General features: G+C 40.8%; 5 protein-coding genes and 1 long non-coding RNA gene across 8 annotated transcripts; 2 read left to right on the top strand and 4 right to left on the bottom strand.

Annotated features, from left to right (window-relative positions):
* The first annotated feature begins 29,965 nt into the window (after nt 1–29,965).
* wnt4 (wingless-type MMTV integration site family, member 4) lies at nt 29,966–56,416 on the top strand. The gene is made up of 6 exons (XM_080891545.1): nt 29,966–30,655; nt 49,918–49,999; nt 52,300–52,453; nt 52,791–52,922; nt 53,228–53,370; nt 54,395–56,416. Exons 1-6 carry the CDS (start codon nt 30,579–30,581, stop codon nt 54,863–54,865), a joined length of 1,059 nt encoding a protein of 352 aa, XP_080747671.1. The 5' UTR covers nt 29,966–30,578; the 3' UTR covers nt 54,866–56,416.
* Nucleotides 56,417–65,769: 9,353 nt separating this feature from the next.
* On the bottom strand, nt 65,770–77,750 carry cdc42 (cell division cycle 42). The gene is made up of 6 exons (XM_080891457.1): nt 77,648–77,750; nt 72,953–73,093; nt 72,431–72,503; nt 72,138–72,247; nt 71,563–71,760; nt 65,770–67,560 (listed from the first exon to the last, which is right to left on the bottom strand). Exons 2-6 carry the CDS (start codon nt 73,055–73,057, stop codon nt 67,471–67,473), a joined length of 576 nt encoding a protein of 191 aa, XP_080747583.1. The 5' UTR covers nt 73,058–73,093; nt 77,648–77,750; the 3' UTR covers nt 65,770–67,470.
* Nucleotides 77,751–78,351: 601 nt separating this feature from the next.
* On the bottom strand, nt 78,352–82,376 carry snrpe (small nuclear ribonucleoprotein polypeptide E). The gene is made up of 5 exons (XM_080891458.1): nt 82,185–82,376; nt 81,237–81,263; nt 81,071–81,133; nt 79,901–79,979; nt 78,352–78,573 (listed from the first exon to the last, which is right to left on the bottom strand). Exons 1-5 carry the CDS (start codon nt 82,236–82,238, stop codon nt 78,518–78,520), a joined length of 279 nt encoding a protein of 92 aa, XP_080747584.1. The 5' UTR covers nt 82,239–82,376; the 3' UTR covers nt 78,352–78,517.
* Nucleotides 82,377–82,535: 159 nt separating this feature from the next.
* LOC308402544 (uncharacterized protein) lies at nt 82,536–84,826 on the bottom strand. The gene is made up of 3 exons (XM_080891460.1): nt 84,689–84,826; nt 84,227–84,543; nt 82,536–84,018 (listed from the first exon to the last, which is right to left on the bottom strand). Coding segments are annotated over exons 1-3 (675 nt in total). The 5' UTR covers nt 84,691–84,826; the 3' UTR covers nt 82,536–83,662.
* A 1,622-nt stretch (nt 84,827–86,448) lies between these two features.
* On the bottom strand, nt 86,449–99,714 carry LOC308402540 (phenazine biosynthesis-like domain-containing protein 1). 3 transcript variants are annotated; one of them, XM_080891455.1, is made up of 11 exons: nt 99,537–99,714; nt 93,763–93,862; nt 90,666–90,764; nt 90,376–90,485; nt 90,218–90,247; nt 90,033–90,121; nt 89,705–89,796; nt 87,885–87,968; nt 87,622–87,684; nt 87,358–87,511; nt 86,449–87,020 (listed from the first exon to the last, which is right to left on the bottom strand). In XM_080891455.1, the coding sequence occupies exons 1-10, from the start codon at nt 99,618–99,620 to the stop codon at nt 87,399–87,401; spliced, it is 864 nt and encodes a 287-aa protein (XP_080747581.1). In that variant the 5' UTR covers nt 99,621–99,714; the 3' UTR covers nt 86,449–87,020; nt 87,358–87,398. The 3 variants fall into 3 exon arrangements, with proteins under 3 accessions (XP_080747581.1, XP_080747580.1, XP_080747582.1); XM_080891454.1 differs by having other exon boundaries at nt 86,449–87,511; XM_080891456.1 differs by lacking the exon at nt 90,666–90,764 and having other exon boundaries at nt 86,449–87,511.
* Nucleotides 99,715–100,090: 376 nt separating this feature from the next.
* LOC308402134 lies at nt 100,091–102,846 on the top strand. Its single transcript, XR_013972710.1, has 4 exons — nt 100,091–100,599; nt 100,876–100,923; nt 101,162–101,257; nt 101,706–102,846. It is a non-coding gene; the product is annotated as an uncharacterized lncRNA (long non-coding RNA).
* Nucleotides 102,847–144,179: the final 41,333 nt, after the last annotated feature.

Raw genomic sequence — 144,179 nt, 5'->3', positions numbered from 1 at the left:
TATGGATCTATGACAGAAGTATGAGCTCACACTGACATAGCCTACCTTGTGCACAGAGAAAGCAAAAGCCAGATGTGTTTTGTATTCATACCATCAGTGTGCAGTTGGCGCATTGTGTGCTTAGTAGATGATGGCTTGTGTGTACTGTTTGATACGGAAACACCATTTTTACGAAGGTGTGAAGAGTTAATCTAGCTGTGTTTGCTTTTGCAAGAGAACTACAATGTTTTGATTATTGGGTGACAGGTTTTCTTATTTGTGTGAAGAGTTTTGCAAAATTAGCCAATAGTTACAAAAAATGTGCTTAAGCAATCAGAAAAAACTGTAACACCATGAGTCCATGCTAGGTTGTGCTTAGCTATGAGCAACAACTCAAAAGTTTTAAAAAAAAAAGTATTTTGTTTTCTTTTAGCCAATGAGAAACACAGCACAGAAAAGTCATGGTTCTAACTGGGAGGGCAGCTGAAACACGCGTGCTTAACGTGATCAGAGGTACAGACACAAAGAAGTCAGCTAAAGCAGAATAACAACATGAAAATGAGCAGTTAGATTTCCCTTTGAATAAATGTTAACATTTGAGTAAGAGGGTGAGACATTTGCTGAAGACTTTCCATTTGGTTTCAGTGAATTTTAATTCTAATCATTCATTATTTTCATCAAGCTTTTATTCCAACTACTGCAAGAGCATTGATTGATTGATAGTAGGCCTTCTAAGTATTTCTCTAAGTATTTTCTTCTAAGTATTTTGGTGTACACAAAAAGCTGGACAGCTTTTGTTTGAAGGTTTGGGTAAATATTAGTTCATTCAAGTTTTGTTTATTATTTTTAGCTGCCCACAATAAAATAGCAAACTATCTACAGCTCTGGCTCTGTGTCGCCATTGTCATGGTCCTGGGTCGGTGACCCAGCGCTTTTAGTTTGTTATCATTTTCATGATGATGATTGTTTTAGTTCTGTGTTATATTCGGTCTGCCTCTGAGTCTGCGTCTGGATCTGTCTGTCTATGGTGTCACCCCATCTGTTTGTGAAGCTGTCTGTTTAGATCTGTGTCTTGTTTGGTTCCCCGTGTCTGAGTTTCCTGTTTTATTGTGAAGGTCTCTGTCTGATGTGAGTGAGTTCAGTTTACATTTCCCCTGTCCCGTCAGTTCTGATTTCTCCCAGCTGTGTTGCCCTCCTGTCCCTCATCCCCTGATTACTGGTGTGTATTTAAGCCCTGTGTGTTCTCCTGCCTGTTGTCGGCTCGTCTGCATTCATCCGTCTACCTCTGCGTTCTATGGTGTTCCTGTCTCTGCGTCTCTCTGCCCCGCACCCCTTTTGTATGGTCTCAGGTTTGTCACTTAGTTTCTCCCAGTTTAGGTTTCCGTTTGTAAAGTACTCATACCTCGTTGCCTGTTTTTGTCACCACCACCTTTGTAAATAAAACATCACTCGTATCATCAGTTTGCTGCATCTTGGGTCCTCCTTTTCCTCCACACCACACGGCTCCCTCCGCCAGCCGTGACAGCCATGGGTTAACTTGACAAGAAGTGTAATGTCTCCATGCACCAGGCTCATTTGTTATTGCAACAATAGTCCTTATAAAATCCTCATGAATCCTGTTCTTTAATGTGCCTAAAGATTTCTACCTGGTTAGTGACAAAGGTGGGCACATGAGAAGTAGTGTAGACACACGTTTAATATTTTGTGTGTGTTTGCAAATTCTATACACCTCTGCAAACTACAGGGTGGGCCATTTATTATAGATACACCGTAATAAAATGGGAATGGTTGGTGATATTAAAGTCCTGTTTGTGGCACATTAGTATATGTGAGGGGGCAAACTGCTCAAGATGGGTGGTGACCATGGTGGCCATTTAGAAGTCGGCCATCTTGGATACAACTTTTGTTTTTTCAATAGGAAGAGGGCCATGTGACACATCAAACTTATTGGTAATGTCACAAGAAAAACAATGGTGTGCTTGGGTTCAACGTAACGTTATTCTTTCATGAGTTATTTACAAGTTTCTGACCACTTGTAAAATGTGTTCAATGTGCTGCCCATTGTGTTGGATTGTCAGTGCAACCCTCTTCTCACACTCTTCACACACCGATAGCAACACCGCAGGAGAAATGCCAGCACAGGCATCCAGTATCCGTAGTTTCAGATGCTGCACATCTCGTATCTTCACACCATAGACAATTGCCTTCAGATGACCACAAAGATAAAAGTCTAAGGGGGTCAGATCGGGAGACCTTGGGGGCCATTCAACTGGCCCATGACGACCAATCCACTTTCCAGGAAACTGTTCATCTAGGAATGCTCGGACCTGGCACCCATAATGTGGTGGTGCACCATCTTGCTGGAAAAACTCAGGGAACGTGCCAGCTTCAGTGCACAAAGAGGGAAACACATCATCATGTAGCAATTTCAAATATCCAGTGGCCTTGAGGTTTCCATTGACGAAGAATGGACCCACTATCGTTGTACCCCATATACCACACCAAACCATCACTTTTGTTGTTCCAACAGTCTTGGAGGGATCCATCCAATGTGGGTTAGTGTCAGACCAATAGCGGTGGTTTTGTTTGTTAACTTCACCATTCACATAAAAGTTTGCCTCATCACTGAACAAAATCTTCTGCGTGAACTGAGGGTCCTGTTCCTATTTTTGTTTTGCCCATTCTGCAAATTCTGTGCACCGATCTGGGTCATCCTCGTTGAGATGCTGCAGTAGCTGGAGTTTGTGAGTAGCTAATATCCGCCGAAGGGATGTTCGACTAATGCCACTCTCCAGTGACATGCGGCGAGTGCTACGCTGTGGGTTCTTGCTGAATGAAGCTAGGACAGCCACTGATGTTTCTTCATTAGTGACAGTTTTCTTGCGTCCACGTTTTGGCAAATCCAACACTGAACCAGTTTCACGAAACTTAGCAAGCGGTTTGCTAACTGTAGCATGGGAGATGGGTGGTCTCGTAGGGTGTCTTGCATTGAAATCTGCTGCAATGACCCGGTTACTGCATTCACCAGCTATCAACACAATTTCGATCCGCTCATCACGTGTTAACCTCTTCGACATGCCAATGGCTGTGAACAAAGAGAAACTTGTAAATAACTCATGAAAGAATAACGTTACGTTGAACCCAAGCACACCATTGTTTTTCTTGTGACATTACCAATAAGTTTGATGTGTCACATGGCCCTCTTCCTACTGAAAAAACAAAAGTTGTATCCAAGATGGCCGACTTCTAAATGGCCACCATGGTCACCACCCATCTTGAGGAGTTTGCCCCCTCACATATACTAATGTGCCAAAAACAGGGCTTTAATATCACCAACCGTTCCCATTTTATTACGGTGTATCTATATAAATGGCCCACCCTGTATAGCCTGGGCATCATTAAAGGAGGATGTTAGTGGTAAATCCCTGAAGGCACTCAGCCTTCACAGTAACAGCGAGAGGTGAAGCCATTCAGCGCCCTCAGAAAACAGAGGAATGAACCAAATTAAATTCAGCTGTGAGTGTGTCTCTCTACGTGTGAGTGTGTGTGTCAACACATGGGCCAAAATGACACTGAGCTGGACGGGAAAGGGAAACACTCAGCAAGAGCAAAGCTCAGCAGCCTGGAGAGGTTGGTTGTTGTTGTTTTCACACTGGTGCTGTGGTTAATGCCTTAAATATTTGAGAAATCTTCATGGTTGAAAGCAGCTATCTGGTTTCCTGTTGTCTCATGGCTCCAACAAGGTAGATGAAGATGACCAAGAATCTTTTCCAGGAACTTGAGAAAACTCTTAGGGTCTTTTAGTTAAAAGTTAAAATAGCAACCAGATAATTAGGTGTAGGGTTCGGTCGCATTATTCTCATGTTTAAGAACCACAGCTTCCAAAACTCAACTATCTACCATGCATTTCTTTTACCTTACAACTCTGCTGTTTGATGATTTTTATCTGAGTATGTCACGAAGGTGAAAAGGGGTAGAAGTGAATCTAAACCCTTTAATAAGTGATTAGTTGTATATTAAAAGGTGAAGATTGTGTTATATGGCATCTGTTTCATGTGTAGTACTCTCAAAGTCCTTCCAGATGTCTGTCTCTGCAAAAATGGTCAACAAACCTTGAAATATCATCTTCAGTCCATGTTGAAAAATCTTTCAGAATGGTTTATCGTGATTACAAGCAAAGCAATCAGTGACAAAACTAGTGAAACCATGTGGGCGAGGAACAAGTCACAGTTTATTCGTGACAAATCTGTAACCGCCATGAGTTTGTCATTCGCCAACACACTCAGCTCTGACGTTGCTCAACTTCTGTGAATTCTAAGGAGACGAGGAATGAATTGGTGAGGAAAAGCTTGTGTGAGGGTCAAGTTCACTGAATGTTAACTTGAGTAGAATCAGAATCAGAATACTTTATTGATCCCTAGGGGAAACTATGTGTAGTTTATGAATTTCTTCACAGATAAAATGTTAACCATAAGAGAGAAAAACATCCACAGCCGTCCAACAGATGTGTCATTAAGGACAGCAATGTTAATTACTGCTGATATTTCCTTTCTCTCCAATTTATCCAAGTCTGCCAAGGAAATGAGGACACACTTGGTATTAAAGGAACTGCAGTGCAGTGGACTGGATTCTATTTATGTGATAGATTCCATTTCATGCATATAAAGGGGAATCTTCTTTACACACAAAAGTTAGTCCCGGCGTTCCACAGGGTTCTGAGCTGGGACCAGTGCTTTTTACATTATACATGGTTCCCTTAGGTATTAGAAAACACTGCATGCATTATATCCATGAAGCCTTATGACACAACTAGTTTAAACTATACGCATGTCTTAAAGACCCAAAGGCCTAGATGACCTCTATTTCCTTCTTCTAAATTCAGAAAAAAAAGACCCTTGTACGCCAGCTTAAAAATCTTAGAAATATAATATCTAAACAGATACTTACTTCAAATGGTATTACCTTAGCCCCCAATGACATTGTGAGAAATCTTGGAGTAATTTTTCATTGGCAGACACATTAAACAAATATGTAGGACTGCTTTCATTCATCTGCCCAATATCTCTAAGAGTAGAAACATGCTGAAAAGCTAGTTCCTGCATTTATTACTTCAAGGCTAAATCAATAATGTAAATCAATATTACCATCTTACTCTGAAAGATCACTGAAAAGCATTTAGTTAAATCAGAGTGCTGCAGCAAGAGTACAAACAAGGACAAAAAAGACATAGCTTATCAGAATCAGAATCAGAATCAGAAAGGGTTTTATTGCCAAATGTTGAGCGGGTTTACAACATTAGGAAATTGCTGCGGTGCTTCAGTGCAAACATACTGTTATAAATTAAGCTTAAATAGACATGAAAATAAAAATGTGAATAAGAATTAAAAGTGCTAAGTAGATAGATAGATATATACATGATATATACATGAGTGCAGGTGGTGATCAGTGCCAAACATGGAATGATGCAGTGAACACAGCGTAGGGTCATGTGTTAGTGGTGGGAACAGTCATACGGTTATTGTTCATGTGTCCAACAGCAGAGGGGAAGAAACTGTTCTTATGGCGAGAGGTTCTGGTGCGAATGGACCCGAGCCTCCTGCCTGAGGGGAGCAGGTCAAACAGACTGTGTCCAGGGTGAGAAGGGTCAGCTGAGATCCGAGCTGCACGCCGCAGTGTCCTGGAGGTGTATAGGTCCTGCAGAGATGGGAGTCTGCAGCCAATCACCTTCTCAGCAGAGCGCACAACACGCTGCAGTCTCTGTTTGTCCCTGATAGTGGCTCCAGCGTACCACACGGTGATGGAGGAGGTGAGGATGGACTCGATGATTGCAGTGTAGAATTGCATCATCGTCGATGTTGGCAGGTTGAATTTCTTCAGCTGCCTCAGGAAGTACATCCTCTGCTGGGCTTTCTTAATGACAGAGGTGATGGTGGGCTCCCACTTCAGGTCCTGGGTGATGGTGGTACCCAGGAAGCGGAATGAGTCCACAGAGGTGATGGGGGTGTCAGTCAGGATGATGGGGGGGAGTGGAGCTGTGTGCTTCCTGAAGTCCACAATAATCTCCACTGTCTTCTGGGCATTCAGCACCAGGTTGTTGCGGCTGCACCAGGACACCAGACGTTCAACCTCCCTCCTGTAGGCAGACTCATCCCCGTCCGAGATGAGCCCAATAACGGTGGTGTCATCTGCAAACTTGATTAGCTTGACAGACTGGTGGGTGGAGGTGCAGCAGTTAGTATACAGGGAGAGAGCAGGGGAGAAAGAACACAGCCCTGAGGGGAGCCGGTGCTGATGGTCCGGGAGTCTGAGACATTCTTTCCCAGCCTCACATGCTGCTTCCTGTCCGTCAGGAAGTCAGTGATCCACCGGCAGATGGGATCAGGCACATTCATCTGGGAAAGCTTGCCTTGGAGATGGTCTGGAAGGATGGTGTTGAAGGCAGAGCTGAAGTCCACAAACAGGATCCTGGCGTAGGTTCCTGGGGAGTCCAGATGCTGCAGGATGAAGTGTAGGGCCATGTTGATGGCGTCGTCTACCGACCTGTTGGCTCTGTATGCAAACTGCAGGGGGTCCAGGAGGGGGGCCGTGAGGGTCTTGAGATAGGAGAGAACCAGGCGCTCAAAAGACTTCATGACCACAGATGTCAGAGCCACGGGTCTGTAGTCATTTAGTCCAGTGATCCTAGGTTTCTTGGGGACAGGGATTATGGTAGAGGACTTGAAGCAGGCAGGCACATGACATGCCTGCAGTGAGGAGTTGAAAATGCCAGAAAACACTGGGGCCAGCTCGTTTGCACAGTGTCTGAGGGTGGCAGGAGACACACCGTCTGGGCCGGGAGCTTTTCGAGCATTCAGACTCTTAAACTGCTTCCTCACATCTGCTTCATGAATATGAAGAGTTGTGGTGGGAGGAGGTGGTGTGAAATCCTCTTTTGTGTGGGGTGAGGAGGGGGGTGTTGTAGGTGAAGTGTTTGAAGGTGGTGATGGCTCTATGGAGGGGGGAGAGGTGGGGGAATGAGTGTCCAAAGTGTCTCTATTGTTGGGGCCATTGGAGGTGTGAAGGCTGCCTGATGGCTCGTCAAAACGGCAGTAGAAGTCGTTGAGGGTGTTGGCTAAGAGCAAGTCATCAGTGGAGTGGGGGGTTTTAGGCTTGTAGTTTGTGATATTCCTAAAACCTTTCCACACAGAGGCCGAGTCATTCTCTGAGATCTGCTGCTGCATCTTCTCAGAGTGCTGATGTTTAGCAACGTCCACTTCTTTAGTGAACCTGTACTTGGCCTCTCTGTAGCAGTCCCTGTCTCCGCTTCTGAACGCCTTTCTCTTTTCCAGCCACAGCTTTTTGAGTTTAGGAGTAAACCAGGGTTTGTCATTGTTATAACTCACCCTGGTGCGTGATGGCACAATGCTGTCCTCACAGAAGTGGATATAGGAGGTGACGGTGTCCGTAAACTCGTCCAAGCTGTTAGAAGCAGCCTTCATTGTGTCCCAGTCTGTAGACTCCAAACACGTGCGAAGCTCCTCCACAGCCTCGTTGCTCCACAGTTTTTTGGTCCTCACGACAGGTTTGGAGAGCTTCAGCCTCTGTCTGTACGCGGGGATTAGGTGGATCATGACGTGGTCAGAAAGTCCGAGTGAAGCGCAGGGCACCGCGCGATAGGCCCCGCTGATCGTGCTGTAACAGTGGTCTAATGTCCTCTCCTCTCTGGTCGGGCATTTAATATACTGCTTGTATTTGGGAAGCTCATGGCTCAGATTGGCTTTGTTAAAGTCCCCAAGAGCAATGATGAGAGAGTCCGGGAATGTCCGCTCCATGTGCAGTATCTGCTCCGCAAGTGCGCACTGAGCTGCCTGCGCATCCGCATCTGCCGGGATGTAAACAGCGGCCAGGATGAATGAAGCAAACTCCCGCGGAGAGTAAAACGGTTTGCAGTGAATAAAAAGGTATTCCAGAGAGGAAGAGCAGTGCTGAGCAATCACTGTTACATCTGTGCACCAGCCACTATTAATGTAGAAGCAGACACCTCCACCTTTGGTCTTACCAGAGAGAGAGGCCTGCCGGTCCGCGCGCAGCAGATGAAAGCCCTCCAGCTTGAGCGCGCAGTCCGGGATGTCCTCACAGAGCCACGACTCCGTAAAACATAAGACACAGGAGGAGGCAAAGTCTCTGTTCATGCTTCTCATCAGGGCCAGCTCGTCTATTTTATTCCTGAGTGAGCGTACATTGGAAAGGAAGATCCCAGGAAGAGCAGTTTGCAGTCCACGTCTCCTCAGACGCACGAGTGCGCCGGCTCGCTTACCTCTCTTTCGGCGTCTCACTTTCCTGATCAGAGTCTGCAGTAAATCTGCCGCAGATGCGACAAATATTGGAAGTAAATCCACAGGTGTTGTAGTCCTGTAGTTAAGAAGCTCTTCTCTGGTGTAAGAATATCCAGAGGAGTGCCCAGACACAGAAGTTATGCACAAAAACAAAACAGAAGTAACGCACGGAAGCACCAGGGCATCCATACGCGGCGCCATCTTGGATCAGAAAGATCTGTCCCACATTAGCTTCAACTAAGTGGCTCCCTGTTAAATTGTATTTAAAACACTTCTCCTCACATAGGTGAATAATCAGGTCCTTATCTTAAAGACCTCGTAGTACTGTATTATCCTAACCGAGTACCTGACTCTCTGGCTTACAGTACTTGTGGTTCCTAGAGTTTTGAAAAGTAGAACAGCAGTCAGAGCCTTCAGCTTTCAAACTACTGTGGATCCAGTCAGTTTGGAATTGAGAGACCAGCATTCTCATTAGCCTTTAAATGTTCCTTTAGATAAAGTTTATACTAGTATATAGTATAGGATTGGAGGTAATCTTACACTATCCTTTAGTTATGCTGCAGTAGGCTGCTGGGGGCCTCCCATGATGCCCTGAGCATTTCTTCTTCACTCACCGTTTTTAATAACTTGTGTTTTTAAACTCCATTACTGTATTTTTTTATTAGCAATTATTGAACTGTGGTTCTCTGTCTTATACTTTGCCCTTTTTTCTTGTCTTTCTGCTCTCTTCTCTCTCCCTTCACCCCCAACTGGTCGAGGAAGAGGACTTCCCCTCTCTGATCCTGGTTCTGCTGGAGGTTTCTTCCTGCTAAAAGGGAGTTTTTCCTTCCTACTGTCCCCGAGTGTTTGCTCATACAGAGTTATTTGATTGTTGTTGTTTTTTTCTCTGTTAGTGTATGGTTTACCCTACAAATATAAAGTGTCTTGATGTGACTCATAGGGGGTTATGCAGTTGTTGGGTTTCTTTCTGATTTTGCAAAGTCTTTACAATATCAAATGCTTTGAGGTGACCTTTGTGATTGAATTGAATGTCACACCACTAAAAGCAAATTCGTGAAGTTTCGGGAACTGCTAGGCCTCGAGCAGGGACTTTTTAGGTGGAAAAACAATCTTCCCGGAACTTAATTTATATCCTGGTTCCTTTGCCTGATGGTTAAAATTAGTTCTTCAAAATATCCCTATTGGCATACATACTGTACTCGCTATTACTTGGGCCGAGGCCAAAGCCACTCCTGTCAACCTGTGCATGGAGACCGAAACTTTTGGTGCTGACAGACAGGCCTTTTGGACACATACAAATCAAGTTTTTCCTCACTTGCTTCCCGCTAGCGAGGAAACTGTTTGCTTCTGAGTGACGCTGAGAAATAAACACATGCATAGTTGTGGTTTCTGTCACTAAAAACAGAGGAAGTCACAGCCAGTAAATGTGGGGAAAGAGAGCGCCAACAAACGCTAAAGTCAGCACCCATGTAGTCAACACCTCGAGGGCCCATCTCTCTGACTCTCACTCCCTCTTTTTCACTCATTACTGAATAATACTTTGTGTGTGAGAGAGAGGGAGGGAGAGAGAGTGTGTTATGTGTGCCCCTCACACAGCGTCAGCCCACTGTGGTAAACACTTTAATTTAATCATTAATTAAAGTGGGTTGACCCCTATCAGTAATGGTTCGGGGGTAAATCATCAAAACAAAACTTATCAGCCTCATTTTACCATCACATCATTGACCAAACATCTTTAATCATGTACTTATTGATTTGACTAAATCATTGCTTGAGTCTAATTTTAGTTTGTTCTTTATTTTTTTGTACTCTAAATTTCATGTCGTTAAAGTTTCTGAGGCTTGTCATCATCTTTCTAGTTTTATAATGTCTGATAGGTGGATGGATGCACACTACTTTTTTAAAATCAGTGGAAGAAGTAGTTGGAAAACAGGTGGAGGTGGTGCCTTTGAGTAGAAAAATGGAACGACCGTTAGTCAAGCGGACATTCACACTCTAATTCACCTGAATGAGGGTGAGGCAGGTGTAAAGGTGTAGATGCAAGAAGAAGTAGTGAAGATGGATGGCAAAGTTTTCTTGTTACATGACTACCTTCTGGAGTCAATAGCCAGTTTTTTAGGACTTAAATAGGGCAAGAAGTATTGAAAGAAACTTCTACCATAGTTTCTTTGGTCTGATCTAAAAAACTATCGTAGATTTAACGCTCTTGGTGAAGCTGAATTTAAAAAATAACTGTTTAAAGTTTTTAGAGCATGGCACTATCTTCTGCCAGTAAAAAAGGTGATGTCACTGAGTTGGTTGTTCAGTTGAATTTACATCTATGTTAGCTAACTAGTGTCAGAATCGATTACTCAATCTTTTTAAAATCAAGGATATACGTCCACTTTCATTCTCTGTCTCTTAAGCAGTAAGTGCTTGATTGGTGTTTGGCTAGCTGCATCGAAACAGAAAAATACATCACTTAGCTGCAGCGCTCAGGTTTGTAGAGCACTTTATGAATGAGACAGTGTGGAGGACAGCCTGTTAGAGTCAAGTGTCCTGGTGGCAATGTTGCCGGCTTAGCGACGTTTTTTCTAAAAAGCGACTAGCGACAAATCTGGCGACTTTTTCTGGTGTTATTGGAGACTTATTTATGACAACTTTTTGATGTGAAAGCACGTATCGCTCTTACTCTCAACAAGCAGCGGTGCTTTGGCACGGTGCACCTCACCCATGCCAAAGCACTCACAGGCGGAGGATAGTCCTCCCCCAGCTGCAGGGCAGGAGATGTTCACACCTATGCGTCCAAACTGCAAATGAATCGCGCATGAGCGAAGCCGCTGCTCCCGCACTGAATGTAACGCAGTCAGTTCTTCTTTCACTGTGATGCTGTTTTGTGAATCACAAGATTTAAAACTACTTATAAAAACACACACACTCAAAGTAAGAGAGTGCCAATATCGGGTCACTTTTGCCGGTCCAAGCCCGGATAAAGGAGCAGGGTTGGAATTGTGACATTAAAAAACAATAATTGCTAAAATAAATTAAATTTGTAGTTCTAAATAAGTTCTAAATGCATTTAGGACGTTTTTTACTCACTTTATGTCTCTTCCACAATGTTATTTCTCTCTCCAACAACGTAGGTTACAATTACATTAGCAAGACCAATTATGCAAACTAGGCGATGAGGTCATTTAGCGACTTCTAGCGACTTTTAGGACAGCCAATATCAATTTTCCTTACTGTGGAGTTGGCAACACTGCCTGGTGGTTCACTGAAGCCTCTAAGGAAGGAATGGATGGAAAGAAGCCACCCCGTAATCTTTTATTTCATTATAATACTACATACTATGTCTGCGTATTTGCAGGTAAGCAGGTACAAAATAGTCAGAATTTAACCTTGGTGTAAGGTTAAGTTGGGAAAGTTGGCTATTAATTCCCATTATTTATGTTTTTGTCTATTTATTGATAGTGTGTATAGGGTAAATTAGCCATGGAGCTAACTGTTAGCAGCTAAAGCTAATTCACCAGTCCATGTGGCGACCTCGTGGCTTTTTTTTAGCTAACTGTAATCACAGTGATATAAGACTGGTAATCACAGTAGCTTTTCTTTATTTTGATATCATTTATACTACTGTATGAAGTATTTGTTGTTTTGAGTTCAAAACATACCAGGCCAGTCACTTTAACACAGCGAGCCTAGCAAAAGTCTGGAGACTGTGTACAAAATATGTCTGTATATTTGCAAATGGGTAGGTCATACAGTAAAGGCAGACTTATAAAGCCACACGAGTTTTAACTGATTTTAATTCAAGTGTGCAACAAATACATATAATGAGAGCTGGATGTTGTTTTCAGTGAAACAGACAGTGAATTCTAATATATTTGAAAAAGCCAATGAAAGATGTCAGTGAACAGACAAGCAGCCAGATCCCACTCAGCCTTGGTTAACATTAGTCAAACTACAAAAAGAAACAGAAAGCTTGGGGGTACCAATAATCTTGTTTTTTGGCTACAGATTTTGCATGTTCTGTTTGTAGAGATCTGTCATTTACAAAGCTGTTGTGACTGAGGGGTACACAATGATCTCAATGCATGTTTATGCATCATTATGACTACAATCACTCAGACTTGTTCAGCCAGTGCTGCAGTGATGCAGCAATGTTACTAAGTTTGATCCAGTAATACTGGCTTTGGGTCTTTAGGGAAAAATGATCAAGAGACTTATTCCTAAAGTAAATCAAATCCCCATTAGATTAGCAGAAAGGAATTGGGTCTAAAGAGGCCTTTTAGGACAGAAACTAAATGTTGTGGAACACCACGTTCACAATGTCCCTCTTTGCTGGCTCAGCGTTTTTTGACTGCATTAAATCTTTGCTGAGAGGAGATTACGGGACCTTGTCTTTATAGCTTCCAGCTTGATGGAAGCAAAAATCTTTTGGACTACAAGTTCACAACACACACAATAGACACTACATCAAATAAGGCCTGCTGATGTGATATTACTAAAGTCGAGTAGTATAATGTTGCCTCGCCAAGACTGGAAAGCCAAGAGGTGACGTGGAAGAAGACATTCAGTAAAAAGGCCAGAGTTCTCATTACATTACATATTCTGACAAGATTGCCTCCAGACCTTCGTCGTGCTTGTTCTCATAGAGACAAAGTCATTTTCAAGGTGTAATTATAATTTGATCAGCTTCCACCAAAGTATGGAGACTGCGTTTTGATTATTTTTGTATCAGATGTCTGAGCAGAGACATCATTCCACTGTGGTGTGGGAGAATTCTTCTCTGAAGGCTATAAAACCTGCAGTGAAACTGGCCTCGCCCTGTGTGCAATCATAACTTAGAAAATTTCACCAGTATGACTTTCAGGGGAATGTTTAGTGTCCCTTCATGGCCCAAACCCTGTTCCGGTGGCATTTCCAACCAGACAAAAGGAGTACTCTGTGGCAGACAACTTTTCCACCCTTTATGCCAGCTCGAGTGTGTGTGCGCATCGTGCTGAAGTGTGTGGTCACTGCTGGCTTTTTGCTGAAAGCCAAAGCTCTTCCAAAGCCACAGACAAAGCCACAGCAGGTGGATGGGTAGCCTGGTGGAGGAAAGACAGGAGGGGGCAGGGGGTTACACCAGGCTCAATGCCTCTTCTCATCACGCTCCTCGACTCTGAAGAAAAGGCTGATTAATCAGAGCCTAATAGGATGGAGGGGCCACACTTGTCCTTTAACTAAGCCTGGTCAGGCCTGCAGGACACCAACTGGCAAAACCGACAAGAACCAAATAATTCATTCCAAGATGAATAACAGCATGCCGGTTATTATTATTTTTTCTCCATGACCTCGAAATAAAAGAGTGACCATCTTCGGGCCCATAGATTTACTTTCTAAAGAATTTGACACATTAATAAGATGAGAGTGTTTTGTACCTCCACTGGTCTAGTGGTTAACACAATAAAATGTTCTTACTTGTTGAGGTTTTCCTGCTACTTTAATCAAATTAAAAAAAATCAGCCTGTGGCAATATAGGCTGGGTATTTTAGTCAGAGTGAACTAGTGGTTGTTGGACTGCTTAGTGTTTAAGGTTTCGTTAAAGCTACCTGGTAATAAGTGGTGTGAATAGATTCATCTTTGTACATTTGTGTGCAGAGGAGAAAAGCTCCAAAGAATCCTGATGGAATATCAGCACATAGACATGATACGACAAACATGTCAACAAATTCAGTATGTTGTTGTGTTACTGTTAACGCTCCTTTGAAGTTGTGTTTAATATATATTTAAGAATAGTATTTTTTCTTAAGCTGCTTCACCCTGCATGGACTGGGTGGCACACTAATTACTACCACTGCTTCAAAGGAAGAAGGTCGTGGGATCAAATATCTAGTTGAGGTATTTCGTTGTGGAGTTTTGCATGTTCTCTCTAAGTGCTTAGATTAACTGGCAATTCTGAATTGCCCGTGAGTGTGAATGAGAGTGTAGTCCTGCAACAGACTGGTGGCCTGCCCAGGGTGTTGTTAGGTGAATAACAACTGCTTTATTGTCTGTAGCAGCTGGCATAAGCTCCCGTCCCCCGCGAATTGAATGAATGAGAAAAAAAATTATGGAGCATAAATCTAAACCTGGATGCTCAGTTCAGGTTTTGCAGTCATGTGACTTCTAACCACTTGACCTTAACATCTGACGTGACAGTAGCCACTACAGTAGTATCTGTAGCGCCGAGGGTTTAGGTAATGAAGAAAATGTATGGCTGGACTATGGTTGAAAACAATGAGGTGGTGAAATCTACTTTCCACCAATCATTGCATCTACAACTGAACTGGCTTTAAGTTTGACACAAGGTTAGAAGGCCATACATACAGGAAGATACTCAAAATCTCAAAATAATGCGATGACCACAGATCATAAAATGTCAAAATATTCTGTGTGGAACTGAAAAGCAAAATGAATGTTTCTGAAGGGATAGCTCTTCTGTATTAAGACGTTACCAGTCTTGAATCTAAGGTGAGATCATGCGATGTTTGCCTCCATCCATTGAAAGTGTTAGTTATAACCATTAAAAGTCTGTTTCCATTGAATACATGTGGAAAGAGTTGCAAAGGCTTTTGTGGCTTCCGAAGAAATTTAGCAAAATCCAATAAATGTTCTCCAGCAATGGCAGAAGGAGAAAGAAGTAAGCCTACCAGACCTCTGTAGCCTCATCGCTGCTCTGCTCAAGGCTATCTTAGGTGCAACTGGCATAGCACGCCACAATCTCTAGCTTTATTATTGGGGGTTGCGATGCATTGTGGGTGATGTGGGTGAAGGAATAGCAAACTCGATTACTTCTGAGGCATTGATTTCCCCCCCTTCACATTACCACATGTCTCTATCAGATGGAATGTGTTTTTGTGGTTAAGATACTTGCTGATGAAGCATCATCCAGAGCTTGGCTGAAGATCCCAGTGACAGGGCACTTGGGTGACCCACTGACTGATCTTTTGACGCCTGCTGGGCTTTGTAATTGATGCCAGGTCCCTTTAACCAAGCTTAGTCTGGCCCCTGGACCCATGGAAGGACTATGGGACACCGCTGCTGATTGCCTATTGTCTGTGTATGTGTGTGTGTCTGTATCTGTGTGTCCAAAGGGGTCTTTGGAGGCCTCCTGGGGGCCAGTGACTCCTCTTTGTCTCCGGTTGGCCTGCTGTCAGAGGGGCTTTGTTATGACAGTTGGGCTGCTTTCATACAGACTAAATCACCACTCTCAGCTGTTCATTTACTGGCCTAACCCCTGACAGCCCTCGTGACACCTTACACAGACGCACACTTACAGACACACACACAGACACAAAACATCTCGGATATTATCCTCTCATAGGTCAACCTCACACTCCAGCTCTTTCACTAGAAAAAACATCCACCCTGTGAAAATCTCTCTTCTGTGTAGAATGAGAAAAGAGGATGAAACAAGAAGGACGATGAGGAGGTTGGATAACAAAGCTCAGGGAGGGGAGGGGGAGGCCAAAGGGCATTTGACCTCTGACCTCCGTGTTATGGCTGGGGCCCAGGGGTGGGGGTCAGAGGACATAACAAGCCCGACTAATCAGTAACTATGGACTAGATAGGATACTCATGCAGAAAACTGAGAGAACGAGAAGCACAAGAAAATTCAGGGCAATTTAAGTGTGATTTATTCGTGTGACAGGAAAAATAACAATCACAGCTACATATAGAATAGCAGTTAAACACAAACTTGACAGATTCACTGTGGAGGCATTTTGTCTCTATAGCAGTGAAAGTGAAATAATTACTGAGCTCATCGGGAGTTGGGACTGAAACAGTAAGTCAACATATTGTCCTATCTCTCTCTAATCAGTATAATAAATGGTTTACAGAGCCAGAAACACTGATTTCTGTAGTCAATATTGAACAGCAGTGATCTGAATTGCACACAGTGTTGCATCAGCCCAAGACAGGACTTCTTTTTGGGAAGCACAAATGACCTCAGTGTGAACAAAGGAAACCTGTTGCTAATGCAGGAGGAGGCCGGGAGGGTAGAGGAGATGAGATGTTTGATGTGGATGAACAGAGCAGGTGGACTGAATAAATGGAGGTCTTGAAAAGAAGGCAACTGGACGTCTTTATGTTTGTGAAGGTGATTCACCTCTGGGAATAACCCACGTCTTTTTTCACACCTTTGCTCACATGACACCTCACATGACTCCCATGATGTTTGTTAAATCTACAATTTAAAATCAGCTCCCAGTTTGGATTCGGGAGACAGACACCCTTGGGCTTAAAAATGTCCTTTTTAATAAAGAATATAGTTAGCATTGGATCAAGTGACCCTGAATCCTCCCTTAGTTTGTAATCCGGTTGTTCAGTCTGACGTCACTAGCCGTGTCTGGACCTAAACTCCGCTGCAGGTCCATATATCAAACGATCACTATGGCATTACTGAGAGTTGAAAAACTGTCTAAACTCTTTCATCTTTAATAAAATGATCAGCGTTCTGCTCTACCAGGTGTAACAATTGAGTTTAACATCCAGGCATCCATGAAAACGGAATTTATGACATTTAACGGAGTTAGAAGTTAGCAGGAAGTTAGCTCGCTAGCTTCTATCTAAATACAATATAGCATGTCCTGACTGCGGGGTTTTGGAAACAAATTAAAACGTACAGCTCTGTTATCACTTCCAACATAAATGAAGACAGAAAACTAAACAGCAGTGACGTTTGTAGGGTTACTGAAGTTTGGCTAGCTGGTATATAATGATGTGCTACGTGACCCCTAGCGACACAGCTATGTTAGCATAATATAAACAAGCTAACTTTTTTTCCACTCGATAAAAGTTAACGTGAGTGTTCTCGGTGGTCAGGAACAAATGTAATCGCATGGCAGGATGCTGTAAAAGGACCAAACTTCAGCCAGGAGAACAACTGAGATAATCCATCCACAATACGAGGTTAGTCATTCATATACTGCTGCATGGGCTGGGCTGTAGTTACATCCTAAGGTTTTAAAAACTGAGTTTAAATAAATGATTAGCGGTAATAAAAGCCGAGGGAGGTCAACAGTGATCACTGACTGTTTTAGGAGCTTTTTGAGATCAAATAGAAGAAAATACAAAACATTAAACATGTTAACAACACAAAAGCCATATTAAACGCAGACTACTTTAGGCCCGGAAGTAGGATTCATCGCGTCATCACTGAACAACCAGATAGGTCTAGTCTGCTGGGGGCCTCCCATGATGCACTGGCTGTTTATTTTTCCACTCACCTTTATCACTTAATATGTGTTTATACACGACTCTGCATTTAGTCGTTAGTTATTATTCATCTCTGGCTTTCTTCCACAGTGTGTCTTTGTCCTGTCTCCTTCCCCTCGCCCTCAGTCATTTGCGGCAGATGGCCCCGCCCCTCCCTGAGCCTGGGTTTGCCGGAGGTTCCTTCTTGTTAAAAGGGAGTTTTTCCTTCCCACTGTTGTCAAAGTACTTGCTCATAGGGAGTCATCTGATTTAGTGGGTTTTCTCAATATCATTGTAGGATCCTTACCTTACAATATAAAGTGCCTTTAGGCAACTGTTTTTGTGATTTGCCACTATATTTGAATTGAATTGAATTGAATTGAACTGAATTGATGGACTGCCCCCACCCCCCACCCACCCACTGAGGGTTTATCACCTGGGATTCTCTGGGTTGTTGTAGAACTGAAAAATCATCTTGGATAAGAGGTGAAATGTCTTCACAAACCTAAAGAAGTACAGTTGCCTTCTTTTCAAGCTCTCAACCTACACAGACAATGAATGGATGCTGCCTCAGTTATAAAGAACACTAAGTTATCGGGACAGCCTAAAGTCATGAACAACTGGACAGAAAGGATCTTGTGACTAGATTTCATGCCTGCCTGCACTGAACTGTAGCCAAGCTCTGTGTCATTTAGCACGTTACTGATCCCCCATGAATTCAGACAAGCTTCTTCATCTCACAAAGAAATAAACAGTTCTGAGTGTTATAGGTGGCTACAGCTACTGTGAGATCTGGAAACGTCATTCTTCTGGCCAAGTGAAACTTTGAGGACACATCTGTATTCATAATAGCACTTCTTTTGACAGTAATGTCAGGAAAGGTATTTTTATAGCCCGTTTGCTGCACACAGACCTTGGAAGCCAACTTTTTTTGTCCCATAATTCCACCAGTTTATAAACTGCTGTATTACCAAATAAACCTCCTGCTGCTTTTTTGAAATAGACTAGCATTTGCAGCAGTTCCTGTTGTTGTTGTTTTTTTATTTTATTATCATTTTAATGACTTTACCACCTGCTAAAGTTTCGGGAGTGTTTTTGCTCACTGTGAATTATGTGAAGGTGCAATAGCCAACTGTTATTTTGTAAAGTCACGTTTTACAAGTATAGTGGTGTTTTTTTCAGTGTATTACACTCTTGGCATTGGAGAATCTTCCCCATCTGATTGCACTGACAGTTCGGCTGCTGGGAGTGAGGCCTGTAATCCTGAAAGAGCTGCATGACACGGTTTAAGAGTTGGAGCTGTTTCAGCAGTTATCGGGTGTTTGGACAACACAGATGAGCTTGATGAACTGATTAAAACCACGGGGATCACAGTGACTGTAGTTTGCAGTCTGCAGTAAGCTGTTGCTACACTCCCCTGACCACGGTGTGATCATTCCTAGCTTCAGGACCTTTCATGCAGAGGTTCAAAGAAATTTTGAGGGTGTAATACTGGAGACTTTTACTATGAAGAAACGTTTCTGTGGCCTGAACCTTGAGCTTCTAGCTGTTGGAATGTGTCTGTAATACTTGCTGGGGAAATTTGTTGTTGCTGTTTGAAACCAGTTTGAATGCACACAGTTTGTGTTCCTCCATCAGCTGCTGCAGAGGTCATCCAAATGACTCTGGCAGAGGTTACCACCCTCTGAACCATTTATTGAACATGCAGCTGAACACTTCATCTAACACTCATCTCTGCTACCACAGGGACAGATTTCCAACTCTTGATATTTTGTTTCATACCTTATCGTATTCAGTTCAATATAGTTCACTATTCATAAAGAACTATTTCACAACACTTGCTTCAGGGTGCTTTATATTGTAAGGTAAAGACCCTAAAAGATGAACTGATGATTTCCTAAAAGTAAGCACTTGGCATCAGCATGAAGACTGAGGTTTTAATATTTATGGGGCCTGACTATTTAGGTCTGAATGTGAGGAGATGGATTTAACTGGAAGCCAGTGAAGAAAAGCTGATATGGGAGAAATATGATCTCGCTGTCTAGTCCCTGTCAGTACTCTGGCTGCAGTGTTTTGGATCAAATGAAGGTTTTTTTATTCAGTCTGATACTAATGAATTACAATGGTCCACTCACAAAGTAACATTTTCAAGAACTGAGACCAGATTTTTCTAAATTTAGAGATTTTGTACAAATGAAAAAAGGAGCCCTAAATATTTGTATGCAGACTCCAAGTTCATTACAGGATAACTGGAAGTCGGGGTAATTCCATCCAGACCAGATCACTTGGTTGTGATATTTTTAAGGCCAAATACAACAACCTCAGATTTGTATGAATTAAGAAGTGTAACACATTTAGGCTGAGGGCTGCTGATATCCTTGTTCCAGCTAATGAAACTTCATACACAGTTAATATAGATAATATAATAACGAGGGCCCAGGAGCAAGAGCCGTCCCTCAGAGCATCTCAGTGTAACCCCCCAACCACTCTGCTCCAAGGAAAAACGAATAACCCCCTAATAAATCAGTGAAAGGCAGCATAATTTAATTCATCTTGAGTCAAACTGCAGTGAACCTATTGCTATTGCTTCATTCTAAAGGAGAGCGTTCCACCTATGAATTCTGTTTCACAGGCATTTATACGTTTGTCGTAGTCTTATATGATCAAAATGATAAATATGTCTTATAAATAATTTTTATTTATTCAGTGATTCATGTCCTCCAATGGTAAATCTGAAAGTAAATAAATCCATACAAGGCTTATTGTGTATGTTATGTATTACAAAGTTGAGCATTCTTCCGTTGTTCCATGCATGGCCCTTCATTTACTTTGTCTAATGGCTTTTGTAAAAAACATATTGCATATGCCTGGTTTACACTGATGACTCATACTGGTGGGTAGGATTAAGTTGTGTTTTAATTAGGTGTAAACATAATTTCCTTTGGTTGCAGATAGGGATGGGTGTCGAAAACCGGTTCTTGTTGAGAACCGGTTCCCACTGTTTCAATTCGTTGGAATCGTTTGCCATTTTTGCAAACGATTCCCTTATCGATTCCAGTCGCCCCGAATGACGTCACCACGTTGCGGAGCGTCATTTACCTGGCAGGAAACACGGCGCCTAAGCGGCTCAAACGCTCAAAAGTTTGATTATACTTTATGAGAACGGATGACAACAGGGCAACTTGCAATACTTGCAAAGTGGATATTTCATTTAAGGGAGGAAACACTGCAAATATGCAAAAGCATTTGCTCACAAAACACGCAATGACCTTAAATGAATGTCGTGTTTTTAATTCCGCTCCGGACTCGTGAATCTCAACCCATCAGCAGCGGTAACGTTTGCACGTCCTCTCCCGTTAATGCGGCAGGTAAATAATCAACTAACAGTGCATATTATGTTAGCGCGATCTGCCTTATTACAAAACCTGCCATTACTGTGCGTTTAGGTGACCATGATGAGAGAGACAGACAGAGTCTGGCTCAGATGCTGACAGTTGTCGCTGCAGTCTACCAGTAGCGTCTCCTTTCAGGCCAGGATAGACAAATGTCACCGAGCAGTGACTAAGTTTGTGGTAAAAGGCTTGCACCCATTTGCCACAGCAGATGATTTTCAGTAAGTGAATGTGTTTAATTGTAGGCAGGGACATTACTGGATATTCTTGTGTAATTGCCACAGAACAATTTATGTTATACTTTGTTATTGCTACAGAAGAATATTTATTTTATTATTTTACATTTACAATTTTTTTTCCTGGGGACCCTGTGACACCCCATTGAAGAGCCGTAGGCTGGATCTCTTAAGATCTCACTGTTGGGTTTGTAAGGCCATGTTACTCCTAAATTTCAATCTTGTTCAAAGAGAAGATATAAAACACAGTTCTAAGCTAATCGACCTTAGTGTTCTCCTTTTTTAAATTCGATAAAGAATCGAATCGTTAAACAGAATCGAAAATGGAATCGAAATCGTGAAAATCGTATCAATACCCATCCCTAGTTGCAGATGCATATATAAATTACACATCTGGATGGGTGTCGATCAGACTTCATTTGCTTTTGAAAACAGTTGTGCGACAAATCCACCGCAGGTCCTCTGCTTTCTGTAAGAAGGGCAGTTCACAGTTTTATATAGATACATAGGTGGAGACATAATCAGCATGAGGATATCACAGTTATAAAGCTTTTGAAAGCATGCCAGGAATCATAAGCAAAAGCAGATTTGTTCTCTTTTCGGGCCCAAAGATGAATAAACAACTGAAAACATAACCCAGTTTCTGTTTGGGTATCAATATTGTAATTTCAATTTGATTTTAATTTTGTATGTATTATTCATATAATATTCTCAGGCATATTTTCATCTTAATATCTACATTATGATCTCGCTTTTGCTGTGCATGTTTTATTGTTATGTCTCTCTAAACACAGACTACAGCTGTCACCGCCTTTGATAGTCTATGACGAGGCTGGTGGAAAACACTCTGTTTATACTAGGCTGAGATGTTTATACACGATCCTCAAATGAAACGCAAATGCCATTTTTCCACCATCGTTTCCCTTTTTTTGTGGTTTGAGTGGTATGCTTTGAAATTATAAATGAGATGATAAATTATCATCCTATTTCAGTCCCTTCTTCTGCAGTGGTTTATTGGCAATGCGGAATGGAGAATTAACCTTGTTTGTGCCAAACTGCTTATATTTGTGTAACAGTAGTCGATGGAAACACATGATTTGGCTTTCTCCTTTGCAGAATTTCTGGAAATTTGCTTAAAATTGGTTAAACATTTGGATGGAAACTTGACTTCTGTTACAGTTCACATTAGGGCTGTTATCCCTGTGTGTGTATGTCCTGAACCACTTAGTAAATGATATTTGGTTTGATCTAACACTTTTGTTTTTGGTATATCCTATGATCCAGACTCTTACTGTCTGGACTCTTTCTATTCTAGGTTTGAAAGCTAGGTAGGCACTGCGTATAATACGCATTAGCTTAAACTGTATGTCCAGAAATAAGAGGCCACTATTGTTTATCTAAAATTTACCTGGTTTGTGAACAAAACGTCAGCCCGGTAAAGTTATCATCAGTATAACTAACCCTATGCTTAGCCCACATATCCTAACCCTTTGCTTTTTGATGCTTGTAAGTTAAAATGATTATTATTATGATCCTTATTTCTGTTACCTAATGGTACAGCATTTGGAAAGCATGTTTCTTTACATATCCTAATAGCATGGGATTACAATTCTGGAGTTATATTGTCAGCATGCCAAACATTTAGGGGTGAAGGTTGATGGTTCGATCCACGGCTGCTCCGTAAGATACCAAACCTCAAGCTGTGTTCATCAGAGTGTGAAGTGCTATAGGGAAATAATGCTTGGTTGAATGGGACATGTTGTATAAAGCGCTCTGAGCACTCAAGTAGAGTATAAATGCACTATGTAAGAATGAGTCCATTTACCATGTCTAACCATAAGAGCTGCTGACTGACATATTTATTAAAACAGAACATTGGAGGATGGACCCAGTGTGTATTTGCTACTGAGATGTATGATGAGTGCATGTGTGTGTGCAACAGTTCATTTGTGTAAAACTCTGTGTGTGTGTGTGTGTGTGTGTGTGTGTGTGTGTGTGTGTGTGTGTGTGTGTGTCGCCTGAGAGCAAATGTTAGAGAGCTGAGCAGCATTAGTGTTACCGGGGTGACAGCACAGGAGTGTAAAAAACAGGGGGGCAATATAAAACCTGTGCTTTCCCAGAATGCCTTTGTACCAGACATGTGTGCCAGCGCCCATTGCCATGGAGATCAGGGAGGTCGTTAGGGTAACTCAGACCTTTTCTCTCATGACCCTGTTTCACTTTGCTTCATGTATCCATGCCGATCCATTTCTCTCTTTCGCTGTCACACACATTCATGCACAGATGTGTGTGTCTGTGTGTGTGCGTGTGTTTGTCTGGGCTCTCCACACGCCGCTGCGTGCCGCGAGCCCAGATGTCTGGAGCTCCGTGGGAGATAATAGTTTCTTTGACCGGTGGTGAGCTTGTGTCTCCCTCAGCAGTGGCACATGCCTGCAGTGATGTGACTTCAGCAAACTGAGCAGGAGTTACACACAACACGTACGCGCACAGAGCGCTGGAGAGGAAGCGATGATTGAAAGTGCTGAGTGTTGGCACGAGTGCTTGCATGCTTGTGTGTTTTGCACAAATTAGATTTGGTCCTGATTGTGTGCAGCAGAGGAATCTTCAGGACACCGCAGGAATTCATCTCACTTTGTCAAAACTTCAACATGTCCAATGACGGCCACGTAACATTTACATATTATAAAATATATATTTTTTAAAAACATTAAAAGTTGATCTTGTCAATTGAGGAGTTAAAACATCAATCATATTTAAAATCAAATGAGCATGCATATTCATAATCAACAGCTTCTGGTTCCTGTGATTGCTGCTAACTGTAACAGTACCTGAGCAATTTGAGGTGTGATTTAAAAGCTCTGAGAACAGCAGATATTATATTCATATTTTAGATTCTTATTGTCCACCTACTGTGATAATTTTACATCGCTTGGAAAGAAATGCTATTAGCTTGCGTTCTGCTTGTGCCTTGATGAGGCACATTAGATCTGCTCCAGAATAAAACTGGTGAGATCCTTCAAGGATCCTTAGGAAATAGCTGAAAAGACAGGGAGGCAATTCTGGTGATAGGTCCACACGCACAAATCAATATCCTGGGTTTCTGTGTACATACTGACACACAGTATGGGGGTGGCTGTAGCTCAGGAGGTAGTGCAGGTCACTGATCGGAAGGTTAGTAGTTCGATCCCTGGCTCCTCCAGTCTGCATGCCAAGTTGCTCTCCGATGCATCCATCAGAGTATGAATGTGTATGAAAGTATTTAGGAAGCACTGCATGTTTAGAAGGAAGTGAATGTGGCATGCTGTATAGAGTACTCTAAGAGAGTAGAAAAGCACTATAAGAATCAGTCCATTTACCATTGCACAATAATTCAGTTAACTTCCAGCAGATAGCCCATGGAGGTTTCCTCTCTACTGTGATATTTTTCTTGGAAGGAAAGTTTGCACAGGGTTTGAAAGGGTGCACAAACCCTGTGAATGCCTAAAAACACAACAAGCACTGTGGCGGGCCTGCTCTTCGCACTCTTGACACGCCACCTCTGGGACAGGTTACTCTGGACTCTTCATCTGAAAATTGCGAGTGAGACCAGTGATGTTCTATCAAACACAATTTTGGTCACAGAAGTTGATGTTTTTTATATGAACAAGTTAGTCACAAGTTGTTACCCAGTGACTCGATTAGAACATACTGCAGCTAATAAAGGTTTGCACTGCAGTCGTTCATGTAAATGTAAACTTAGTTCGCCAGGGTGCAGTTCTGTTTGCATTATACATGCTTCTCTTAGGTAGTTTCATTAAAGAGCATAGCATACATTATCACTGCTATGCAGATGATATCCAACTTTATCCATGAAGCCAGATGGCACACACCATTATTTAACTGCAGGAATGTCTTTGAGACCCAAAGATCTGGATGACCTCTGATTTCCTGCTTCTAAACTCAGATAAAGCTAAACTTAATGTACTCAGACCCCAAAACCTTAGAAATATGGCTGGACTACTGTAATTCATTAATATCAGTATGTCCTAAAACTCGCTAAAAAGCCTTCATTTGATCCAAATTGCTACAACAAGAGTGCTGACAGGAACTGAAAGAAAGAGCACATTTCACTCATACTTGCCTCTATTCATTGGCTCCCTGTTAAATCCAGAATCGAATTGAAAATCCTTCTCATCGCATACAAGGTGTTGAAGGTTCCATCTTAAAGCCCTCATAGTACCATTTCATACTAGTCCTCTCTACTTCTACGACTCGGCTTAAAACTTTCCTTTTTGATAAGGTTGGGGCTGGATCAGGTGACCCTGAATCCTCTCTTAGTTCCGCCCAATAAGCCCAGGCTGCTGGGGTGTTTCTTCTTCACCCACTAAGTCTTCATACACACCCAATGTGTATTATTAATCTCTGACTCTCTTCCACAGTGTGTCTTCGTCCCGTCTTCCTCCCATCACTCCCAACCAGCCGCAGCAGATGGCCTCCCCTCCCTGATCACCCACTCCCGGACCACCTTGAATCACCCTGTATTTATGATAGCATAAATAAATGAGCTTTGATAAGTTATAAATCAGTTACTCTGTGGTCAACTCATTCAAATGTTATGCTGTTTTGCTTTGAATATTGTCATTTTATTCTTCTTTGTACTTTTACTCTACAGCAGTTTATTCATCTATCTTCCCTGTTAAGCATATGGTAATAATAAGAAATGGTCTTATAAAAAAGAAATGCTTGATTTGACTTGACCCAACCCAAAGGAGCAAAAGGAAGGAAAAAAAAGTTTTATTCATACTTTATTCTTCTCCCCACGAGATTTTTTTTTTTGGCCTCAGCTATAAATGATTTAACTTTGATAATTAAATTTAATTATAATATGTTAATGAGCTGCATTTAAAATTCATATATTATGTAAGAACTTATGAATTTCTGATTTCCTATTCATCATCGCAAAGTTCCTTTACTCACTTCCTCCCTCTGTTGGCCAGTCAGCAGCAGAGCTGGTACAGGTGACCTCTTGGAGAACGACCTAGATGTGGTTTGGTGGGTCACCCACACCATTTCCATTCTGCTGAAATGCATGCTGGAGCTTTCCCAACAGCAACTCTCACATTCACTCTCTCCTGAGGTTGATGCAGGTGCCATGTGTTTCAGTGAGAAGCAGTGGATGGTTGAGTGGGAAGACGAGGGTTTGGAAGGAACCATCAGGACCAAAATGTAGGTCATCAGGTTCCCACACCAGCCTTGCTCCACCGTCCAAAGCCTCAACTCTGTGGGTATTTTTTCTGAACAACCTTCAGACTCTGTGCTCACATGATGAGAGAACATCAGAGAACCTTGTCGGTGACTGTTTTCAGGGTTTAGTTGATGCTACATTTTGGTCTTGTGTTTAAGTCGTTTGCACAGTTGAATTCATTCAGCTTGGCTGCTGGCGCAAAATCTCGATACACACTTATCTTATCTATAAGTATCAAAATCAGCCAGATGACCTGTCTCGATCAGCGCTACAGTATGCGTGTATATTTAAGTGTGAGTGTATGTGGCAACCAGCAACCACACTGCACACAGCTGGTGGCCCAGCTGCAGCGTCTTGTCCCAGCAGGGTGTATTCTTAGCTCCTTAAAACCCAGTAAGTGAAATGAGATGAGACAAAACACACATAACCCAAACCTCAACCCCCCACCACACACACACACATACACACACACAAGCGGTGAGGCGAGAGGCTACTGCTGAAGTTTGCTGTCTTTTTTTTTCTCCGAGTGTGTCCACATCTGTGTGTGACTGAGACCGGCTCTGATGTCATATGTTCACGTACATCCGCATTACCCTAATTACATACACAGTTCCTGTCTTTTTATATATGTACCTTAAGCCTAGAAAATGCTGTTTCATTATTTAACATGATGAATATTCAAACCCATTTTAATAGATGTAGAAAGTCACTTTGTAACATTTAATGTTTCTGTACTTTTGTTGTTGTTTGTCACAAAGAGTTATATTGTACTGTTATTTGAATAAATTTGTAATTTTGTTGACAGTGATAATTTAATTTTTTGTGTAAGTATATATGGATAGGCTTTATTATGTTGTTGTCCAGAAGGTTACCACCTTAATCTGCAGCCATCTGAACAGCGCGCTGCTTTAACTTAGTCACTGGTTTTGTTATTACAAAAGCCTTTTTATTCATGTCTCATTTCACACCTTGGGTGGGAGTAATGAAAAAAGCAAACCAACCGCCTGTCTATCCACCAACGAGGTCTAGGAAAGGTAATGAAAACTAAGGCTAGGTCTTTATCAGGAATGCTGTGGTAGTCTATATTTGACCCAAATTGTTTGGCTGAGTATTAAATTTCATTTACTGTTAAAGCGACTTACTCATGTTTGTACACCGACAGTGTCCTTTCAATATGTTGGACGTTGAGGGTCAACCTTGAAACCTGGGCACAAGCCTAAATACTTGTTTAGTAAAATCAGGTAGAATGTGTTAGCTCACACTAAACACAGAGTCACACACAGAATCAGCCTTTCTTTGCAGCCACCCTCTGCAGCGTGTCTGCTCACAAGTACAGTTTCATCCAAGGTGGCCATTTCCTCAGTGATGACAAAAAGAAAGAAACGCAGAGTTAGTTTGTGTTTTTACAGCTAAAATGGAACTGCTGGCTTTAATGGTATATTTAAGTTCATTATAAATTTATTGCACTTGTCTCAATGTCTGTAATTTATTCTGCTCATTTTATACTTGAGAGTAAAAGGCTTAGAGTAGATACTCGTTTTGGCAGCATGCAGCATTTGAGTGCCTGAACTGTTGCATTAAGAAATATGACTGAAATTGAACATAATTATTTCAAACCAAACCACAAATTCTGTGTACATTACATCCCTGGTCATTTTTCCTGACACTGATAAACAGAAAGACCCAAAGCCTATAAAACTGGGTAATTCATGTGACCATATTAAATGATTTTTTTTAGGTTGCACAACTTTCCTTTTATCATTTGTATTGCATTGCTCTCACACATCAGATTAGCCTGTATATACCATAACTTAGTAATGGTAATAATGTATCTAATATCTTCTCATACCACACTACATGGCACTGTATTTATGTCCAGTAATATTTTACATTCAAATCCTCAATCTGCTTTACTCAGCTGTATATGAACATAGAATAAATGCACATAAAAATACTGACATTTGTCATTTTTCACAATGTTGTCTTTTATCATTTATGTAATGGGTGTCCACAGAATGAAGAGCTACTCCTGAGGACGATATCATTATTAAACACTTAAATATGCTTATTATTGAATTATATATAAACAAACATATATAAGGCAAAGTTATCTATATTGTTATTTTGTTTCTTATGTCCCAAATATATTTATTATATGTAAAAGTTTTCATACATTATATGTAAAGACATCCTTATTATATGTACAGTAAAATTATTCATTGTTCTTTCACCTAGCGCATACTTTTTTATCTTTACTTTTATGTCCTTATATTTTTATATGTTAATAAATATGTAAGGTTTTCTTCTTTGTATTGCATATGAGTTATAGCCCTATTACAGTCAAATTAAAGTGATGTATTGTGCTTTCTCTTAATTCTTACTTTTTTTCTACGTCCAATATTTTTTATACCTCTATCATATTACCTGCATCTTATATAATATATGTAAAGGAGTTTACCGTATTATATGTATGCATCGTTCCTTTACCGAGCCTTTACTTTCTCTGCATATCCCTTTTACTGTCTGGATTTCCTCCCATGAGGCTGTCAATCAAGACATATCATTTATGATGTGTTTTATGCAGCACATTTACTGGATACATACTAACGCATACATATAAATGAAATAAATTTAAATATAGTATATTTTCCAGGTGTAATTATACATATATTTATTCTCTTTATTTAAGCAGTTATTTAAAAAGAAACAAACTTCTTGATGTTTTTGTTTACAGTATTTATTAATATGGGCTATCCTGGTAACTGCATTTGCTTATCCCCTCAGAGTTCCCCTCAATATCATAACAAACTCTGTTTTATCACTTCATCCATATGAATAAATGTTCCGAACTAACCCACTGCCATGTTTCTTATGGCTGCAGCCTCTTAACCAGAAATATTCTACATGTTTGTGTATCTTTTTATGCACATTTCCGCCATAACTCACTCAGACGTGTTTGGCATATATGGAGTTTTGGGGATTTTCACCGCATTTAAAAATCAAGCTCAGCGGTCAATTGAAGTGATGGTTCTGAATCGTGCACAATAAATAAGGCCGATTTGTTTGTAAGGTGATATTTTAATATTATTTACATAACAAAAAGTCTTCCACTTCCTCTTCTTCTGCGCCAGGATCAGGTGAGTCATGTGGAGTCCTCAATAGTCCTGCGCGAGCCCAGAATGGCTGCCTCACCTTATTATCCTCCTACAACTTTTTCATCAATCAGTAGCGTGGAGCTGACATTTGTCATATTATTGGGATTTTCTGGTTTCAAATGCAGACATTTTGCAGCCAAGCTTTAAATAGACTGTTGACCGCAGAATATTTGGTTGAGTGTGTGACAGGGAGAGGGGCGCTGCCAAGAAGTGCGTGCGGTTTGAGGTGTGTGTGTGTGTGTGTGTGTGTGTGTGTGTGTGTGTGTGTGTGTGTGTGTGTGTGTGTGTGTGTGTGTTGGACAGGAGTGGAGGGTGGCTGGGGAGGGCATTAGTGAATGGCTGTGCTATTGCATCCTCCCAGGAGACCTCTAAAACACACACACACCATAGTACCTTAGCAGCGCATTAAACCCGCCTCCTTCATCCGCAAAAAAACTCCCATCTCTCTGCCGTACCTCTATAACCTCGCGCCGCCCCTCAGCTAAAGTCAGTGCACACGCTCTCTCTTCTGCCAGACGCTCAAGGAGACGGCAGTGTGTGAGGAGGACCCGCGTGTATGCGCGCGCGCGTGTGTGTGTACGTGTGTGTGCGCGCATGTCTCGGGCTAAGGTCGGAGATTCCCCAGCACGCTGACAGGAGAGCCCCGCTTGTCTGAGAGCGGCAGCCGGCAGCGGGTGATAAAGCTTCAAGTGAAGAAGAGCAGCGGGAGGAAGAAGAACCGGCGGAGAGCTGCTTCATCTTGGCTTTTAAACTTGACTGCTCCTCCACGCGCTCTCCCGGCGCAGAGAAGGAAAGCAAACAAGTTGATTCCGAAGAAGGGTCGATTCAGCCAAAGCTGCACTAGATCTTTTTTTTTAAGCATCCCTTTGGAGCCCCTCTCCCCGTCCCTTCTGAGCGCGCAGTGACAGAAGGAGGGACGGGAGAACCGGGCAGACGGACCGTGAAGCTGCGCGTCTTCCCCGGTGCAGGACCCATTGGATGCGGGATGATGGATTAACAGCCTAGGCTGTGCACGACCCCCTTGTCCACCTCGGGATTATTTCGGCTCTCACTGACCCCCCTCCTTCCCTCTCGAGATGACCGAGGAATATGTTTTTCGGTGCGTCCTGATGCTCTGCTGCGCGCTTCTCTCGGCCAACGCGAGTAACTGGCTGTAAGTTGGACGTTCACATTTCTAAACCAGAATCCACAAATTTCCGCTCTTGTACTTCACCTGTGCTCCTGTTTTCCTCCTCATCTACACATCATCTTCGTCTAACCCCCCACCCCGGCTCAGTGGGCGCACAGGTTAATGGTTAACCATCAGGCACACACTGTCTCTCTCTCACTTTCTCTCTTTCAGACTTAATAACTTACTAATATGGCTACCCCCCCCCCCCCCAAAAAAAGCCAAAGTTTGGTCAGCTGTTTGTTTTGGAGTGATTGGACGATAAATTGCATTTTGCGCAAAAAAGTTAAAGATTTTTGTCTACATAACGTAATTAACTGACTGGTTTAAAAAAAGTTAACATAAAGCCCAAGAGAAAAGTGGGCAAACTCAATGTGAGGCTCCTGTGTGCTGCTCTTATCAGCAGCAAAAAGTCAAATTAGGAGGGAGTTTTTGAATTATGTTTTTTCTCTTTTGCAAAACTGAACAATTCCTCCTACTCTGAGAAACCAGACCAGGCATGAAGTAGATAAATAAATGCATATATAGATACAAATAAAAGTCCCCTTTCTTTAACTTGTAGAGAAACAGCAGGTTTTTATTTGAACTAAAGTACTCCCTTTTAAACCTTTTTAAATGAGTGAAATAAAATAGCAACTTCAATTTTGCAAACAAACACTAATGGTATGGGTGCGTGACTAAAGATAAGAAGTTCAGTGAGGTCACTAAAAGCAAAACATCAGTATCATGCATTTGTTTTCAAAAGGTGTAACACACAGCCCGACGCTGTAGCCGAAGCGCACCGTGCCACCTCTTCTTCTGGGGGCCGGTCGGTTGGGTCGCGTGTGTGTGCCTGCTCTGAAGGCAGCCTGTGGGAGGTGGATAGGTGGGTTTCTGCATTCCTCTGCAGGCTCCGCTCCATTTTCTACTGCCATTCATTCCACTCACCTTTAGCAAATTTACAAGCAGTGCTCATCATTCAGGGGGACTGTTTCATTTCCCCCCCTTCTTCCATAGAATCGAGGCTCTGTTGATATGAAGTCGAGCTGACAGAGAGCTATGTAGTAACTAATAACTACAGTATTCTCAAACTGTGGTTACTCACTTGACGATTTGTATTTTTATTTCCTCATAGTAGGGAGAGTTATAGTAGCCTTCTGTGTTTACGTCAGGCTGGTGCTGCAGACGGCCTGACTGATATTGCTGACAGATTCATCAGAGTAAGTTAAATTAAAGCCCTGCCAAACAGCACTGCCTACCTTGAACTCTGTCACTGAGTACAGGGTAATTGTGCTGTTTGGGGCTGAAGGCGTGGTGACAGCAGCACACAGCAGGCATGTACAGGCAGGCTGCCGAGCTGCCAGTCTGCTCTGCAGGATTAAACTGTTGAGGAAAATCTGTGTGTGAGTCCTCCACGCTTCAGCAAGGGTCAGAGGATGAGAAGCAGTTTCAGCATTGCTGTTAGTACAGTGGCTCTGAAACATGCAATAACTACACCTGTTGTGTAACAGAGCAGGTTACCACTGTACCTGATTGGACAGAAGACGGGAGTTGCATGCAATGTTATTTACTTATACTAGGATTTTGACATACAGTAGTCTTGATGTAGTCAGTTGACTTGTGTGGAACCATAAATTGTATACAGAAGATGGACATGGCATGAGTTTTGAACACGTATTCTGTGTGAAGCCAGCAGGGGGCGACTTCTGTAGTTGCAAAAAGCTGTTCTGTTGTATAGAACTCTGTGGTAAAACTATCTTCAGGTGTCTTGATCTGTGACCTCGTTAAACACTCTCCTGATGAGTTTATGATGTCAGCTGCACATTTCAAGACCAAATATTACACATTGTTCATGTTGTAAAATACAAGCAAAGTCAAAATAGGAGAATAAAACAGTATGGTCACTGGCTAATGATTCATCAATCAGATGTGGTTGTTTAACGCTGTAATGTGTTTGGTTTTGCAAAGCTGAGGGAAGAAGAGTCTGACTGATGCCCACTAGTGTTGTTCAATAATGGCAAAAAGTAATTACCATTATTTTGCCCAATATTGTGTTTACTGGTTTTTGTTCTGTTTGTTTTGGCCAAATCAGTGGATTTCTTCACATTTGTTAAAAAAGGGGGGATTTAAATGAGCTTCAATTATTAGTTAATAATTTAACTGAATGAATTAAATAAGTGTGAACTCAAGCAAACATTCCACAGCCTGGAGGGAAGTGTTTGGGCTTTAAAGGAGGGAGGAAAGGAAAGGGACATGCTGATAGAGTTATATTAGCAGCTCATGATTATTCCTTTGACCAAATCTAAATCCAGTCACTACTTTTAGTTTTGTTTTTATTTAAACTTAATGCCCAAAGCAGTAGAGAAGCTTCAGATATCGAGATATATAGAAGTATGCTTCAAAAGCAGACAAACCATAACAGAAGTTGAATGAGCATATTTGACCTTTAGTTTCAAATTATATATATATTTCAATATAATCAACACGTATCATGCAATAATTCAAAAGTCTTAGTCTTAATAGATACTAGAAGGGATGCAGACTAAATCCAAGGATATGCGCTTACCGTTTTAATGTGTCTTATAACTCGACTTACTGCACCGGGCAATAGAAATCTGGAAATAGAAACACTGAAAATCAGGGGTTTAAGGGGACAGTACAAGGATTTAGTGATACACTTCCAAACAGTTCCAAACTCTTAGAAAAATTGAATTGGGAAAATCTAGAATACCCCGAAATTAACTCTGTCCTGAGAATTAAGCTCTTCATGAGCTTGATCCTACGTTGCCCATAATGCAACTTGATAGTGTTGTTATCAGACCAGTCGACCCTTCCGGCCCAGTAAATACCCACACCTTTAAAACTACTTGGCCCCTGTTTGTAACAAAGGCACTTCAGTATAATGTATAATAATAATAACATAACAATGCTTTGTCTCCAAGCCAAAATAACCCTGATGTTATCACTATGACATAATTAGGATCGGGAATATGCTGAGTCATACTCCTAAACTGAAATCCTGGAACACACACACACACACACACACACACACACACACACGCACACACACACACACACACACACACACACACGCACTCACACACACACACACGCACTCACACACGCACACACACACACACACGCACTCACACACGCACACACACACACGCACACACACACACACACACACACACACACACACACACACACACACACACGCCTGTTTCGTTTCTGTTCCATAGCTAAGGATGACATCATGAAATCTAGCTAAAATTAGCCTTTGGTAAACTTCTGGGCATTTTCACTTTTATGAATTACGAGAACAAATCCATTCCTATAAAGTAATAATGTGCATGTTAGTTGATATTACAAAATAACTGAGTGAACTACAACTTCTGTTGAAGCAATAAAGGCTAGTAGAGTCACACTGAATGCTGAGGCTGTGTTCCGGTATAGAGCTCTTAAAATCCTGACTGACGAGGAGGTTAAACTGCTCGTCACGCCTCTCAGCTGTTCTTAAATCACGCTGAACCGCAGCCTGAACCGGGCTGTTTGTTTACTTCACCTGCAGCTCTCCGTGTCACCTTTAGCCCATCCACCAGGATGTGATCCGCCAGATCTCTGTGGCTGCTGAGTCACATTTAGTGTCCCGTTTGACAAGCAGGGATCTGAATGCTGCTTTTCATTAATTTGTCTATCATCACCCTCCTCCTCCTCCTCGGCTTCCTCTTACCCTGCACCAACTGGTTCTGCTGCGCCTGCCCGCTGCTCCTGGCCTTGTGGGTGTGTGTGTATGTGTGTGTGTGTGTCTTTGTGATTTTTGAACTTGAGTATGTGAGCTGGCATGTCCCCCAACAGTGGCACACGCTCAGTAATTACCACACTACACTGTGCAGGGGAATGGGAGCCACTTACATACGTGCACACGCATGCACACATGCACACACACACAAACACCTACACACACACACACACACACACACACACACAGATGTATTCTCCATCTACACTTGGTATAAACACGTAATCTGGATGTGAATAACCGATCTGCATACAGGAAAAAGATGCATTAATGCAGGATGTTTGTGCACCTGAGCACCATAAAGTAAGGCAGACCACAGGCTGAGGAGGTCAAGCTCCAGCTGCCTCATACCATAAACCAAAGCTAGGCCCTCAAAGGCACAGGCACTATCATCGGCCTCAGCTCTGCCCTGGAATAAAACCAGAGCTCATGCAGAATCATGCCATGATGTATAGAGTGTTTGCTGACAAGTCGTTCACTTAACTCCACCTCATTTATTTACATAATTAAAACTGTGGCCATAATCGAGATGACAAAAGCGAGAAAAAGCGAATACCAATGAAAAGAATGTGATTAATCAGATAACGTATCCGCATACAGCTCACATTACAGGACCATTTTGGAATTAGTTTTTACCTGGGTAAAAACAAAGGTTTGTGATCGTCTCAATATTGCGCAACAGCGCTACAACTGTCAACCGCAAACGAACTGCAAAGAATCCGATATTGTTGTTTGACAGAGTGTAAACACAGAAATTAGCCACCTGTCTCCTCCCAGGACACTTTCCAGCTGACAGAGTCTCCGACCCATCTTCCAATTAGTAACCTCAAAACGTCCATCGCTTTTCCTCCATCAGTTTTACTGCTTTGGCTTTTAGTGAAATGTCCTAACCAGATGGAATTTTGTGCAGAAATCCACGGCCACCAGATGATCACACTTAGCTTTTCTTCTATTGATACCTTTGACTTGAGTGGGTGTTGCTGTATAGACGCCGTCCTGCTCATGATGACTTATAAAATCCCTGGTTAGCTTCTAACTTTTCCTCTAACAGGATCATCTGCAAAAATAATAAGGGAACACTCAATCATCAGAGTATAGACAGACAAAGCCAGTTAGACTTCAGGGAAGTCAGTAAGGAAGCATAAACCACTGTGGATCCATTTCAGCTGCAAATCCTCGAGGATGACACTTCTACACGTGATGTTGCAGAAAGGTGTGCTGTGACTCCCAACACAGTGTCAAGACTATGGAGGAGAAAGCAGGAGATGGGTCATTGGATGAAAAGAGGGTGGGTTAACCCAATAGCAGGGCTGGTATTTGTTTGTGCAGCAAACAGGAGCAGACTCAAACTGTCAGGAACAGACTCACTGAAGGCGGCATAAGAGTTCAGCATCCTCAGATGGGGCCGTTGCTCACAGCATAGCACTGCGCAGATCAATCGGCAAGACTCACTCAAGAACACCAGAACTGGCAGATCTGCCACTGGCACTCTGTTCTCGTCACAGATGAGACCATGCTCACACTGTCGGTGTAGTGGGCCCTGGACAACCCTGACCTCAAGTGGCCGGTATGTGTACGCAGTTCCTGGATGACGAAGATATTGACGCCACTGATTGGTCCTCAGGTTCCCCAAACCTGAATCTAACTTGCTGGTCCTAACACATCATCCCTGACATCAAGCTACAAGCACTGACAGGGACACCAGCAAAAAGCAAACAAGAGAAAGATCTATCAGACGAGGGAGCTGTCTTGTCTCTGCCTCTCCTTGCATCTGTCGTCACTATGATTTGCCCTAAAGCAGGTTAAGTGGATTGACATTGGTTTATTGTTCCAAAGTGGACAAATCAATATCCCTGGAGTTTAACTGACTGTGTGTTATTATTGTTATTGAGCAATATTGTTTGCAAATATTGTAAGGATAACGTGCTAAACTGACGCCAAGGACGATTTAAAATAATTAATAACTGCAGTGGCAACAAAAAGATTACTTGACATTTGTCTGCGACAGATTCAGCAGTGTCTTCTTATTGTCTTGAATGGAAGTTAAAAGCAGGGCAAAGTGTTGGTTTTAGCGTACTGCGCGTCCTGGACGAGCATGGTAAGGTGATAAAGAGATGGCAGCTGATCAGTAGTCAGAGAAAGCCCTGCGGTACACACTGGCGCCTCACACTGCTTTTCACACGCGCACTCTCTCTCTCTCACACGCTCGCACATGTGGTAAATCAGTGGCATGTTATTTCGAGCCCTCTTGTCACCAGAGTGTGTGCAATTATCGTGGCACACTTGGAGCCACGGGATAACCAGATTACAGCCGGTCCTGCTGGGGGCTGACGAGGAAACGCCGGCACCGCTAAAAGACAAGCAGCCCTGGCTGACCAACAGAGAGGTGCACGGGGCGTTTAGAAGACATAACACGCTTTTGGAGGTCTGGGGGGTCCTGTGGTGTGAACAGCTGACTGCATTTCTGCTTTTGTACTACAGCGTCTGTGATGCTCCTGTGAGGCAGGAATAGGAAATGCTCCAAAAAATATCTCAACCGTACGCAGATGCAGGACAGTCATAGGTGCAGACAAGTGTTCTTAAACAATGTGAAGTTAGTTGTTCCACTGTTGCTACAACTGGCAACACTGTAAATGGTGCCCATGTTAATAGAATGAGTATCTTCAGTATCTTATTGTAGCGTTACAATAGACGATACTAATGTTCATTTTATTGACAGTAAAAAAGCTCATAGCTAATGATTTCTCAAAGACAAGAAACTCAGAAAGATCAAAATTTACAAAACTGACTTAATGTTTTATTCAAGATGACCTGAAACAAATGCATGAGACCCTAAACTACTGCGGGGTCTTTACCTCACAATATAAAGCATGCAAGGGGACTAAAACTGAACTGAATATAACGTTTTTTAAGTCGGAGCAGGCAATCACTTGTTCATAGGATTCTCTGTATAAGTATAAAGTAGGTAATTCTATAGAGTAGTGTTAACTTGGTAGCAGAAAAGGTGAGAAGAACCATGCTAACCACATGCACGGGGACTTCTTTATATATCCAGTGTTATGTACAATACTTGGGTTATGTGCACATGTGTTAACTGTGTAAACAGTAAGCAGGAGCGGTAAATGGTGCAAGTCCTAACCTGCCTGCTCCGCATGAAGGATGTCATTTTCACAAGCCAGCTTATCTCCTTATCTATCCAACCTGAATGTGAAAATTAAAAAAAAATAATCATAAAAATGTCTTTGACACTGTGGGAAAAGGCATTAATAATTGAACTCTTCGGACACAATCCTATTCTATCCTCTTTATTCCAGTTTGTTAGGTACACTGGTACAACTGGTTGTTACCTCAGATATCTAATCAAATCAACATGGTAGAAACTCAGTGCATTCAGGCGTGGCCAAGATGACCTGCTGATGTTGAAATGAGCATCTGAATGGGCAAGAAAGGTGATATAAGTGACTTTGAGCATGACATGGCTGTTAGTGCCAGGTGGGCTGCTCTGAGTATTTCAGAACCTGGAATTTTGCAATCTTACCATCTCCAGGACCACAAAAGAGAAAATAACTGGTGAGCAGCAGTTCTTCTGGTGAAGTTTCTTTGTTGATGCCAGAAGTCAAAGGAGAATGGTCCGGCTGCTTCAAGCTGATAGGAATGCAACACTAACTGAATAACCACTCGTTATAACCAGGCTATGCAAAACAGCACCTGGTAACACACAACGGCGAACGTCGATGCAGATGAGCTACAGCAACAGAAGACCACACAAGTTGCAATTCCTGTCAGCTAAGAACCAGAAACTGAGGGCAAAGTCAGACAACAGCAGACTGGAAAAACTGGAAAATGGACCAAACAACGTGACAGCATGGATCCATCCTGGAGGATCTCAGGTGGTGTAATGGTGTGGAGGATATTTTCTTGGCACACTTTGGACACCTCAGTACCAGATGAGCCTGCCTGAGTATTGTTGCTGACCATGTCCATCCCTTTATAACCACAGTGTACACTCTTTCTGGCAGCTGCTTCCAGCAGGACAATACACCCTGTCACAAAGGTCAAATCACATCCATGCTGTCATGACAACATGGACCAAAATCTCTGATGAGCAATCTGCTGAAAATGTACCCTGAAAAATTAAGACTGAAAGCAAAGGGGATCCAAACTAAGTGTCCAATGACTTCCTACCATAAGGCCGCCTTCCCACTCTGAATTGGATAAATGGAAGATGATTGTATATCTTGGGGTTATAATAGCTGCAGTCAGATTATTGATCGCTTTTCTTCTATGTACATTCTAGCCACATCTGGCTCTTTCTAGCCCATGTTAGCTTATGTCTTGGCTTATTAAAGAAGATGATTTTTTAAATGTACCATCCACCAATTTTTTTTCTGCCTCTATTTGTCAGCTTTTAAGGAAATTGACAGCAGCATACTTTGACTACTAGCTTTATCACCCGAATGAGAGAATTTTGACCGACAAATAGAGACTTGCTTGCTCACAAGCTGATATCATCATGCATGCCTATCATCTTTGTCCTACCAAACCCAGCTACACAAAACCATCCAGTTAGCTGGCTAATGTTACCTAAACACAGAAACGGCCACAGGTACATGTCGCAGGAATCAGACACGGCCAAGTCCTGCATTTAGAAATAATCAGCTGTTCACAGCTATTGTTTCCCGCACACACACGAACACACACACACACACACACACACACACGCACGCACACACACACACACACACACACACACACACACACACACACACACACACACACACGAACACACACACACACACACACGCACACACACACACACACACACACAGTAATTGGCTCGTAGCCTTTTGAGGCTACCAGGCAGGAGGTTAATTTCATGGCTTTTACTGCTTCTTTCTCCAAACGTGTGTGAAAATGTGTTTTTGTGTGCAAGTGTGTGAGGGTTGTGGGGTTGGCAGAGCATGTTATTTTTAGGGGGAAATGAGCAGCTCTAGTGGAGCCAGCAGCATATAAATACACCAAGACAAACGTAGAGGCGCGCAGACACACACACACACACACAGCTGCAGAGCAAACTGTAGACTGTGCATTAATTGAACTCATCAGACTGTTTGACCTCTCACCTTTTAACATTTTAATCTTTTATCACTTAACCATCTCCCTGCCTCACAGCCACTTTTCCTTCTCTTGCCTTCACCGTCTGACCTTAAACGATTCCCTCTGAGCTTTTTTCCATCCTCCCCTCCTTATCTCTCATTCTTTCCGCTGAAGGTACTGTCTCTCTCCCCTACTTTTATTTTTTGTGCGGGTGTCACAAGGACATTTTGAGTATTATGTCTCAAATGAATACAACACCCGACACATCCACCAAACAACGCCGACACCAGCTTCTTAAACCAGCTACTGCATGTCAGCGGTGTTGACATGCAGAGAGGGAGAGATCATGCATGCGATGAGGGCTCATAAGAAAACAACAAAAACACAAACACAAAAACTAATTTTGCGGGTCTTTTTTAGTGATGAGGTGCTTCTACTTTTAACTTTTTGCTTCTCTTTGTTTTAAGCCCATTTCCGAACGATGCTTTGCTTTATAAATGCAGAGATGATCCTGCTTAATTAGATTATATAATAAAAGAGGGGTGAAGAAAAAGCATTAACTGCATATATAATTGAGCAAATGTTGTGCTATCCCAAAACATTTTACATTCTGCCATTCCTAACACATATTTACATTTAAGGCTTTTTTTTTTTAAAGTTTATATATTTTCTTTTTAACTTGAGATAAACATGTCTTACCCATTACCCTGGGTTAACAGATATAATATTTTTTAAATATATAATAAGAACATATCTAATAAAGAAGTAAACCTGTGTGTAGGTGGAGTGAAGTGATCAGAATACTTACTGTGAAGCCATTCGCTGCACTCAGATGTCATTTTTCTTCTTTTCTTTGGGCTATACACGCTTGGCAATTTTGGCCATCCGCTGGTTTGAATCAAAAAGCAACAGGCTGGCTTCAAATGTGAAATAGAAATGTCATGCAGATGTACTCACTGAAGTTCTGCTTTTAAGCAGTTTCAAGCTGCAGTCATACAGTGCAGACACCTGCTGAACGGTGCTAAAAAAACTACTAAAATAATATAACTTCATTCACCAAAACTGAGGCACAGTTTGTACCACACAGCAAGCCATATGCAGCCTCAGAATCTGCACTGAAGCTTTAGGATCCCAATGTCAAGTGCCTATTGGAGGAACTGCTGTTTTTGGCACCAGTGTTGCCACTTGGAAACACTCAAATAACAAAATAAAATAAAAATTTTAAAAAAGTTATTTTTACTGATCGTGGTGTAAAAACGCCTGCTGCAAATCCAGTCAGCATGAATGTGGTTTCTGGAAGACTGGGTTATAAAACACTGCAAGCGCAACGTCATTGCGTCGATTTGACAAAGTGGATTATTCAGGTTCCTTCGCACGCTGGATATAAAGTATTTATATCGTTTATAATGCACATATTTGGAGACAGAAAATGTTTGGATATCTTGATTATCTCCATGTGGCATACACTGACACCTTCGTTAGGGATTCTTAAATGTTATCCGTCATGGGTCAATCATTTTTGCACTTCCATATAAGGTCAGCTGTAACCCTATTACAGATGGATATGTGGACAAGAAGCCTCTGCCACTGCCAGAGTGTTTTCCAAATACTAATTTGTACAGGCACATGTACAACACTGGCTGTTCACAGCAGCGTAAAGCCATCAGGAAGTTTAGAAGCTGGAGAGTTTAGTTCTGTGTTGATGCTCAGTGTAGGAAGGTGGCTTAAGCCAAACTGAGAGAATAGTGCCCTCTACAGGTCAGTATCTGCTTTACATGCTGTGTGAAACACTGCAGAGGGCACACTGAGGGTTAGCTGGGGCCACTTGTTTTTGAATGTATACTGCCCTCATGTTCTCCACCAGCAGTGCTCATTGTAAAAGTTTATTATTTTATTTGCTTTTACTGCGCTGCTGAAAAATGACCGTCAGTGCATGTTGACTGTAACTGGTAGCAGGCTTGTCTCAGCTCTTGTAAAACAAGCACACAGTCCCTCGGCAGAAAAGACTCTTTTCTTGCAGCGCTCCTCCTTGCACTTCCCATTTATTCTATATTTACTGGTCACTGTGTACCTCTGCTGTGTGTTCAGTACTGGAAAGTCAAACATGAGGATATTTTCATATAAATACACACTGGAGACGATGGCGGTGCAGAGAGTGTGCTGCAGTTTGGAAGCATTTGTGTCATTTTGTGTGAAGAGACTGACTGAAGCACAGATCACAGCTTCTACCCCAGCTCTCTCTTGTCTGCAGGTTCTCTTCCTTTTGGCCCTCTTTTTATTTTTGTGGTGAGAAGAGAGACTTTTGAAAGAAGAGAGGTCAAATCTAGCACCGAGCAGGGGTGTTTCTGTGCACTCTGTCCAGGTACTCTGGCTCCTTCCTGCAGTCCAAAGACTTACAGTCAGAAGGGTTAGGTTAACTGGTCATTCTACATTCCCCTCTCTCTCTTTCTAATCTATATATTTGATACAGGAAGAGAGCAAAGAAGAGAGAAAGTCTAAATAGCAGCTCTCCTCTGTACATTTGCACTTAGTTTACCTCAGCTGGTTCTCTTCAAGGTACTTGCTGATTCTGATCATTTGTCTGTACTGATATCTCATATAGCCACTACAGTCTGTACCAACAAGGTTCATACGTACCAACATATCCTGGTTTGCACTCGGGTACTTCCTGGTGGCATTGGTGTAGGGTGTGTGTGTGTTTGTTTGTGTGTGTGCCCTTGAAAGCATGATGGTAGTTTTGGTACAAAATATATCTATCTCACATCTGAGATGAAGTTTTGCTTTTCAGTTTGTGGGTGTTGCAAACAGTATTCTGCTAAAAAAAGATGAACATTAACTGAACTTAGTCTCTACCCCTGAACCTACATGGGTTCAAAAATCACTCTGTCTGGTTTTAGTGCAACATCTTAAATCACAGACTTTTTACAGCTTCGAACCAGGAGCGTCGTGGGTGTTTGACCAGATATTATATTTGAGCTTAGAGTACTTTAATACACCTGACAAAATGTTATCATTTTATAAATGAGTTATATGAAAAAGCTTTATTAATGGCCACCAGTGTTGTTCAAGTTACTTGAAAAAAGTAAATAGTTACTTATTACTGATTACTTCTCCAAAAAAGTAATCCCATTACTTTACTGATTACTTATTTTCAAAACTAATTAGTTACTTATCACTAAGTTACTTTTAAAAACATGATACACAACCTGAATATGCAATAAAGCAAAAGACCTTTCAGCCCAATTCTATTTTTTCTGCATAATGCATCATACAAAACTGAAACAAATGGAAAGCCTCTTTTTAAAACTTGTTTTATTAGTTTGAATTTTACGCACATTGCAAAATTTTAATTATATGCAACAGTCGTTGTCTTGAAGAAATGTGTTTAACATTTGAACCTCTTTTCTGCATATTCCAGCATATAAAATAAAATAATGCTTTATGTTTACATTCACTCTTTCAAAAAAAATAAGGGCAAAATACAGCAGAAAATAAATAAAATCAAAGATTCAGCAGTCGCTCTTAAATCTGTTGTCACCTGTTTAGCAGGAGTGGGGCGGGTGGAGGTTTGCCCGGTGCCACAGTGGTCATGTCAGTGGGAGGATCCGGGGGTTTCTCAGTGAATGTCACATTCCCGTGGCAGCGTGCTCGGTGCTCGCTCAGATTTCAAGTTAAATTTTTCGCTGTAAAAAAAGTTTTCTTCCCACGCAGAGTGAACAGCGCACGCTAATGTTTTTGTCACTTTTTACAGAGTCAAATTCAAAGTAATGTCATGTTATCCATTGTTGATCTGCACACGTCTGTTGCTGCCACGGGCGTCGCACGCTCGTACGTCATTGTCATGAGACACTCTCACAAACAGAATCACGGCGTGCTTAAGGAAAGTAACAGTAATCTAATTACTTTTTTGCAATAGTAATCCCTTACTTTACTCATTACTTGAAAAAAGTAATGGGATTACAGTAACGCGTTACTGCCCATCTCTGATGGTGACACAGGGCTCATATTGTTATAGAAATACAAACAGGAGTTTTTGAATGATATTCATTTCTTTTTTATGTAGCTGCAATAAACCTGCAGTTATGATGGCGCTCTGTTTATATTTATCTGTTATTTTCAGTTTCAGCCTCTCATGAGCGTGGGGTGGAGGGTGAAAGGTATGGAGCATTCCACCTGAAGCGCGGTGCGTTCGCAGGCCGCTGTGTGTTTGTGTTGCATTACACGTCGCAGCCTTCACAGCACCATTGGCTCCACTGGGCTTAGGCTTCTGAGATTTAGGCACGCAAGCACCAGAGACCCGAGAGACAGAGGGAGAAGAGGGGGAGAAACCGGGATGATGGTGTGTGTGTGTGTGTGTGTGTGTGTGTGTGTGTGTGTGTGTGTGTGTGTGTGTGTGTGTGTAGTGTTCTGTCCTTCTACGGGTTGACTCCTCTGTAGAGGTGTTTTGTTAACCTCATCTCTGGGAAGTGAAGTGTATACACTGCAAAATGAACAGATAAAGTGGGAGAGGACTCACGCACACAACCAAGGCCTTCAACTAGCTTTCCCACGCACACACACACATCTATGAAATTACCTGAATAACAAGTTATCCATTGTTTATTAAATGTTTCCAGGGTGAATGTCAGGCCAGAGCGATGCCATCCAGCTGCTTCTGTCTCTTTGTGTGGGTGCTGCTGTCAGTTGTTTTGCGATTTTGGGCCTTTTTTTGTTTTGGGGGATTATTTCGTGCTGACTGACGGTCTCCCAGCTGGATGCCTTGACCCAAACGTAGCACCATGCCCAAGGCTATGCTAGAAAACAAAGACAGATCAAAAGCCCCACATGTCTTTGATGAGAGCCGTGCAACTGCAATCGAGCAAATCAGAGAGAAGAGTTGAAGTGGACTCGATCCAGTTCAGATGGAGGGAGGGAGATGAGGGGCAGGACCTGTTGAAAATGATCAGAGGATGTACCTCACAGAGAGCTAGAGGGTCGACCGTGAGGCCCAGGGCTCCCTTGAAACCGTGCGGATTTACCTGAGCAAAACATTTCCAGGCTAAATTTAAAGAATTTGCACAAAGAACCACCTTTAGCAGCAATAACTTGAAGTCATCATTTCATCATCATCAGTCTCTGATAATTGTGGAGGGATTTTGGCTCACTCTTCTTTAGAGGGGTGCTTCCGTTCATTGAGGTTTGCTGACATTCATTCACGCACAGCTCTCATAAGATCCCACCACAGCATCTCAGTCAGGCTGATGTCCACACTTTGACTGGGTTTTTCATTCTGTTGCAGATTTTCTGGTCTGTTTGGGTTTTTCTGTAATTTCTATGAACGTTGCGCAGTCTGACCTTGGGGCGACATCCACTCCTGAGAGGACTGTGGTTTGTGTGTTAACACACATCTCAATGTTCAAGACCAGGAAACTGCAAAAAGCACCTGGCTGCTACTTACCCTCTTACTTCCTACAGAAGCAGTAAGGGTGTACTTACTTTGCTAGTTTCCTAGCTGGACTAGGAAGGGTGACCTTATCTTTACAGGTTTCAGGCAAATCCAAAGTTATTGTTCTCACACGCGGGCGCCGTGGTTCGCACTGTTGTCTCTGAAGAGTTAAAGGAAAACTGTCATGTTTGCACCGTTCACTTTTTAACCAAATCTCAACATTATTCAAACAACTGGCAAAGTCGTGTTTCATGTCTTTTCAGCCACTTTTGCTCAATGGGGACTTCTGTTCTTTCCCAGTTTCTGCAACAGCATTAACCTTTCAAAGAGGAATCAGAAGTTACATTTATAATCAATAAAATACACACTTGCACATTTTAGTACAGCCAATCAGGAGTGTGACTTGTTGCATGGTGAGTTAATAGTATGACACCAGAGCTTGTGGTTGGAGTGGCTTGTATTACTTACCGCATGAATCCCTCTGAACACACGATTACCAAAGCAGCTCCACATTGTCAGCATTGCTCAAGATCCCAACACTGTTCAGCTTTATTGACGTCAGATCTAAGACCCAGGTGGACCACGCATGGCTCAGATTAGTGATACAATTTGCTGACTTTGTGTCTTTGTCTTCAGCGCTATCGTTTAAACGTACGCTACATTGTACATTTCTTTGAATGTATTGGATTTAATTGTACTCTGTCTTGTAAAATACCTCGTACTCTTTTTTTTCTGATTAAAAACATTACTCTGGTAGCTGTAGTTTGTAGATATTTTCCTTTTACAAACCCAAACCTCTGAGTGACTTATAAAATATGATTTGGCACTGCGTGTGCGCACAGGTGTTTTGACTTACGCGCCTTGATTAGAAAGGTTGGAGGTTGGAGGTCGTTCAGATTGGAGTTGTGCAAATCCACATATGCTGGGAATTTACTTTGAGCCAATATGTTCTAATAATAATGATAAATATGTATCTTGTCCAGACAGTAAGCCATTTATATTCTTCCAGTACTTGTTGCTTGTTACACTTTTCATTTGTATTGCTTGTTGACATTTCTACACTGTGTACAATTCACAAAACATCCGAGTCCTCTTTCCACCAAATTACATGTTAGCACATCACAGATAAACATTTCAGTGAAATGCATACATGATGTCTCCTCTGATTACCTGTTTGTTGATTACTGTTCATGATCCTTCACACTCTCATGTTGTTTAATGATGATGTCACTAAATAATGAGGTCTGCAAATGTCAGGTTTTAGTGTCCTTTGTTAAAGGTTCAAGTTCAGGGTTTTACATGGATTCAGTTTGGCTTCAAAAAGACAAATATTTTATAAAATGACAGTTTATTGTTAAATGATTAACTCAACATTCATTTTGAAGTCTTTAGGTCTTTTGAAGCATCTTCCTTTATCATCTAGTCTACTCTAAATTAAATCACAATGCAACAAACAAACCTGTAAAGAGTACTTGAAAGTAGCCACAGAAGCCCTGAACACATTTGAAAATAAATGAGGTGATAAATTGTGAAGGAATGGGGGTCATTTTCATAAAGACTTTCATGCATGACTTGTGTTTGCAATAAGAGAAATCCCCCACTTGCTAGTCATTAGGAAGAATGCAAGTTTACAGCACCTCCGCATTGCCCACACTTTTTCTGACTCAACAAATGAATAGCCACACTTTCTCTTTCCAGCTCAGACCTTCTGTGGCTCCGTAGTTGCTTAATGCTGCATGTTGTCCAAGCCAACATGCAAGTCACTATTTATCAGAGCATGTTACTTCTGCAATACACTAAAATGTGATACATTTCATAGAGTTAATTGTAACCATTTCAAATTTTTACATATTCCATCGTTAACACAGAAGTGCTGATCAGTGCTAATTTCAGCCACAATGCTTGTTGTCCACGACATGAGAGAATAGTGCAGACTTTCTGTTGAAGGTCAGCATGGAGGTGCTTTAACTTTCTGAGCGCATGATGTCAATCGTTTGGGAGGATGTGAGCAGATGCGGCTAAGAGGTGGCAGAGTGGCAGAGAGTAGGGTTATCACAGTGATGAGTGTTTAATCCAGACGCTGTCTGGATGGGAAGAGAAAAAGTCCATGGAACAGACAGAGAGAAAGAGAGAGGAAGACATTATCTCAGCTGTTGAGAGGTGGCGATGAAGAGGGTGAAGGGGGAGGAGGAGCTGTTTGACCTCAAGAAGGACGGCATCGTAATACTGCCCCATTAACACGTGTTACATCCACCAGGTCATTGTGTCCCATCTAGAGTCAGGGCTAGTGTTTTGGTAACGTTAGCATCCACCCTTTTTATAGAACGCTCGTCACTACACCCAAACAGGGAAGCTGTAATGCCAAAAGGAATGCATGCGATTTCAGCTTTTTTACTTATTTAGCATATGACTTAAAGAAAACTAATCTTAGTAAGGTCTCCAGTGATCTGGTGGATGTTAAGAGGTTAAAAGAGTTGAGCAGTGGCTACGAGCCAACTTTATTAAACGACCTATAGCCTTAGCCAGTGTAAAGAACTTCAGCTGGCTTTGTGTTATATTAAAGTTTGGTCTGTAATCTTACAGAAGAATTCTTTGCAGTCTGGTTGTGCGCCATGGCTTGATTGAGATGGGCAAGCAGGGCTTTACAGAGGTATGTGTGGTCTGGGAACTCATAACCCAAGACTCATAAAAGAAGCTGGGGGAACCTGAAGGAAATACACGTCTACTTGTACAGAATAATAGTCTAAAAGTTAATTCTGTTGGAATTTGCCTTTATTAAGGGACATTTTGGTATTCAAACTCTGACCAGTGCCCATTTACTGAATTCTTTCTTACATAGTAAAATCAGCCATGTCTCCTAAAAAGACATGGCTATACGACTATATAACTATATGCAGTGCTCTTTTTTCCCTCTCGTTTTCTCCCTTCAGAAATACCTTACAGTGAGACCAACAGGTGGTTAAAGAATTAGTCACAGCCCATTATTTCAACTTTTTGGCTTCTAAGCTTTCTTTTTTTAATCTCAGATTTAGACTCCTTTTTACTAACTTTTGGAAATGACCAAAAGTTACAATAGATGCTTTCAAACATTAACTATATTAAACCTTGAAAACCTCAGTTTTCAAGGTCATTTTTTGCCCCAAAAGTGGCAAGAAAATAAATTGCATTTAACAAATGTGCATGTGTTTCTTTCAAAATGTGATTGAGAATCCAGCACAGGTCTGTGGAAAGATGCCTGATAAAACAGGGTGTTCACTTCAAAATCTAGATATGATACCACATTTGAAAGTGTATGCCAGCTTTTGAGCATTTTGAGTTAATACATATACTACTATATATACTGATGCTGTGAAGCCACACAGAACACATCACAATCCAGTGTTTCCTGAGAACTGAGAGATCAATACTCAGCTCTTCTTTGGATTTCGCCTGCTAAAGAACACGGTTTGGCATCCCTCCATGTCTTAGCAAAGCCTTTTGATGCATTAATAACAGTTTTTTTGAGGACCAGTTTTTAGACCTGTGTGACAGTGAGTGAGTGACAGCAACCTCCAGAAACCACTCACAACCAGTTGGAGAATACTCACTTTTCCCTACTGAAGGTGGTTGCCAACTGGTCTGTAGCCTTGTGTGATTGCTGATTAACACCTCCTGAATCTCCCTCTGCAGATATTTACTCACAGATATGAGGCTGGACATCAATTTCCAGCAAGATGCAAAAATGAGCATAAAAAGCAAACAAAAAGTACATATGGAATACAACTTTTATTTTTAATATTTTTATACACCAGTTTATTCACTGACACTACACTGTATGAAAATGATATTCATAAGTGTCTTGAAATTAGAGATAAAATATGAACTCAGGAAAAAGTGTTAGTATCATTATCATTGTTTATAAAACATTATTCTTCATTTATTATTTTCTTTTTATTATTTTCTTCTGTCTTTGTTTCGGCAAAATCTTGTTGTAAAATTGCCATTTTGCTGTATTTCACAAAAGCAGGTGTAATAGTTAAACTTCAGCCTTCACATTTTCCCTAAATAATTTACCAAAATAAAATTAATCATTATTAGATACCAATTTCTAACCTGTGCTTGTTTTTTTTTTCATTTTTGGGAAAATGAAAACAGCTAAGGATCACATCTGTTTGTTTTAGAAAAACAAAACATTTTAGACTCAACATGTACATGCACATGACGTCTTGGGACACTGAGGGGTGCAGACAGTACACAGCTTGGGTAGTTATGAGAAAGCCTATTTCTGTAAGGTGAAGCTATGACTTGAGATATGAGGCTGAGGTGGAAGTGGTAGGGTCAGGGCATCCAGACTGATGCCATTTTCTCATATATCTTAGACTGTGTGTGTGTGTGTGTGTGTGTGTGTGTGTGTGTGTGTGTGTGTGTGTGTGTGTGTGTGTGTGTGTGTGTGTGTGCAGTATATCTCCCTGACCTGTCTGGCCTGGAGGTGGTGTGTTTGTGTGATAAGCCACTTTCCCTCCTCTCAATGTCCTCGCACTTGGATGTTCATCCAAAACATTCCCACAAAGGCACGGGAGCTTTTTGCAGCTCTGCTTCCCAACTGTAAGAATGATTAATGATGAGCATGGCTCAAGAAAGTCTGCAAGTTAGTTCAGGCTGGATACTCGAGTTGTTGCTTGCATCATACGGCTGACTCTCCTTACTCTTCTTACTTCACCAGCATCCTCCTGTAGGCTCCAAGTAAATGTTTGTTCAAGACTCACAAATTTCTTTGTGTATCATATTTGCACTGAATGATGATCTAGGAGGGGGAGGGAGCCAGTTTAGCAAGCAACCCATATAGCATAAAGTTTAATGCAGAGCCCTGTTCAAATCCACCTTGTGGCCATTTACTGTGTATTTGTAAAATGAAATATTGCTTTTTTGAGCTCACTAAAGAAGCCTTGTTGTTTTTTCCACTAGGTACCTCGCCAAGCTGTCATCAGTGGGGAGCATCAGGGACGAGGAGACGTGTGAGAGGTTACGAGGCCTGATCCAGAGACAGGTACTCCACTCAACTGTAGTAATAAGTTACTAAGTCAGTTATGAAGTTACAAATGCACTTGTTTTTCACTATAAAGAGTTATATTCAGTCAAGGTGAGCTGTCCATCAGTGTCCATCAGTCCACACCCAAAACTCCAATATCAGTATGGATATACATAAAGAGCAATACTATCCATACAGGGCAAACATATTTATTGCACCAGCCTACAAGCATGGCTTCCTAAGGCTGTAAAGTTGGCCATTTTAACATGGAGGTCTCTGGGGGATTGAATCATTTTTGGACCCAGCCTGAAATGTTCATGGAAGGACCTGCAAAGGAATTTCAACTTTCATCACTGAGAATTTATAAACTACTGCTATCAATCATTTTTAAGGTTTGATAGTGTAGACTAGTAAAACCAAGCTGTTAATTCTTGAAAAGTTCTACATTCAAAGAATTTGAGCGTAAAAAAAAAGTGTACATAAAGCGGTTTTAAGGATTGTTAGCTCGTTGGTTTTCTGATGTCAGTTGTTAGCAGAAACAAAACCAGCCTGCTTCCTCTTGAGAGGACAACACTTCATAGATGAGTCCTTGGAAGATTCAGAAACTGGGGCCTGACTTGTACATCAACCCCAACAAGCTAAGGCTACTATGTTACTCGATATGGTAGCATCTACAGAATACATCAAAGGCTTCTAGGCTACATTATGACATTGTTTGCAACATTTATGGCATTTGGTTTACTGCTTTGTCAGGTATTTTAAACAGATATGTGGTGATATTATTTGTTCCAGCCACTTCTAGCTGTTGTTTTGTCCTCCTCTGTTCCATATCCAGCTAAGCTTTGCTGATTTCTATGCATTGCCTGCCATGAAAAAAAAAGGTTTCTCGTGGTAAGCCATCTTGATCGTTTACATTCGGTATTGTCAGTCTTGGACACTCCAAGCTTGGAAATTGTAATCCTCAACTTGGAAAATTCCAACCTGAGTTGAACGCACAGCCGTGCACACTGAGCGGTTACCTGTGGTCTGTCCTGCCTCACTAACAACATATAGGCTCCATTTACTAAATTAAATCCAAGAGGTCATCCAAAACAAAACTGAATACATTTACAAAACTACATATAGAAGTTTACATATGTTCAAGAAAACCATATGGGTAACAATATGGACAAAATTTTGCCATGATCGTTGGAACTCATAGGCTCATGGAAATTAGAGGTAGTAAAGTTAGCATGTTGATATGTCTCACTAACTACTGGTTGCATTGCCATTGATTTTTACACTGACATTCCTGACTCCTATTGACTCAGGTGATCCCCAGACATTTCCTGTAGTGCCACCAGTAATCCCAAACGTTTCATTATCCAGCGAAATATCTCCACATCTACTGGATATATTGGGACATAATTTTCTACAGACATTCCCGGGTCCCAGACATGACTTTGCTGATCCCCTGACTTTTCCTCTGGCGCCACCCCAAAGTTGGCATTTGTGGTTGGGGTGAAATTTTCTTGACAAGTTTCGGATTGATTACAATGACATTTTCCCTCCAGGAAAATTTACAATGGAATTTAATTCTGATGATCCTCTTACTTGTCATGAGGCCCCTCCATCAGGTCAAATTTAATTTGTCTTGTATTTTGGTTTCTGACAGAATACAAGTATTACATAACTACCAGCATACCAACAAACCAAATTATTAGAGCACATGCAGCATAGGTGTTATAATGTATTATGCTAATACTGAAAGTTTGAGCATATAAGCATCATGAAGTGCCGAAACAGGTAGTAACAATACACCGTAATTAAAAGATGAACGTAACCGTTTTTTGAGGATCTGTTCTGAAGCACTCATATTTTTGCCCATGTTGGTTTTGGACTCAGAAATGACTATATAAACAGATGAGAGGGTGGGGAGCTAATTCATTAGCTAGAGGAGCAAGTCTGGGTTGAATACTACATCCATGAAGTGCACAAATGGACCTGCTTATCAGTGTAAGTGACAAACTAATTAAATGCTGATGGGGAAGCTTCTTGGATAGGTGGAAAAACACAGCAAACTGTATTATTTTCCAGATAATTCCATTACGAATGCTCTAAAAGACCCAAGAGCATCAACAAAATTGACAAGTTCAACCCAGTGACTCATTTTAGCTAACGTGAGTCCTAAAAGACAAATATCCCCTCCGGCTGCCTTTGTTGTCACACCTCTCAAAGTATCCATGCCACTAATTTTAAGCTTAGATCAGAACAGTAAAAACTTTCTAGCTGCATGCTCTTCGTTTGTGGGTGACGCAGCTCCTGTGTGTCCACTACAGGTTCAGATCTGTAAGCGGAGCGTGGAGGTGATGGATGCGGTGCGTCGTGGAGCCCAGCTGGCTATAGATGAGTGTCAGTTTCAGTTTCGCAACCGTCGATGGAACTGCTCCACACTGGAGTCGATGCCTGTGTTTGGGAAAGTGGTCACGCAAGGTAAGATCATCCACTGCAGCGATTCCAGAAGACACTTTAATGGCAGACAACACTAAAGCTGGTCTATAATGCTAAAACAGGTTTATCTGTTCTGCATTTACAAAAGTGCAACATAAATAACTCATCATGTTTTATATACTGTGAAATGTTTGAGCTTGTTTCCATTTCTATTGGCTCCAGCGTATTAATGTCTGGGCCCAATTCTTTAGATTTTAACACACTTTTGTGTGTATACACACACACATACACTTTATCTGATCATTCAGAAGTACAAGCTCTTTTCATTTGCATAATGACACAATGTGACTGTGTGCTTGTGTTTATGCTTGTGTGTTAGGCACCCGTGAAGCAGCCTTTGTGTATGCCATCTCAGCAGCCAGTGTGGCATTTGCGGTCACGAGGGCCTGCAGCAGCGGGGAGCTGGAAAAATGTGGTTGTGACCACAATGTACATGGAGTCAGTCCAGAGGGTAGGTCTCTCTCACTCTTTCACACAAACACACACTCAGAAAAGGAAACACAAGGGCCAACTGATCCTGTACAGTTTAATGCAGAAATAAGACTATATAATATGAAAATTGTTTTCCAAGCAGACATAACTGTGAGACTGTTAATGATGACATTTTAAAACCACCCCACACACATTTCCACATTAAATTATAAGTTTATGAAGAATAAAACCTGACTGAAAAATAGCTTGTGGTATAGTATCAGTGCAACATTTAAAAGCCTTACAATGACCGTTTCTTGTCTCTGTATTAATATCCTTTATTAGGGTTCCAGTGGTCAGGCTGCAGCGATAACATTGCATATGGAGTGGCCTTCTCTCAGTCCTTTGTCGATGTGAGGGAGAGGAGTAAAGGCCAGTCCTCCAGTCGGGCTCTCATGAACCTGCACAACAACGAGGCCGGCAGAAAGGTAATCCACTGCTGTTGATAAAGAGCCGTGGCTTATGTTCAAATTATTTGAAACAATCAAGTCATTCAAGATAACAAAAAAAAAAAAGCTTGAAGAAAAGCTTGAAACCTTGAATTTATTTACAGAAGATCCAAGGTCAACTCTCAAGTAGATGAGAAGCCTCAAGTTATAAGACACATTCCCAAGTCAAGTCTCCAGCCATTCAAAGGATCAAGATATTTTAAAAAGTAGTTTTTACCTTTTGTAGGGGTTTGATGTCCATTACAGTCAAATCTTAAGTCATTTGAGACAAGTCCATCTAGGTCAGGTTTTAACTTCTTGAGAATAAGTTTAAATTGAGTGTTTTTTTAGTTGAAAGGTTTTTAGTCCTTCAGTTAAAAAAAAAAAAACTAGTCAGGATTATATACGTTAAAAACAGGCTTAAGCCAAGTTGTGATCAAGTTATTTAAGACAAGTCCAAGTGTCACACCATATGTGACAAGTCAATGTCAATTCTCAAGTCAGCCTAGAAAGTCAAACCCAGAGTTCTCAAATCATGTCACAAGTTCTTTAAGTTTAATGTTGTTGATGTTAGTAGTCTAGTCCAGCCATTCGAGAAAAGTCCAAGTGAGCATAACCAAATAGAAAGTTAAGCCCCAAATTATAAGAGATAAACCCTCGAATCAAGTCTCTAGTAATTCGATTTGCCCTTTTGTAGGGTGGCACTGCATTAATTTTCAGTCAAGTTTCTTTTAAAAAGAAACATCAAGTCTGGTCTTCAGTCATTTAACATAAGTCCAAATTAAATATGAAGTTACTGAAAAGAGATCTAAAAAAATGTGAGAAAACTAAAAGACAACACAAATTATTTGAGACAAATGCAGTCAGGTATCAAGTCATTTAATAGAAATACGAGTCAAAGCTCCATTTTTGTTTTAGGTGTTACTGAGAGCAAATTCAGCGTTATAGAAACAGATGTTGGCATCCAGATCTGCTGCTTTTAAAGCTGTTTCAGCAAACCAAATGTTCTTTGGAATCCTTGCAGGCCATCCTGTCTCACATGCGTGTGGAGTGCAAATGCCACGGCGTCTCAGGCTCCTGTGAGGTGAAGACCTGCTGGAAAGCCATGCCACCATTTCGCAAGGTGGGCAACATCATCAAGGAGAAGTTTGACGGCGCTACCGAGGTAGAGCAGCGGAAGGTGGGCACAACCAAAGTCCTTGTTCCTCGCAATTCCCAGTTCAAACCTCACACGGATGAAGACCTGGTCTACCTGGAACCAAGTCCAGATTTCTGCGATTACGATCCACGCACGCCAGGGATGCTGGGCACGGTGGGTCGCCAGTGTAACCGAACATCCAAGGCCATCGACGGCTGTGAGCTGATGTGCTGCGGCCGTGGCTTCCAGACACAGGAGGTGGAGGTGGTGGACAGGTGCAGCTGTAAGTTCCACTGGTGCTGTTACGTCAAATGCAAACAGTGCCGTAAAATGGTGGAGATTCACACGTGCCGGTGATGGAGGCGGAGGCACAGAGGGAACTGCTGATAGACAAAAAATGCCCCGTACTCCTGATCGGCTAAAGAAAAGAGGGAGTAGGGAGGACTTGTTTAGTTCCTTCATCTCCTTTAACCATCCCAGCCTCCTACTGCTATTCAACAGACACAGACTGATTGCCCGAGAGGTCAAAGGTCATCCGATCCTTTATTTTTTTTTGCCACCTTAGTGGACATCAGTAGATTAGGCATGGGATTTCCTATAAAGCTACAGTCTGTTTGTTTCTTCTCAAGTAGAGAGCATCTTTCAGTTCCTGATTCGCTCCCTCACAGTCATATTTAGTTTGTCATTGATCCTTATTTTTGTAATGTTTAACTTATTTGTTGAGAGTTTTGCTGAGGGGGTTGACAGGGGCAGTTATAGAAGGACTACAGACAAACCGACGAGTGGAGATTATCATGGACAAACTAGACAAACGGCTAGGCAGTTTGGGGGTTTGGGGGTTGTGTTAAGGAGGAGGGTTGTTGGCCGTCAGCCCTTGTTGCTGCTGCTGCTTCAGGGACTCACTTGGAGACAAAAATGGAGACTGCGAGTCTGTCACAGGACAGGCTAAAACAACAAAGAGGAACACTTTGTGATTTGCTTTCTGAGTATACATGGCTGCGCTGAGGCTCATTTGCCTCTCAGTCGCTTATTTTGCCCTCCGCAACACCCTGATGCTGCTCTACTCACTCATCCACTGTCTTCCTAACGACAAGAGGACGATGACGGACGGACGAAAGCCACTGTCAGCTGTGTCCTGTTTTTTCAGTAGGCAGGTGATGGGCGTCGGTCAAACAAAACACTCACACCTGCATTCACCCACAGCTGCTAGCCACAAACACACACCAGACAGCTTCCATGAAAAACACTTTCTACGTCAGCTTCGGCGCATGTCCTTGGCATCACCCTGTGTGCTCGTTTGAGAATCGATGCGGGTTCTGACCTTGTGCTGCACGCTGTCATCTGCCAAATGCTAGTCAGCTTAATGCAAACAACACACAGTCAAGTTAACACACAGCGACATGCCTGCATCTCCAAACAGACATAATGTAAATACACATTCAGACATACAAAGAAAGGGGTCTGCCAGAGGGTTGCCGAGCATGTTCATCACACATGATGACTGAAGCACTTTCTCTCCAAGCGCACATAGAGCCCTCGCCCTACAGCAACAAACACAAAATCACACGACCAAGTGTTCCCTGTTCCTTTCCTAACACGCACACACACACTACACACACAGTTTCTCATGCCACTTTCAGGACTCTACTGTCATCTTGTACCACCATCATAAAGCCAAGCTTTCCTATAATAACTTGCTATCATCATAGAGACATACTGTAGATCTGTAAAGACTTATACACTGAAGACTATACTGCCTATGAATGTATGTTAATAATGAATATATGCTGTGTCAAAAAAAAGGCTTTTGTCGCTTTTTGTTATAAAACGTGTGTGTGTGTGTGTGTGTGTGTGTGTGTGTGTGTGTGTGTGTGTGTGTGTGTGTGTGTGTGTGTGTGTGTGTGTGTGTGTGTGTAAGAGAGAGAGAGGCAGATATAATAGTCAAGAAGATGGAAAGTAAAAGAGTGCAGAGTCTCCACCACCAACTCCAAACACACGCACACACACACACACGCACACACACACACAGAGCTCTGCTGACAGACATACACATATTTCAATAAAATCACCCATTTCCCGTGTCTTTCAGCTGCATTATTATGTGGCCACAGTTTGCACTGTGCAGTATTTTGTGTGTGTGCGTGCGTGTGTGTGTATGAGTGTGTGAGCAGTACACCCCGAGATGTTTTCCTGCACCCCTGACACCTATAAACACAGTTTATGCACCATATATCAGCGCTTATGCTACACCAACCAAGGATGTATTTCCTGCAGCGTGGGGAAGGCAGTTTTGGGAAGAACCGGAGCGACTGCTCAGATTTCAAAGCCCGTCTGATTGGGTTTGGGCTGAAGAAGGAGCACAAGCAGGAACACCAGGCTAGAACAGGGATTATAGTGAAATGCAGACCACATGGCATATGCTTTTTTTTCCTCCTTCTATCTCTATCAGTATCATTCTACCCCCCCTGCACCCTTCCAGCTCTGGCTTGCTTGCTCGTTCGTCTCCAATATCGTTGACTTAACACTGGACCCAGTCAGCGCTCCACTCTGCGGAAAACGTAACCACTCTCAGATCTGTCCTTCATTAAGCCACTGTGATGGCCCACATGAGGTGGGTGGTGGTGGCCACACTGATTGCGAAAGTCTGCAACCAAATTTGTGTGTGTGTGTGTGTGTGTGTGTGTGTGTGTGTGTGTGTGTGTGTGTGTGTGTGTGTGTGTGTGTGTGTGTGTGTGTGTGCACGCACGCTGAGATAGTGACATATATTGAACAGCGAGCCAGCCAGAGAAGGCTAATGCTTCTTGTGGTCTTCTGTGGTTGTGGCAGAGACAAGAGGCTGACAGTGGGGGTTTTACAACTTAATCTGTGTACACTAGAGAGTCTGTCAGAAATATAATGCTACAAATCTGGATTTATGAGCACTGAAACATAAATGTTTAAGCTAATCATAGCTGACATATTAGACTAATACCTAGCATACCATCCACACAAACGTTTAACAGGCCATAACCAACCTCCCCAAACAAAAAGAGGCACTCACTATCGAATACACACACCTTTCATAGACATGCAACGAGGTGACAGACGTGCATTCGTCCACTGAATGACTGAACCCCTCATCATGTGTCTCCGGACCTTCAGCTTATCGGTTCCCCTTGCACTTGCGCTAGTTTGTGTGCCAGAGGAGGAAAATAGTGGTGCATCCTGCAGCTTGGATATTGACATTACAATTTTTTTTATTGCACAAAAGGACAACAGTTCAATGATAAAGTGCAAACTGCGTCCACAGCGGAATCAACCGCATTATGCTGCTGACACATCTTCAGTGCCTGCTAACGCTAAGCTAGCCAAGAACTCAGAGTGGTGCTAAAGCCGTTGTGTTCTGTGTAGTATGTGTAATACATTACTTTTTTTGAGTAATGGCCCCAACACTGATCACAAGGGGAAATACCTCTAACACGCTAAATCTGAATCATTAAGTTCTTATCAATTCCCGTCCCTAGTGAGTAGGCCATAAACTGTATGGGCGGGATGAACACCTATCAGCTAAGCATCAGACTACTAAAATACCAGAATTTTACTCACCAAAGGTGAAGTGCAGCTCTCTTGAATAAGCCTTGTACCACTTGTACCACACAGCATTTCACCACAAAGTGAAGAAATCCAGTTCACTGTGCCAAATCAATGGAGGCGAGGCCTAACTACAGCTCCACACCTCTCAGTCAAAGTGGTCATGTACCCAGTTATATTAAAAAGTAATTTTCCTGTACCCGCCATGTTTTTTTCTGAAATGTACCATCAGATTTTGATCTGTGTGGAGAGAGTCTGAGTGGTGAAAGCCTAATTTTTCAACATGACATTCAGGCACAGCTCCAGTATTCTGATTTTGGACACATTAGAGTCATTTGGGCTTGGCCTTGTAATTACATGTTAATGTTTTTATCACTACTGCTCCTAGTAGATGCAGGCACGTGTAAAACTTAAGAAAACAATATCAAACTATCATTGTTATTTTTGCAGTGGATTATGAGGACAATGTGGGCTATCCGCTCACTTAAAGACCAAAATCCAAACTGTAATTAAATTATCCATCTTACACATGAGACAAAGAGAGTGAGAGGAAGAAAGAGACATGAGTCACACTGACATATTAAAGGACAGAGAGTGGCTTGCTTCTCTTTACTTTCAGGGTCAATCCCTCTCAAATCAACCAAGCCGCGTGCCTATTAATTTATAAAGATTGCTGTGAAATTGTAGCTTCATATGTCAGATACTTTTCAAGATATATATTTTCTTGGAAAATAATCTGTCTACCTATCTTCTTTAACACATTGAAAAAGGTAATTTTGTTTAATATGTGAATTCAGTAAAAGCATACCTGGATAGAAAAACACAGAGAACACTATGAGTCATGGACTGGCCTCCCCAGAGCACAGACCTGAACATTACTGAAGCAGTGTGCCATCATCAGCAGAGCAAAGAAGAGCGTTGAAAGTCCTTCAAAAAGCCTGGAGAACTATTCCTGAAGGCTACTTAAAGAAATTACAAGAAAGCTTGCCTAAGAGAGTTCAGGCTGCGTTGAAGAATAAAGATGATCACACCAAAAATTGACTTTCAAGCTTGTTACAGTTGTACAAACTCTGTTTTTTCACATATACTGTATTTCCACGTTTCAATAAATCGCTGCACTCATTTCCCATTTTTCATGCAAAACATAAAGAAGTACGGGTTTTTGCAAGACTTTTGCACCCTACTATAGATACCGAAATGACCATTGCTAAGGGTATAAAGTTGTGATTCCCTAAACAATATTCTCAGGTGTAGTGTTTTGGGGGGTTGGTTCTTTTCATTTACTGCAAAAGTGAAGTTTTGTGATTTCAAATGCATTATTAAGAACGACTTTTGTCAAAAAAAAAAAAAAAAAGTCAAAAACATTACAGAATATCAGGTAAGGATTTGTTCTGAGGCTGCTCTGTGGGATCAAATCAGCTGGATAGTGAAGTTTCCTCACTTATGGAACCAAGCCTGGGAATTCTGAATTAGCTCTGGCTCTCTGCAGACACGGTGTTAGCATGATTAAAAGGCATCTTGGGGAGCTCTTTAAAATTAAATTTGGAATATATTCATGTATTCATCCCAATGCATTTCCCTTCCAACACTTCATCCCTCAGACAGCTCCATTTACCACTCAGCTACCTACGCACGTTAAAGGTTAAAGCCCGTTAAAAGTTTGCCGTCTTTCTCCATCAGTCTGTGTTGTGAGCGTGCAAAGGGTTAACTCTGCAGGTTGGCTGGATATTAATGCCAGTCGCTCAGAGAACCCAGGAGAAGGCTGGCTTTAGCCCAGGGCCCAGCCCTCCCAGGCCTCTCTCAAACTCCCAGATCTCTTCAGCATACTTCTCATATTAAAAGAAAACAAGTTACACAAATGAGACAGATGGTTCTTGTTTATGATGACAGTTGCAGTTCTTTCTCCTCCTGCTCTCCTCCCCTCATCTTCCCTCTCGGCTTTCCTCTTAGTGTCTCCAGTCTTTTTTGCTGTGAAACGGTCGCGTTGTGCAACACAAGAAGAGTGTTTGTTAAAACCATGCTGGTGGCCAGTGAGACACCAGCGTCAGTGTTTTACATCTGACACTTCACATTAAAAATGTGTGTGCTGTATTCTACCTGCCATACACTGCTTGGGAGTCCCGAACAGATCAAGTCAATCGAATGATAGAAAATCCTGGATCTCCCGTAATGTTTCCCATGAAATATGCTCTCAGCATCTCACTGGGGATTTTATAATGAAAGTCCTGGAAACCACATAAACCACTAAGACCTATAACTTCCGGTCTGTGGTATGACAGCCCAGTCTTATGTTAGTTCATGAAATATGACATTTATATAATTTAATGCACAGCTCCACGTTGGGGGGAAAAAACAAACACAGCATATCAGCACACAGACCTGCACGGTGGGGGAGGGGTCATAACTTTGGCTTGTTTTGCAACCACAGGATCTGGGCACCTTGCAGTCACTGAGTCAACCATGAGCTCCTCGATAGGCCATGTGTCTGACAGCTGAAGGTTTGCTTAAATTGGATCATGGAACAAGACGATAATCCCAAACAAATCAGCAATCAGACGTTTTCTAGTGAAACCAGGCTGAATTTAAAGGCCTCAAAAGACAGATGGAGAGGGGTGTAGACTGAAACAAATGCTTTTGTTTTATTACTTATCCATGACTACACAGACCAGTACCACATACTTAATGTGTGTCGCATCCTCTCAGAGCTTAGAAGTGAGGGTGTATTCAACATGAGGTGCCAGGAAAACTAGATAGTAATAATAATAATAATAAAAAACAGGGATAAACAATCAAAATAAAATTCTGTGACTGAATATTTTGTTGTAAATACTTTTTTGAAGCTTGATTAGCGATCCAGGTTCTACACATCTAGTTTTTAATAGTGCTATTCAACATAAAAACGTAAGTAAAAACCAAGTGTGACCAAGGGTTTTGGACTTGCGCTGAGGCATTTATAGTGAAATTTAACACGGCCTATTTCTCACATGCAAAAATTATTTAGATCGTAGTAAAATTCCAAACAGCGAGTTAAGATTTTTCAGATTACAATTCATCCCAGAGCGGACCGATCAGATAAGGAAACATCAGAGGAGGAGGAGTGAAACAGCTTCTCCCCCACAGAGATGGTGGATCAGACTGTTGATGGGGGCTTTAGCTGCCACAGCTTCATCTCTGGATGCTGGTATGGAGGATCACTGAGTCTGCTCCTGCACACATACTTTATGTGTAGTTATAGCCAAATGTCTGTCATCAACTTAACTGCAAAGAACTTTCCCTTAACACCTGGACACTGAATACACATATTCCCAAAACCAAAGCTGCCTGTGTATGCGGGCGAAAGAGGTTAGAGTGTGTGTGTGTGTGCGTTACATGTATCTATTAACTAACAGCAACCCACCGTGTCAAAATAATCCTTGCGGTGACCAGTGGTAGCCTCACCTGATGGCTGCCTGGCTGTCAGACACGTATTCCACTCACACAGGGCGCCTACGAATTTTAAAGACCTTTTAAAAACTTCTATAATTCTAATTGAGGACCAAACAAACACAGTGACAGTGAAAATATACTCGTTTCAAGTAAATGTGTTGATGTCCATGTCCAAATGAACAGAAAGGTAAAATGAAAGTGCTGTATTTAGACGGTGACGTACTTTGCATAGCTTTTCCTCTGTACGCAGCCGCAGTGAATTTCAAATCAAATAGTCAAGATGTGACTGAGGACTCCAGCTTTGATTTAAGGGGTTTAAAAGTATTGCATTAACCTTTATACACAGTGCCCCAGCCTCACGATTAATTGGACCATTGATGGACAAGCAGTGGTCCAATTACTCCAAATACAGTATTCATTATATTCCATGACAAATAGAAGATAGAAGATCAGGACTTAATTCCAAGTGTTAAACTTGGATTTGGTAGCTGTTTTGTAGTCCAAAGAGATGTTAACAAAAGTGAAGGAGACCATCATTAGGCTCAAAGACCAAGACATTAACAAGAAAGAAATGAAAAACTTTAGAAGTGTCCACATCAACAATGTGGTACATTCTTAAAAAACAAACAGGAAATCTGCTGGCCAACTCAGCCAGTCCTAACGGCTCCGGAAGACAGCATGAGATTACTTTGTTGGTTCTTGTTTAAGAAAATCTCAACATCTAACTATGATCTACTGATCATAAAAGGACAGTCTTAAGGAAGTCGACATAACAGTGTCAAAGTTTACGATCAAGAGATGCGTTCATGAATGGAAAGGGGGGGGAGGGGGGGGGGTTACAACTCACTACTTACACTCAAGAGCAGGAAGGCCAGGTGAGACTTTACCAGAAAATATCTCAACGAGCCTGCAGAGTTCAAGAAACAAACAGATCTTTGGACAGATACTTTGCCTAAAAAAAGTCATAACATCCACCTGGCCAGCCCTGGGGAAAAAACTGTGAGCGATCGATAGAAAAAATAAATTTGTACCTGAGTGTAAGAGAAAACTTAACTCTGTCACATTGGTCATCTGTTTTTGAATCACCTTATGAGACACTAACTGCATTGTTTTTCTTGGACTGTGATTCCAGAGTACCAATCATTCAGTTTGGGAAGCAGCAATGATTCCTACCTGCATGAATGGTAACACCATGAGTCATGGATTAGCTGGTTGTCTTTTGGTCTTTACCCAAAGCTGAAGTTAAGCACATTGATTTACTAATAAACTTACTGCCACACCAGCCTATCTGCCACCTGCATCACTCTGCTCCTACTGATGAACAAGAGATAGTTCAATGAATGAAATACAGGGATTTGGTAGCTGTTTCGTAGTCCAATGTTTTAGGGAACATTGCAGACAGTCCTACAATGTTCCCTAAAATGCACTGTGCTATAAGGAGGGAAGTTCAGTGTAAGTGGGGTCAAAAACAACTGCACAGTGATTTTTCTAGGTGTGGCCAAGCGCTCCCAATGCTGGGTAACTGTAAGCTGCATCAGTTAGTGTCTGGCACCGAGCAAGGATGACAATCTCTTCATCCAGTACAAACAGCTTTTCGATGGACTAAACCCAAGTGCTCAGGGCCACTTCGCCCAATGATTTATAACACGGCTGGCATAAAAATAAAGACCCCACACTCTCCACCCTCAGTTTTCTCTCAGCTTCCCCCTTCTACCTGCTGGAGAGCAATTAAACCAAACCTGCACCTCTACACCTCAGCCAACATCCACATAAAAAACCCACATTGTGTTCTGTGTGTTGGAAGCGACTCCGGACACTGAAACAACACAAACTGTCGAGCGTTCAGTACTGTGTCCTGTGGCTTCAGCCAGCACTGGAGAGTTATTTCCATGCGCGCACACACACATCGCGCACACATGCCCTCGTACTGTATACAGCTGAGATGTCGGTGATTTACCGCTTAGCTCCGATAAACTGCTAAAATACTCAGCGTGCTTTTCATCACAAATCAGTATCTGTGCAGATCATCATAAAATCGTCTCATAAAAGTGGGTGCAGCACATGCAGCTGAAGGCCAGCGCTGCGTGTGTTTTTATGTGTGCTGGTGTGGTGAGCGGTTATTACATCCCGGCCTCGGCCTGCTCGTCCCAGGCTCGGCGGGGATCGGACAACTGCTTGGAACAAAACGTTTACTCATTTGTCAAATGCAACGAAGACCGGTGGAGGCTAGGTGGCGTCTCTCAGCATATGTGTGTGGATGCAGAGGGCTGAGGAGCATCTGCGTGTGTGTCTGCATGAATATTTCAGCAGAGAGGAATGCCCTTCGTTCAGCCCGTGTGATAATTAATGGCTGTCAGCGTCTCTTTAGCGGAAGAAGGCGCTGACAGACAGCACTCCAGAAACTCAGGGAATGTGTGAACGCCTCACAGGGGTGGATGAGGGTGAATAAGGGATCCACGGGTGAGGGGTGGTGGGGGCTGCTGCGTAACATCCATCCCAACTGTCTGTGGCAGATGATCCAGGTCATGAAACTTGGGAGATTACCCTCATCTGCTGTCATTTGAGGAATTTTGGGACATCTGTGCAAGCTATATGAAAACAATACCGATCACTCAACACCATCTGACATCAGCACACGGCTGGATCCTGCGTGAGTGTGCGTGTGATGGAAGGCGAGTGATTCATTTGATAGGAAATAAAAGATCACATTCGAGAATAGCAACGTTCAAACTATGTTTTAATCATCTTTAAAATATGGCACTGGCTAGATGAAGTTTTGAAGGACATGGGTGATCTGTCATCCAGGTGACGATAGTCAAAGGAGCTTGAAAAGAAAGGGACCGGATTTCTGTAAGTTTCATGACGACATCTCACCTGCCATCCAAGAAACTTCTACAATCAAATGGTGGAGTTTCATGTATTTAAACCCTTAAGAGGGAAGTTGACCCACTATGTCTCTCTCTGTGTTTATACACCACTCTGCAATTATTAGTTATTATTAATCTCTGTCTCTCTTCCACAGTGTGTCTTTTATCATGTCTTCCTCCCCCCACCCACAGTTTTTCTTTCCCACTGTTGCCAAGTGCTTTCTCATAAGAGGTCGTCCGATTGCTGGAGTTTAGGTCTTTACAATATAAATAATACCTTTAATAATAATAATAATACCATGAATCCGGATGCTCCATCTGCCTGTAACTTTGCTGCAGGAATACATGAATTTCCCCAATGAGGGTTGTATTCTTCTAAATCACTTTGAGGTGACTGTTATTGAGATTTGGTGCTATATGAGCAAAAGCACGGCTGTTTTCCTTTAGATTTTTATATAATCTGAATTATTCAGATGTTGCCCTCTACTGGCCATTAAAATGAATGGAAGTTTAATGGATGGATAGCTGTAGCTCCCAGTTACAGCTATCTTTTTATATAGTCTATGGATAATTCTAATGCACACAAGCAAGGTAACGTCACAAGGTGTTAGTCACTGTAGTTTAATGGGGATGCTTGGTTTGTAGAAAAGAAACAAAAAAGGCTCCAATTAATATGCTATCTTACAAAAGGAAAAAATCCTACCTAGTCAAGTTGGTTTGTTGATCTCTCTTTGAGGCTGAACCTCTGGATCGAGTCACTAGAGTAACAGTGCACTTTCATTTTGAAAAGAATGAAAATCTGGCTAGACAGTTTAACTATGATCAGTATTTTAATTACAGGCCAAGTATTACAGAATAGCTTAATCAAAGTTGTCATGCTGGGAATCCTCCAAATATACAAGGGGCTATACTTTACTACCATGTAAGGTAAGACTTATGTAATGAGATGAATACTGTATGTAATGGAGACAACTTACATTTCCCCCTTCAATTTAAGAGCATCACCAATGATACATAGTAAAAAAAAAAACGGGCCATGAGTCCATGAGTAGGAAAATGGTTTCGTCTCTCATCAGGATAACATGGTAACGTGCTAAGCGAAGTAGTTTTCAGCAGGTAAACACACACCTTCCCAACGTACGGACCTCTAAACTTAAATATTCTGACAATGCAATCCTGAAAATCTGTTCAAACCTGTCAACATAATTAATATTTTTTGTAATGATGCTTTAGGTTTTTGTAATGGGAAAAAAACCCCAAAACATTTCAGTGAACTTTTGTGGGCGTTTTGCAACATTTTCATTTATCAGCTTCGAATGAAGGATATAGACGATGGAGATGTGATTAGACAGCTCCACCTGCTGGCTGGAAAAACAAAGAACAGCAAGTGCAAAGTGGTAAAGGCAATTAAGGTATAAGTTTAATATTTTTGAAAAGAATGCATATACAAAGAACAAAGACTTTAGACAAAGCATTTGGTTTTGCACCAAAACAACAACAGGTTATAATAATAATTTTACTGACTTGGGCTGGACGTCGACCCAACTCTAAGCCACCAGTAAAGAAAAACAAGAACCAACCAATCACAAATAATCATTACCAAACAGTCTCGCTGCCATTGGAGGTTTTTATTCAGCTAAACCAATCAGAGGTTTACTTGGTATAAACTGGCGGGCGAGAGTTCAGATGAGTTCCGACCCCTAAAATGTAAAAGGAGTGAAAGTAACCTTTTTTATTCTAATATATATATATATATATATATATATATATATATATATATATGAATGAAATAATAATAAAAAAAAAAAAAAAAAACAACAACACACAAACAGAAATGATAAAGAAAAACAGATTTTGGTAAAAACACCTGGAGCCTACATGAACATTGTGTGCCAGCTTACATTATAATTACATCTGTTAAACCTATCATTTAGAACAGAGACCAAGGCCGAGCTACATGCAGCGCCGTACAGTGTGAACAGGTACAACAGGCCTCACACCTCTGCCTGGATATGACGCACTACAGGAAGGCACCAAATTCTGACCTGGCACAGAAATCTGGTGAAAATTCACATTTGCTCATCTGTTGTCTGGCCAATAAGCATTCGTCATTTAACACAGTTGTCTCTGCTATGCCCGTTCTCAGTGTACGGTGATGACAATGTGAAAACAGTATTCTACTTGGTCCCTGGCAACGCATGAAGAACAACCGCTTGTTCTGCTAACACTGTTTAAGTTCCCTCCATCTAAAAGGCAAATTCCTGTGGTCGACTATGAGACCCATTACTAATGAATGCCTTTAGCTTTTCAAGTGATTTCCACACTCTTAAAAAGACTGCTACTCTGTACTGTGGAGGTAAGGCTTGATGGAGCCTTGACTGAATTACCGAGCTGTGTCAAACCCCCACGGTGTCCTAGTGGTTAAGAGCGCGTCTACTTGGAACATCGAGTAAATATCTCAGACTGTTTGAGGGATAAAGGAGGTGTTGGCAAACAAAATCAACAACACTACTCTGTTAGCATCTCTTGTGGTAGTGCTGAGTGAGAACATAGAGGGGGGCTGAGCAATGAGCGTGCTCGTCAACTGAGGCGACGGGAACAGCAGCATGAGCAGCTGCTAATTAAGCAGCTGGGAGGGGCTGGGGCTGGGCTTATGTCCACGAAACCTTTACATTGGCTGAAGACGACTACACGGCTGGACAGCTAGAACTCGATTAGGCCACAACACTGACTGAACTAATGAAATCAGCTATCCAAAGCTCGACAGAAGGATTTCTACTTGTGAGTATGCTTGGTATCTGGATCCCTGTCTGAGCCCTCACTGGGTTCTTGGCCATGTAACGTTCATGTTTTATCCCGAACTCAGACGCAGGGGTGAAGCTTGGTTGTTATTATTGCAGAGAATTATCTGAAACTTGGTAGGCTGTTTTCTTCCTAGTCTTCCACAAGGAAAACAATGCTGTCAAGCAGCCTTAGCAGAGCAAGGGAGGGGGGTTTGGGAGAGGCAGGGATGTATGTATTTAAAGACGTGTGTATTTCTGTGTGTGTGTGTGTATGCGTGAGTGAAGGGGGTGTGTGCTTTGGAAAGGTAGGAGCCTCTCATAGCAGCACACATTTGCGTTTCTTCTTGGGCTCTGGGGGCTCCAATGCAGCCAATATCGCCTCATCAAACACATTCTTTAGTCCTTTCTGTGAACAAAAACATACAAACAGAATGAGGGAGCAGCGCAAACACACACACACACAGATTTAAAAGGAACAAAAAAAAGATCTTGCAACAAAAGGCAGAAATGGCTTCAACTGGGGGGGGACAGTGAAAAAGCAAAACACACTGAAGGTAATTCAGAGGGGTTTCATAAGAAAGAGGGGAAGCTGGTGGGAATGCAAAGAAAAAGATAAAACAACAACAAAATTTCCAAGTAGGATCTGCAATGAACAAGTCAGGAGACTGTCATGTAGTGTTTCCCACAGAATCAGACAAATGACACAGGAGGTGCACCCGTGCTTTTTAAAATAATAGCACACATTCTCTGTGACAATAATACGCAAATATTGCTGCCTCTACATTAAACTCCTTAAAGCACATCTTTTAAGTAGAATAAAGTCTACTTTGACCAGCTGCAGTCCAGCATAGTTTAGTTGGAGTTTATCTGACTGCGGAACCAAACAATTGCATTACAGAATTTATATTATTAGTCTACATGCTTAGCAGTGACTAAATCGATCACACTGTAAATAAAAAATAATTACACACTATACTTAGTTAGCCATCAGCATCCCTGGAGTACCCTCCCAAGTAAAGTCTGTGTGTGGGAAACGATGTCTTGTGGTGTTTTCAGTGGTGTAAGCCAGATCAGGGATTAAGTGTCAACAACACAAATCACATGCATGTCTGCATAGTGCAGCTGACCTGAGACAGCCGAAATCAAAGGCAAGTCAAACAAGCAAGTGGAGGAAAAACAGGACATAACCCTTGACATTACAACGGCAAACAAGAACTTTTTCTTGACTTCACTGGTTCATATTCCAAACACATGACCACAATCAAGCACTTGCCGAGTGCAAGAGGGGAACCTTTGTATTAACCCGAGCAGAACTGCTTACGTCATGAGCTCAGTCATGTGAGGTAACCAGAGCTGCACTGCGTTGCCTATCTCAGCTGACCAAACTACTAAATTCTTCTGACACGGCACTGAAAAAAGACGGAAGCCAGATGAGCGCAAGTTAAGTTGTCCTTTATTAATTCAGTTCACAAGTCATTTCACACAATTATAGCTTTTATTATTATATAGACTTCTAATACAACAATCTGTACCACAGGTAATGGCACACTGATGTTATATGTAGAGAAAGCGAAATAAGTCACTAAACACGGCTTGCAAGTATCATCAAGTGTGGCTTAGCTATAAAATAGATCAATGAGAGTACCATGACACCAGCACATAGCAATGTCTGCTGAGGTCAGACACTCCCATAGGTGACTTGAGCAGTTAAAAGCCCTGCGTGAGAAACCACAGTCACACTTCAGATTCTGATCAATTAAACATAACTGTAGAAGTATAAAAAATACTTTAGCATTAGAAATGGAAGCTCTGTTGAGTGTAAGCTCAATCTCAGCCTGTAAAGCCACCACCTTCACACGACTACTACTCGCACAGAGCAGAGAGAAGAGTCGAGGACCATCCCAAACAAAGGATGTATCCTTCTAGACACTAGCCACCTATTGTTAGACACAGGTCTTGTTAATAAGCTAAACTCAAGACGTTTTCACACACAAACCTTTCAGACGGTGTCACAATGAACCAGCTTTACCGACCCGGCTGTTTCAACACAGTGTGTGAATGACTGTCAATGTACACAGCTGCTGCTCTTGCTGTGCTATTTATTCACATTTTATTATTGTATGATTTTAATATTGGTGTTAGGCTTATTTCTGCTTTCTCTTTAATTTGAAATTACAAACAAACAATGTGGAAAGTAAAACAGATGACCTGTAGCATTCTGACATAGAGAGTGGAAAGTTGTCTGCAGACTGTGTCAACAGCCTACAGACAGCAGTGAGTAAACAGCACTGCACAGATGTGTGAGTTCTTAGTTTGTATTTTCTAGCTAGTTTTGCTCTATTCTTTTTCCATTTGTATTTTAAAAAGGAAAGAAGACTGCTGGTGCTACTACATTCAGCACCCTAACATTATGTGTCTGGAGCACTATAAACTACAGAAAGTGACACGTTTAAAAAAAATGTGGTCACTGACTGCGATCAATTTTCAGTGGCTCTTAAATACACACACAATAATGTTTAATCTCATCTTTTAGAATGAGTTCAATTCAGAGGCGTGGTGGCGTTTAAGTCCATGTTAGAATGAAGGAGGTATCTGTGTGCAGAATTTATCCTTCCAGAAAGGACAACTGTGTTTGACTGTCCAGAGTTCATGTGTGAAAACAGTTTAAGACACAGAGTGGTCCAAGAATTAGGATGTGAAATGATGCAGGTGGTCACACTAATCCAGAAGAAAAATATGAAGATATGATGCCGAGTAAACCAAATTAGAAAAGGCAACAAGTATTTTTAAGTGCAGAAAGGCCTCTGGTTAGTTTAACAAGCCACAGAACAAAGATGAGAAACGCAATCTTGATGCAGAGTAGAGCAGCAGTGTGAGTATCAAACTGGTGGATCTGTTAATAGATGGCTGAGATTGAGACAGATGAGAGTTTTAAGCAGCAAATGCAGAGAGAGAGAGAGAGAGAGAGAGAAAATGGGAAGGAGGAGAGAAGTGGAGCAAGGGAACGAAAAATGGATAAACAGCAATGACAGGAAGAAGACATGAGCGATGTGGCACAGAAAGTTTAAAATAAACAACATTTCCTCTTTCTTTGCGTCTCAGGCGGCTCTAGGGCAGCTAGGATAGCTTCGTCAAAAACATTCTTCAGCCCTCGCTATGACGACAGGAAGAGCGGGAAGAGAACAAGAGTGCAATTAGCAGAGCAAACACAGAGAGAGAGACCAAAGAAGAGGAGGAGAAGAAGAGGAACATGGCAGAGTGAGGAGGAAGGTTTCATAGCATAAAGACCAGGAGTGCCGTGCAGCCGTGTCAACACTGAATGAAGACAAGGAAGTTGTTTAACAGGGGGCTGAAAGTGAGCTGGGGACCTGGGTGTTGAGATCCCCAACAGGAAACAGGAAATGACATCAGCAGCTATGCAACTTTTGTGCCAGTGAGATAGGGGGGAGTACAGGAAGGAAGGAGCAGAGCAGGGAGGTGGGGGCACCCCAGCTTTATCAACACTATTGTTCAGAATCAGAGATCCAAGTCACCTGCTCTCCTCCGAGTCATGCTTACTGTGCTTCAGTTTCTAACAGTTATGCATCAACGCCAACACAAACAAACTCGGGACATAACTGAGCAGGTAAAGCCTTTAAAGGCACTGACTGATTTAGTCAACACAAGCACTCAATAATACAACATTAAATCTACCACAGAGAAGTCAAGCGCTCCTAAATTTGACACGAAGCCCACTGTCTACCTTTGGTCCTCTTTAGAAACAGTGCAAAAAAACCAAACAAACAAACAACTAACTAGCAGCAGGTTTGCCTTCATAAACTAGAAACATTTTACTTTGCCATTTAGTCAAAATGCTGACACAATAATGTGTTTGTGCCTGTTCTATTACTGCAAACACCATCAGCTGATCCCAGGAGCGATTGCTGGTCCATGATGTGGTGTAAAGCCCACAGGCTTTAACAAGCACATATACTGGAGAGGTTTGCAAAACATGAACTCTCTCCTTCCTACGCTTTAATCGCTTTAGGTCTGCTCACCCAGAATCCTAAACTCTAACATTTAGTGCATTTGCTTAAAATCCACCCCACTGTTAAGAAAAGTTGGCTAATCTACCATGTGACTATGCTCAAGACCAGTGCAGCTGAATAAGTAACAGTTTACCTAAATGAAGGTCTGCTTACTGTAGCAAGGATCATTTCCAACTAGCAACATCAGTGAACCCACAAGGTACATCAATTACCAAGATCAAACCAGCATGCAGAACAAACATGCACAGGACAGTGGGGGTACAGGCATGTTCCTCTTTCCTCCACTTTCTTAGTTCTTGCCACTGAAGTATCCATCATACTCGTCTCTGAGAGTGTGTGTGCGTGACTGTAAATCTTTTATATCCAAGTATATACAGTACCTGTGTGAGGGCTGAGCACTCCACATATTTCACAGCCTTGAGATCTCTTGCCAGCTTCTCGGCTGTCTCCGGAGTAATGGGCTTTTGCTTGTTCTTAGCCAGCTTCTCTATAGTGGAGGGATCATCTCGCAAGTCGATCTGAGTCCCAACTAGAAGGAAGGGCGTCTTTGGACAGTGGTGGGTGATCTCGGGAACCCACTAAATGGACAAATACAAGAGTCAGCACAATACCACACATGTGCGGAATACCGGGGGGTTTTCTTATTAAACAAAATTAGGAAAATGTTAATTTTATTTTAAAAATTTGAAGAGAGCCCTTTATTTTAACCCTTTTTTAAGGCATTTGCATCCTCAGACAAGCACTGCATTTTTAACCAAGTTCCCTTCCCTCTGGCTTTTTGTACCAAACGGCTAATTAGTACTGTACCTGCCAGTAAAATTTGAGCAACCCATAATTCATCGTTTTTACAAAATAAACAATATTCAGTATATATTACACAGTATGAAACAAACTGTTACAACATGTTCATTTTTACACTAACAGAAAAACACCAAAATGAGCAGGTCACACTTACCTTTTCTTTTACATTTTCAAAGGAGGATGGGGACACGACAGAGAAACAGACGAGGAAGACATCTGTCTGGGGATAACTCAGAGGTCGTAACCTGTCGTAATCTTCCTGACCTGGAGAAGCCACACAAAAATTATATTTAACTCGATTGTTTGAAAGCACAACTCTGACTGAAAGAAAACATCACACAAACTCTACATTTACTAAAGCTCCCCTGTGGCTGCAGTGTGAAGACAGACAAGCTGCTTCTGAAAGCATGATTCCTACTTTATAATAGAAAGTGAAATGTAACATACCTGCTGTATCAAACAAGCCCAGAGTGTAGGGCTCACCTCCAATCATTACAGTTACAGCATAGTTATCAAACACCTGCAACACACAGACCAAAATCAGCTCAGCCACTCATAACGCAATAGAACTAAAGATACAGTTATAGACACATTTATTTACACTACAGAGCTGAGAAATAATATATTCAAATTGCTCGTCTATTACTCTTATTCAACATCCTTCAAATAAACCATATTCCAGCAGGTTCTTCGACCTGATTGTGTGTTTGTAAAGCTGCATACAGAACACAACTTTGATCACGTACTTAGTGGTCAAGGCCAATTAGTCAACAATAGCAAACATCCTGTTCAGACCTCTGCAGGATCAACGGAAACATGCAAACAGCATTGTATGTACTCAAACTCCAAACTCCAGCTGAATCTTCTGTAAATTGTGCAACAAGCAAATATAAACTCACGTGCGTGTGGTTCGCTGAACATGTGGTAACTAAAACATTTAAAATCTAATATAGAGATTGACGCACTTACCGTAGGTACATATTCAGAGGGAAACTTGTTTGTGGTGTAAGAGATGAGCAGGCAGGTTTTACCCACGGCACCATCACCAACTACAACACACTTAATGGTCTGCATAGCTGTGTGTTACAGTCTTTGCTACTCATTCAAGATCTGGAAAAGAAAAGAGGCACATTTAATAATTTACTTTTTGGCTGAACAACTTTCACAGACATACCACAGATAAATTTAAAAATATCATCTTTGATCATTATTATTTTACTCTACATTATACATGTGGACTTCTGATAGGAGCATTTTGTTTGAGGTGAGCTCATATTAGGAGAAAAATGCATGGACCAAGGACTAGCCATTTTTTTGTAAGCTGAGTACCAGATGGCATTTTTCATTATTTGTAAAAGACAAAATGTTGGTTAAGAACTTTTTACCTAAACTCTGACTACAAATCGTGATTTACTTGCCACAGGAAGTGAAGTGAAAACCAGTAACCTCCACTAACTACGGGAATTAAACTGGAAAGGCTCCAATGAGCTTTTTACAGTTAATGGACTGAGGGTCAGTACAGCTTAACAACTGGACACAGCACAGGCCTGCTTCACACAAATGAAGGAAGGAAACATGAAAGGAAATTTGGGAAAAAAGGGAAAACATCAGCTGGCGCAGTCTCTCTTCCCCATATGGCCCAAGAAACAGATCAGACTCAAAAACACTAATGGTGGCTTCATGCTCTTATTTTATTTGTTTTAATTTGTTATACAAAATTAGAAACTAAAACATCAAACATGAATGTAGTGTAGATGTGAACACAACTCCAAGAGTAAAGCTAACCTACAAAGTTCTTTCTGTCTGTTATCACAGGAAAAGCTCAAATTGCACAAATAAAAGAAACAACAAATCTGTTCTATTCAGTTGTGATAGTGAGCCAGTAGGAACACCACCAAGGCTCTACCTACACTGACGTGTTTTATTGTTGAAACCAACACACATATTAACATGTCAGAACGTCCACATTACAAGATGCACACGGGCTCATTATATATATGTTATTAAGCTAATGTATTTGCACTACTTTTCTTCCAGCTTAGTGTGAATTCTTCACTTGTTGCCATTATGGCCATTCTAATTTGCATTTTCCTCCACTCTCAGTTTCACTTTGTTTGCACCCACTAACACACTAAGAGTGGAGCAGACAGTGCGCATAAAAATGAGGACAGAAAGACTCGACTAGGAAACAATTTGTTATGTAACTTTAAGTGAAATAAAAACTTACCAACAAGTGATTTATGAAAAGGAACCAGACTAAGCCAACAAAGAAAATTAATTGATGGGGCTGATGCTTTGCTGTTATGCTAACTGAGTCACTGACAGGCATATAGGAGGTTGAGGCACTCCTGATATATTAGGCTATCGTAGATATTTAATATCACGTTCTACGTAGAGATGGGAATCTCAACCAAAAGAACTATTCAATATTCATTGACAGTCATTTGATGGTTCTTCAACAATCATCATCCATCTCAAACCACTTCTAAATGACTATGTATAGCTTTAACTACAGCTTTTGCTTGACTTCATCTGCTCGTCTTTTTTGCTTTTATTTCTAAAGCTGTCTGTCTTTCCATGTTTCTTGGTAAGTAGTGTATAACGTCACAGCAGTACTTTCTTGGTCTGACAACATTGTTCAGTGTGTGCCTGATTTTAGAGACAACGCACTGTATGTAGTACACAAGCAACACTGTTCCCCCATTTCTCCTCTGTAAGTTACAGTCTGTCAGTGCTAAGCCACTGCAGAGCTCTGCAGCACAGTGTGGGGGTGGGGATGTCATTGAGAGAAGCATGAGGGACAAAACTGCAGGCACCAAACGCTACAGTGTTTAACACAGAAACAGAACCTGCTAAAACAGGTGCCCAACTAACAACCCAAATATCTTCAACATACCACTCCTTTTCAAAAAAGGCTTTTACATTAGACCTGTAAGTTTTTTTTCCCTGTCATCATCAGTGCAATACCTGCTACAGATTTATGTGATTTCTACCACTATGCCACTGCATATGTCTAATGCATATGTCATTGTTTAAAATGCCTTATAAGTCTTTAATGATTTATTCCAGAAATTAGAGCACAATCAAATGAAGTTGTCCACTTCTAATAATGAACATTTCTAAACCAAAAATCATTTCCCCACACGTGTACCATTTTCTGAGCACAAGTCAAATCTCCCCTTATTAACAAAAACCTCATCACAAAATACAACATGTTTCTATCCAGTATGTTGTTATAATACAACAATGTTTAACACAATTACAGCTGTTAAATATCTAATTGAATGGAGCTGTACGTGCTAATGGAGCTTACCCATTACCGCAAGTGCATCATATGAGCAGCTAGCATTACCGGAAACTGAACAATGGGCGCTTCCGGCTGGAAATTCTCCAGGTGTGATGCAATACAGGGCAGTTCTTTTAGGAGGGATTTTATAAAATAATGTGAATAATGTGAATAATATGTAAAAACAAAAAAATTGACCATACGTACATTGCCTGAAAATACTGAATTGTAATGCTGAACTATAAATGCTTGTCTGTTCATGTGAATTTGTTAATGTTGTGATAACTGTTTCATGTGTGTCACAATGCTACACAGCAGTTTTCTCAGTATAAACAAAAATTTGGTGCCACCAAAGAGTCTGGCCTTTCAAAGTAAAATCACCAGGACACAAGACTAAAAAACAGAGACTAAGTTGGCTTTGATTTTTTTCAAGTTTAAATCATTTTGTAAAAACACATACCGGTACCCTACAATAATAACAGGAAAATGCACAGACTTGTAAGTAAGGTCAAACAGACATGCAAAACTTGATTAATCAGAGTACATATGTTATCAAGGTTGATCCCAAAAAATCTATATATAAAGCAACTGCATTATGCCGCATCTTGATCCTAAAAGTGAAGACACTCCATTTGGCTGGGATTACACTCCTGCGTAGATGTACGTGCAAACTGCTGCAGACACCATGGACAAGTAACAGGCAGTATCTGATCATGTTCTAGTCCACTTAGAGTACACACCACTGGTTTATCAACAAACTGACAGATTTCTGTCTCCGAAAACCAAGAACACTGTTATTACAGATGTTGGCAGATGAATCAAGCATAACACTTATCGACAACATTCCAACGCACATCATCAAGGAGAACTGTGCCTTAGGACCAAGTCAACTAATTACTGACTAAGAGAAAGTGCCACTGTCTTCAGCAATTCTTTGGTTGGTGAATACATGGTCAATTTCACTGTACAATGAACACCGTGACATCCATGAAACACAGTAGTGTATGAACACAAGTATTTTACTGTGTGTCCCATCAATCTGAATAAAAATCTCAACTCATCTTGTAAAAGTAAAAAATATAAATCTAAGTGTAACAATGTAGTAAGCCAACGGCAATGGGCACCAAAGGATGACTGCAGCTGCATTAATGCCGCCAGACTTAATCCTCACATTTGTGTTTGTAGGCCAGCCAGCACTAACTGCAGCCCTGCTTAAATACTAATAGCGAAAGCGGCTCAACTGAGCCTGATAACAGTTTCCAAATATTTAGCTGCCATACTGAAATGGACTCTGTATAATTTGCGATTTTGTATGTTCGGGTCAGCTAATCCTCTGAGCAGTGTGGATTTATTTTAAAGCAGACACTTATGTCATCTACACGATCAAATATCAGTACATTTAAACACAAACCGGTAATGATCGTTACGTTAGAGGTATTTCCTTAAGGATTGGTCATAACTTCCTTCTAATTTCCACTGATACATGTACGTACTTCCGCACGTTGGGGGGGAAAGAATGTTACCCTCTGATTCTTGACAAAAACAGACCTCAATCATGTGTATTTTTGATCTGACATCACCGACCCGAAATCTCAAACTAGACTTTGTCTTCCGTTGAGTTTATAACATGTTTAACTACGCAGCCGCGAGTGGTGTGCCAAGCTGTTAGGATCAGCATGTAAATATCCTATTATGGAACATTTTACCTCACACTTGAGAGATAACTACCACTTAAAGATCTGTTAGCTTGGTAGCATTAGCCATATATTTCGGCCACATCCTCGGCCTCAGTCTGGCCTAATTTCCTGCCCGCTGTTAAAACGATAAACTTACAACTGATCCCCTATTTTTACAGGGTCAGTGTTATGAATCTTTTCCTTAGTACCCAGACATTACGCTTTCCATCTATACGATGGGACTATGCTGTCTACAAAATCACAACTTAACCAAACTCTTGTTATGCTCGTTTATTCTGTTTGTTAACCCACTTACCGCGTACCGTAACTAGTCAATTCTTAGGTTCGTCACCAACTTATCTTAATAACAAAGAGGTGTTTTATTTTATCATTACAACATCAGAACCACCAATTAAAAAACTTGCATGTTCTTTATGAGTAACTCCAGGAGCTCGATTTACACACCGGTCTAACGATAGACACCCTGCCTGTTTCGCTAGCTAACTACTGTCCTCCCCAATTAGCTTGCGAGCTAACGAGCTGTGCTAAGCTTAGCGGATGCTGTTGCTGAATGAGTCTGATAAACTGCTGATTACAATCAGTGTTAGGAATTCATATTATACAGTAAAGTGACAAGAGTTAGACCTAAACATTACCCAAAAGAATAAATAGTAATAAGAAACGAGCAAAAAATTTCCATACCGTATCCTCTATTTGTGTCTTTACGCCGGGCGTTGGCAGCTCCGTGCTAGGGGTTTCCCAGTCAACAGAACAGGGACACGTTGAGTTGCGTAGCGACTAACTACGTAATTACGTTAATCAATTTGCCTACATTAAGGCTCATTTTCTGAGGCCAAAAGCTAAAATGGTATTATTGTTTAAACCAAGTAGTGTGTGGTTCCAGTAAATTAATAACCTGATTTTATAACTTTTCAACATAACATTCAAGATCAACATTCACAGCATCTGTGTCGTTTGCTAATCAGACCAGTAGATACAGCATTTACTGTATAAAGTACATTGCCTAATTTGTTTCAATTTATATTCTCCCTGCATTTAGTAAAATAAACAAGCTATACACTACTTACAAAACGTACATATACATTAAGTAGTCTGCACTCATAATTTGGGCATGCACCCAAGTTCTGCCCTAATTTTCTTTGTAGCAGTTCTGTACTATGTACAGCATAGAAAAGTTACACGAGGAAGCACATGTTCATTTTCTGTATTTCACACACAATAACGCCTGCACTTACAAGACAGACGTATTAAATGCAACTGCGCCGCTGCAGTGCATTTGACCTATATACGTGCACTGCAATAGTTCTGTCTGCCACTAGACGGCAGCACAGTCCATTAAACCAAAACACATCTAGAGTCTGAAACACTAAAAAGTTAACAGAGAACAACTGTAAGAAAAAAAAAAAACCTTTATTCTCCAAACAGATCCATGTGGTAGAAAGAAACAATTACAATATTCATGTCATAAACACAAACACTTAATCTCTGAAGAAAAACAAAAACCAATTTCTTCTACAAAAGTTGAAGTTTGTAGACATCTCCATTCTCGCCTCAGTTGGACACACTCTGCAGCAAGGTAATGTTGTCTCCCTTCAACATGATCCTCCCTGGGCAACACAGAAAAGAATGAAGGAGAGATCAAAGCTAAATTAGAACAGAACTGCCAGATGCTGGACAAGGGGAGGCACAAAGTGTCTGTTCACTTTCAGACAAAGCACCATGCCCCCATCAACGCTGGGTAAAGGTAATGTGAAATCTAACATCAGTATAAAGTGGATCAGTAGCCAGGGGCATGATGCAACAACAGAGCAATCCTCACCAACCACCTACAGTCCCCAACAAACACACACACACAAAAATCCAAGAGTTGATTTCATTTACAATCCCAACTGCAAATAAGTTGTGATGCTGTGTAAATTGTAAATTAAAAACAGAATAAAATGACTTGTTTGTATGTATATGTGTATATGTGTATATATATATATATATATATCTCTACATACATACATACATACATACACCTATGGTCAGGTCCTCAGGCAGCACTGCGTTAAAATCAGACATAAGATAAGACAACCTTTATTAGTCCCACACGTGGGAAATTTGTTATGATTCTGTTATGGAAATCAGTGTCTGTGAACACAGCTCACTGTGCCATCCACAAATGCAGGTTGAAAGCCATATGTGAACATGATCCAGAAATTCCAGTCTGGGCCAAAGTTCATTCAAAATGAACTGAGAAAAAGGGGAAAACTGATCTGTGATCAGATGATTCAAGATTTTTGGAAAAAATGAACTCTGGACTAAAGAGGAGGGGGACCATCTGCCTTATTATCAGTGTTCAGTTCATAAGCCTGCATCTCCGATGGTGGATTTATGCCTATGGAATTGACAGTTTGCAGGTGTGGAAAGACAGCAGTGCTGAACGTTGTATACAGGCTTTAGAACAACATTTATATATATATAATCCTGATGACGTCAAGACAACGCTAGACCGCATAGCACAGCTATTAAAACAGCATGACTTCGTAGCAGCAGAGTCCAGCTGCAGAATTGACCTGCACTTTCACCATTTGAAAACATTTAGTACGTCACGAAACAGAAAATGCACCAAAGCAGACTGACGATTGTCTTGAAATTCTTACATGTGTTGTGTGTTTGTATTTTGCTTCTTTGTTTCAAATCACTGTAAGTGTTTTTAATTACACTTTACATAGCATCCCAACATTTTCAGAATTGGGTTTGCAGTTTCTGGGATATGCAGGACAACTGTTTTTCAAAAATCCCTGAGAAACAACAATGTCTTGATGACACACAATTTTTCTTCATTCTTACCTTTCACAGTCAACCTTCCTAAAAATAATAAAGTAAAATAAAGTAAAGTAAATAAAGTAAAATAATAAAACAGCTTTACAAAAAGTGATGCACTCTTACCCAATGGTTTTCTGTTCTTAGTCTTCATGTGGACTTCCTCAGCATCGTCTAGAACCAGATTCATGTACTCATCGAAACCCTAAGGCAATGAGACACAAGACAACAAAAGTGAGTCACATTGGTTTAACTAGAACTTGTACATGCCTGATCTCACAGAAAGTTCAGCCTGAGTGGAAATGCTACTCATAGATCAGGCCATTTCAAGTTAGACCAAATCATTTTAAGCCATGCTAGGATATAATGTGGCCATACAGGGGAACAGCAAGTGACAAAGGTTTGTTCCCAGTGAGAGCTTGTTTCTATCTAGATAGCAACACGCACATGGTGAAGATGACTTCTTTGATTTCTTTGGTGTGTATAACACATTTCAGCCACTGCTACTTAGAGAAGGCTAAAGGGAATGCGAGTAAACAGTATGTAAAACTGGGCAGTGCTCGGTGTCAAAATGATGACATGGTACAGGAGCTCCACAGGGAACTGAGCCATCTCCACTCCTGTTCACCTTGCAGACCTTACTTACCACAAAACTAATAATTCTGCAGTGGTCAGATGCATCAATGATGGGCAGAATGAGTACAGAGCACTAATGGATGATTTGGTGGAGTTGTCAGAGAGGAATCAGCTGTTTCTGAATGTGAATAGGACCACAGAGATGACAGACTGACAGAAGAAAATGGGTGGCTATACCACCTCTGTCTATCCTGGGACAGAATGCTAATGTGGAGGAGGAGGACAAGTACCTGGTCATCCACACTGACAACAGGCTGAACTGGAAGACTAAGGTTGAGGCTGTATACAAGAAGATACACTGTGACACCAAATAAGTGGATAAACTGATCAGGAAGGCTGGCTCTGTGACTGGCTGCCAACTGGACACATTTGAACGTGTGTTACAGAGGGTGGTTACTGAGGCTCAGATTATGCTTCAGTGGGAAATCTGCATTGTAGCTTACAACATAACCAGAAATCCCCTTTAACCCTATGCCATAACCTTCCACATAACCTGACGTGCACCTCCTGAGGAATCTGCCTGCCAGGTCAAAGCAGCCCGCCACAACTGACTGGCCTGGAAGGTTACGACGTAGGGCTAAGAGGGGTTTCCACACTGCCCATCAACATCAAGCTTTATAAACTGACCAAGAACATGGAGAAAGGTTGTATGTTACTTACGATAATGCAGCCTTCTATCCGCATGTTCACCTGTTCATACAACCAAACCTGGATCCGTGAGCGCTGGGAATGAGAGAGAGAATAAACTGAATACAGTTTTATCTTCAAAATTACCAGAAAACAAAACTAATCAGAAGGATGCACGAAAAAGTTAAAAGCTACTTACATTTTGCAGGTACCTGAAAATGAGATTCTGACAACCACAGTCAAGGACATACACAGACTCAAGTTCAACATGTTTATAGTTAAAATGTGCACATATGTTGTTAATGGTTATATTTGCATTTAGTCCAAGTTATTGGAAATGTGATTCAGAGTCAGAGTTTGGGTCAGGGGTTCTTCCTGGCTTAAAATTGGCTTTTCGGCTTCATATCTTGAGGGCAAACTTTATTTTCCCCTGATCCTTTTGTAAATAAAAATCTGTTTAACAAATAATTAAAATATAGTTACATTTATTTTTGTCATTATTTTAGGTTTAGGTAATTCTTACATCATATTAGCAGTAATATCAGTTGCTGGCATTCCCATAAGAGACCATGTAAACGTGGATCGATAGCAAATCAAAGAAAACACTACCAAGTTTCACTAACAATTAACTAATTATATTTTTAAAATATTTGAGAAGATGAAAGTAATTCCAGTTTTATAGCTATTAACTGTCAAAACACTTTCGTTAGGTAAGTATTCCGTAACTTCCTCACTCTCCCACATCATATTATATTTTGGTGTTAATAACTATCGATTGGTGGGCCTAAAACCCTCCATATGGTATCATATTGAGTAGTTTGAAGGCAGAAATTAGCCTCTTTTGCGTTTAGCTATAACACGGAACCACAGAGCCGGTGTTTTCCCGGGATTAACGCGGCTAAGTCTATACACTGGCTTTCTGACTGCATTTCAATAAAACACATTTTTTTTCTGCAAACATATTTCATACCCGCGCGACTTCTCTGGGTGAAACTGGTCTTCAAAAAAGCTTACATGCCTTGTAAAACTCCTCTCCTCACATGAGTGACTACAAATGTTTACGAATGACTAAATGTTAGCCTAGCTACTAAGCTATTGTAGCAACCAATTCAACCGCGCAGTGTCGTCCTGCAATACAAAAGGATACAATGGGCTGCACCATAACCTTCTGGACCTTCTGTCCTTGTCCTCTGTATGCCATTCCTCCAACTAATTACCAGCTGTAGGTATATGCTGAAAAAAATTGCACCTTTTGTTAAAAGAGTGCACTACAACGAAACTCTCACGTTGTGAGACGTCTTCAATGGCGGGTTTCCTTTCGCGTGCTCTGCCAGCACGGAGGTCTTGTGATGTGAAAGAGCGCCCCTGTGGGTGGGAGGTCACTATAAAAACACTAGAACAAATCAACGTTTATAACCTCGCGAGAACATACCTGTGCAAGTTTGCGGGCAGCGTAAAACGCGCGGTCTTTAGCATAAAAACAAACTAAAAAGCCATGACAACATCCATCATCGTCTGTATGTGACAAAAGTTAACATTCTCCAGCTCTAGGTGTAGTGCCATTTCCTGTTTCCTATGATAGAGCTATAGTATGTAACCAGAAATGTCAACTTTAAAAGAACTTAACTATGTCAGTGGGCCTCAAGTTTATTCCATTATTTTGTCAGTAAAAACCAGATCGGCAGAACTACATCTGTGCAGGAACAGATTATACAAAAAAACAAAACAAACAAACAGTCATCATGATGACTTTTAATTTCAGGAATATGTACATGTTATTTAGGATCAAAACGAATCTGCAGTATCATTTTTTTAGTTTAGTCCATATCAGCTGTACTTCAGTTTATTGAACCCCATTCATTATTAAGTAGCACATGTTAAAAATTCTCCTGACCACAAGGCTAATCATGACTCTTCGGATTTTACCTGCTGTGTTCTTGTGTTTCTGTTTTTATCATTTTAAAATCTTTTGGTTGTAATTTTTTTGCTGTAATGTTATGAATGAATGAGCGTAACAAAGCTATGTTAGCTGAATCATTTCAGGATAGAACAGTCAGGACTTGAGTGCGTTTTTTCTTTTTATTTTAGCCATCTAATTTTTAAACAAGAGCCATAAAGTGTCTATCTGCAGGGACACAATGGTTAAGATAGAACATCAGACGCCGTCTTCTTGGATGTGTCTCAGTCTACAGCAGAGGTGGAAAGAGTACTCAAAATTTGTACTCAAGTACAAGTACTGTTACACTGGTTAAATTGTACTCAATTACAAGTAAAAGTACTGGTGTTAAAAAAATACTTGAGTAAAAGTACAAAGTACTGTTCTCAAAAACTACTCAGAGTATTAATTACTTTTTAACAGACTGATGTTTTATTCTGTTGTCAATAGCAGGCATTCAACTCGATTCACCAGTATAAATATTTATGTTCAAAGCACATTTTTCAGATGAACAAGGTATAGAAAGGTAACTTGTTTTGTAAATAAATGTAGATATAAAAGAAGGAATTTTGTTTGTTAAAACAATGACAAAAATGTTTCTGAACATGCGTAGAACCATTTAAACTTTTCCCCATACACTGAACAACAGGCAGGTAAGTGTCTTAAACTCTTAGCATTTCTTTCACACTTTACTTTCTGAACCTTTTGTTCAGTTTCAGCAAGAGCTGGTTTTCTAAATTAACAGAGGCAATCCGACTTCGTTTGGCAGTGAAGAGTAGACCAGCACAGCTAAAAAGTCGTTCACACGCAGCAGAAGCAGGCAGAGCTGTGTTCAGTTTAAGAGAGAGGTTTTTGATGGCTGAGAAGGAGTGCAGCAGCTCCATGGTGTCTGTGGCACAAGCAAGATAACCATCAAGCTCAACTGCACTTTGCAGCCTTCTGGAGATTGGTCTGGAGAAGAATTCATCTTCATCAGATGACTCTCTTTGCTGATCCTCACTCTCATGCTCTGTCGTTTCAAGATGTTGTTTGATGTATGTCAAGGCTGTAATTGCAAGTAGATAACACAATTTTGTTATTTAAATTTCAGTGATTATTCCTGAACACAAATTTAAAATCGGCAAATTCTCAAAAAGGATTGTTTAGTATTCAGGACAGACCATCAATAACTTACAATGTATTAGGTGAAATACTCACTTAAGCATGTGTTCAAATGTAAAAATACACAAAAATGGGATCACATGAATCCTTACCAGCCTCTATTACATCTGCTCTGTCAGTCCAGGAAGTCTTGAACTTGGGTAAGAGGACTGCAGCTGCAGCCAACTCTGGATCCTCCATCATCGCTCCAAAATGCTTTTGAAGGCCATTTTGCAGGGCTCTGATGAGTGGCACGCATGTCTTGCTTGATGTCTCCAGCCTGCTAAGTTTGGACAGTAGTTGTTGGATTACTGGCAGGAGCCATCCCATAAAGGAAGTGGACTCAGACTGAAGGATGTTTGAAGCTTTCACCAGTGGCTTCATGGTGGTACAGTACTCCCTTAGGAATGCAACTTCTGCAGGACTCAACCTGTAAGACACAACAACAAAACCCACCATGACTATAATAGGGATCTTCTGATTTAATATTAAGAGTCTGCTCACGTTTTTAACCATCCATTAAGGAAAATTCACAAAATTTGCAACCATATTGGTAGGTGTCCAATTTTACTCACATTTTCACCTTGAACTCCTCACAAATGCTCCTGGTGGCATCTTCCCCCTTCTCATCAATGGCAAGGTAGGTTGAATTCCATCGTGTTGCATTGGGACGAATGATCTGTAGCTCACACTTGTCCTCTACCACTTCATTAGCCAAATGAGATCAGCCAGTTTTGTTCCAAATGGCCTGGCATTTTGCAAAGGTTGCACGGGAGAGCCTCTTGTAGGTGTCATTCATGCTCTCTGCTAGGGCAGCATCAGATGTTGCCACAAGGTTTAGCAGGTGACATGCACATCGCTGATGAGGCGGAAGTTGATACTCCAAACCAGAGTCTTCATCAAGAATTGCACTTGCCTCATGGTAGTCCCTATGGTCAGTCAGGTCAATAGTTTCTGGGTCTGCTTCATCTTCAGCTTCATCTGCATCATTTTGTGCCCCAAACATGTGGAAGGCCTTGACAAAGTTGGATCCACTATCAGTTGTGGTTCTTACAACTTTGCCTCTAATCTTGTATTGGCAATGGATATCATCAAGCGCACCAGCAAGCATGTCAAATGTGTGAGACCCTCTCAATCTTTTGCATGCTAGTGCTGCAGATCTTCTTTCCAGGGACTCTTCCTCTATCCAATGGCATGTGACTCCAAGGTAACTTTTCTGATGAGCTGACCAACAATCAGTAGTGGTAGCAACAAATTTGACTTTATCCAATGCTGCAACCAAAGTCATCTTCATGTGATCAGCAGCTTCACAGATTCTGGCACGGACAGTGGGTCTGGAGAGGACTTTGGCTTGAGGTTGTAATGTGGTAACCAATTCTTTGAAAGATGGCTGTTCTACCACTGCAAATGGCTGTAGACCCTCACATATGAAATTGATGACAAGCATGTCAACAGTTGCTTGTGGAACATGTTTGTTTGCAGCTCTCAACATCAGGTCTGGTAACTTGGCTTGCGTATTTGCTGAGAGCTTGTTTGGTGTGGCTGTGGTCTTTCGCTGTCGAGATGTTGATGCCACAGTGATATTGTACTGCTCAATCTTCGATGGATGTTTCCTCTGTAGAGATAAATATTATCATACGTCAGGTTCATACATTACTTCATAACATCACTGTGATTAACACTAAAGGAAAACACATTTTTAAAACATTATTCAACTAGACTTGAGCTAATCTTTGATTGTTGAGCATAGTATAAAAGAGTGGTGAATTGGTCAAATTTTGCAGATATATTGCTGTATTTATTTACAAGTGTAAACCAATTTTGAACGATCATTGCAAAAAACATGAATTTCTGTATACATTCTAAGTTCTGTAATATGTATACTATCTGTAAAAAGAGTATCGACCAATGTATCAGTATCTAAATTTTTAACTCCTTTTTATCAGTATCACCCTAAAGTTTTCAGTATTAGTCAGGTCCTAAAAATACTAAGAGAGCAAAATATGTGTATATAGCAAATCTAATTTAAGAAAAGGGATCACATACACAAAAATGCTGCCCATACAGCTAACAAATAAAAACAATCCACATTATGTTCTTTAAAAAAATATATCATATTGGGAAACCTATAACCCTACTGATTAAGAGCCACGTCACTATGATAGACCTATATCAGGCCAATGATACTGATCAACTGATCCATCAATCGGGCTCTGGTACATGTCAGCTGAGAGCTGGAAGATTAATTTGAGATGCAGCTCAGCACTGTGTTCAAGTTTTGTTTGTTTATATATATATATATATATATATATATATATATATATATATATATATATATATATATATATATAGATATATAGATATATAGATATATAGATAGATAGATAGATAGATAGATAGATAGATATAGGCCAGCTGATTGTAGGCCTGTGAGTTTTAAATGACTACAAGTTTAATTTATTGTAATGACGGTGGTTATCCAAATAATAAGCTAAAACATTCCTACGAATTGTAGCTCAATTATGCATGCACACACGCACATTAGCTAGCTCCGTCTTATTTTAATATCAGGCTAACCAATGGCGGTGACAATATCTTAGCCAAACTAGTAACCTTAAAACACATGAAAAATAAGAAAGCAATATCATACACGTATAGTTGTAAAACCTCTTACCGCAATGTGTTTTTTTAGATTAGATGCTGAAGTCTTGTAAGCTGAAATGACTGTAGAGGTCAAACAAAGTTTGCACTGCATCTGGACGCTGTCTCCTTTTCTCCCTCTGTACACGAAAAATTCCTCCAGGTATGGCCACGGGCACGCGTCCTCCGTCTTTTCTACGTCGTTTTCATGGTTGACAGTGTTATCCTCTGTCTCCATTTTGGCTTCTTTGTCTCCAAATCTTCCGTCTATAAAGTAGTTTATACTCCACCATTTAGCACCTCCAGACACCTGTGCCTGCTGCTGCAGCGGAGTTTATTCTTTGCTTACGTCTTAAATTGGCGCGGTCAATCGAGACCGCGCCAATTTAAGACGTAAGCAAAGACGTAAGCGTTATTGGCTGCAAAAATGCAGACGAAAGGTTTGAATATTAATTCAAATTGTGGGCGTACTCAGTAGTGACTTTTGATTTTATAAGTAGCGAAGTAGATTACATGGTGTAAGTTGTACTCAAGTATGAGTAAAATTACAAACTTGAAAAATTACTCGTAAAAGTACAAGTACCCAAAAAATGTACTTAATTACAGTAACGTGAGTATTTGTAATTCGTTACTTCCACCCCTGGTCTACAGTTTGATTGTTCCCTGCAGAATAGTGATGGCCTGTCCAGCTATGTTGATTCTTCCATCATCCCTCAGTTCAAGTTCCAGCTCGCCACCACGACTGGAGCACTGGTAAGCTGCACAGACACAATAAGCAGGTTAATTATGGATAAAAGTGGAACACAACGTCTGTTATCATCAGATAAATGACACATTAGTAAAAGGCGGAGAAGGTTCAAATACGTACCCAGCATTTTCTTCTTTCCTAGTTTTTCAGACCAGTAGCTACCTAGGATTGTGTGGTTAGAGCCTGCCAGAACAAAGAATGCATAGCAGGAATAGCTTAACACTTTCTCTCAGTAATAAGACACCTGTAAATGCATCCTCTTTAATCACTTTAGTCCAGCTGCTTATATGTAAACGTTTTTAGACACACAAACATGGTCAGAATTATGTTATTTGAGAAATAATGTCTATAGATTACATACTAGTAAAGAGCAACCATCTTACCAGTGACAGGATCCTCAGGGACGCCAAACCATGGAGAAAAGTCTCTCGAGTAGAAGTCATATCGTGGCTGGCAGTCAGGTGATCCTGTTTCCACATGTTAGCAGTGTTTGATATGTAATGTTTGTTGGCAGAAACATTCAGTGAATGTTGTTATACAAATTAAAATGGGCAACAAACGAGTCCACAGGATGGTGACGGCAAAGGAGAAATCGGCGCACCATTTGTCCTGTGATCAAACATTTCCCCAGAGCTCAACCCAAATGAAGGCCTATATCAGGGGTCCCCAATCCCAGTCCACAAGGGCCGGTGTCCCTGCAGGTTTTAGATCTCACCCTGGGTCAACACACCTGAATCACATGATTAGGGATGGGTACCGGTGTCCGGTGCCATGATGGCACCGGTTCTGACATAAACGGTAGTAACCAGACCGAAAAGCAGCGCACATTTCGGTGCTTTATTTCGGTGCTTTTTTTTCCTGAGCTGTGATACACTTCTAGCCAATCATTTTACGTTTCCGAGGATAGTAGGCGGGGCCAGGTACGTACGTTCTGTTAGAGCAGAGCTACAGATTAAAAATGTCCAAGGCGAAGCGGTCAAAAGTCTGGCTGTACTTCACAGCAAAAGATGCAAACTCAGCAGCAACAAGTGCTTTAAGCTGATACTGTGATACTGTGCAAAGGAGGTAACACCAAGAATCCGATGAAACACCTGGCGACGCATAGCGTTTTTTTTTAAAAGCCGAGAAATGCGCCGTATTTGATAGCTTGCTGCGAGACCTCACACCGTGCACGTCGGGTGGGTTGCCAGTTATCGGACCCGGAGCAACATCCCCCAAAAACCCGAAGAATAGAGTCCTGGCCCCTAGCCCTGCCAGTGTAGCAGAAATGATGAGGATGATGATGCAGCAGCAGCCGTTCTTCTCTGCGTGAGTAGCTTAATGTTGTTCGTGTGTAATTTACGTTGAGTAGGCTAACCACGTTATTACATTAATGCAGGTATGGTGAACTAGCAAACATCATCATAACTACATGCGGCTGTCTTCTTGTTTGATGGCAGATACTCCCTTCACCCTGGCCAAAAAGGCTAAAATGACCAAAGAAAAAGTGGAAAACAGCTAAACATGAGAGGTTTTTGGACAAAGTTTGTGTTTTTTCCACTGTTTAAGCACTGCTTCCAACCAAGAGTGATACCATATATGCCACATAGCTGCAGAAAAGGCACACATTGTTATCTTTTTACAAAAAAAACCAGCTGAACATGAGAGGTTTTTGGACAAAGTTTGTGTTCTCCATTCTTTAAGCACCGGTTCGAGCACCGTTTAAGCACCGGCACCGTTTCAAAAGTACCGATTTGGCACCGGTATCGGATAAAACCTAAACGATACCCATCCCTACACATGATTAGTTCATTACCAGGCCTCTGGAGAACTTCAAGACATGTTGAGGAGGTCAGTTAACCTTTAAATCAGCTGTGTTGGATCAAGGACACATCTAAACCCTGCAGGGACACCGGCCTCGTGGACTGGGATTGGGGACCCCTGGCCTATATTATGAGTGGAATCATAGACTGTGCTCTTCATCACCATCATCATTAAAACACCAAATGAGGGAATGTTTTTGGCAGAGTGCTGTTCATCCCTCTAACAGAGGTGCATTGAAGCTTTTCTGATGGTACATGGTGGGACCACACCTCGCTTAAACACTTCATGTTGGGTTTCCTCTGGTTTATTCTTTACTGTTACGTCTTCATTTTAATGGAATTACTACATGTGGTCCGATCCAGCAAGTCTACAACTCTACGAAACGCACAGCTCCGATTACCTTTCATAGTGATGATGACGGCGCAGAATCTTCCACTTCTCTCAGTATTCTCAAGAGCCACAGTGTCAACTTTCAGATCGGTAAGCGCAGAGCTGGAGATAATACACAAAAAGCACATATACATTTACTAAAACGTGATGAGTGGGTGTAGAAGGCCAGTTGCTTGATTATTTGTTTGGGCTTTAAACATATGAATAAGCCCCACTAGCCGGGCACCTGAGAAATATAATTGATTGTTGCTGAACAAATGTTTAAGATCTCATGAACAGTAGGACCACTATTGAGATTCCTTTGAATTTGGCAACAAGCAAAGTGTTTTTTAACCAACATGTCACAGCTGTCAGCCAGTCGAATCAGCAGCTTCTTGGTGTTGTAGCAAAATAAAACTTCCTGAACCGGGAGGTTTCCGACTGCCGCCTGTGTCACACATGTAAAGGCAGAGACTTAGCTGAACACACACACAGGAATGTAGTTACACTTTCTCAAACTGTTCAGAAAAATGTGATTTCTGACCTTGATGGTGTCTTTGAAGTCGTTGGGATCCTGAAATAAAGGGAGTTCAGAAAGAAAGCCATTTTATACACTGTTAATAAAACACAAGAACTCGTTTTTTTACATTACAGGATCTGATTAAATTGTTCATGTAACTAAACAGGAAAAGTTTATTTTACCACTCTGGTGGGGGGATTCAGAGGAAAGTCCATGATGTACCCTTCCTCCTTCTGGGTGACGGAAAGATCTCCACTTTTGGTCTCAAACACCAGGGTGGGATTTACATTTTCTGAAGGAAAAAATCCATTATATGGTTACATGCTGGCACCTCTTTGCTCCTTCTTGCAGTCAGCTGCATTGTGCATTACAGGCATCTTTTAAAATAGCTCCAGCGGCCTTTTCTAGTGCACCATGATGTCACTTTTTGGTTTTTTGAAAAACCTTTTTATGTGTAAATGTTGCATCTTACTGATGTGTTGGAATAGCACTGCTGCAGAGGCCAGAGTGGCATGACCGCACAGGTCTACTTCAGTAGTTGGTGTAAACCATCGAAGGCGGAATCTTGATCCTGTTAATCACACATTTAAGACTTTTTTCAGTTTTGTTTTGGTATTAGTTTCAAATACACAGAGTTAAGCAGTGTAGATAATAATGTTAGTGATTGGCTTACATCCACAAAGGTCTTCAAGGTCCAATTAATGATTTATTGGTTAAAGATTGACAAAAAGCCTTATAATTTAGAAACCATCATTGGCCTCCCGTCCACACTGAGACGGCGTTTTCCCCGAAGGAAAACGCAGCGTTCTCAAAACGCTCTCGAAAATGCATATATTTGAAGACGGTGCTTTGGCATGGCAGTGTGGACTGAAAACGCAGACTTTCGAAAACGATGGCACATGTTAGTCATATGATGCAGTCATGTGACCAATTAAACAAAGATCGAGGAGGGCATTACACAGCAGTTGTTTTGTTTGCTCTCAATTTTGACAGCCCTATTAAAGATTAATATCAGTTTCTACATTCTTTAATTCTCACTCGCTTTTGCAACGTTGTACTTTTGTGTTACTCGCAGCAACAACTCCACCTCATTGTTAGTCCATTTAAAAAAAACTTGGTGTTTTTCCTCAACATTTTGCCGCGACGTTTCAAAGAGCCAGAAAGTAAATAAACGGCAGATAGAAATGAGGTAGGTCGAATCTTCTTGCGTTTTACGCATGCACAGTACTGGAACGTAAGCGTTTTCGGCCGTTTCAATGTGGACGCACAACTCTGTGAAAACGAATTAAGACGCTAGTGTGGATGCAGAGCGTTTTCAGATGAAAATGCCGTTTTCAAATCTATCCGGGCTAGTGTGGACGTAGCCTTAGAGAAGCTGCTCATAGCTGGAAGTCATTAAATTGTGGGAGATGAGGAAAAAATGTGGGAGATGGCTCTACAACATCTGTGTGTGAGCAGAGAACTGCAAATGCCAGATGATATTTTTGGCAAATTACAAGAAGAATACTGAACTGTTACTGTCATGGTTTGGGTTCACTTTTTACTTATTTAATTTAAATATCAGGCACTCTTTAAAAAGTCATACATGCTTTGATCTTATTACATATGGACTATTGTAATTCCCTCTAATATGGGCTCAACCAGTTTTTTTCTCCTTTCTCAGCAAATATAATTCAGAGTAAGGCAAGGCAAGGCAAGTTTATTTGTATAGCACAATTCAACAACAAGGTGATTCAAAGTGCTTTACAGAGACATTAGAAACAAGAACAAATAAAAAGCATGATTTAAAATTGAATAAAACAAGCAAATTAACTAATTAACAAACAAAAACAAACAAACAACAGTATATAAAATCAAAACAGATTAAATTAGAACAGTAGATAAAATCAGTAGTTAAATGTAAGTTTTGAAATTTAAGCTTAAAGTGTGGATTTGGTGCTTTATTCAAATGCAGCTGAGAACAGGTGAGTCTTCAACCTGGATTTAAATAAACTGAGTGTTTCAGCTGATCTGAGGCTTTCTGGGAGTTTGTTCCAGATATAAGGAGCATAAAAGCTGAATGCAGCTTCTCCGTGTCTGGTTCTGACTCTGGGAACTGATAAAAGACCGGATCCAGATGACCTGAGGGATCTGGATGGTTCATACTGGGTCAGGAGGTCATTGATGTATTTTGGTCCTAAACCATTCAGAGCTTTATAGGCCAGCATCAGAACTTTAAAGTCTATCCTCTGACGGACAGGCAGCCAGTGTAAGGACCTCAGAGCTGGACTGATGTGGTCCACTTTTTTGGTCTTAGTGAGGACTCGAGCAGCAGAGTTCTGAATGAGCTGTAGTTGTCTGACTGATTTTTTAGGTAGACCTGTAAAGATGCTGTTACAGTAATCAAGCCTACTAAAGATGAATGCATGGACTAGTTTTTCCAGGTCCTGTTGAGACATCAGATCTTTTATCCTTGATATATTCTTGAGGTGATAGTAAGCTGACTTTGTTATTGTCTTAATGTGTTTTTCTAAGTTTAGGTCTGCATCCATCACTACACCCAAATTTCTCGCCTGGTTTGTGGTTTTTAGATGTATAGATTGAAGTTCTCTGGTGACCTTCTTCAAAAGTCACATTTTTAAGTCTGAAGTTAAACTTATTGTATCTGTTCCTGCTTCTTCTTTGTCTTTGTGTTAATGATACCTGCATTCCTCTTGGACCGACTGCACACTGCATTTTTCACTGTGACAGCTTGTTGCACAGTTCTTTGGACTCCATACAATGTAACATTTTGACCCGACAGACTGCTGAGGACAGTTTGTGCACAAAGTGAGTACAATGCAGCTCTGTGTGTGTTTAACTGTATAGGATCTCTCTAAACATAAGCTATTGAACAGATAAACTTGAAAAATAATGAGCTCCTGCTAATGGTTGTGGGTCCTTAATTCTGCCTGACGGGACTAGTTTAGTTTTGCTGAAGGCTAACCTTTCGTGAATGACATTTCTCAATAGGTACAAAGTGCCATGAAATAGACTTTGTGGTGATTTAAAGATATTTTTCTCTAATTAACTGTATTTTGACCCTGAAATGTCTGTTGTCTCACTTTGTTAACAGAGCCACTGGTTTGATTCAGACACTCCTAACTGTTCCTGCAGCTCACATCATTACAAAATGACGTGGCATTTTCTCTTAGAGCCTCACAGCTGTGCAAATTCTTCACCACTACTCACAGCTTCTTCTTTATTTAATAGTGACTCCATTTTTTCCTATCATACAATTTCCTTGACTCATTTATTTCACTTGTCATGTTATTCAGGTTTTCAGGTTTTTGTTATTTTATTTCAGTCTTTTTTATTTTCTGCAAATACGATATACTACGGTTCTTATAACTATAAAGTCATACAAACTTGTTAATCCATATTGAAAAATTTCTATCCTGCACCTATAGGGACTACTTTTAAGTTTAAGCAGTATGTGAATCATACACCATACTGTATACTTTTGAAAGGGAGCTTTCCATTACAGCATTATAATCTAAGAGGCTTTGGAATTGGCAACCCAAATGTGATCTGAATTAAAACAGACATACCTGTAGTAAAGCTATCAGAGGGATTAATCCTGGTGATGAAAGCAGTTTCTGAGAGGTTCATCTCTGCTGCTATCTTGTAATACAAGTCATCACTCAGCTCCTGTTAGAAACACACGATTTGATGAGTAAATATAAATATTTGTGATGAGTGTCACTGATATGAGCTGCTATGACCACGGTTCCAGATTAACTGGGGTTTATGGAAGCCCGTTTCCGCCACTAAAAAAAAAAAAAGGATCCATAACTCAAAATTTCGAGTTATTTTCTCAAAATTCCGAGTTATTTTCTCGAAATTTCGAGTTACTTTCTCGAAATTTCGACATATTAACTCAAAATTTCGACATATTAACTCAAAATTTTGAGAAAAGTAACTCGAAATTTCGAGTTAGCGCTGCCAATCAGTAATCTACATGAATGACGTCATTTCCTTGTTACCCGGAAGCTGAAGCCCTCAGCTACAAATGCTACAGCTAAGCTACCGGTATTACATCCAGTCGTGAATGCACAGATTGCTGAGTGTTTTCAGCCTGGCTTCACAAATGATGAAGTCCCTGTGTTATTAGCTGAATCACATGGTGTTACTATCAGCAAACGTACTCGCGAAAGCGCCAATTTGTTGGGATCCGTTTTTGAGTGCGCGTTCCTCTGCGCCATATGCTTCCGGGTAACAAGAAAGCGACCTCATTCACATATATTTTTGATTGGCAGAGCTAACTCGAAATTTCGAGAAAAGTAACTCGAAATTTCGAGAAAAGTAACTCGAAATTTCGAGAAAATAACTCGAAATTTCGAGAAAATAACTCGAAATTTCGAGTTATGGATACTAGCTTTTTTGTTTTTATTTAGTGGCGGAAACGGGCTTCCTTAGTATGGAACGCCAGGACTGCCATAATGAATTAAATACACCATTAAATAATTAATTAAATGTGGCAATAATTAATTAAAATTGGAATTAATTAATTAAATAAATAGTTATGACACATGTAATTAATTAATTATTGACACATTTAATTAATTATTTATGTATTTCACATTTTAATGAATTATTGACACATTTAATTAATTATTGACACATTTAATTAATTATTTAATGATATATTTATTTATTTCATTTTGGCAGTCCTGACGCCTGGCTCTCATCATGAAATAATTTTATCTGTCAGCCTCACCCATCAAACTCAGGGGGCGGGGTTAACGCTGATCGAGTCAAAACCATTGCTTTGGCCTGGTGGCCATTGTTTCTAGCACACAACAACCGGCATGTGGAAGCTAACAGAACTGAGCTTTGAAAAACCCTGTTTGTGTGTTACCAAATACCGTTTTAATATTTTTTTAGCCGAGAATGTAGTGGTTTAATCTTCATGTGTCTGGTCGGTTTGTCAAGATACAGCCTCTTTGCAAAAGTGTTTCGATGATTTCGGAGATGTCTGCCCAGTCTCACGGCAAAGCGTGGGATAGACCCGCTCGCCTCGCAAGCAATCCCACCGACAAAGCGCAGGCCCCGGTACACAGCTGTAGTAACCCCCGCTGACTTCTTTTACTGAGGTTATATTTATCGATGTTTTATTTCCTGATGTTCTTATGTGTCCTACGTGTTTCAGTCGCCAATTCTGAATTATAACTAACATTAAAAACATGTTTAAGGAGGAGAGAGAGCAAATAAATCTGTTTAACATCTGATCTTTGGGTTTTTGTTCAGTAATCAGCGTGACCTGTGTATAAACACATAAAAGAGATAACGTTGGTGTTTCCGTCATGTAGTAACTGCTGGCTTTAACTGTACGAAGGTTGTTCGACACTATGAAACACATACAGACTTCATGATGTTCGGCTAATATTTTTATTGTGAATATTAATCATGCTGACCTCGCTCTGTACACCACGCAGCGAGGTCAGCATATCCACGATATCCACGATATCCTCAGCTCCATGAGTTAACACAAAGTTTCACAGCTGACTATCTAACTGCCAACTATTCCAGAGACGTGAAAATATACAGCATAAAGAAAAGTGTAAGAGACTCAGCAGCAGATTAGAATAACAGTTATACATTTAATAAATCACCAAATGAATCCAAGAAACGAGCAAACCTGTTCCGACAGTTTGAGTTTGTATTCCCTCAGCTGCAGACTCGCTGCTGTTTAAATGTTTGAAAAGGAAGATTAGATATAAAAAACGTCAAACATAGACTCAGTCTGCCTTCACATTTGATATGAGGCCAGCACGTATAGTGGCCTCAGCAGGCTATTACTGAAATACACGTGCTATATCATAAACTATGATATAAATAGGGAGGTCCTATTAACATGTTTAGTTTTAAAGGACACCTTCCTGCCTTTAGTCTCATTCATGAGCAGTATTAGTTTTCTTCTAACATCCAGAAGTCTGCACGATGTGTTTCATAGTTTGTAACAAGCCTTTGACAGGTAAACATAACATGACCGAAAAAGCAAAAAAAAAAAAAAAGAGAGAGAGAGAGAGAGTGTTGAGATAAGAAGAGAAAATTCTCTCAATTATGGAGACAGGCAAATGGTTCATTTATGTTTGATGTGTGTTTATTCCTCCCTAAATATCGTCGGTGAAGTTCGCCATGCATGTCAGATTTTCCTGCGCATTTTTATACCTCTGCCAACAGAGAGAGAGAAAAAAATCACATTCTAACAGACAGCTGGTGCTTAGAATACAGTTGAATAACTATTAAAAAACAGATGATATTTAGATGATAGTTCAGTCTAACACATGTGCCAGTGAACCATTAAACGTCTGTGAAACTATGCAGTTATGAAACGTAACTTTAACCTCAGCCAAACCGATTTGCTCAGTTGTAAATAAAACAGCGAAGTAAACGTGACCCGACAGACAGAACCTGAGTGAATGAAGTCCAGCGTTTAACCACTGAGAGCTAAAACTCAGCTGAGGTTTGAAAGCTGTGTGCTGGTGATTGGACATCAGCCGCCGATGAAGCTGTTCGCCTATAAAGTGCTCTGTAAGGAAACGAGCTCCAGCAGCTCTGCGCTCGGGGAAAACACTATATTTACTTATCTTGTGCAGAAAAATGCGCTGACATTGCGTTATATCGAGCACCGGCTGCCCAGTTAAACTGTGACTATCACCAGGTAACGTAGGCGTGTTTCTTGAATTAGCAGCAGGTGTTAAACAGCTGACAGATGAGGAGGAGGATGCATGCAGGTAAACTGAGGGTCTGTTGAGCTGATCGCTGGTTTCGTGAGAAAAATGTCAGCTCGTTCTTTATGTTACAGAAGCACAGAGACACAAGACCAGGCGGAAAGAGACGATCGTTTGGTGAAAATGAGAATCTGCGAATGCAACATGTGGAACACGGAGAGTGGAATATGTAAACAAACCGGTTAACGTAACCCCCTGGGTGCACTCTGCATGCTAATTGTTAGCAGAGCTAGTGAAATCTCTGAAAACATCTGAGCACTTTTGCAAACATGTTCTATGTTGACAACCTGACCAGACATACGTCGCGACATTCGCGGCTAAAACACTGTTAAAAGTGTAGCTGGTGACAGAAAAACGGGGTATTTTAAAACTACACCACCACCATTGCTGCCTGTGATTTGATCTGCATTCTGGGATACCTGGCTGCCCCAAGTCTACACAAGCAATCGATTATCTAGGATCGACCTGTTTTGACTTACTTTGCACGGCAACCAATCAAATGTTAGAGAAGCTGCATGGGCAGCGTTAACCCCGCCCCCTGAGTTTGATGGGTGAGGCTGACAGATAAAATTATTTCATGATGAGAGCCAGGCGCCAGGACTGCCAAAATGAAATAAATAAATATATCATTAAATAATTAATTAAATGTGTCAATAATTAATTAAATGTGTCAATAATTAATTAAAATGTGAAATACATAATTAATTAATTACATGTGTCAATAATTAATTAATTACATGTGTCATAACTATTTATTTAATTAATTAATTCCAATTTTAATTAATTATTGCCACATTTAATTAATTATTTAATGGTGTATTTAATTAATTCATTATGGCAGTCCTGGCGTTCCATACCTTAGGGGTTGGTCGAACAGATGTGTGGTCGACTTGCTTTTCAGGAGCCACTACCAACAAAACAGCAAATAAACACCAAATACTTCATCTGTGATATTTGTGAGGTTACCTCAATCTTGTTGCTCATGATGAACAACTAAATGTTTAAAAATGTCGCGAGTGTACCTGGTGATATTCTCATGCAGGAGGCGATCGTGAAAACGGCAAACAATTAACACCACGCCGATGCTGTTCACAGGGCAGCAAGAGCAAACGATCGGGAGAATCTTGTCGTCGTTATCGTTCCCCTCGTACGTGTTATTGCTCCGATTTCAGTGTTTTCGCTTCACAACTAAAGCGTGCAGTTTACTTTGTGTTCACTCAAATGGAGTCGAGTCAACTAGCTCCACCTGTGGCCGAGCGCCACAGCCTACAGCCAGATTAACTTGTGACACATCTGCACCTGGCTCTATCGCCACGTTTGAATTCGTTTCATGCACAATACATTTGGAACTTTCTATTTTGTCTGTTTGCATGTCTTGCAAATAAACCTTTAAAATAAATGAAATGGCATTATGTATTTATTTGTGGCCTACATCAGTAAGAAATGCACAATTATATACACAAAGTTATAGAAATCACCACTCCCGTTGTTCATGATGATTTCAATATTTCTTCCCATAACAAAGAAATACGTCTTGAACAAATATATGACACATTCATATTTCACTGGTGTTGTAACATCACATCCTGTAAGCATAGTCTGCCTGTGTCTTTTCTCTGGAAATGAACATTTTCAGCCAGTATAGGTAAAACAACAACATGGCTGGAGAGAGTTTGTATGAGTTGTATAATTGTGGTTAATCTATAAACATTTGTAAGGAGATGGCAGTTACCGTGAATTTACAGCTGTTACACAGTGATTAGTAATAAACAGAGCCAGTGAGAGTGATTGGATTTAAGAAAGTGAGTGACTCAGGTGTGTCAGTTGGTTTGTCATCTGTGTTTGAGTGTGGGGGAGAGCTAGAAATGTTTACTTTTAATGCTAAGCAAGGAATATTCATGATTTATTTCCAAAACTTGCATATGATCTGCAATTTGTAGCAGATCTACTGACTATCACATAGCAGCTGGAGCAGTCTCAAATGGAGGCCAGACTACAAATGTTGTGCATGCTAAATAAACAGAAACAAATGATCCCTGTTGTCTTTACTTAATGATTGGTTTTAGTCCTGACAATCCACATTGCTGTCATTGCATCTTTCAACATGTTTGTGGGTCGATTTTAAGTGTAGCCACTCAGCTTCTTCTGCAGATATGTCACAAGTTAATCTAGTAGTAGCACTTGGCCACAGGTGGCAGTAGTGGACTGACCTCCATTTGAGTTCATCTTTCTAAAGCAGATGATTGTAAGCTTCTGGCAGGCAAACAGACGAAGTTTGCTGACTGAAAAAGAATAAACAACTAAATAAGTTAATTAGAAGCAGCAGGCTGATGTATCTTATTGTGTGTATCTGTTCTTGTGTGATAAGAAAGTTTTCAGGGGAAAGCAAACAAAAAAAACCCACTTTAATTTTCATGGTTTGATTGATAAAAGATTGTTTGAGTTAAAATACCTTTAAAAACACATGTTGTCGAGCTTGTTTTGCAGAACGAATTTCTGCCTCTGGTCTGCACTTGTGCGAAGCACCGATGCAGGCCGCCATAGCGCCAGACTACACATTAAGCTGTGGCCTAAATAGTTTTACTCACATGCAGAAGTGGACAAATTGCCGCAGGGTTTCCCTTGAACGGCAAATTGGTGAAGGAATCCAGCGTGTACACTGGTATCTCCATTGTAGGTAAGCGAAGGAAGACGAAAATGGCTTAAAAGTCAAGAGCCTCCTTCTTCAGCTCCGTTTTTGGTGGACAAAGTCCGCACCCACTGCTTTTTTTTTTTTTAACAAGAACTTTATTAATCAATCAGTGAGTACAACATACAAACAGATGAGGTATACAAGAGAGTAGAACATGAATACAAATAACCAGGAGTACAAAATAATGCAGTTTCACGTGCAATGTTTCCACTGTAAACCCGAATGTTCAAAGTAATTAAACAGATTAAGTAGTGTATACTCAAAGTCTTTAAAAAGTTCTGTTAACTTAAATATGTCAAGTTCGTATAACATGTTCTTCTTTTTGAGTAAATGAAACTAATAATATTTGATTGAATTTAACTATTTCTATATTAAGTAAGCATCACTTAAAATCATAACTTAAGCACAACGTAACACAGTTAAGTTAGGACATATAAGAATGGTAAAGTCCTGTTATTTTTGTTGTTTCAAGTAGGATTTAATAATAAACTTAATTTATGTAGCACATGCTAAAATACAATAAAATCTCAAAGTGTTTCACCAAATAAGTAAAATCAAATTGTCTTAAATGCATTAGTGAAAGACAAAATGTATTTATTTTAATATTCATTGTCAAAGGAGCTTGCAAAGAAAAGCGTCTGGACTTCTTTAAGTTCCTTTGACTACGATGACCTGGATGACTGAGAACCTTCACAGACATTTAATATTCATTGTTTTATCAATGTGTCCTACATATATATTTTTAATTTTTTCCGTAAGTGTTGAGCAGCTGCAGGAATCAATTTTTATTCCGAGTTAATCTCTGATTCACCCTCCGAAGCGGAAGGCGGCGCTAATGAGCATTAATACGAAACACAGAAGAAGTAAAGGTATATGGGCGGGAACAGCACCAAAGAGGCAACACGGACGACTGGAGAAAGTTGGACCTAACGGCAGCAACTAGCATCACTGGACTTACAGTAAGTTTTCAATGTTGATATTAGTTTATTGTTAAAATACGAATATTTAGTTGTATTTTGGGTGCGTGTCGAAAAGAATAGCAGAAATGTCGGTCCGTGTTTTTTATGTGCTTTGCTGCTCTCCCCGAAGGAAACTTTGCGCTTGCACAGCTAGCATTAAGTTGTTGTAATGAGGGTCGCAGGCTGTTTAAAAAGTTAGATACTACTTGTTCTAGAGGTGGCGCCCGGTCGCCTAGTATGAAACAAAGTATTTTAATCTCTCTAAATTTTTAACAGCAGACAGCAGATGCCCTGGCTGAAATTCTAAGAATTCACAATGAACAGGTAATAATAGATTGTTACACATTTTCATAGGTTGAACCAGTGGAACATTGGACAGGTTCAATGATTTAAATGAGCTTTTTGAATTTTGCTATTACTCCACTTTGTGTTTGCTATTTGTCTGACTGTATTAAAGATGTGAACAGGTTATTTGTGGACATATGTTCTGATTTGACTGTTGTTTTTGTTGTTGTTCAGTAAACTCACCAGTATATACAATTCTGTTTTTATCTGGAAATAGGAAATCCATGATATCCACACCAAGCGCACTACCGTTCTCCACGCCCTTCCTGTCTATCTGCGTGAGGATGTCTCTGGATTTTTCAGAACCTGCACTGTGAGTGTCCTTAAGTATCTAACAGATACTACTGTGTATATAAACAGTGCATCAAAGTACAAACATGTATTTTGATGCACTCTTTGGACTTACCTTTGTTTAGTCTACCCATATGGTTTCCATGTATGGTCTTTTCTGTCTCCTCACTACGAATGAACTGAATTGGTGTTTTGTTGAAAGTGATAAGATGTTTAGTAAAACATTTTCCTGTGTATTTCCTTTAGCTTAGTTTCAGTCTATCTCACACCACTTGATTCTCTGGTGAATTAGCTGATTTATGTGTGCAGAACATGGATCTTCTGTTTTTCACCTCTTACAGTGAGACTCAGGTCTCCCTTGTAAAAGAGGTATTGGATCTCAGTGGGAGTTGGTAAAATGAGAAATTATATGTCGTCTGTTGTATTTCTTGGTTTAGATTGTGATTAGTATCTCTTTTTCATTAATTCAGGACGAATCTGATGAGTTGGAGCTTGATGGTGTTGAAGTGGCCCTCTTCACTGTCATCAGTGACCATGACACAACAAGTTCAGTTCACTACCAACCTGTGAAAATCTCTGTCGTCATTGAAAGTGATGCCGTGTTCAGTCTCCCCAGATTTGGTGAAGCCTTCCTGGTAATGTTTGGACTGATCTATGCACTTCACCTCAGCTACCCCAAAGGCCTGACCAACACTTTAGAATTTACTCAAAAGATTTTATTTGGTCTAGAAAGTGGTAAACTGTCACCCAGGTTACAGACCCTCAAGAATGACTTGGTTATGTAGGAACTCATCTGAAAGAAGGATGCAGGGTGAAGCATTATAAAAGACTGGTTCAAAGTTCTCTCCTTTCATCTAAATAATGCCTCAAAACATTATTGCATTACTCTACAGGTGTTCAGCCAATAGGTCCAAACTATACAACGTGCCTTTGTTCTCATTAACATAATGCAAAGCAACACTAATGTTTTGTATGTTTTAATGTTTTTCGTAATACTATTTCCAAAACATTGTGGGCTGCGCAAGATGACCTAAATTTCACTGTTTGATACTGGTTAATGTAAAACAAATAGCATTGTAATTCACTCAAATTGCTGCCTTGTTGTCTTATTCAGATATTAGCCAGAGAGCCAAAAGCACATTTTGATATTATTATTTGGCATTATGTTTCATTACTCTGACAGTTTTCCTGACTAAACAATTTTTGGTCTACTTATTTTAATTTATAAATGTTTTTGTTAATTATTTTTAATTTATTTAAAAATTTTTTTTAAATGTATTTAATTTCAACATAGTGCTAAAAGGGAGCAGTCAAGATACTGTTCAATGGCAGATGTTTATGACTTTTGCATATTAAGTTACCGATACTCAGTGTAATTGAGGCAATCAATTGCCTCAAAAATTTTAAGTTTTGGGTCACATGTTTTTAAGTATCAAGTAGTCAACATATTTGACTAACGTGTACTTAAAATAATGACAACACAAACTAATAAACATTTGAGTTTTGTTAACATAAAAATGTTGTAGTTGTGTACTTATTTTTTATAAGTTCTGTGAACTTATTTCTTTGAATTTGTAAACTTGAAACTTTAAGTCATATTAACTGCAAATATTTGAGTTGACCGTTCTCAAAAGATACAAGTACCATGTAATCCAAACTTTTATGTTCTGGAAAAATTTGACTTTTGAGTTGATCAACTCAAAAAAATTGAGGCAATCGATTGCCTCAATTTTTTTGAGTTCTGGTAACTTATTCGGGTTTACAGTGTCCAATAGATCAGACAGTAGCAGCAAAGGCTGTCATACAGTTGTCCTGCAGCTGCTTACCAGAGAAAAGATGAGTTTGATGATTGTGAGATAATTTCACGCAGAGATGGAGAAAGATGTAAGAAAGACATGACAGGAGGAAGAAGAGCGCTTATCTTTTTAAAAGGAGCGCTCAGTGACATTTGATGAACTGGAAGTTTAAAGCTAGCGCACCTTCATTCAAGACCTACTGTTACTTGTATTCTTTGAGTACATTTCAGAGCCTGTAGTTTTACACTTTTGGCGAGTAAAGAAGTCAAATCAGTCCTTGCCAGAGTAATTCTTATCTGCACTTTTGCTCAAATAACAAGTGTGTGTAAATTTTACCACCGCTGCAGTCAGGTGGGGCCACTAGCGGGTTTTGATATGGGCGACATGGGCGGTTGCCCGGGGCGGCATCGTAGTGGGGGGCGGCATAACGGGCATCGGCAAAAAAAAGTTGCTCGTACTCATGCTGCCCCGACATCATGCCAGCGCATTCTGGGGATGTCATAGGCACCGATCGGTGTTCTTGCGGCCATTTGCGGGGAGTAAGGGCGCCCTCCGTTTGCGAGCTGCGCTTGCTGCTTGCGGCACAGGGAGGAGAGGGCGTGGCGGCGGGGGATTTCAAATCACTTTTATTGTCACATCACATGTGCAGATACACTGGTACAGTACATGTGAGTGAAATTCTTGTGTGCGAGCTTCACAAGCAACAGAGGTGTGCAAAATACAATAACATAAGAACAAGCAAAATATAAGAATGGCTTGCAGAATCTTTTCAGTCTCCTGAGAAAGAAGAGGAGCTGCTGCGCCTTCTTCACTGTGTGTACTGACCACGTAAGATCCTCAGCCAGATGTACACCAAGGAACCGGAAGCTGCTCACTTTCTCCACAGCAGCGCCGTTGATGGTGATGGGGGTGTGTACTTCTCTGCACCTCCGGAAGTCCACTATCAGCTCCTTTGTCTTTGCGACTTTGAGGGTGAGATGGTTGTCTCGACACCAGTGGGTCAGGGCGCTGACCTCCTCCCTGTAGGCCATCTCATCACCTTTGGTGATAAGACCCACCACTGTAGTGTCATCCGCAAACTTCCCAATGATGTTGGAGTTGCTAATGGCCGTGCAGTCGTAGGTGTAGAGTGAGTAGAGTGGGGTGGCTCAGGTGGTAGAGCAGATCAGCTACTGATCGGAAGGTTGGTGGTTCGATCCTTGGCTTCCTCAGTCTGCATGCCAAATATCCTTGGGCAAGATACTAACCCAGAGTTGCCCTCCGATGCGTTCATCGGAGTATGAATCTGTATGAATGTAGTTTAGGTTGCACTTGAGTTGTATGAGTGGGGGTGAATGAGGCATGTTGTATAGAGTGCTTTGAGTACTCCGGGAGAGTAGAAAAGCGCTATATAAGAATCAGTCCGTTTACCAGTACAGGACAGGGCTCAGTACACACCCCTGTGGAGCACCAGTGTGGATGAGGTGATGCTGCCCAGTCTGACCACTTAGCTTCCTGTCTGTCAGACAGGAAGTTAAGGATCCAGCTGCAGAGGGAGCTGCTCAGTCCTAGATCCTGCAGTTTCCTGTCCAGCTTCGAGGGAACGATGGTATTGAATGCTGAGCTGTAATCTACAAACAGCATTCTCACATACGTGTCTCTCTTCTCCAGGTGTGACAGGGCAGTGTGTAGTGTCAGGGCTATGGCATCATCAGTGGACCTGTTGTGGCGGTATGCAAATTGTAGAGGGTCCAGTGAGTCGGGTAGTGCAGAGCAAACGAAGTCCCTGATCAGCTTCTCGAAGCATTTGCTCACGATGGGGGTCAGGGCTACAGGTCGCCAGTCGTTCAATGAGGAGATGGTGGAGGATTTGGGTACAGGGACGATGGTGGCCATTTTGAAGCAGGCTGGGACTACAGACAGAGAGAGGGAAAGGTTGAAGATGTGTGTGAACACTCCAGCCAGCTGAGCCGCGCATGACTTGAGGACGCGGCCGGGAATCCCGTCCGGACCAGTAGCTTTGCGTGCGTTCACCTTCCTGACGCACTTCCTCCTCAGATCCTGACATCCTCCTCAGTTGGTTATTAGCACCATCTAATAATCAACTCGCAAAATAAAACAAACAAACACGAAAACACCAGACATTATGATACAGACTTATAATCTGCACCGACGTTTTTTCGAAATTCTATACCGAAAAGTGAGCGCGAGAGCCCTCGGTGCACCTACTTGCTGCTGAAGTCAAAGTAAACTTTATTGTCATCTCCACTATATAAGTACAGTATATAGAGAGACGAGACGGCGAGCCTCCAGTTACAGCAGTGCAAGTAAACAAACAATAAATATAAGAAGAATAAGAAAATAAATATACACTTTAGGACTCGGGGTAAAGAGATCAATAACAATTTAAAATGTATAATTTACAGTTTGATGATTTAAAGTCTCACACGCAACCTGTCGAAAGGGGAGGGAGACATGCTGCTTCCAAATAGAGCACATTTCATTCATAATGATGTAAATCCAAGCCCATTATGTATTCATGATTAGACTCCTCGGTTGTGCAAAATCCCAGAAATAAACCCTAGAGTCTAGACAAAGCCAATCTATGATTTAAGGTGTAGGTCTATTACGTTATGTTGTGGTGATCCTCGGGTTGGGGGATGGATGTTCATACCGTAGTGCAACACTAAAACCAGTGGAAGATGGACAAGAAAAGGTCAAAGCCATCAGGTGCTCAGTTTAGAAAAAAGAGGGCGTGTTCGCCCAGGGCACCAAACAGGCTAGGACCGCCACTGGGTGGCGCCATGGGAAAACCAACCCACTCTGCTAGCAGTGAACAGCACCATCTGTTCAGCACTGCTGTAGATTTAATACATTTTAAGAGAAGATGCAAAACAGTCCACTGCCTGACAACACATGTGCATGATGATAACAGAGTTTTTCTATACAAAAAAAAGTTTAAGCTTCACTTAAATTAGTAATTTAAAAAATATTCATCTATCAGTAATTAATGTTCAAGTAAAACTAAATTCTTATGTAGCAATCAGAACAATTTCTAAATCTCTCCATACTTTTGTGTGTGTTTTATTATTGTTACCTTAAACATAAAAACTTTACTGTAGCTGCAGGGTTCTCAAAACCATTGCACAGCTCAAAGGTACTTATGGTAAATTTCAGTCTTTTAACATATCTTAAAACTTTCCAAAATGAATAAAGCTATCAACAGAATATGAAGAAAGAGCCACTCTGACTATATGTCCCAGATGTCTATGCATCGTGCTAAAGAAGGCTCAGCCAAGACTGAAACAGGGCCAGGCTGTATTTTGGTTTAATTTGAGGTTTGTACTACAAAAAGATGCAGTCAGTCAGTGTGATCTTTGATTAACCAGACAAGTGATTAAGAGCAAATTCTTATTTAAATCCAATATAAATAAATACATATCATTTAATACTTGCAATAAGTAACTTTAAATCTGCAAGTAACATCCAACAATAGTACTCTCAGGTACCTGCCTCTAGAGGGCGCTCCAACACATCTAATATTCCAGCACGCAGCACAATTATCAAAAGTTATAGTGTCAGAATCGATCAGTAAAGTAGTAATAACAGTTCTGTTCGATCACTGGGAGACCCCTATCTCTTCTGCCTGTAAAGTAAATGTCTCTTGCATTTGTCTTGTGTCTACTCATTTTTAATGATGCTCACAGGGAGAATATCACCTCAGTCAAAAGACATCATCTGTTTTTAGTCCAAGAAGAAAGCCTTTAAGTCTGCTGACAGATCCATCATGACAATCAGCCGGCTTCGAACCATAATTGGCCAAGGCATTCCTCGCGATATATATAGATGGCATTATATAAAGCAGGATTGGCCATTTCTCTGCTGTGCACAATATACCTGTAACATGATGAGCTGAGTCAGGAAGGCCAGCCTTGAGTGTGCAGTTAACAATAGTATTAATAACATACGACACAGTCTTGCCCCCCGCGCTACCCTCCCTGGAAGAGAAAGTGTGACGGAAATGAGGAGCCGAGGACAGACAAGAGTCCGCAAGTGGGGGGAAAGACAAGACGCAAGGAGCCTCGGTGGCGCAGGCCGAGGTGTCGCCTTTCAGGGCAGGAACCCCTCAGTGTGTGTCTTAAAAGGCAAGGGGGCTGCTGCGGCTCGTGGTGGCGTGCGTCCCTCATCTGGCATCCCTGTCAAGTGCCACATGCTTTGTGTCTGTGCTATGAGCGCAGGAATGGCCCGACTGACTCTCAATGCCACATGCCTGCTCACATTCTCAAGGAAGACTGAGCGAAGGGAGACGCTGCAGATGCTGGCGAGCCACAGAGGCCCTGAAGTCAAAATAACAATAATGGAGGCAGCTGCTAACACGGAACAGAATGGTAGCTTCAAAGTGCTGTCATGACCTTTGTCACAGTCAGGGTCACTTGGGCATCGGACATTATTTTTATAATTATAACACCTATGAGGATCAGATATGAAGGAAAGAACACAACAGTGCAGGAATATTTAAAAAAGAAATAGCACAGGGCTTAAAACAATACTGGACACCGTTAGTCATCAGTGAACAACACTACAGGACTGGAATACTCTATAAATAGGAAAGTCTCACACTCACACACACGCACACCCAAACAGGAAACTCTGCCACCACTTGCTGTGTATGTTTTCTATCTTTTCCCATTTCCACGCCTGTCTTTCCTACCTTCTCTTCCCCTGTCTGACCTATCTGAAAGGAACTGCCCCGGTTAGATCAACCTCCTCTCTACATCACTTCCTGGTCCTGTTGGTGGTGATTGTTCTGAGAGGAAGAGAAGGCAGACGGGATAGGGGAAGGAAAAGGGGGTGGGGGTTTAGTAGTGGTTCTTTGTTTTCCTCACTGGCTCACCTGCCTGACCCCCACCACCTCCACCGCCGCACCACCTGACAGGCTTTTGACCCCTGCAGCCCTGGTAGAGTGAGCCACTGGCTGTCTGTTTCCTGCCTCGCTGACTGGCAGGATATTCATAACGTACTTGGGCCACAGTCAAAGCGAGACTGCAAGTCTGAGTTGACAATGGATTTTTTTTCTAAACATTGTCACATGTTGTTTGACTGCATATTTACAAAGTAAGGGTGTTTGTTCTTGCTCCAAATTATTGGTTAGCTTTAAAGGTGTGATGTGCTGCTTTTTCGCCTTGAGGTATATGAGCATTTTCAGTTTCACCAGTTGGTTGAGTTTTTAACTGTCACATGTCTTGATGACAGTAACTGATTCCCAACCTCTGCTGGGATTGTTTTGAATGCCGTGCTTTATTGGCTGGTAGCCTAAATCCAGGAATACACTGCGATTATGGACTGTTGTCCCAGACTAAAGAGTACCAATCTGAAACAATCATGGCAATATATTTAGTCATGCCATACATCGCACAGTAAGAGTGGGCTGCAGAGCATCCTGTAAAACGTCCATACACCTTACACCTTCCATAGGAATTAAGAGGGTAAGTAGCAGCGAGGTGCTGCAAATCAAATGCACTTGATTAGCTCATCATCATCAAGTCTCAGCATCTCTCTAAAAGAAGTTTTAGCACTTTGCTGGTCTGGAGCATTCACAATGTCGCAGTCGTCCCAGGATTGTTTGTCTCAGCAATTCACCCAGAGGCCAGACGGTGTAAGACTCAGAGAAACTGCAAAAATACCAAGAGCTACATGTAAGACTTTACAGGCCTCAGTTCACATGTTAAATGTTAAAGTTCATGACACCACAATTAGAAAAACACTTAACAAGTATGGCTTGTTTTAAGGGTGGCCCATCTGGCCACACTTCATGGTGATAGAGGAGAAAGGCTTCTCTCTATAAAAAGAAGATTAAACGTGGTTTAGTTTTATAAAGTTGTATCTAAAAAAAATAACAAGATTTCTCCAACTGTTTCCTTTGAACAGACGAGACCATTGTGGAGCTTGTTTTCACAGCACCCCTTTCGATAAAAACCAAACATGGGCACCTTGCAATTAATAAGTCAACCCTGAACTCCTCTGTATACCAGAGTATTCTAGACTCAAATGTGAAGCTCTACCTAGCAGCTAAAGCTTGGTTAAAATTGAGTCATGCAACAAGACAATGATTGCAAGAACAACAGCAACTTTGCAAAAGAATGGCTGAAAAATAAATCAAGGTGTTGCAATGTTCCAGACAAAGCCTAGACCTCAACCAGATTGAAATGATGTGGTGGGATCTTAAAAGAGCCGCATCTACAAACCTCAATGAACTTAAACTGCATTGAAAAGAGGGGTTAATTAAAACTCCTCTATGTGAGAGAGACTGTTAAAGTCGTACACAAAAAAAAGTTTGCTTCAAGTTGCTATTGCTGCTAAAAGTGGTTCCACAAGCTTGTGAATCATATGCTGATTTGCATACAGTCCTTTGGAGTTGCTTTCTGTCTGTATGGCTTATGGCTGTTAGTCAATCAATAGGAATGCAGTTTGAAATGACACAATGGACAAGACAACAAAAAGATGTTGGTAAATTATGCTAAACAACGTGTTCTGGATTCTGGCAAAGAAGAAAAATCCAGTTGAGCTAGTTTGTGTTGTGTGCCCTCCACTAGTAACCATACCAGGATGAAGCATAAAAGTCATGGTAAGGACAGAAGTAGCGACAGTTGTGTTGACAGTTTACAAACATCAAACCTGATGTGTTTCTGGGTCTATTCGATCCATATCTCTGACTGTGGACACAGATTAGCTCAACTTTGACCTTTATCTACCAAAAGTTAGTAATGTAGAATTGATGTGGAATTTTCTTTCTTTTTATTAATTTAAACGATGTAACTTGAAAGAGATTTTGTGTATAGTGGGTAAAAAAAACAGATCTCCAGCAAAGCGCATGCAGTCTAAAGCCTAAATAGTGATAACTTTTAAAATACACATTTAATTCTTGGGGTACACTTGGGTCATCATAATCAACTGCAGTTCACAGTGGCTGATGGTGGCTACTGTTCAGTATAAAACATGGTAAGTGGTCTGATTCTTATATAGCGCTTTTCTACTCTCCTGGATCACTCAAAGCACTTTGTGCAACATGCCACAAGTAATGTTTTCTTTGCTTTTAAGTGCTTTCTAACTAACAGATACTCCATGCTCCAATGGATGCATCACAGAGCAACTTGGGGTTAGTATCTTGCTTGAGGATATTTAGCATGTAGACTGTGGAGGGATCGAACCATCAACCTTCCAACCATCATCAAGAGAGACCCGCTCTTCCTCCTGAGCTACAGCCACCTCAATATGTCAAAAGCACTGCTAAGAATCTACAGCATTTTGAACTCCTGTCCAAGAACTTGCTGATGATCATCGCTTGACATCATGAGTGAACTGCATTGCAGTTTTATTTTGTCATTCACCTGTTTATGACACTGAAAAGTCTTTTTAGAAAGATTCTTAAAACTTGAAGGTTCCGTTTTGGCTCTGACAGCAATCATATCTGACGTCTGATGTTTCACAACATGTCTCAGAAATGGCAAACAGTAAAAATAGTAATTGGAGTCCCTAGTATCTGTAGCCTATAAACTATGTAGTTCTTTAAATCCCATAATGCAATGCTAAATGTTTTAATGCATTTTTTTAAACAGTTGAAATAATAATAATTTTATGACATTCACTCACCCAGATCAACACATTCCAACTAACTCTGTCAAATTCTGTCTTTAGGACATGTTTATGTCAAATGATGTAAGACCCTGCAATGGACATTACTGCTCAGTGAAGACTCTAAACTAAATGCACATAGATACCAACCAGTTACCTAATATCTTTAATAATTACCAGCTGAAGACTTTGTCAGTCAGCAGTTTTGGGGTAAAACTGTGATGGCAGATGAGTTCGACCTGTATGTGAACCTTGTACCTGTTCACGCACTCATTCATTCTGTGATGCTTTTCTCTGCGATAGATGGTATCACTCCGAGACGTGGCAGCGTTCAGTAAAGCCCCTACCAAACAAACAGCTTCACTGACATGTTTATTGGCTTTATTCAAAGTGGACAATTGGTTTGCCTCGGTTTGCACAGGGTGGAGTGACTTGTCACTGCTCTAACCTGTGATGCAGAAACCCTTTATAGAAACACATGCAACCATATACTTCTTTTCTGTGCCCTAACGTTACCAAATATGGACTTTACTAAAGTGAATCAGGGTGAATGAAACAGCTCTTACTGTACTGCTTCAGTTTAGTGCCGCTTTGCTGCAAACCGGGTTATGGTGTGTGGTTTTGAACCACCAAACATATTTGTAAGTACAGAATGATTTCGTAAGTTCTGACCTCATGATCTTTTCCTTTTTAATCTGTCATCTCTCTTTCATCTGTTTGACTCAGTAATCGAAGCAACTACAACCGTTAGGCTGCTGAAACTTCTCTGAAAGCCTGAAGATAAAAGAGGACCATTTTAATTCATGCAATGCTGCCACTTTATTAGAGGGCCGTACTTGTCAGGAACACGGGGGTGAGGTTCACTGCGGCCCGAGCTCGACAGCTGCTTAGAGTGAAGCAAAACTTCTCTATTGAAAGAAACCTGCATGCGGGTCTCCTTAGCTGCCATGTTTCACTCTTATGTTCAGTGTCACTTACCGCTGCCTACTGAGTTATCGCATTTTCACGGGTGGCGATTGTGTTTCTTTGTGCGCATGTTTAACGCTGACCTTTGCTGCCTGAATACATAACGCTACAGCTAGTGACAATAAATAAATGACACCTACCTGGGGATTACCAGAATGGTCACATCAGCCCCACCAGAGCACAGTTCACCAGAAAAAGGAAAAAAAAACACACAGTTCCCAACTTGTTCACACTTTCGCTATTAAACAATTCATTCAATAGCCACTGCGTCGGACCTGCTTGCGCGGTCCTTATCTTGTTTTAACAGCACCGTTGAGATGCACAATGCACTTATTTTCCCTCCAATTAACACTGTGAATAATACACAGGTCTGATAAGGGCTTTTTGTTTCAAACAGTGTTTGTGAAACCGGGGAAATGTGGAGGCATTTTTCATTGTGAGCTTGTTTGGCTGTAACTGAATCTGATGTGCGCGTCAGCCAAAGCTGCTCCAGAAGTGGCAAGGGGTCAGTGAGCAGAGGCACTGCTTGAGGAAAGTGGAGAGAGAGGAGGGGAAGGAAAACTTGAGCAATATCACAGACACTGATCAACAGAAGATGTAATCAATGATTAGATATGAAATATTATTCATTTACCTGTTGCTCAGTGCAGGAAATATTTAAAGTAACTTTTTAATGATCGTTATTAGACTGAAATATGCACAGCAAATAGAGTCACGTGACAAAGGTTTCTCACGGGACTCTATGCAGTGCTGTGAGAAACTATGCACAGGCCGTGGTTCACACTAACTCCTGAGATATCTAAAAGTAGAATCCCAGCCAGAGCCTTTCACGTGGGGGGCTCTCGTCTGTCGAACCAGCTCCCAGTTTGGATTCAGGCGACAGCACACTTTCTGCTTTTAAGGTTAGGCTTAAAAGCTTCCGTCTTGATAAAGCAGTTAGAGCTGGATCAGGTGACCCTGAATCCTCCCTTTAGTTACTTGTAATAGGCTTACCACGATCCACTCTTTCTTCTTTACTCACTATGTGTTTATACACCACTCTGCATTTAATAATTAGTTATTATTAATCTCTGGCTCTCTTCCACAGCATGTCCTTTATCCTGTCTCTTTCCTTTCACCTCCACCACATCATGGCACATGGCTGCCCTCCCTGAGCCTGCTTCTGCTGGAGGTTTCTTCCTGTTAAAAGGGGGGTTTTCCTTCCCACTGTCACTAAGTGCTCATACGGGTTCATCTTGGTGGGTTTTTCTCTCCATTACTGTAAGGTCTTTACAATATAAAGATCCTTGAGGCAACAAAGTACTTATTGTGTGTATTACTTTATTAGATTCTCACATCCTTGTGGAGGACTTTTGGCCCACTTTTTTTTACAGCATTGCTTCAGTTCAATGAATTTGTGGGCATTAGTTTGTGCACAGCTCTCTTAAGGCCCCACCACAGCATTTCAGTCGAGTTGAGGTATCGAGTTTGACTGAACTATTCCAACACTTTGATTCTTTTCCTTTTCAGCCAAATCCTGTGCTTTTAAAGAGGTGCTCTCACCTCCTGATGATCAGTTTTGTGCATATGATTAGTGGAACTCAGCTACTACTTACCCTCCTATGAAAGCCGTACGAGTTTACTTAGTTTTTCACAGGACTGCATAGAGTTCTGAAAGCTTTCCGTTTCACATGACTATATAAGCAATTTACACTGCAAGATGGTAATCTGAAATTTACAAATTTACAATGCTGTCTCATAATACATTACATGAATGACTGAAAGCATTTGTACTGACTGATGGTTAAAGCATGTGTGATGCTAAACCTGTTTTCTTTTCTTTCCCCAGTCTTTTTGGGCTGAATCATCTCACTGACTTGTTTAGTCTACCCAAACCAGATTTGGTTTGGTAACCAAGAGATTTCTGGGTTAAAATATCTTGTTCATGCCAGATGTCAGAGGAGAATGACCAGACTGTTTCAAGCTGGAAAGCCACAATAACTCAAAAATAACCATTTGTTACATCCATCTCTGAAAACACAACACATCGAACCTTGAAGCAGTTGAGCTACAGCTGCAGAAGACCACATATACAAACTGATTTATGCCACACCTACCCGAGTATTGCTGGTGACTATCCCTTCATGACCATAGCATGCCCATCGTCTGATGGCTGCAGTTATGGCTGCTGGATAACATATGTCACAAAGCTCAAATCATCTCAGCCTGGTTACATGAACATGGAAATATGTTCACTACACTCAAGTGGCATCCACATTCACCAGATCTCAATCCAATAGAGATTAACAATTGAAGAAGCAGCCATCAAATCACACAGTAAATGTTTTTTAATTAATATAATCAGTAGTTATCAAATATAGAGTAAACACCAGCAAACATGGTAGACATTTAAAACCTGTGATTGACACACAAATACATGTGTGTCAATCACATGTATTTGCACATATTGTAGGTAAGAATGTTTTATTAATATTCTGCATATCATGTGTCATATGCAAGCCTACCCTTTGAAAATTTTAGGACAGCCTGTATTTAGACTCTCCTTAAACGTTGGCTCGTGTTGCAGCTCTTTTGCTGCAGCTGTAAGCTAGCTAACTAGCTAACTACCACTGTAGGTATAAAAAGGGAGAACTCAAGTTGAAGTCATCATCATCATGAAGACACGAGTCAGTTAATTTGTATAAGTAAAGCCCAGCTATTAATTTACCATAAGGTAGTTGCCACTTTCCAAAAGATAGGGTGACCATATTTTGATTTCCAAAAAAGAGGACATTTGGCCCAGTCATGAAGAATTTTAATAATACTGTTTGTTTAAAGAAGATTTTAACATATTTAAAAGATGCCTTCTTTGTGCAGTTAATGAATGGTTAAATAAAAAATGTCATATAGTCTTGTACAAGTCAACAAGTGCAAAAAAAATAACTTAGAAACCTCTGGAATTAAATAATGTTACAGAAATAATCTGTACAAGAAAAATTATAGTGAGGTACCAGTGAGGTATTGTGCAATGGTTTCTGCTGTCTCATTTGGCGTTTCTAACCTCAAATAATTTTGTTTGCACGCCACCATTCTTCCAGTCAAAGTATGATTGGGAATATTTTCCCTGTTCCATGGTTACCGAAGTCTGAGAAATGCCACAGTACTGGATTTCATTAAGAGCTTCAAGAGTGACTTTCACTGAATGTAGCACTATCACACCATTGACAATAGCTTCAGTCTTGGTGCGGGCACTGCTGAACTTTTTAGCTGTGTTAAAGTCTGGAAAAGCTTTTTTTCCCTTCTTTTTTTAGCAACAACATCCAATCCATGGATCTGTAGCTACTGTGATGCTTCATAGTATGAAATGTCAGTGCACCTTCTGCTGCAGAGCAACAGCATCCTAGTTTTTCCCAGGTGTAACAAAGAACTCAGTCAACTTACTAGATGAATTTTCGCCTCGCACAGCCTTTTTATGTTTTTCTGTGTCCATGTAAGCAACAAGATCTCCGGCACCTTTGTTAGACACACAAAAGTCTGTGCCAGCTCTGCACACAGTGCACTACGCCTCCCATTTATTCCGACGGATGGTACGAGGGAAATTTCTTTCGCAGTTTGTCTGAAAAGATGCACTTGCGCTTTGGCATGTTTTCGGCGCACCGCTCCGAAACAACACAGCAGTTCGGGGATGACGTTGCACATAGGAGTGTGCTCTTAAGTTTTTTAGATTGTCCCGATAGTCCAATAAGAATCAAAATGGGGTCAGGGTCGATCCATTTCATATTGATTTCTTTGCAAAGATAACATATTTTGATTGTCTAGGATAAGGTTTGGGGTCGTCACCTACAACAACTTAGACCTCAGCGGATTACCTGTGGAAAGTTTGGTTTTATGAAGGTTGTTAGGAATTAGCTGTGTAGTAGGCTTCTTGTAAAAATGGATCCAGAATGCATTGTTTGTTTTATTTACTTTTATTAACACAATTTTATCCCTTCTCGAGTGTGAAACATGCGTTAAATCATTAAACTAAAACACGTCAGTAAAACACTTTCCTTTAAAACACACTGGCCTTGATGTGATTCTCATTTAAAATCTCACTAAAATTAAATTGTTCTCCCTCTGCTCTGTGCATTATAAATATAGTGACAGTGTGTACTCAACAAACCTGTCTAGTTCAGTTGAGACAGTTAGTGAATGTCAACCAAGTAAAACACCTTTTAAAACAATCAGACTAGGGGTGGGTTTTTATAATCGATTCATCGATTAAAATCGATTCTGGCTTGGATAACGTAAAATCGATTCATTAAAATCCTGAATCGATTTTTTAATATAAATTTATTTTGTCCGAAATGCCAGAATCTCTGGTGACATCTCACAAAATTTCAAGAACCACCAAACAGTAAATGAGAGCAGGTACAGGGATTCTGCACATAGACTTAAACACACAGCGCGACCCGCGGATCAGAATCAGTTAGATGTAGCCTTTCTCACAGTCGGGGCTGAAAGCCGACAGCTCGCTGATCCGGGTCCGCGCTTTGTGTTCACGCCCTTTATGCGCTGATTCTAAAGCTGTTAGTTTGATCTCTCTCCAAACAATATTGACCGAACCAGCAGCAAAAGAAGATCCAAACGCTTCACATAAACATCGTCATGAATTCACTCTTTTACTGTTTTGCTTCCATTGCGATGCGCAGCTCTCTCTCTCTCCCTCTCTCCCTCCCCCTCTCCCCCCCCCCCCCCCTCTCTCTCGAACAGTTTCGCTTTCTTCATTATTCGCTTGCTTGTTACACAAGTCTACTGTTGTTTACAGCGCTGTCGGCCGCTGTTTTTTTCCCTTTTACATTCTTCCGAAAAGAAAACCTCATTTCTGCTGTTCAATACTGAACAAATTGAAACTTTTTAAAATTATTCAAAATGCAAAATGCTTAGCCGTGTGTCTAATAAAACCGCTGTAACGTCAGAGGTAATGTTGATTAATTAATGGTTTTCTTTCGTTTTTGATGTACTGCAGAATATTTTTATAAAATCCCAGGCCAGGAAAATCACCTACATGTTTTTCTGTGTTTTATCTTCAGCTACTTTGACACAAAGGCATCTGCTGTGATGCTCACACCTTGGATAAAGTCTTGAGAGTGTCAGCTTCCTTTTTATAGATACAAAAATATGTAAATGTCCTGATCTGAATTATATCTCTGACTGTCAAAATTTCCCAGATTTAAATCGAATCGAATCGAATTAAATCGAATCGTGGATTGAATCGATTCGGGACCTTGTGAATCGGAATTGAATCGATTCTAGAAATCAGTGACGATACCCAGCCCTAAATCAGACCACTTGTAGATCATTCAAAACACAATGTGAGCTGAGATAAAACAGACTCTGTGTTAAGTGCTGCCATGGCTGCAAGTAATCTTAATTTCACAGTTAAAGGTTTCTCTGTATTGTTGCTTGTGTAATGGCAGAAGAATCCAGTGTCTTTGGGCTTTTCCCCACAGGCAAAGAAGCTCGCAGAGCCAAAGGAGATACCTTTGACATGATTAGCTGACAGCAAAGTTCATAGGAATGAATAATTGACATTGTTTGGAGCCGTTCTTTCAACCACTATGACATTTGCAGCCTGACGTGTTGGTGCACAAATGCTGCTAAATGAGTTACTTAACTTCCATTTGCAGAAACAGGAAGGAGGATTCATCTCTATTCTCTGCTGCTGTTGTTTGTCAGTCCCACATGCTGACGCCAACGGGCTGAATGGCTGTGTGCGTCCAAACATGTGGACCAATGTAAAAGCAATATCGTCTAAGAGTAAGGAGTGGTGTTCATTCACCCCAGTGACAATCTTGGAGCACACTTTTACTGCAAGCTGCTGGGGCTTGTCCTACAGAAAAATCTACTTAGCTTCTAAATCTTAGAAAGACTGATGGTGTTAGTAGCTCTGACGATTGCACAGAGCATCCAACAGATTGTCTGTGACTCCAGGTGTTTGTGTTTTTCGCTCCGCCAAGGGGGTTATGGTTTTGGAAGCATTGTAACACGATAACTAAAAAAGTTTTGAATAAATTCTGATCAGACTTTTTAGGGGTGTAGAGTGGGATCATGTTAACAGTCCATTAAATTTGCCTTACACCCACAGATGTCTTCAAGGTCAACCAAATGACTTATTGGTCAAAGATGAACAAAAAGCCTTAGAACTTTGGAAACTATGATTTTTACAAATGTGGTGTTTAATGCCAACATATAAAAATGACCATTTAAAGATTTAAAATATGTCATATTTGACCCCTGACCGCTCTTTTACATTTCACTTCTGCCTTTCTTTCAACTTGACTCCAAAAATGTGTTTACATCTTTAAAGAAAGTATTGTCAAGAGAAAGATAATCAGCTGCTTAATTCATTACAAATATACTGTTGTGAAATATTATATAATAGGCTCAAGTTATTCATGTCCAGTTATTTATAAGTCAGTACCTATTATAGTGAGCTACCTTGATGGAGGTTTCTTGTTTTTGTTTTTTGTTCGTTTCTTTTGTGCCGTGTCCAAACCCTATTATTAGAACTACAGCTCTCTATCAGCTCCAAAGCATAAAGACATGATGTTCATGCCCAAAAAATCGTTATCCATCTGAGGTGTAAGTCATCATCAATGACGATGCAAGTCCTAAACCTAAAAATTGAAGTCAAAACTTCAATAATTCAGCCCCTTCATTAATTAACCTGTTAGCACATAAAGTAAATGACAGCTAGCCTCCAGCCACAGGCACAATTTCACTGTTACAGTTGTTTCACAGCACCTAGCCTCATGAAGCATCCTGGGCCTTTTCATAGCTGTTGGGATTTCAGTTCTATTAAAAGTGTCAAAATATTATTCTTGTCAACATTTCCCTGTTTCCCTGACCACAAAGGTAAACAGACCCGGCACGGGTCTCTATCAACGATTCAAACACTCTGGGCTTATTAGCACTTAAAACTCTATGAGCAACAAAAGATTGAGAAGAACCATGTAAAAGTCAGCTTTAAGTTCAAAGGCAGGACGTTTTTCAGCATTAGTTAATCGGTCTTCTGGCACACTTCTCCCACGTAGTGATTCATGACCCCCGCTTGCCTCTTCCCCGTCGTTAGGTGACGGGTCATCCATCGTTTCTGGAAGGACGCCACAATGTCAATAAAAGCCAGTTTCCACGCAGACTGTAATTCGTTCAGGATAATGTCTGTTTTCCTCATAAACGCTTGTACTTTGAAGTTACATGAAGCCCGAGGGCCATGCTTCATATTGCCAGAATGAGGAGCTGTGTAGGGATAAAGCCAATCTCTCCCCTTCTATGTGATGCCTGCAAGGGCTTTATTTCATCTCAGAGAGCTATTTTATCTTGCTTCCTGTTTTTATCTCCTCATGAAACTGACACCTGCTCACACACGTACACACACACACACACAGAAACACACACGCAGGCACACAATGACACACATTGGCAGCAGATCCCAATGAAGTGCCTAAATATGGTGAACAAAAGGTCTGCAGGGGAGTGAAAGGAGAAGCGGAACAAAAAACAAATAAGTAATGAAATTATAACAATACAGAGAGAAGGGGAGATAGAGAGACAGAGAAAGAGAGGGAGAGAGGGTAGGGTTGCCACAATGGCAAGGAACAATCGCGCTGCGTCAATGGAAAAAGAGAGGTGGTGGGGGGGAGAGGGCTATCTGGACAATAGAGCCGGTGACAGGAGCACAATGGCTGCAGTGTTTTCAATTAGACATTATCTCATAGACAGAGTGGCAGGTCTCATTGTGTGAGGGGGCTATTTCAGGGCTGCCTTTGTGTGGGGTAGTGCCATAGCCCCCCCGCACCACCACCACCATCCCTTCCACCTCTCCTCGATCCTCAACTCCCTGAATCACCCACCCACCTACCCACCACAGCCATTGCGCACCCTCGCCCCTGCAGAGGCCTTGTTATCTTGTGCAAGGCTGTGCGTGCGTGTGCTCGTGTATGTGCCCGTGGACAGAGAGCAGGCCTTTTATGCTGCTTGTTATTTGCTTTCCATCAGTGGAGGGCAAAGTGTAACCTGCTACGCAGAGGATGGGAACGACAGAAGGGACGACAAGGAGAAAAAAAGGAGATGCAGGAGGGCGATGGGTGTCCGAGTATCTGACCCCATCACGGCTGACCTGGGACGTTCAGCCAGCGCCGATTCCGAAGCGTCCCCGCCGTCCTCTGGAGGCTTTCTGTAGAACATTGTGCATGTTGCTATCGGCTCAATCGGGTCATTGTGGCCTGCGTATCTCTATAGGGTAATGTTTGCGAAGAGCAGCTCTCGCCTTCGACACGCTTCCGCAGCGTTGTTTTGCTGCATTCAGCGGATGAGGGGTCGGAAAACAGGGTGTTGCGGTGTGCTCGCTTCTCAGAAATAATGCAGACTTTGCTTATCGGATGGGAGCATCTGTAACACGTTGACACGCTCACAAAAAAACCAAAAAAAACCCAACGCTTGTCTCGAGTCCCATTCAGCCGCCCCGTGCGGTTTGCTGTGTGTGTTGGTATGAGTGTGTGCTGTTTGTCGCTTTCTTGGAGGGTGGTGTAGAGGCCGTGCTCGCTCTAAATGCACACATAAGCAGATCTGCACTATCGCTGTGATATTGTGTCAGCTAAGCAGAATAATCTTATGAGGTTTTTCCACTGTTGGTGTTTATCTCAGAGGGTTGTCAGTCAGGGGCCACCCCTCCCTCCTTCTGGTGTGCATGGTGCAGTCCGTATTTAGGGTGGATGTCACGGGTCACATTATTGCAGGAAACTACACTTGCAACGAACAGGTAAAGGGTTGACGCTCACAATGAAAAGCCTGGCGTTTTTCAGGAGCTGTAAACTGTTTTAAAAAGTTGAACTGTGCTCAGCGTTCTTATGAAAGCTAACGTTTATCATGAAGTTGTGTAAGAAGACAATCATAAGAGGGCCATCGCTCGTGTTGGACACAGAAACAAAGTCAGTGTTCTCAGGTTAACGCCGCCATTAGCCTGTTAGCTTCACTGGAATTCCAACATGTGCACAGATTCCTGAAATATGTGTATTTGTGGAATTCCGATTGGTTTATAGTTTTAACTACGTTTCTAATGAGTTTTTATTTTACTTTTTTAAATTTTAGTTTAGTTTCAGTTAGTTTCCAGAGCCGGTTTGGCCATTTCGGTTTAGTTTTTGTTTACTTTTAGTTTAGCTTTAATTTATTTCAGTGTTTGTTTTTAAGTTCTTAGTTCTAATTATCATTGTATGGAGGGCACGTGTCAGAGGCTAAATGTAGTAAAACCAGTAGAAGTATTGCAGTACAAACAGACTGTTTTTGAAAGCAGTCTTTTAGACGTTCAGTCTCAATAAACACGTTCATCAAAGTTTCCACATTTTTAACAAACTAACAAAAACTAAGGAGATTTTCTCTAAAAAGTTATTTTAATTTGATTTCGTTATATTTAGTTTACTTTTTTTCAAAATATTATTTTGATTTTACTTCACGAAAATGTTTTTTCACGTCTAATTAGTTGATAGTTGTTGACTATAATAACTTTGGCTATAACTACAGGTTGCATCCGTAATAACACCGGTGACATGGCTTTTGATTTAGCAGCAAAAACCCTTGAATAGCTGTTTATCACTTTACCCAAAGACAGAAATACAAAAGGTTTTTCACCTAATGAGACTCTCTGGAGTCTGCTGAGGTATTTGGTCACAGAATATGAAACATTTTCAAAATTTTCCCAAATTTTCATTTCACAGTTATTAAGCTTCCATTAGGTGCCATAAGTTCTAACCATTTTGGAGACAAGCAAATAGTGCTGGGGGAAAATTATTGATTTGTTTTAGTTAAAACTGATTGTCAAGACTTAGAAGAACAATTTTTAAAAGAATAAATATTACATAGTCTGATAGCACAAGGTTGGAGTCAGGGTTAAGGGTTAGGGTTATCACTATGAGGGTTAACCTTGACCCAAACCCTACAAAGGACTGATGGATGAAATGAAGTTAACATAAATCAACAGACTGTGTAAAATTCACTGTCATTAACACTGCTGACTGATAACAAAACTGCACTGCTTGAAGTGGGCTCATATTACAGATATAAACAATGTTCTTATCGGTCATTATGGCAGAGTCTCTCTCTAGTGGAAACAGTGACCCCAAAATCTCCCCTTTGCAGTGGCTGTGGGCCTACTTCTCTCTTTAGTCCAGTGTCTCTCACATCTATTTCCGTGCTTTGAACCAGTTCTGTGACCCAACAAACTCAAGAGTGTCTTTGTCAGGGTCATTTTTGTATGGATGACATGTCTCCCTCTGTGCTTTCCAGTAATCACGGCCCATGAAGAGCGTGCAGGATTTCACTTTGAATAGCATGTCAGTATTTATCCACTGTAGTGTGCTTTTCTCACTATCAATTAGTGAACTGAGCAGTCTTCATCTCGCCAAAAATCAGTCCGTTCTGTTGCCTACGTTATTCTTTCTATCTTTCTAAAAAGTGCAGGACACCGCAAAGTTTTCCCAAAAGAAAATACAGCACTCGGCAAATAATGGGTGTTTTAAATTTTATTCATGTGCAGGTTCTTCCCATGCCCAAACCATGCCCGGTTTGAGTTGTAAAGTGCATATATATGTGTGTGCGTGAGGAGCAGAGTGTAGCAGCAGGTAGCTGTGCAGTCAGCAGCGCTGAGATAGAGCAGATATCTATCTAATGGGTGAGTGGAGATAGCAGCCGAGTGACCTGATTCCAATCTCTACCATCAGAGTCTAACAACCCCAGAAAAGAGGGGCAAACTGGGACACAGGAAGACAGTGTGGGTAATTGACTTCAGTTGAGGTCAGAGTTGTTATGACATGTGGCATGTAGATCACCACAGGCTGTTCATGCACAACAAGCCTCCACTAACTGTCACTGTGGCCAGAGGGGTTTGTGTTAGTGTGCATAAAAAAAACTCATAATTGATCTAATAACATATTTTCTATTTGTTGTCATACAGCACGGCCGCGTTTCAGGCAAACTGAAACACTGTTAAGAGATCACAAAAAGCCAAAAGTCACTTTTCTTCCTATATTAAAGTTAATATCAGAGAAATAATGTGTCGGCTATTAAACTCGCTGTGTAAATATATATATATATATATATATATATATATATATATATATATATATATATATATATATATATATATATGCTCCATTTTCATGAGTGTTTTGGTCATTTCCTGCCTGTACCCACAGCTTTATGGTCTACAGAGAGTTCCTTGGAAGTTTGCCTTTTGGCCCTATGTAATATCATTTATATTTCTATATATTATACATCGTGCTGTGTGCATCTCAGAGAAAACTAATGCAACTAGCACCACAGTCTTAAATGTCACAGCAAAGCACAGAAATTCTTCTGTAAATTGAATATTTACATTTTTTAAATCCATAATAAAGTAACACACAAAAAAACATCTGAATTATGTTTTATTTATTTTTATGGTTGTTGACGTGGTTAGTAAAAGAGATGGGAAATGAAAGGAATTTAGCAATTCCAATTTCATTGATCCATATCAGTTACTGATTTCGATTCTCTTATTGATTCTTATTTGAGACGCTTTAAGAGTCGGCACCATTTCTAAGCAGCAAAGACATTATGTGCTGTGTGGTCCAATTTTTGTGCATGTTGCAGGTATTTTCCCTCTTTGTCGTGATCATTGTTGAGGTCATTGCGCAAAAAAAGGAATTATTACACATATTACACAGAGCACTTTTCTTAAGAGTAATGCATTATGGTGTAATATTCATTATACAATTCATGGCATTACCTGTTGAGCTGAAACACGCTGTCTCATCATTAACATCTAACAGTATAAACCTACAGGCTACAGCTCCACACACCAACACAAGTCCCTGTCCTGATGAGGACACACGTGATCTTTCTCTTAGTATTTAGCTATGAACACAAAAGAAAGCAAAGATGAAAACTGTGCGCTCATTGTTTTGTGCAGGAACCGAAATAATCTGATTGTAGCGCAAATACAACTGGACCTGACAAGTGGGATCGATAGGCAGACAACAATTCAAAGGAATTGATCACTAAGTGCAATTCTCTTTTTCTGACAGCGTTGTATTTTACTCAGTTGTGTATAGTATTTTTGTTCTATTGTATATAGTATTTTATTTTATTCTATTCTATTGTGTACAGCATTTTAGTCTTATTCTTATCATCTTATCTTCCAGTGTTTTTCTACCGTAATTTTTGCCATGTAACTTTGTACTGTCTACTTTCAGCTGTAACAAAACAAATTCTCCATGTGTGGGACTAATAAAGTTTATTTTATCTTATCTTAACTAGGAACCAGTTCTCAATTCCCATCTGTATTAAGATTTGTAGTGGTGGTGGTATTTTTTAATCGATTTAAAACGTAAAATAAAGTTCACAAAGTACAGCATGTGTACTTACAGACACCAAAGCTGTCAGTCTGCTGAGAGTTTGTCTTAAAAGAATCATCATCAGTCCAAATAAATAAAATGAACCTTTATAAAGGAAATGTCAGTGACAAAAAAGTAACTGTGGTGCAGATAAAGAGACACAGTGATATTAAATAAGGATTCAATCTGTTGGTTTTTATAAAATGATTAAATCAGATTAATGAACTGAAACAGTCATAAGCAATCTACACAACTATTTATGTATCAATTTTTCCATAAATACCACAGAACAAATAAACTGTCCCTTATTAGGTGTCAAATGTTGTAAATATGATCTCAGATGAAAAACACCACAGGACATTTTATATCATCTTATTATTTATTTAATAAACATGATGCCAAACGTAGAAACAGTGAGTGAATACGTCCTAAACACTAACATCTCATGTACTAATTACACCCTTCCATAGGAATTAAGACACGTATGTGCTGCACATTATCTGCACAAAACAAAGAGGAAGAACAGAGGAATGACACTCAACAATGACAAAGCCAAGTTATTGTTATCATGAGAAGTTGGTGTGTGGGTGGTTAAGCAGGTCACATAATAATCGAATGACTGGTCGTTCAATTCCTGTCTGATCCAGTCAGGGGTGTAATTTCCAGGGGGGCTAGGGGGGTTATGACCCCCTCCAATAATCAGACCCAACCAATATAACCCCCCCAATAAAATTATGAATTATCTTGCATAAATTGGCTGTTGATTTTCTTTACTCATTTCAGTTAATACCAGCAAAGTAGTTGCATGTTTAATCATCTGGGAATTTACCCAGATTTATTTATTTATTTAGACAGAGATCTTGACCCCCCCCCCCCCCCCCCCCCCCCCATTGTTCAGCACAAAGTTACACCGATGGATCCAGTCATCGCAAAGTTGCTCTGCAACAGAATAGAAAACTGCTACATAACAACCAGCACATCTACCAAGAATGCAACAGAACCATTTAAATGAGTTAAGATCATTAAAATTGTAGTAAATGTGGTTAGATTTAGAAAGCAGACATAGTCAACTGAAACATGCACTCAACTAAACTGTGGCTTCTTTGAGTTTTCGTGCCCAATCAGTCAATACTTTCAAGAGTTTTCTTTTAAACTCTGCTCTCACAGGTTGCTGTATGTTAAATATCTCCAACTTGTTCAACCTTATACCTTTTTATTTTATCCTTTTCTTTGCTGGATCCTATTATTTGCTGTTGCAACAGCTCAGTTACCTCTTGGGAATCATTAAAGTTTCATCATCCAAACAAGCTGGCTCACTACTATGGAAACTTTGGTGCTTGAAGAGTACAGAGGTTGAGGTTGAGGCTGTGGAGAATGCGGTAATATAAGAATATGCTACAAACTACAGCTGCAGTGTCTGGGGGTGCTGTAGTGTGGCCGGCCTGACAGTAGAAATAGAGCTGGCTGGCACTGCTTAGTAAGGTTTGTCAGGTTTCATCAGCAGGTACAAAAGTGCTCGACCTGAAAGGCAAGAGGGAGAATACTGCTGCGACGCTGTGAAAAGTGCATCAGAATAAATAACTGTGAGGTTTATGTGGACAGCGTGGCATTTTATGTTTGTGGGGACACATAAGAAGCATTGGTGTACTGTAGTGTGAAACAGTGCTCCAGTGCAAATGATTGCACTGCTATAGTACTCATGATGAACTGTTTAAAAATAGATTAAGACTGGTACACCATGAGCCATAGACTATCTCGTAACAATAACAAGGCAATAATAAGGCAACAGTGGCACAAAAATGGTAGACAGGTCCAGTTTGCTTATTCAATCGTCCAGCCTTCCATGCCCGCACAGCTGGCTGTCAACATCGCCAATTTCCAATTGTTTAATCACCGTACAGGTTTCATGAAGGGGCAAACTATCAAAAGAGACCAAACCCTGACAGCTATAGTCCAAGTAAATTCACCACAAGGTCAGATTCAACAGAGAAACTGCAAAAGACCAAGAGGTACTTCTCAGAACATCTACAGGACTCAATCGGCATGTTAAATGTTAAAGTTCATGACAATATATTTTGGAAAAGACGCGTCTGGCTTGTTTGGAAGGGTTGCCAGGAAAAAGCTAAAAAGAAACATGGCACCATGGCTAAGATATGCAAAGTTCTATATGAACAGACTAAAAGACCGCTTGACGTCCTTCGGACAGACGAGAGCAAAGTGGAGATGTTTGGCTGTGATGCACAGCGTCATGTTGTGCAAAAACCAAACAGCAGCATAAACACTTCATATCAACCGTCAAACAGTCATGGAGGAGTGATGATTTAGGTACCTTGCAATCACTGGGTTGCTGATGAAGTCCCCCGTATATCAAAGTATTCTAGACTCAAATGTGAGACCGTTTGTCCAACAGCTGAAGTTTGGTGTCACAAACTTGTTTGATTTTCGTTGACTCTGCATCTCTCTTGATGAAGGCTCATCATTAAAAATAAATAAGTATGCAAATATATGTTTTTAAAAAGTGACATATTCTGATGGGAGTACATGGGTTGCTGGTTCATAACACTGGAATTACAGATGGCAACTTAAAGTTGAGTTTGCTTGTGAGGGAAAAACACTGACGACTGTGGTTCCTGAATCATAAAAGATCCATTTGCCAGTGTAGGAAACATATATTTATGTATGCTGCCACCTCCACAGTTCCCGCCGTATCATGGTACAAAAACTGACAGCTCCATTCTGGATTGCAACCATTCACACCACGGCCGTGTGCATGCACCTAAAATCAAACACCCTGTTCATTTTAATTTCATTGCAGGAGAGACTTTGATCAGCTGGCCAATGTATACAAAGAGTTCAGCTTTAAATAGGGGCCGCTAATGCATGCATGTGAATTTGCTGTGGACCCTGTGCTCTGTGCTGATGTGAGCGGATGGGTGGCACAAATGCAAATTTTGGTAATAATTGACACAAAAATTACACTTCACAGCTTGATTGTTACTAGAACTGTACTTCTGCCCCCACACAGTCACAGTTAACTTCTCTGTCTGTCACCGAAACACCAAACAGGCGAACGTGAATAATAAACCCGGTTATGTAAATGCCACTTTGCCATGTATTCATCTTTTTTTCCCCCAAGTATCTGATAAAAGCTGTATCCTATTATGATAAGGAGGTGAGGATATTTGGAAAATGTGCTGTCATATCTACCAGCATGTAAAAACACAAGTAGGATGCCCAGAAATATATGAATATGGATTGTTTTGTAAATATTCATATAACATTGTATGGAGTGTTCAACTATATTTATTGCCTTCGTTTTCTTCAGCACTAGTTTTGTTCAATTAAAACTAGTTGTAACTTTGCAGCTCCTTATAATATTATGAGGACAACAGTAATATTAATGCAGAAACAGAAAATTACTATTAAAATACCAGGGAAATAGAAATGAAACAGCAATATACCAATAATTACATTTAAGTCTGAGAAACCAATCTCCCATACTCTCTGTTGGGCTTAGTCTGCATAAAATATGGATGCAGCCACCATGATGACATTTTTGGACACCACATTTTCAAACTTAAACATGCTGCCATGTTAACTTTTTGATACATTATAAGACGCTATGAATTGTTTGGTTAGAGGGTTGAGTGCTAAATTATCTATTAACACTATAGCAAAGTTTGTTGGCAAGTGTTAATAAATTCATGGATGCAAAGTTAAACTCTCCGGGTGCAGTGCGCACAAATCTGCAAATTAGTGCTAAATACCAAACTAATACATTTCTACATTTTCATTCACCAAAACTGAAGCACAGCTTTAGATAAAAGCTGAATTCTGTTGGCTATTTCCAACAGAATGACGTGTCTTTCCTACCAATGCCATGATTTACACCAGATGTGCTTGAGTCCCCCACCCCAAGAAAAAAACACACATTTACTTCTAAGTTAGATCTGTGGTGCTATTTTATACAGTTCACTGTGTTCTCATGAAACTGTTTCATTTCTGAAATAACATCCACTGTGAATATTTCTTTTTCTATCTGGTAGTAACAGCAACTTATTTCACCTCTTGAGACACATGCAGTCTCCTAGCGTTTAACCTTCTGAGGACTAAGTCATCATGCATAACGACCATAACCCTAACTCTGTGCTATCAGAATCCTTTTTATTCGTTTTACAAAATGGTTCTCCAAATGTCTTTGCAACTGGCGTACAAAGAAAATGACCCGAATGACACACACACTGTATAAATTTCTTCCAAAAAACTACTTTTTGCTGCTCTGTAAAACACATGATCCCACACACATTTCTGTATCATACCTTCATGCACCCATTTCTTAGATTCATAGTGCTGTAACTCAATAATTTCCATTGTAGGATCCATAAAGTATCAATCCTTCCATCTATGGGTGGATTGGCGTTCATTACATAATAATGACTGACCTCAGAGACTCTGCCGTCATCTCTTTGCCCTCTGAAACAGCAAATAGCATAATCACCTGTAAATAATGTGATGTTGTTTATTTATGGGCGGGGTTAGCTATGTTAAAGGTGATCCAATGGGAGACCCACATTGACAAAACTCACTAAAACAATATCTGGTAGCGATATGGCAGCCTCGCTTCTGTCAGTCTGCCCCAGGGCAGCTGTGGCTACAATCGTAGCTTGCCTCCACCAGTGTGTGAATGCGAGAGTGAATGAATAGTGGCATTGTAAAGCGCTTTGGGTGCCTTGAAAAGCGCTATATAAATCCAATCCATTATTATTATTATTAAAACCTGAATAAATATACGTATTAAATAAACAAGAAACACGTCACAATATTTTAAATGGCAGCTATTTTTGGTAAAATGAGACAGAAATTCACATTTTTCTTAATTTAGCTCTTATATTTACCTGCACATTACTCCCCAATCTTTTTTATTTCATACTTTATTTCCAATTCAGATATTCAATTGTCTTGATATCTGTGGAAATTTACCTTGAGTTTTCTTAAATATATGGTTGTCCACACGTACTCTGACACATCTCTTCATTGTGCCTCTCTGTACAACCAGAGTGAAATTTTAACTCAAACAATCTTTCAATTTTCAATTTCAGTGATTGAAATCCAGACTTTCAGCGTTAATTCAAGCAGTTTCATGGCAGTATGGCATTATTTACTACACTGTGTTCAGCACAGTCTCTCATTGAGTTATGTGTTTGCATTTCTGTTTTATTTACATTTTATGCAGTGTCCCATGGTTGGGATTGCATATCCAGTCACCAACTAGGTTTATAGTTGTTTAATGTGCATGCGCTGCATATTTAGGCCTCTTAATAACGTGTGAGTGTGCACAAACTGTGCAAACATCTCTCTGATCCTACAGGTGGCATTTTTTTAGACCTGCAAAGGTGGCACAACACGTCATGTTTGCACTTGTTAGTGCATAGCATTTGGTGCAAACACATGCACAGGGTGTGAGCTGTGGACACAAAAAAAGCAGATGTCTTTGAAGTGTTGTTATTCATGATAATTATTCAGGAACCACAATGTTTTTTAGATTACGAAACCTGTTCACAGTCAGTGGATTTACTTTTGCCGTCGATGTAATGTTCACAGGATAATGAATTTCAATGAAACTAAATGTAATAGCTTTTTAAATTTTCATGAATTAAGTGGCTCACAAGTCTCAATCTCCTGCTTTTCTTTTGTGGAGGACGGGCTGCAATCACATCACAACAATGCAAGCAGCTGAGAGTTGTTTTAAAATATATCCGAATGAAATCTTCCTGTCACGCAGCGTCTTTCAGCCAGGCGTGTCAACTTTATTGTTTGTGAATGAATTAAATGACTGGGCTGCTATAGCACACTGCTACTTAAGAAACTGGTTTTCAGTCCGTCGTAGTATTTCTTGAATTTTCTTTTTTTTTGTGAGCGTGTGCCCTTTGCTCATTTTTTGTTCTCTTTCAGGTAGTTTATGTATATAAACAGCTTCGGTGGCGTACCGAAGGGCCTTATATTTGTCAAGGGAGATCTGGAACGGCTCCAGGATCATGCTCTGGCCTCATGCTTACAATGAAAGCTCGTGTTGTGTTTTGTACTACAGACTGTTTAGAGTTGAGGAACATCAGTTGAGCCCCCCTCCCTGTTGAAAACTTTTAATTAGAAAATTAACCATAATATGTATTGAAGTAAAGAATATATTTCCATTTGAGATATCGTTCAGTTCAATTTAGTTTTATTTATATAGCACCAAACCACAACAACAGTCCCCTCGTAGCGTTTTATATCGTAAGGTACAGTAATGCATAAATACATGTGAAGCTGCTTAGCAGGGAAATGCTTGATTACAACATAAAACTGCACTACCTTCCACAAATTACCACCTTACCTTTGCAAAGGGGTTTGATTGCCTGAGTGATCTTAGGAGCCATGCTGTCTGGGAAAACTCCCGAGTCCTGGATGAGGGGCCAATTTGTCTAATGCTTAAAAAAAATATCTGTTTATGTAGGGAGAATAGGGCACCAGGTGGGCTTGGTCCACTCTCCTGTGGGCCTAACGCCTGCTACCAAAACTGGCTTTAATAACGTGGAATGTAATCTCTCTGGTGTGACAGGAACCCGAAGTTGTGTAAGAAGCTGACAGACAGGCAAACTGGTGTGGTGGGCCCCTTTTTAAAAAAGGCGTTAACTGATGTTTTGTTGCATTTTAGCACAGAACAAGAACAAAGGCCAACTTAAACCAAACACTACATGTTTCTCCATGAAAGGAGAAAAACTTTTGAAGCTCCTGCACAGCTGTGCACAGCTGTGCACCACGCACAACGGTACTGTAGAAGCTGCAGCTGGAAGTTAAGCCTATATGGTTCAAAAACATTATAAAATAATAATAATCAAAGCTTTGTGCTGTTGCCGACAGCTGAAGGCAGTCATTCAGGAGAGTACAGTTTCTCTCCATTGTTCCGGTGTTTGGCTACACACAATAGCGCATGCTTTTTAGAATAGGTGACAAAACCAAATGTTTGAGTTTGCAAAATAGTAAATGCCCACTCAAGATGTTATTGAGCTCTGAAACCATTAACAAAATTGCATAATGGTGTCTAAAAAGAATTCAAAAAGAAAAGAAAAACCCTCGCTGAAAGCAGAAAGCAGAACAAGCCTCTTTTCAAGGTTGCAGTTTACACCTGTAATCATCCAGCAGCGACACAAAAACATAAAAGGAGACATGAAAGATCCCCTCCTGATATACTGGAAGTCACATTCAAATACTGTGCTTTGAGTAAAAATTTCATGTTTTTTATCACAACAAACATTTAATTACCTGGTTTTGTATTATTTATAAAAAAAATATAAAATTCAGATGCTGAATTACTGGCAACAAGAAGACACCAAGTCCAGCCTCGAGATGTGTCAAACATATGTTTTAAGTCTCCATATAGAACTTGTTTGGCTTTCACACACTTTAGATGTCACAAATGTTTTGCAGTATACACAACCTCAGCTCAGCATGGGGACACGCACACGTATAATATTTTAGATGTTTCACTGGAAAACAGGAAAAGAAGACTATGTTTACCCTCTTGATATCCACCATGTCACCACCAGGGGTTTCATTTGGGTAAATGTCTACCCATTTTTATTGATTTTTCATCTTTTTGGAGCATCCAAATAGAAAAGCTTTTAACCCTTTGAGATGACAAGATGGGAAAAACTGAACATCACACATACATGAGACAGATGACTATTAAAATCAAACAGAAAGTAACACACAATGAGACCCAGACTACGACACGGGCTGAAGATAGACTGACAGACATGACTGACATGGGAACCAGAACTGGAAATGTATTAACTAGAAAAGACAGGGAACCCTTTCAGAACACAGACCTGGAGACGCAAGTGGGAAGACACTGATGACAGGACATGAAGAGGAGACTGGGAGCGACTGGGCATGAAAGGGAACTAATATAGAAAAACAAAAATGAAATGGTAATGGCCTGTACTTGTATAGCGCTTTACTCAGTCCCTAAGGACCCCAAAACACTTTACACTGCATTCAGTCATCCACCCATTCACACACAGGTGATGGCAGCTACATTGTAGCCACAGCCACCCTGGGGCGCACTGACAGAGGCGAGGCTGCCGGACACTGGCGCTACCGGGCCCTCTGACCACCACCAGTAGGCAACGAGTGAAGTGTCTTGCCCAAGGACAAGACACTTCAACGATTAAGACTGTCGGAGCCGGGGCTCGAACCGGCAACCTTCCGATTACAAGACAAACTGCCAACTCTTGAGCCACGATCGCCCTCAATGAAAGATGAAATGAAGAAAAAGAAATACAAATAACAAAAAAAGGACCAGGAAATACAGAAAACGAATGCATAACTAGAACATAAATTATCTCAAATTTCCAAAGAACAAGTCCAGAACAGAAACTCAAAATACTCGGTACCCAGGACCACGACACTAAAAACAATCGTTTCCATCTCCAGAAGACTGGACCCAGTAACAGAGGTTTTGTCTTCAGTGAGCACACGGGTCTATGTAAACATCAGTGTGCTTGCAAAATTTCTGATGAGTGCACAGAGACATCTGTTGAAACTACAGTACAATGCACCAACTACACATGTGCCCCAGGCAGCAGATATTAAAGAAGTATAAACAGAATGACTGCTCACCAATCCCAGTAGTCCCCTAACTCTAACCCTACTCACTAACATAGTGCACACTTCTTAGACCAGCTGCATCACAAACTAAGCAGTAATGTAATTTTTGTTGGTAATTCCATTAAAATGCTCCAAAAATTAACCAACAGTATACACAGTGAGACTTGCTAGCACAGCCAGGACTGTTAGCTTCTTTGTCAAACAGGCACACTGTATATCTGATTATCATAAAAGCAAACAACTGCTTTTACCAAACATGAGGACTGCACATTTAAATATCTTTAAAAATGTTCTGCCTCAACTAAAAAATCTGAATGTGTCTGTGTTTGGAACGTTTCGTGAGAGATCCGCGCAGACCTGCATGTACTATGTTCCTAATCAGAGTTACAAAGTTCAGTGCGACATTTTAACAAAGCTTACATTCACATCTCTGCATCTCACAGTTTCACTTCATTTGCTTCAGTTTTAGACCATCACTGTGCAACTTTTGCTGTGTGAAATCTACCATGAGTGCTGGCATGTGTGTTAGATATTGTTTTGCATTGACTTCATGATTTACACCTACGTGGCACCAACCATCAGTGCCAGTACAGGATGGACTGGATTGTGTGGAGTCATATAAGGGGATGGAGCCAAATGAGCTGTCAAAAGTGCCTCATCTTGTAATATAATCAAAAGGAGCTTTGATGGCTGTTGAACCTGAAACTGATGACATAACTTGGCACAGATACAGATTAAGTTGTGCGTCTTCTCAGTTGCACTGCAGCATGTTACAGTTAAGTGCTGCACTTTATCTCTCAGCAGCATGGAGGTGTGGTGATTAGCACTGTTGCCTCACAGTAAGAAGGACCTGAGTTTGATTCCACCAGGACTGGCGACCTGCCCAGGGTCTATCCTGCCTCTCACCCTATGGTAGCTGGGATATTCTCCCTGACGAGGGTAAGCAGAGGATGGATGGACTTTATCTGTCAGTAGTGTCTCATATTCAAAATAGCCATTCATTTTACTTGAATCCTTGAATCTCTCCCTTCCTAATTATGTCCCTCCATTTATTTTTTTAACACATCAGTTTCACCTTCCTCTGTCTCTTCCTCACTCTGTTGTTGGGATTGCTGTCCCTCCTTCCTCCCTTCTCCACATCTGGTGCTAGCATTAGCAGCCTCCTGTGACTGTGAGGGTTTGTTACTAGTTGTTGCTGGTACTACAGTTGATGGTGCAGCAGCAGCATCACTGACAGCTAATATGTTGGTTATTTTGACACATTTTATTGCATCTATGTCAAGTTTCTTTTTTTCTGTCTCTTGAGCTCCACCTTTTTGCCACTTCATCCAAACTAAACTCTTTTCAGCAAGCTGCGGGAACGCAGAGCAGAGGTGGGCTTGGTTGTGTTAAGAGATTTAATTGGGAAATACAGTGTCGACAATGAGAATAAATGAAAGGGCTGCTGTCAGGGCTTGTAGGGTTGGTGCACGGCTGCCCTTCAACCCACCTAAAAGTGCGTTGGCCCACCAGGGAAAGAGGTTTGTTTGTTTTTTACAGTGGGTCCACATCTAAAAAGAAAAAAAATCTTCTGAGAATTAACAAAACTTTAAATGTTATATTTATATTACAGGATACTATCGGCAAAGAGCTACTAGAATGTCTTCTGTAATTTTACACATTTATCATGTAGTGACGCTGGTCCAACCCATTTCAGACAAAGTATGTGATCCATAGTATAAACGTCCCTAATCTAGATGTTCACAGTGTTCACAATTTGACTACATTAGCCAAAAACCTGGCTTCTCCTGGAAAGCACAACATAAAGTTTATGTTAAAATATGCAAATATGGGATGAGGCCCTAATATCATGTGAAACCATGCAAACTTAGAAGTTACATGGATGGATGACATTCCCAAAAAGATTATGAGACTAAATGAAAATCAAATACAAAAGCTTTATGTGTCGATTGCTCTAGGTGAGACATTTCCTTTAGCACTGGAATAACTGAGCTTTCCTTTCTAACATTTCTTATTAAAAATTAAATAACTTTAAAGTGGGGAAAATAATTACTTGATCCCTTGCTGGATTTGTAAGTTTGCTCACTTTCAAAGAAATGAACAGTCTCTAATTCTTATGGTAGTTTCATTTTAATAGCGAGCGACAGCATCTAAACTCAAAATCCAGAAAGAATGCATTACATGAAAGTTATAAATTAATTTGCATGTCACTGAATCAAATTAATATTTGATCCTGTACAACCAAAGCAGATTTCTCCCACAGATTGGCTGTGTGCCCATGTGACCTATAGATTACAATCAATCGATCGATTACAAACACTCCTGATCTGAACTCTATATAAAGCACAGAATTACTTACTCCCATTCAGCCTCTCCACCACCATGAGTAAGAACACAGAGCTGTCAAAGGACATCAGGGTTTGTAGATTGCAGACCTACACAGTGGGCTACAGCAGAAGGTGACAACTCACCAAGAGCGCTATCTATAGCACACTATGCTACGAGGGCAATCCAAAAAATAAGGTCTCCTATGTGTTTAGAAATACAAACACCCATTTATTTTCTATAATATTTTAAAGGTTGAAGAATTATTTCTTTTCTACATAATGCATTTTTGTAGATGCTGTTTTCGAATGCCCATGTCTTACCAGCTTGCCCCCATGTCCTTCAGGAAGCGTTGAGCAATCAACCTGTTGCTGTTTGTTTATCCTGAACTTCAGCACAACCGGCTGTAAACTCTCTACACCACTCGCGAGCGTTTTTGACATCTACGCACGACTGTCCATGCACTGTCAATTGGCGATGAATGAAAACCGGTTTTAAACGTTTTGCGTTCAAAAATCGAATAATTGCGTGAACTTTGCTCTTGTCGATAGTGTTCAACGGGAGCTCCATTTTCATAGGGCTGCCAAGCCAAGATTGAGCATATCAGTGAAGCTGTGCAGGCTTGTTTGGGAGTAGGGGAAACACCAATCACAACAGTGTGGCCAACAGCCGTACAAACAGTTTCTCTACGTCCCCACAGATTTGGAGACCTTACTTTTCGGATTGATCTCGTATAATGAATTGAAATCTTTAATTGCCAATGCTCAAGAAGGAACATGTACACGTCAGTTTTAAGTTAGCCGTCTAAATGTTTTGCAAAAGTCTTGGGAGAAAGTGCAGTGGTCAGATGAACCCCCAAAGTTCATCACTTTGGCATCAACTCAAACCACTGTGTTTTGGAGGAATGGCCCCCAAAAAACATCCCCGTGGAGGTGTAAAAATTATGCTTTGGAGCTGTTTTTCTGGATACAGAATGACTTTACCACATTGAGGGGCCAGTGGACCAGGTCATGTACTGTACTACGTCATGTTTTCCATTGGGATCAAATACTTATTTCTCTCCATGGCATGCAAATCAATGTATAACTTTTAATGTATTTTTAATGTAGTATATTTTTTCTGGATTTTTTTTTGCTAATATTCTGTCTCTTTCTATTAAATTACTACCATAAAACTAGAGACTCTTCATTTCATTGTGAGAGAGCAAACTAACAAATTCAGCAGGGAATCAAATAATTATTTTCCCATCTGTAAATAATTTCTAATTAATTTCTGGTCTGTGTAACCTCATTATCTTATTAGAAACTCAAACTTACTACTCAAAAACTAGTGGTCTGAGAAATGACTGCTTCCAATACTAATACTTCCTACTTTCTTTACGGTGTCACAGAGTGTCTGTATTAGCTACCAAGACTGTCAGTGCACATCTGTTGGAAGAACATCTGAACAGGAGACACTCAGCATGAACAAAACACACTGTCAAGTCATGAACCAAAGTTGACTGCTGCTTTGATATACTTTTACAGCGTGTCGCTCACACACTGCACTGTGTGGACAGAGTTATAATGGAGCACAGTGGGGTGTTTTTGACAGCGCAGCCAGAACTATTAATCAAAATGCCTGAATTAGCCATGATTGCGATCCTATGAATCAGTTTGGAACATCCTTACTTTCCTTTAATGTCAGGGTGCAGATAAGTGTATATCATTACAGGGTGTCTTTGTTAAATCTGCTGACTCACTGAGATTCATTGAGAGTGCACCTGCACATACAAATACAGTATCATTATCCCAGCTATTGGCCTTATCCGCAGTATGGATGTATTTTAATAACTGAAGAGAAAATAAGTAACCAGGGTATTAAAACTTAACTCATTAATCACAAGTTCACATAATGAGTGGTAACCAGCAGGTTAATGAAATGTTGGTAAGCTTCAACCCCAGGTCCCTATTCAGGGTCTACCTGTAGTCTTCTCTAAGCATTCCCATAAAGCAACTGCCATGGCTTAAAGATAGTTTAAACTTTTAGGTTTTACAATAATTTTTCAATAATTCCCTCAGTTTGCTCAAATTTTAGACCGATCTCAAAACTCCTATTTCTTTCAAAGTTATTGGAGAAAATAGTTTTTACACAATCTATTACATTTTTGGATACTGATGTTATTGTGGTGGTTTTTCATTCAGGTTTTAAACATTTACATTCCACTGAAACTGCACCCCTACAGGTTGTTAATGACATTGTTACAGCTAATGATTCTGGAAGCTCTGCGGATCTTGTGTTTTTAGATCTCACTGCAGTGTTTGATACTGTGGACTACAGTATTCTTATCTCTTGTTTGGAAAACTGGGTTGGCATTAAAGGTGCAGCACTGGATTGGCTTCATTCCTGTTTGAGTGACAGAAAGTTCAGTGTTAATATTGACATTTTTTTGTCCAACTCAGCCCCCTTTCTCATGGGGTTCCTCAGGGCTCAGTCCTTGGTCCTCTTCTTTTTTTCATTGTACTCAATTCTTAGAAAACATGAGATATCCTTCCACTGCTACGCAGACGATTGCCAAATTTACCTGCCTTTAGCACCTAATAATCCAGGCTCCATCCATCCCTTATTATTTATGGTTGACTTGGGTCATACATCAAACAGCATGTCACAAATCTGGGAGTCATTATGGACTCTGATTTTAAATTTAATAAACAAATCAGTTTTGTGTTGCAAAAAAGCTTTTTCCAGTTCCAAATAGCAAAGTTTAAGCCTGTTTTGTCAAGGCATGACTAGGAGAAAATAATACATGCCTTTATCTCAACTCGGCTTGCACTTTATGCTAGAGTCAGCCAAGCATCCCTCTCATGTCTTCAGCTTGTTCAAAATGTTGCTGCCCATCTCTTAACTGGTACACACAGGCACGAACATATCCTGTCCTCTCTTCATTGGCTTCCTATTTATCACAGAATTACTTTCAAAGTCCTAACATTGGCTTATAATGCATTAAATGGTCTTGCTCCTCCATACCTTTCTGATGTACTTCAGCCTTATATTCCCTCGTGGGCCCTTAGATCAGCCGACTGGCTGCTTTTGGTTGTCCCAAAAACTAGGCTGAAACTTTGAGGAGAACAAGCTTTTTCAGTTGTGCTATATAAATGTGATTTGGACAATAATAATACAATAATAGATAGTTTGCGATAAAAGTCTGATAATGATATAAAAATAGTACCAGTAGTTTGCACAGAAAACGAGTTGCTGTCCAGTGTGTATATAAAAGGTAGAGCAACTGTCACATCTACTGCTGGCATTTTGACATTTTCAACATTTCACATCAGCATATTGGCTACTGGGATGTTGTATTTTTAGAGCTGAGTGAAACACAGTGACACATATGTGCTCAATCACTAATACTAAGGCTGTGTCTGCATGTAAACAGGTATTTTGGTAGGCTTAGCCTTTTCTATGCTTTTGGGCCTTTTGTCCACATGTAAACAGCATTTTGGATCACTGAAAATGGATGCATTTTGAAAAATTTCTTCCAAGGTCAAGATTTAAAAAAAAATGTTTCTGCACAAATATGTGAATGGAAAAAAAATGAAATTTTTCCAGAAACCTATTAATACAATCTCCATATGAATAAAACCAAAGAAGCAAAAAAGCATGAAAAAACATGCTGGAGCGAAAACAGAAACAAAGCTCAGAAACACATCTATATACATCTATAAGAGGCTGATTACACAACGAGACACAGGTGGCAACAGGGTGGAGAGGCGGAGACAGTTAGGCACAGGGGAAAATGATGAAGTTGAGGCAGAAAAATCTCAAGGAGGTTAGAGAAATAATCAAGGAACTGACCTCACAGCCCATTGTTCATTCAGTGGGCTGGTTTCAGTTATTGTGTAAATGTACTGTTTATAAGCTGAGACTGAAGAAGTTCAATTCAATTTTATTTATATAGCGCCAAATCACAACAAAAGTCGCCTCAAGGCGCTTCATAGATACAGAGAAAAACCCAACAATCATATGACCCCTTTGAGCAAGCACTTTGGCGACAGTTGTAACCTTCACTAAAGCGGTTTCTGTGCTGTGATGAGCTCTGAAACCTGACTGAAACTCTTCAAATAAACCATTCCTCTGCAGATGATCTGTTAGCTGTTTGACAACTACTCTTTCAAGGATTTTTGATATGAAAGGAAGGTTGGAGATTGGCCTATAATTAGCTAAGACTGCTGGGTCTAGAGATGCTTTTTGAGTAAAGGTTTAACTACAGCTAGCTTGAAGGCCTGTGGTACATAGCCGATTATTAGAGATAGGTTGATCATATTTAAGATCGAAGAATTAATTAATGGCAGGACTTCTTTGAGCAGTTTTGTAGGAATGGGGTCTAAAAGACACGTTGAAGGTTTGGAGGAAGTAATTATTGAAGTTAACTCAGAAAGATCAATTGGAGAAAAAGAGTCTAACTTAATATCAATGGTACTAAGAGTAACTGTAGATAATATTACATCTGTGGGATGATTATTGGTAATTTTTTCTCTAATGATTAAAATTTTATTTGTGAAGAAGTTCATGAAGTCATTACTAGTTAATGTTAAAGGGATGGTTGGCTCAAAAGAGCTCTGACTTTTTGTCAGCCTGGCTACAGTGCTGAAGAGAAACCTGGGGTTGTTCTTATTTTCTTCAATCAGTGACGAATAGTAAGATGTTCTGGCTTTGCGGAGGGCTTTCTTATAAAGCAACAAACTATTTCTCCAGGCTAAATGAGGATCCTCTAAATTTGTGACACGCCATTTCCTCTCCAGCTTACGAGTCATCTGCTTTAGGGTACGTGTTTCAGAATTATACCACGGAGTCAGGTACTTCTGATTAGAGACCTTAGTTTTCACAGGAGCTACAGTATCCAGAGTCGTACGTAGTGAGGAGGTGAAATTAGGCAGAAGTCACTTGGATGAGTGAGGAAACATTTTTCCCACTGAAAACACTACGTCCAGATGAACAGAATCTAGTGGTTTGCGATACTGCTTATTTTGGTATCGATCCGATACCAAGTAAATACCGGCAAATATCAACGATACCGATACTTTTCAACAAATAAAGTGCATGCCTCATTGATTTGCTAAGTCTCAATTAATTTTCATGACCTTAAATGTTTTGTATGTTTCCTTTTTTATTATTAAATAGTTAAAACTAGGATATAATTAGGACAAAGTTTATAATTAAATAGAACTTGCTTTATCTTTTTTTTCTTAAATCTTAAATAAAAAGTGCAGCAAACCAATAAGCAAATTAGATCAAGCAAGTACTGTTGAGAAACTAAAATACAAAAATTACAGATAAAAAGTTCTCAACAACAAAAACAACAACTGGAAAAAATATAAATAATATGTAAACAACTTAACAACCCCAAAAGCATCTAAGTCACGTCACGTGACGGCGCAACATCTAAACACAAAAGGAGGGGGAGCAAAGTGTGTCTGCTCTGCGCTGACACCGGAGCGGCGTGTCCGGCGACCTGGATGGGAGAGTAGAAGAAGACAGCAAGTTAAAAGCAAGACTAAAGAAAACAAATCATCAAAGTAAATCAAGGAAGAACCAAAACAATTGTGCTGCCATTCGTTGCTGATGCTGAATGGCAGCACAAACCAGTAGCAGCTTCTTGTGTCAGCATTCCCGTGAGTCAAAGCAGACACATCCCCAACTTTAAACCATTAAAAAACCACTTCAGAGTTTTCATTTTTTTGCTATTTTGCATTTTAACATGTGACTGACCTTTGAGATAACCTCAAGGAACTGCAGCCTTCCTGCTTCATATCCAGTCATCATACCCCTGCCCAAACCAGAGCGTTTACAGTAATGAGAATTCATAAGGTGGACAAACTCCTGCTGTAAGCTACATGAGAGACAAGGCAGACCACACCAGTTGCTCAAAGTACATGTACAAAAATAGTTTAAGAGTTAGATGAGGCAAAATGCAAAAGTTTTATATTTGACAAGCTCCCAGCAGCCATCACAAATACACAATTTTTAAGCATGACTTGCAATATTTGTTTTTAAGTCCAACTAAAGGAAAATGTGGAAATTTGCCCTTGGAACGGCGATGGATCTTCATCCTGGAATACTGATCTAATCACTGTGCACATTTATCTGCTCCAGCCAGTTTGTTTACCCGTGCGAGTCTGATTTTTCGGAAACTCGGCAGATAAATGGTGGCAAAGGTGGATTACCCCACGGGCTGTTATGACGACGGTCACAAATCATTTCAGTTTGATGGTTGGCTGGAACCACATCCCCAAACAAGGAACAAAATCAAATTGATGATGAGACACTTCGGATGGAACCGGAGACAGAGAGGCGTCTCAGGAACGTACCTCAGGAAACTGGTAGTCCGCTACTCACTGCAACCAACTGAAGACGGAAATTTTCCTACACAGTATGGAAGCTGTTGTGTTAGACGTGGACCCACATATGTTCATGGAATAGAGTAGCTGCAGATTTGGATCTAAAACATAGATGCTTGGCTTTAATAAACACTGCTGCCCGAAAAATCACATGGAAGAAGAGACTTAGCTTAGGTTGTCATACACAAATAAAGAGCTGTTAACTCTATAGCCTGAGCAGAAAGCTATCCAGAACATACACGCTTAACAATCCAACTATCCGCTGTATTATCCAGGTATTCTAGAGAGTATACAACAATCAAAATTGGCTTTCATGATTACTTATTTGATAAAGCCCATTTGCCATTTGAAAATCCATAATGACTGCCAACTCTCAAAAAGACTACACTTAAAAGTCATATCATACTTCATTTGCAGTCTTTGCTGTTGCAGAAATCTCCCATAGATTTCCATTCAGGATTCTTTGAGTGTGGTTTCGCCTCAATTCACGATGTCTCTGAAAGCTTTACTACATAAAGTGAGGTGTCGCGACACTGTTGAGGATCATTGAATGATATTAGCCTACATTGATGCTGACAGGTCAGCTGAACTTTAGGAAAAATGATTAGTAAGTGCTTCAATTTCAAGTAGCCAGATGACACAGATAAAGGATGCACGTGTCCACTTATATAGCGGGACATATAATATCTGTACATAATACACAAAAAACTAAAGAGAAACGCTGGACAATGGTTAAAAAGCGGAAGAATAAAGTGCAGGGAAAGTGAAAAGGCTACAGGAGAGAAGGGGAGATGGAGAGAGAAAAAAGAGAAGTGTAGAAAAGGGTTTTGTAATCTGGGTATAGTGGTGTTGTGCCGTCTCCATGGTGACAGGCACAAAGGCCCGTGGTTGGCCATTGATGGCTAATTGTATTCTTCACAGCTCTTTTGTTAATTGTTGTCTGCCCAGCTCCCACTTCCTGCTGGGCCACGGCACAAAGCCACGAACAGGAGGGATTAGAAATGGCACATCAGCTTCCCCAATGCACAGCCAACCTCTCTCTACCTCATTCTCTCCCTCTCTTTCATTCTCTCGCTTTCTTTCTGTTTCTCTCTCCCTCTTTCTGTCCCCACAGAGCCGCACCTCCTTTTATCTGCTCCTCACTGTGTGCACTCCCATGACCTCAGAGAGTCCTTCGTTCCTTCTTTACCTTTCATTCTTTCTTCATATGAGGTCTTCACTTCTTTACTCGCACTTATGTGATGTTGGCTTGATTCTTGCTTCTTTACCTACAACACTGTCACAGTTAGCCACACAGATACAATAAGATAACATTACTGTAGAGCATAACCACATTCATGTCTTTCAGTCATGGCAGGCTTGGCTGTTCACCATCACATGGGAAATACGGACTGATGACAACTTTTCACAATTAAAGGACAGTACAAAAAAAGCACTGCTCAAACACAAGATTTGCATATGATGGTTGAAAGATAAGTTAATTTATATAATCTTCATCAGAGGCAGAGGAAGAAGAATGTTCTTGGAGCCAGCCACAGTGTGTCCAATATAAACTGTGATCATTTAAAACTCATTGGATTCTTAAATGCATTCTCTGGGAGATGCAAATTAAGATAAGATAAGATAAGATAGAACTTTATTAATCCCTCGGGTGGGTTCCTCTGGGAAATTCGACTACCTGGATTGCTACCTGGATTGTTTTCAGCGGCAAAGTGTTTCTCAGTGAAAGGAACCGGAGCGTTTTTGAACTAGCCTGAAGTTACAGTGAAATGGTGCGAGACTAAGATGCTGTTGTGTGTGTTACGTCCAAAAATGTTTGAATTTATGTGAGGCAAAGGCCAGTGCCCCTGCTACACGTTAATAAAGTCTGGTAGACTGGTAGGTGACACAGTAGAGAATCTCCACCTATCCAAAAACGTGTGTTGTAACTAATCATAAATGGTAAATGGCCTGCATTTGTATAGCGCTTTACTCAGTCCCTAAGGACCCCAAAGCGCTTTACACTACATTCAGTCATTCACCCATTCACACACACATTCACACACTGGCAATGGCAAGCTACATTGTAGCCACAGCTGCCCTGGGGCGCACTGACAGAGGCATAACTATAAAAAAAGCATAATGTAATTTTAACTTATATATCAGTAAATACTTAACTACTACACGAGTGCTTCCAGTTCATTGGAGGGAGGCGGTGCTAGCATATATCACAGGACTTTTAGGCTTTTATCTTTTATTTCAATGTGTGTTTTTCTGCCCTGCATTTCGTTGCCCTGTACCTGTGCATGTGCAATGACAATAAAGTTGAATTCTATTCTATTCTATTCTATTCTATTCTATTCTATTCTATTCTACAAATACTGATTTGTCCTCACTCCGAAGTCATCACATACTGATGCTTGGACAGTAAGCGTCACACTGTAACCCACTGCGCACCTACTTAATGCCACCTTTCAATGTGCAGACATTGAGGGGTTCGACATTGCCAGAAAATGCTGAGGATTTTCTATGAGTCTGTGGTGGCCAGTGCGATCCTCTATGCTGTTGCATGCTGGGGGAGCAGGCTGAGGGTCGCAGATGCCAACAGACTTAATAAACTGATCCGTAAGGCCAGCAATGTTGTGGGGATGGAGCTGGACTCCCTCAAGGTGGTGTCGGAGAGGCGGATGCTGTCCAAGATAAAGACAATGTTGGATAACACCTCCCACCCACTCCATGACATGTTGGTCAGTCACAGGAGCTCGTTCAGTGAGAGACTGAGATTACCGAAAAGCACCACTGAACGACACAGGAAATCATTCCTGCCTGTGGCCATCTCCCTGTACAACGCA

The sequence above is a fragment of the Rhamphochromis sp. 'chilingali' genome (genome assembly GCF_963969265.1).
Source record: "Rhamphochromis sp. 'chilingali' genome assembly, chromosome: 9".
NCBI lineage: Eukaryota > Metazoa > Chordata > Actinopteri > Cichliformes > Cichlidae > Rhamphochromis > Rhamphochromis sp. 'chilingali'.
The sequence above is the reverse complement of the archived record's forward strand: the minus strand, read 5'-3'. Positions and strand labels throughout refer to the sequence as shown.

What these genes read in the sequence shown, in the direction of transcription:
- cdc42 (XM_080891457.1), bottom strand. Translation starts at nt 73,057, where the DNA reads ATGCAGACCATTAAGTGTGTTGTAGTTGGTGATGGTGCCGTGGGTAAA. An exon ending in TTGAAAATGTAAAAGAAAAG is followed by an intron (nt 71,761 to 72,137) that starts GTAAGTGTGACC and finishes TTGTCCATTTAG; the next exon opens with TGGGTTCCCGAGATCACCCA. An exon ending in AGTGCTCAGCCCTCACACAG is followed by an intron (nt 67,561 to 71,562) that starts GTACTGTATATA and finishes TTTTGTTCACAG; the next exon opens with AAAGGACTAAAGAATGTGTT.
- snrpe (XM_080891458.1), bottom strand. Translation starts at nt 82,238, where the DNA reads ATGGCATACAGAGGACAAGGACAGAAGGTCCAGAAGGTTATGGTGCAG. An exon ending in AGGTTATGGTGCAGCCCATT is followed by an intron (nt 81,264 to 82,184) that starts GTATCCTTTTGT and finishes TGTGGTTGTCAG; the next exon opens with AATCTCATTTTCAGGTACCT. An exon ending in TTTTCAGGTACCTGCAAAAT is followed by an intron (nt 81,134 to 81,236) that starts GTAAGTAGCTTT and finishes TCTCATTCCCAG; the next exon opens with CGCTCACGGATCCAGGTTTG.
- LOC308402544 (XM_080891460.1), bottom strand. An exon ending in AGCAGATGTAATAGAGGCTG is followed by an intron (nt 84,019 to 84,226) that starts GTAAGGATTCAT and finishes TTGCAATTACAG; the next exon opens with CCTTGACATACATCAAACAA.
- LOC308402540 (XM_080891454.1), bottom strand. Translation starts at nt 99,620, where the DNA reads ATGGAGATACCAGTGTACACGCTGGATTCCTTCACCAATTTGCCGTTC. An exon ending in CGTCATCATCACTATGAAAG is followed by an intron (nt 87,969 to 89,704) that starts GTAATCGGAGCT and finishes ATGTGGAAACAG; the next exon opens with GATCACCTGACTGCCAGCCA. An exon ending in CCCTGAGGATCCTGTCACTG is followed by an intron (nt 87,685 to 87,884) that starts GTAAGATGGTTG and finishes TTGTTCTGGCAG; the next exon opens with GCTCTAACCACACAATCCTA.
- wnt4 (XM_080891545.1), top strand. Translation starts at nt 30,579, where the DNA reads ATGACCGAGGAATATGTTTTTCGGTGCGTCCTGATGCTCTGCTGCGCG. An exon ending in GCCAACGCGAGTAACTGGCT is followed by an intron (nt 30,656 to 49,917) that starts GTAAGTTGGACG and finishes TTTTTCCACTAG; the next exon opens with GTACCTCGCCAAGCTGTCAT. An exon ending in TGGGAAAGTGGTCACGCAAG is followed by an intron (nt 52,454 to 52,790) that starts GTAAGATCATCC and finishes CTTGTGTGTTAG; the next exon opens with GCACCCGTGAAGCAGCCTTT.